This window comes from Protopterus annectens, chromosome 4.part0 (assembly GCF_019279795.1).
Source record: "Protopterus annectens isolate FY-2018-M chromosome 4.part0, PAN1.0, whole genome shotgun sequence".
Classification (NCBI taxonomy): domain Eukaryota; kingdom Metazoa; phylum Chordata; order Ceratodontiformes; family Protopteridae; genus Protopterus; species Protopterus annectens.
This window is the reverse complement of record NC_056733.1, coordinates 750,499,911-750,644,089: the sequence shown is the minus strand read 5'-3', so window position 1 is coordinate 750,644,089 and position 144,179 is coordinate 750,499,911.

The window sequence follows — 144,179 nt, the reverse complement described above, 5'->3', positions numbered from 1 at the left end:
GATTTGTTGTTGTCAGTCTCACCTTTATTCTCACTGGTGGGTCGGATCTGATGTGTTAGATCCGTCTCAGCCTTTCCGATAGCTCGAAGTCTTCAGCAAAGCTTGTGGGCCTCCTTCCCTACCCATAATGCAGTTTCCCAACTAGCTCAGATCTCGTATGCCGTGCTGCAAGAAGGTTCTTCAAGCAAGCTCGAGGCTAGGTTTATTACAATTTTTTTTTTTGTCTTTAACTGTGTTTTTCTTATATTTCTGTAGTTTACAGTTAGTGCTAATCTTTTGCTAGTGCTTTCCATTAGTAGTACCCTTTTTGTCTGCATTAGTGCAGTAGTGATGTTTCACTCCCTTTTTACCTGCAAGTCGTTCCCCTGTCCCTTCTGTTGGGATCTATTATAATTGTTTGGAGTTTTCCTTTATTGGGTTCCATTCATTTTAGTTAGAGAATGGTCAACCAGCCTTTGTTCAAAGTCCGTTTAAGTTACAGGACTTTTTATTAGCTTCAAGTCCATTTAAGTTAGAGGACTTTCCCTCCCCTTCCGAAGTCCATGTAAGTTAGAGGACCCCCCCACCTTTTTCTTGCTCTTGAAGTCTGTTTAAATTAGAGGATCCCCTTTTTCTAGTCTTGCTATTGTTGTTGTTTAGTTTGAATACTTTAAATAGTTTAAACAGTAAGTTTTTTGATATTGGATATTTGCTCTTTATAAAGTAGTGTTTTTTAATAGGCTGCCTTCTGTTATGTCGCAAAAGGCAGTTAAGCCTTTGGGCTTTAAAAAAATATAAGAAATGTAGCAAGAAGATGGCCGTCAGTGATTCACACACCAAAGTGTTTACTGTTCAGGGCCTCTATTTGCAAGAGTCGTGTGCTATTTGTCACCCCTTTAAGTCAAGGGCATTGTTAGAGCATAAAAATAAGTTGATACTGAAGATGAAACAATACAGTATAGAGTCTTACCACAACCTCAAACTCCGACAGTGCCTCAGCCATTAGTGAGTGAAACTGTAGTGACCAACCTTTGTGCCCCAGACCACTGACTTGCTTCTCCAGATTTCTCTGGTGTAGTCTTTCCATTCACCATGGATGAGATTTCATGTCCTCTTCAGCTGTTCCAGCCTCCTATTTAGACACAGAAGAACTGTCTTCTTGGCTCCCTATCACGTTGTCACAGACGCAGGTTGTCGAATGCGTCTTTGTCGAACTGAAAAGAGTGAAAAGGCAAAATAGCAAAGCGACTTTTCAGCGAATTCTTTCCCTGGGAAAGAATTTGTTTGGCCGCTTTCGCTACTTTGACTAAAACCCCCTTCTCTGAGGCTATCACGTCTGATCCGTCCTCTCCTAAATCTGATAAATCAGAGAGGTCAGGGAAACAGTCATCTCCCACTCCAAAAACCTCATCGGAGCTGAGAGCTAAACAACCAAAGTTGTCTGCTCCGACAATACCTATGGAGCAGACAACCACTACTGAGCCAGGGACTTCCTCGGATGACTTTAAACCTTCGAATCTGAAGTCCTTCACGTAGTCAGCTCTGAAGTCTCCAGTGACTTCTGAGTTTTATTTTCGGAGACAGTCTCCATCCTAGGAGCCAGTTTCATCTCAGCTTCCATTGTCCTTTCTTGCTAGATCCAGAGCCCCAGGACTATCCACAAGGTCTACCAGGAGCCTCTCAGATGAAGATGTGAATAGAGTGGTGCAGAGGCTCCTCAAGACACCTGCCTTGGCCAAGCTTCTTTTGGATCCAAACCCAAAGGAGTCAGATAAGACTCACATTAACCCAGTGGTGCCTACACCTCCTCTGAGCTGTCCCTCTCTGCCTCTGAGCTGGAAGACTCTGATATCCGTCTAGTGTCTGCATTGGATCCAAGACCACTTATTGGTTCTTCGGACCTGATGTCCGCCCCAAGTGTTTCTTCCCATCGGAGCAGGAAACCTCTGGGAGCCGATGTTCACCGTCCTGGTCCAAGGAGCAGATTCGGGCAACTTCGGTTCCAGTGCTGTCTCTTGGGGCCTTCGCTCGGGTGGGTTCAGCTCCTACCTCTTCCTTGGAGCTTCCATTGCCGGCTGTCAGAGCTCTCTCTGGTCAGACATCTTTGTTGTCAGGTCCAGGGAGTTCCTCGGAGCAGGGGCAGTCTCCTTTCGAGGTTATGAGGAGGGTAATGACTGCCCCTTACTCTCAGACACAGTCTTCATCGGAACTTCCTCCCCCTTCAGCACAGGTGTCTTTTCCTCTTCACCCTCCTCCACAGGACCCCAGGAATACAAGGTCTCAGGATGTTCTCCAGGGGACTCCCTCCACTTCTGAAACTTCTCCAGAATATCCCACTGAAGAAGTTCCTCGGAAGAGGACATGCAAGAGGGAGCATCTTGACTCACCGCAGGAGTCGGTCACTTTGGATACTGACCAAGATGAAGCAGTAGGGTCCCCACGATCGCCTCCTGAAGATGTCTCCTTTGGAGAAATTCTAGAAATCTTGAAACAGAGAGGCGATTGGCAGTCCTCATTCCTTTCTGCTGAGGAGTTGGTATACCTGAAGGCCTTTGGATCCCGCCCCTCAAAATCCTGAGTAATTCCACCGTTCAACAAGCTTGTACAGTTAATATCTCAAAAGGCTTGGGAGACCCTAGACTCCATAGAGCCCACTCCTAGGAGGCCAAATAAGTACATCACAGCCCCCAAGGATCAAGCTTTCCTCACAAAAGGTGTAGCAGTGGATGCCATGGTTGTGGTGGTGGCCACAAAGAAGGAACTTTTTCTAAACTAGTTCCACTATCCATCCTCCTAATAAGGATTCTAGGACTACGGATAGGTATGGGAAGCGCATCTTTTCTCCAGCAGCTTTCACACTGAGATCACTGAATTATCTTACTCACTTCACCAGATTACAGAGAGACCTGTTGAAAGAGTTATCGGACTCTCTTCAAGGAGCTGTAGCTGATGCAGCGGTGGATAATATCAACACGCAGCTGGCTACCCTCAATTCAGTTGTTAACTTGTCCATGAGACTCATTTCTTATACAGCATGGAGCAAGTAGGGCAGCAGGATCAGGCATCTCTATAAGGAGGCAGGCTTGGATGCACCTTCTTCCTTTGTTAATGCTCCCTTTGATGGCTCATCTCTTTTTGGGCCAAAAGTTAAAGAAACACTAGCTCAGTGTGAGCAAGAGAATAAGACTGTATCTGCCATTGGAGTATATTTTCCTACACCCACTAGAACATATCCAAGGGGTCAGAGGGGTAGTGAGAAAATGTGGTTCAGGAAATCTCAGCAGTCCTGCCAGGACACTCAGGGTGGTAGTTCCCCCAGAGGCAAAGGGGGAATAGATGACATCCTCATGGCGGGGGGGGGGGGGCTGCAGAATCAGGGCTCTAGGGAATCTTTCTGTAGTAGATCCTATCAGCGCTCCTGAAGGAGTGCACGACTGTTCACTTCTGGAGGCAGTCAGGGGTCAGTCATCTTTGCACCTTGAAACCTGGAAGATCATCACCAATGACAAATGGGTGTAAGACATAATATCAAGGGGTTATATAATTCCCTTTTCCTGCCCTGCTCCTGCAAACAAGTCAATTCCAGACGTATCACCCAGTCAATAGGAGCAAGCAACGTTAGAAGTTCAAAAGTTGCTAAAGAAAAGAGTCATCGAAGAAGTCCCTGCAGACCAGAGAGGATCCAGAACTTACTCATAATTCTTTTTAGTTCCAAAGAAAACAGAGGACTGGAGACCAATACTGCATCTCAGCAAACTGGACAAATTGGTGAAAAAAAGAAGTTCCAGATGGTACCACTGCAGTCTATAATTCCATTCCTGGGAAAAGACAACTGGATGTGCTGTACAGACCTTCAGAATGCGTAGTATCATATCAAGATGGAAAGGTGATCCAGAAGGCACCTGCACTTCCAGTTGGTAGTCGGTCATTTCTAATTTCGAGCTCTGCCCTTTGTTCTCACTACAGCCCTCCGAATGTTCACCCAATGCATGGCAGTAGTGGCAGCACACCTCAGATGCCAGGGATTCCAGGTGTTTCCATATTTGGACAACTGGCTCATAACCGCCCCAACCAGGCTTCTGCTGCTACAAGCCAGATATTATGTACTTCAGCTTTGCTCCATACTCAGAATTACCATAAATTATGGCAAATCCTCCTTAGAGCCATCTCAAAATTTAACCTTTATAGCTGCAGAAATAAGTACAATTAACATTGTACTGAGATTTCCACTAGAGAGAGTACTCTATTTGCCTGCATGTCAGGCAGCTTATCAGAAACAAGTGAGCCACAGCAAAGCAGTACTACAGACTTTCGGAAAGATGGCAGCATCTATTATACTCATCCCTCTAGCACGCCTACACATGAGGATTCTGCAATGGTTGCTTTCCATACAATGGTCGATTTTAGAACTTCCAATGTCTCTCAAAATTCTTATAACAAGGTATTGCAAGAAGGACCACAAAAAAATCACACAAGGTGATATAATATCCAAAATAAAAAATAAAAAAGTCACCACCACATCAAATTCCAAGCGAAATGTATGTTTATTAAAACACAATTCCCAACAAGACTTGGCGCTTTCGCCTGTTTCATACAAGCATCTTTGACTCTGATGATGCTTGTATTGAAACAGGTGAAAGTGCCAAGTCTTGTTGGGAATTGTGTTTTAATAAACATCCATTTAGTTTGGAATTTGACGTGGTGGTGACTCTTTTATTTCTTGCAAGAACGATTTGAGTGGTAGGTTCACTCTCCATCAGTGTCTCAGGGATGTCCCTTTCCGTCAACCCCAAGCTACGGTGACCATGGATGCTTCCCAGATGGGGGTGGGGCATTATCTGGGAAAGACCATCCAAGGAACCTGGCAAGAACACGAAGCTCACTTGCATATAAACATCTTAGAGATGAGAGCAGTGCTATTAGTTTTGCAGGCATTTCAAGACACTCTCCCTATAGGATCCATAGCAATTCAATCAGACAATATGTCGGTGGTCTGGTACATAAGGAGGGGGAACCAGATCTTATCCTCTTTGTCGAGAAGCTCTAAGGGTTTAGCAATGGGCAACATTCTCCACTCACTTTCTAATTGCAATGCATATCCCGGGGAGATTCAGCGTTTTTGCAGACAAGCTGAGCAGGGCCACATGAGTGAAGTAGTAGAGGAAGAAATTTTCCAGAAATGGGGACAGCATTGGTACGACCTTTTTGCATCATTCACTAACACCAAATGCAGCAACTACTTTGCCTTAATCCCTCTAGAGGGGGAGTCACTGAGGGATGCACTTGTTCACGATTGGCCTCCGGGACTCCTATATGCTTTCCCTTCAGTTCCTCTGATTCCCAAACTATTACAGAAAGCAAGTCTGTTGGAGACCACAATAATCCTCATTGCACCCTATTGGCCTCGTCAAATCTAGTTTCCCTTTCTACAGCCTCATCTTCAGGACAAACCATGGATTCTGAACCCAGTTCCAGATTTACTGATGCATCCATTGGGAATGACACATCTCAGCCTTCACAACCTCACGTTGACAGCTTGGCTCCTCCAGTTCCCTTGATTGCCAGGTTCCCCAGTCTGTCATCTCCGGTAAAGCATATTCTGCTGTCTTCCCATAAAACTTCTACATGTAAGATATACAAGAGTAAATGGAATAGATTTGTTATCTGGGCAACTGATAACCAGGTAGATCCCTTTTCTGCGACCATTCATTCTATATTGGAATTCCTAGCAAAACTATTTCATGAAGGTGAGGCTGCATCTACAATTAAAGTCCAATTAGCTGCAATTTCAGATTACCATGCAGGAGAAAATGGCTCTTCTCTTATGTCACAAAGACTCTGCAGAGCTTTTTTAAAGGGAACAGCAATGATCAGACCTCCATATAAGAATCCAACTACAACCTGGGATCTTAACTTCATTTTAACAAATATTCGCTCTCCATTTGAACCTTCAGCAACATGTGATTTAAAATTCTTATCTTGAAAAACACTTTTCTTGGTGGCTATCTCCTAAGCTAGAAGAGTATCAGAACTACAAGCTCTTTCGTCCAAACACCCATATTTAATTTTTCATAAGGATAGAGTGTTGTTACATACCAATCCTTCCTTTCTCCCCAAGGTCATGTTGGAAAGTAATCTAAACCAAACTATTGAGTTACTTGTTTTCTTTCCTAATGAGCAAAACCAAGGTGAATACTCTCTACATCTTTTGGACATCCATAGACAATTGCATTTCTACTTGCACAGGACTTCACAGTTTAGAAATCAGATCAACTTTTTGTATCTTACTCTGAGACCAGAAAAGGGTCATCAGTCTCAATAGTTACATTGTCTAGATGGCTCTCCCTTTCTATTCCTCAAAAAGCAAACCTCTTCCCTTTCCTGTCAAAGCACACTCCACTAGATCAGTTACAACTTCAGCAGCCTTTCAAGCAAGACTTTCATAGGACAGTATCTGTGCTGTAGCAACATGGGCTAAGCTGCATACCTGTATTACTCATTACAAAGTGGATTTGGCCTCCAGGAGTAGGGCTTCCTTGGGTTCTATGATTCTGAGGAATATTCTTCCATGAGCCACCCAGGAATTACATTGCGTGGGACGCGGTCCCACCAGTGAGAATAAAGGCGAGATTGACAACAACACATAAAGAAGTTATGTTCTTATTATAATTTTCCATGTGTGTTGTCCATCTCGACCTTTATTCTCACAACCCCCCCTCCAAACCACCTTCAAGAACTCCTGGAAGACTGAGTGGACATTGGTTTCTGTGATCTCCATATCCTCAGAGACACTGACTTTGTCCAGGAAATAGACCATAGTTGGTGTAAATATTATTTTACCTTCTTGGGGAACTGCATTATGGGTAAGGAAGGAGGCTCACAACCTTTGCTGAAGACTTCAAGCTATTGGAAAGGCCAAGACAAATCTGACCCATTGGATCCAGCCCACCAGTGAGAATAAAGGTCAAGATGGACAACACACATGGAACGTTAGGGTAAGAAAATAACTTCTTTTTTTTCTCGTTTTAAATCAAACCCAACTGCTATTTCTACCTTTTCATTATCTGGAAACAGACTGTTAGTCAATGTGTACCCATCACCTGTAGACAAAAGAAGCCAGGTATTTGACAAATTTGTTTAGAGAGTTTTCTCTTTTTTCCTTTTTAGCCTGCAGAATTTGTAACTACCAGGTTCATTTGTGGAAGTTTGTTCTGTATAGTGTGCAGTCATTTTGAGGGAATACAGTACTACACTTCCTTCAGAAGGTCGCTCCTTTCTGAATTCTATTCTTTCTCAAGTTACGTAAACATGCTTTGAAGAGGGTTTATGATTGTGCAGATAGTGTGTGTAGGGCCACTGGTATGGTTTTGAGGAGATATGCCTAGGTATGTAACCAAACTTTTGCTTATAAAGTAAAGTATAAAATCTTGAGTTCTTTAGATAAGGAGTTTTTGTTTGGCCTTTCTGCTAGTCAGGCCCTCAAGCAACTTGAAAGAGGGAAATTCATTTCAAGGAATGTCTAACATTTTTCAAGTTCCTCTTTACAAATCTCCCAAGCCCTCTACTCTTTTTAAGAAACAAAATAAGCATTATCTGCCGAACAGGGAGCAACAAATACATGACAGGAGTGGAACAACAAGAAACAGGGATTCTATCAAAAACAGGGAAAGTCTAATAATTCAGCATGACTATGACAGTATTCTGTCTCCTCTTCCCTCCCTGCTGTCCCTATCTCTCTAAATATGTTCCAGAAACTGGCTGTTTGAATTCCCCTTTGGCAACAGATTGTATCAGACACCTGTGTGGTTCAGGAAGGTTACATTTGGTACTGGATTCAGACACCACCTTTCAGGAGACTTCCTCAGCATCCACTGAACCAAACAGAGTTGTTTCCTTAGGTTCTTCAACACTTACTCACCCTATGAGTCACAGAACCAGTTCTTTTAGATCAAAGGGGCATACCTCTCAACCTCTTAGAGCAAGAAATGTGGACAAAGCCATTAATAAAAGTGTGACAAATGCCCAAAAATAGGGACACTTTTTAAATATCACTCTAACAGACTTAGAAAATTGATGGAATAACAGGTTTTACATTAGAATGAATTTTCTGAAGGATATGGAGTCTGAAACTCACATGTCTGTCATTATTTTTGAACTTCAGTCTTCAATGATTTGGTGATAATTTGCCAAAAAAAACTAAATTTTATGAAAAACAGACCAAAAATATGAGACAAACATCTGGACATTATGTGAAAATCTGTAGCCAAGAAACAAAGCTGCTTTTTTCGTCCTTGTCCCTCTATCCTGAAACATAAAATGAAAATGGAACCTCCCAGTTAACAAAAGTAAATACAAAAAATCCATAATTCTGTTAAAGCTCTATATTCTCAAAAAACAAATGTATGTATTCACTTTTGATAAAAGTATTTCCTTTCTGACAGCATGTAAAATTTAGATATTTTTCAGGATGCCAAGTAAACATCACTGACACTTTAGGTGTGCTTCCAGCATCCATGAGGTCTTGATCCTGACTGACTTCTAGAACTTGCAACTTCCCTGTCACTAGGCTTTAGCATATGCTTCATGCATGATTGATGGTGATCATCCAGATGGGACAGCAAGTGTAAGAAGAGAGTAGGATAAGGGAAAAAGAAATAAAAAATGAGATGGCGTATGAAAATGAATGGGCAGATTAATTGAGTCATAGTAGAAAGAGAATATATGTAGATTTGGAGTACTGAGGACAAATAAGAAGATCCCAAAACTACTGTAATAGAAAGTCATATTGACCCCATATGTTGGAAGGGACGATGGGCAAGGGAATAAGAAAGGTGGATGGGACTGAAGAAGAATGGTTACAAAAACTTCTGAAGGATGGACAAATTACAAAAGCAGGCTAATCACGTCATATTTTTGCAAGAAGGAGCCAGAAAATAAAAAAAAGAGAAGCCGGTCAAGTGTGCATTGCTGGCACCACTGCAGAAAAGGGATTCTGGGATATTAGCACATGAGGCCATAACAAATACTTTGGTGTGCATGGGTGCTGTTTGGTGGATAACAGTAAGCAGCTTTGTATTTGACTGTGCAAAGCAGTCACTGAGTTATTTGGACTGAAGGGAGCATTTTATTTTTTGTTCAGGAACAGAAGAGGTAGGATTTGACTGAAACATATTCAGTGTTATCAGAACTGAAGAGAATCTTATCTTGCTTATTATACAAGAGGATTTTTTTTGTTTGTTTTTTTGGAGTTAAAGGCAGGTTAGCTTACTGAAGTGAGGAATCAGACTTTTTCTAATAATGGATTAAGGGGGAGACAGTCCATAACCTTCAACATATCTTAAGTTTACATAACTAACCTTGAGATAACACCATAGAGAAGGTTAGTTAATGCTGATGGATGGGTGGAGGAAAATCACAGAAACACTTCTACCCTCCTCGCCTCTCTGGCAAAAAAAATTGCTGTACATAATTGTGGTGTACCGAATTTAGCCAAAAAGCCTATAGCATGATGATTAACTGAATGTCTCACAAAAGTAATGTCTGTAAAGGCAGTGGCTTGAACGCATTTTTAACCACATGCATATAGAAATAATAGAAGTGTGCAGCCATCGAAATGTGTCTGGTACTTCATTGAGCAGAGAGCAGCGTTATCAATATCATCTTGGGTAACAAAATATAAAAAATAAGCAAGTAAAAGCAGGGAGAACTGTAAATATAGAACATTTTCTAGAAAATAAATGAAAGTTATTGAAGAGGTTTTCTAGTTCAGTTTTCAGCTGGGGTGCCTTCTGTGCAGAGTCTGCATGTCCTGTCTGTGATCGCATGAGTTTCCTTTGGGTACTCTTGTTTCTTCTCTCATTTCAAAGACATAAGTAGGTGGATTGGGCACTTTAAATTGGCCATAGGTGACATGGCAGGACTAGCCACCTGGCGGAGTGAACCTTGGCTCTAGATGATTGTCACTGTTGAAGTGACTCCTCACCCCAAATACAAAAATGGGGAAAAAGGGTTGTGGATGGATGGATTGAGGGGACAAGCATGTTACAGAAGTTTTCTCTGGCAGGGCCACTTGACATGGAGGAGTATTGGAAGAGTCAGGTGGTTGATTTTCTGCTTCTTCATTCCAATGGAATGATATAGGACCAAGTTTGATTCCACCTAGGCTTGTGAGTAATATAGAGTGGCATTCGGTGGTTATATCTTCTGGGGCAGACTTTTGCATATTAAGGTACAGAAAGGTACTGTTAATGTATCTTTCTCACTGCGCATTCATTTTAGGCTATGAGAGATCAAGTAGTAAACATCATATTCTCATTACTGTAGGAGCAATGAATGATGCAGTCTGTCCTCATTACTTGCTGGTGTCATATAAAGGTATCATTTCTGTTGGGGTTAGGGCAAGGAGCTTATTGAAGGGATTCACAGTAATAGCTTTCTTCTGTAATGTTTGAATAGTTAAATGAGCACAGAATTATAGAAAATTAAGGTGATAAATATGAATTTTAAGAGACTTTTTTAAAGAAAAAGTCATTGGGGTTAGCCTGGTTCAGTGGCATAGAGGGATAAAGTCTTGACTGCAGACCAGCTGGCCTGAGTTTGAGTGACTAATTGTTTGGTTGCTTGATGGAGAAGGTTTGGGAAGATGGGTGTACCCAGGGTGAGAAGAGAGGGAGAGTTATTGGCATAATTCATCTTTCCCGCATCTTTGGGAAGTCCGGTATCATGAAGGAGAGTCTTGATGGAGGGGCTGGCCCAGGATGTGTTGTGAACATGCTTCCCAAGCTAATGATGGTTCCTTGCATGCAACGTTTGAGGACTGCTCATGCGTAGGTTGCAAGACATAGGAGGTCCATATGTCCATGTCAGCACTGAGGGGAGGGGAGGTGACAGGATGCTGGTGAGTGTGTGCACTGTGTTGTCTGCCCGGATGACATCCCAGCTGGATGTCTCATCTTAGAGGATCTGAAAGGATCCTCCATGTTTGTCCCCACCTCTGGAGAATGAATGGGCTTATGTACTCTAGGGGAGGAGTGATAGTTTGTATGACAGAAGGGAAAATAAGATGCATGAGAAATGTCACAGGAATTCAACCAGTTGTCTTTGAAATGCTAGCAAGTAAAACCCACAAATGCAGATGAGAGCCTAATTAATAACTAACTTACTATCCCTAAGCCTTCATCTATAAAAAATACTGCTGAATTTATCTTACTGTGAAAGCTCACTCACCCCACAAACTAATGCAGCTAACTTCACAGTATATGAACATTTAACTAGACCAAATTAAAAAATTCAAACCTTGAACCTGAACACAGTTGCTTGTGAAAGCCTGTCCTTCATAGCAGTATTGTTGCTGCTTATTCTTTATATGGAGGAGGAAGAAAAAAGAAACTGATATCCAGTAAAACAAAGCTTTTGTAGTTTAGTGCTTCTGCATTATATCCCACTTTTTTGAATACTTACTGGACATCACTAGCCAGTGTATGAAAATCAAAACAAATATGCTGATGATTGGCACAGTCTGTCATAGACTGCTGATAAAATAATTAGCATTTGTTCATAAGACCACATGTACCATTTTTCATTTGTTCAAGCTGAGAGCTGGTTATGGCCATGAGAAAAGATAGCCACAGTTTAGCTGCTTATCTGTCTCTGCAATGCAGACATTTTCCCCAACAGTATTAGCCATCAGTATTCTGGTAGACATTCACACAGCTGCAGTATCTGACCTTTCAGATCGTATGTTTAGTGTTTCACAGATCAGGCTTCACCCCACCCAAATGTTACTTAAATATGGTTGATATTTAGTTTGCAAGTTCTGCGGGGAAAATCCATTGATGTGTAGATGTTAACATTTTTCTTGGGGGGAGCTAGAATCAGGCTGTATTGTCATCACACTATATGTCAGCTGGTACTGAAATACTGACAGCAGTGGGATTATATTTGTCAAAAAGCTGACTAGAAAGAAGAGGGGGCCTTAAATTAGGCAAGTTAGTAGCAAAGGATAAAAGAAAATGTGAATTTGAACTGATTAATGTATTTAGTTTGTAAAAGTAGAAACAATTTTGTGACTGAGCCTGAAATATTCATTTATTGTGTTTTGTTAAGAGGATATGTTTGTAGTTTAGCAGGCTCTGTATCCATTAATTTTTTTAAATTTATTCTTTTATTGACCATGTAAGTCCAACTAGGCTAGTAGCCTCCCGACATGGTGTTTATACTACTAGAGGAAATTTGTCCAGGACATCGGGAACTTCCCCTGCCCTTTTCAGTAGGTGCAGTGGATCTTTTACATCCACCTAAGCTTCCACCAACTCTAGCAGATGAAGCCTCGCTTTAACATTTTATCCAAAGGAAGTATAAACATTTTTCAGTGATCTGGAGCGATATTTGTTTTCTGCAGCTTTCAGATCTTAAACCATTTGTAAAGTAACTTAATGTTGCTTACTATTGGATAAAGTAGCCAGCAAAGACTGCTAGAGGGATGTCTGTCACCAACTGATACACCAGAATGAAGCTAAGTGATCTGTATTATCTAAAGCTTAAAGGAGAGCTGTAAAAACAAGACAATTTCTGATGGTCAGCTTTGAACTAACACAAAAATATATAATTTTGTAGTTATCTAGAGGAATTCTATTCCTATTTTCTGTAAATTAATCTTGTCATATTTTTATTGCTAAATTACTGGTCAAAGATGCATCAGGGTCACACTATGCAAAATGTGTATTTTCTGTAAGAACAAGCAGTATTGCTGATGGAATTTTCTCCTTGTGAATCTTTCAACCCTCCAACTCTTCTTACTCACAAGCTAGAAAAAGATAATTCTGTGATGCCTTCTTATATTGTTGTAGAAAGATGAACTAACAGGTTCAGCTTTTTTTCCCCCAGAACCTGAGCTCCTATGAGAATAGACATTATAACAGCAAGATAGCAACTCTATACAGAGTGAGTTTAAACATATTATTTCATGTATTTTATATTTGGTTTTTAAAAGGAGGTAAACATACTAGTTGTTATGGTATCATTTTTAATTTGTAACCCTTACAACTGTGAGTGCTGCATTTTTCAGTTCTGTCTTGTCCTGTCCATGCAGTACAGTGATGCAGCACGTGGCTTTGCTGTCTCACAGCTCTTGCCTCTTGGGATGCCTTCTGTATAGAGCATGCATGCCCTTCCTGTGGCAAACTTGTGTTTTTTTTTTCCCCTGAATTCTCCTGCTTCCTTCCACCCCAAAGGCATGCTGAAAGGTGAGTTGTCAGTCTGCTAAACTGTGTGTGTTTGTCTGTGTCTTGTTTACACACCTACACATTATGCAATGGACTGACATTGTGTCCACCATTAGTTCTGTTTGCCTTACACTTTTTGAATGCCAGGATAGACTCTTCCTGTCCCTGATCTTAAATTGGATAAAGTATGTATCAAAGGATGAACAAGTGAACAATTTTTAAAAGGTGTATGAGCATGGGTTGGCAGAAAATTTGAACCCAACAATATTTTACCTCTTTTCAACCTGTTTTTTGGCAGTGGTTACCAGCTGTTTGTTATTGCTGCTCTTTATTCTGTTTATCTCTAACTTTTGGCTGTAGTTTGTAAACCTACTATTGTTTAATCGCATGCACACACACACACACACACACACACACACACACACACACACACACACACACACACACACACACACACACGTGTGTATGTGTGTGTGTGTATATATATATATATATATATATATATATATATATATATTCATATGGATTTATTAGATAAAACAACAGTACTGCACAGAATATTTCTAATGGTGTTGTATGTCTTAATAGCCATCATAGGTGGGAACTAAGACTGCTGTTTAGGCTGGGCCTGTCTGTTTGAACTTTTAAGTTATTTCTTGTAATATTAACCAATACTTTTGTTATATTGTTCATGCCCAGATAACTTCCAACTATTAAATTGTCTTGGGAGAAGGACAATTTGAATTTAGTTTCTAAACAGTTTTATCCATTTTGTATTTTGAATGACTGAAGTTTTAATGACCCACCACCCCAATATTTTAATAACCTCCAACTCCCCTGTCCCAACATTTTTAGTTATTCCCACCACAGCATGCTTGTTATATTTACTGTACTCTTGATTTCTGATGTTCTGTTGCCTGTTATTCTCTTTTTATGGCAGTTAATGATAAATTGTACAGAATGGCAGTTAATCATAATTGTATTAATATATGGGATATTTTATAAAGAATGACGACTAGTAAAATACTTAGTAAATTTTCATATTCAGCAAAGCTGTTCTTAATTTTATAATTACAACTCTCTAAAATGCGTAAGCATTTTTGGAGATGAGTGGGGTGAAAGGATGCACTAGTACAAACCAGTGATCTGATGTTGTTAATCTTCATTCATTCCTTACTGATGGGTATTGGTTCCATCCTTGGAACTGAGTCGGCCATTATAACAAGCTCGCGCAAGCCAAAAAACTCTCGAGCTAAGCTTACCCATAGTGCCCCCTCTCTATCACCTCAGATCTCGTTTGCCACATATAATATCAAGACATGTCAGGCCAGCCCTCAAGCTAAGTGCTTAAAATTTATACTTCTTTTGAAATAATTTTTCTCCACTTTTGTGAATTTCTATTTTATTAGTAGTCATTAAGAGTTTGCTACCCATTGCATCTTGTTTGAGTGCTTCTTTCTGATTCTTTACCAAGTTTTTGGTATTCTTCGTACCATTGTGGGTACAGGCCTTCCTTACCTCCATGGTAATTTTTAATACCATTGCATTCCAGCTCTCTCTTTTTCTCTTTTTACCCATTGGGTAGTTCTTATTTACCATTGTTGGTAACAAAAAAAATAAAAAATCAGTCCTTTTGTGTGCATGTGCGCGTTCTGTGTGTGTGTGTGGGGGGGTGATTGTTTTCGTATATTGTTATTTGATTAGGTTTTTCCTTATTATTGACAATGGCTGATAAAAAGAGGACAACAGGCTTTAAGAAATGTGATCAGTGTAACAGGAAATTGCTGAATTTTGACAGACATTTGTCTTGTTTTATTGTCTCTGGGTACCGTATCTAAAAGTTCAACCCCCATGTGACTTATGCAAGAGCTTTAGCAGCCGTACCGTGACAGAAAGGAAAAATAAACTGATAATCAAAGATCTCCTAAAAACTCCTTTCTTGGAGGCTATATCTGAGGCAGAGGGCTCAACCCCTCCTAAAAAGGAACATAAAAAGAGGAGTCAATCCGTACCTTCCTCTCCACATGCCAGTGACTCTAAATCTGCTAAATCTCCCACGGAACCGAAGGCAAAAGTTCCTAAATTGACTCCTACAATCTCAGCACCAGGGCCTCAAACCCCTTCTATGGTACCATCCTCTACACCAAGGCATCAAACATCTACTACGGTACCATCTTCGGCACCAGAGCCTTAAACCCCTACTATGATGCCGCTCGTGATTACGGAACCACCCAAAATTTCTACTCCTGCCACAGTACCGATGCCCCTCTCAGCACCAAAAATAGTCTCCCCAATTCAGATCACTACCCCCCCCCCCATAACTTGCTGGTTCTTTGACCACAGTGCCAAAGGGAGAAATATTTCCCCAGACCTGATAGTCCCCATCAGCAGATCCCTCTTTTGGACAACAGTGCAGTCCTTTCCTAGAACACCGTGAGTCTCTGTCGAGGATGTCACCCCGTTCCTCCAAGAGTCTTTCGGAATTCGATGTAGTGAGACTAGTGGATCAGCTCCTGGTGGCCAGAGGAATTCCAACTCCTTTTAAATTCTCCCTTCCACCCAGAGCCAATGAATTTTCTCCACAGACTCTGACATTCGGAGCCCTCAGTGCCGACGCCTATTCCTGTACCAGCTTCTTCAGTTCCAATGGTAGAACTTACCATGGCTCTGGAGTCAACCCTATGGTCCTCCACTCACTCAGAGCCAAACCATCCTCAGAATTGGACTGGTCTGTCGGCACCGTGATCTCTAGTAAGATGCCTATTTTTTCTATGGTGCTGTCTGCTATGTTTCTGGTTGTCTTGGCAGCACCAAGTCCTTTCGTGGCTCCTTCCCTGGGGGTGGGCTCATCAGTGCAGGGTATGACCCCAGTCCCGAGGTTGTCTTTCTCAGTTCTGGGCTTCCATCCCTCTTCGGCCGGGCCTGCTTTCCAGGTGATGGAGAAGGCACTTGCCTTTGCATGCTCACAGCTGGTTCCTTTGGAGTCGGAGTGTTATTTATGTGTATATATATATATATATATATATATATATATATATATATATATATATATACATTCTCTGAACTGCAGCTGACACAGTTCTACTTCGGGACATCGAGCATGGGAATCTCAAGATACACTTCCATAAGATACCCACTTTTCGGAGTCCTCTTTAGATGCCCCCGCTGAGGAGGTACCCTGTAAGAGATAGTGCAAGAGGAAGCATGTGGATTCCCCCGAAGAATCCCTTACCGAAGATACAGACTACGATGAAGGGGAAGGGTCCCCACAGTCGCCCCCTAAGGATGTCTCCTTCTTAGACATCTTGGAAATTTTAAAGCAGCGGGCAGACTGGAAGCCCACCAATCCTTCCTCTGAGGAGTCCATATTCTTGCAGGCTTTCCATGCTCGACCCTCTACTTCCTGGGTGACCCCCACCTGCAGATGACCTAGTTTAGCTCATCGTGCAGCATGCTTGGAGAAATTCTGACACCATTGAACCTATCCCCTGGGACCAGACAAAATTCTTTGTCTGCCAGAGAGCAGCCCACACTGGTTTAAAGGCTTACTAAGAGATGCTATGGTGGTGGTGGCACCACTAGGAAAGAGCTCGCTGAGGAGAGCCCTACTGTCCATCCTCCAAATAGGGAGTCTCGGGCAATGGACAGGTTAGGGAAGCGGGTGTAGTCTTCATCGATCTTTGCCATTCAGTCCTTGAATTACTTAGCACATTTTACCCATCTCCAGAGAGACCTAATCTCGGAACTCCCTAGCAGGAGCAGTTTCTGATGAGGTCCACAACAAAGTTGTCTCACAGCTTGCCACTTTGGAATCAATATTTAATTTGTCCATGTGGGTGATTTCTCATACTACTGGAGGGGCGGCTAGAGCAGTGGGTGCAGGAATTGTCATGAGACTTCACGCGTAGATGCACCTGTGTGATTTTGCAGACCCCTTTAAGTCTTCCTTTCTCAATGCTCCCATGGAAGCCTCTTCTGTTTTTGGTCCAAAGGTAAAAGACATGTTAGCCAGGTGTGAAAAGGACGGAAAGACCTGTCTGCTGTGGGCGTGCATTTTTCCACCCCCCCCTCCCAATGATCCTACTCTAAGAATCAGAGGAGTGGAAAGATGTGGTACAAGAAATCCCAGGCTCTCTTCTGCGACACACATGTCCAGTTTGCCTCCCAGGGAAGAGGGGGAGATTCATCTGGAAGATGCCCCTCCAGAGGCTGAGGGGGTAATCAGGGATCCAGAGATTCTTTCTCTGGACAGCCCTATCACCGCTCCTGAGGAGCGGCCCAACTGCTTACCTCTGGAAGCAGTTGGGAGACGGTTTTCTCTGCACCACTTGCCTGGCAATCCATAACCACAGATTCTTGGGTGCAGATGACAATTACCAAAGGTTATCACATTCCTCTCAATCTTTACCCAAGGCCGCTAAGGCATATTCCTGACATCCCACCCAGTCAACAGGAAGCAGCAGCTCAAGAAATTCAAAAGCTGCTTCTAAAAAGAGTCATCCAAACAGTCCCACCAGACCAGATAGAATCCAGATTTTACTCAAGGTTCTTTTAGTGCCAAAAAAGACAGGGGACTGGAGGCCAAACTTGGAACTCAGCATCCTAAACAGATTTGTCAGACAGACAAAATTCTGGATGGTTATGCTTCAGTCTAGCATCCCATTTCTGGAGTAAGACAATTGGATGTGCTAGATAGATCTTCAGGATGCGTATTACCACATAAAAATGGACAAACGCTCCAGGAGATTTCTCCGCTTCCGGCTGCGAGCCAACCAGTACCAATTCTGAGCGCTACCCTTTGGTCTCTGTACAGCCCCCAGAGTGTTCAGCAAATACATGGCAGTCGTAACAGCTCACTTGAGACTGCAAGGATTCTGGGTGTTTTCGTATTTAGACGATTGGCTCCTTACCCCCCTACCAAGCATCTACTGGTTACAGCCTTGCGTTACACCCTAAAGCTAGCGAAATCCTTAGGGATCTAAATGCAAGTGGACTGTTACTCAAAATCTGGAATTCATAGGGGCAACTTTCGACACTCAGTCTTGCCTAGTCTCCCTTCCACTTCACAGGTTAGAAAGACTAAGGTCTCATCTCCCGGTGATATTCTGTCAGAACAAGATTTCAGCTCGGGCAGTACTTCAGCTACTAGGATCAATGGCAGCATTGATTACTATAGTTCCCCTAGCAAGACTACACACGAGGCTCCTACAGTGGCTTTTACTTACACAGTGGTCTCCTTTGACTCATCCTATGTCCTTTCAGATCCGCATAACAAATCAATGCAAACAAGACTTATTGTGATGGATGAAGCCAGGAAAAGACCTATGGAGTTGTCCTTTCTCCCCCTCTCAGCCCAAGGCCATAGTGACCACAGATGCTTCCCTGATGGGGGGGGATGGCACTTCCAGGAAAAGACAGTCCAAGTCACTTGCCCCCCCCCCCCCCCCCCCCATGGAGGCCAACCTGCATATCAATGCTCTAGAATGGAGGGCAGTGCTTCTAGTGCTGCAAGCATTCCAATCTGTCCCCGTTAGGGACAGTTGCTATCCAGTCGGACATGTCCGTAGTCTGGTATATTAACAAACAAGGGGGAACCAAGTCTTACCCGTTTTGTCGGGAAGCCATGAGAATTTGGCAATGGGCGATATCTTCCAACTGCTTTATGATAGCAATACACATTCCCAGGGATTCCAATGTGATTGCAGACAAACTGAGCAGATGCATTCTCCTGCCTTACGAGTGGTCCCTTAACCCTGTCATAATGGCGAAGATCTTCAGTCTCTTTGTTTTAAAATTAGCAAATCAGATTTAAAGTATGTTAGTATTTTTTGCTTTTAATAAAGATATAAAATAAAGAAATATTTTATAAAGAAGGAAATGTTTTGTTTTTGCTGTGAAAAAAATCAGTGAAGTCAGTGGAAAAAGTGGAAAATACAGACTGAACTGAAGAATGCAAAAAAAAAAGCCACTCTTGCAGTTGTCATTCCAGGAGAATTGTAATACAAAGCCCACAACAAAGCCAGCATCTGTGATGGAGCCTTAAAAGGTAATTGTGTAGGTGTTTGTTTTAGTCCTAGTAGAAGGGTTCAGAAGGTGTGATTGCAGAAACTCCAAAAGGATTTCCTGGACCTTTACCTTTGAAGGAGGGAATGTTGGTGGTACAGAAATAGTGGCCACCATTTTACAACTTGCTTTCCATCTAATTTTCAATTTTATTAAGAATTCATTTGAGGAGTGTTTTAAAATTATTTTGGATTTGACTAGTGCACAGAAAATTGTTTTGGTATGTCTCAGGCATAGAAAATAGAGCAATCGCCATCAGGGAGTGTAAACCAAATAAAATGTCACCATCTTTAATATATTTAGACTGAGAAATTTTACTTGGACCAGATAAATGTGCCATTTGAGTTGAGCTCGGACCAATGTGACACTCTTTCTCAGTCCTCAGGTTCCTGTAATAAAACTGTTAGTTATGTGTGAGTGTGTGCGTCTCCTTCTTCAGATACACATAACCCGGGGTTGATGCAGATGAAGCATTCAGAATGGTCTGCCCACCCCCCCACCCCTTTATTCTCTTCATTTAATGATGTTATTCCTTCAGCTCCATAGAAGGCAGTTAGGCTGTAAAGGGCACCTGATGATAATCCTTACCTTAAAAATAATATGAAATTATAAGCAGTCACTGCAGCTGCACTGTGGTCAACAGTACAGAAAAAAAAGTGCTTTTATTCCATGTTATTTCAGTACAGCTTCCAGAATTCTGAACTAATTAGAAGAAAGTTTCTAACCAAGTTTGTCCATCAGAGCTTTTTATTACTTGTCTCGCATGCTAATATGCCTGAACAACATTTTAAATCAAGTACTGGAGATTATTAATAATTTCTGGGGGAGTGGATGGAGGATACATTTGGAAAAATTCCTATCTATTTCCGACTGTGCAGATGTGCCAATAATAAAATATGTATATGAAACTTTAGCCTGTATGACACCATCTTGTGTAGGAGCTCTAAGGAGCTATAACTGACTAGCAACCCAGCGGTGTGAACATTGGTTGTAGGTGATGATCACTATTGATGTGACACCTCGACCCCATTTATAAAATGGGAAAGAGGGATGGGTTAACGCTAATGCCTGACACAGAAGGTTGTTAAAGTACAGTGGTTAGATCCACCTGAAATATCTAATGTATTATTCAGTAAATCTGCAAATGATATAGACTTAAGAAAAGAACAACTGCAGTAAATTTCATATCCCCACCCCATGGTACTACAGAAACATTTTAGAAGTGAGAGACCATTTTACATTTAAAAATGCCATTACAAAAACATACAAGAGACAGCTAGTCACATCCCTACTTTTTTTTTTTTTTTATCTTGCAAAGCCAAATTCCAGTAGTGGACTCTCTAGTGACTTCAGATTCTGTCCATCCTCCATTTATTCCCTTATCCATATCCCATTTTTTAATGGCAACTGAAAAATATTTTTCATTCTAAATGGGTTTCTCAAACTATTTTATAAAGCTGTTCAGTTAAGTTTCAAGAGTGATCTAATTTTCCTCTTAAACATCAGAGAACCCACCTTACCAAGTGCAGATCTCAGTATGGTCAATGAAAAATTATTATAGGGAAAGGAAATGCATATGATCCCAGACCACTGAGAAATGCAGGTTTTTATTCTAGATACTTTTTGACCCCGGGGAAAGATGGATCTGGTGCAAATCTCCAGGAGTTATCAGATCTCAATGAATTAGTTGTCAAAAGTCAGAATGGTAATCTTAAACATTGTACTACTATTTGTGGAACAACATCCCTTTATTTAGGGAAAGCCTAGAGAAGAAGGAAGTATGCATGCTCATCTCATAAGCTGCTTCTCGCGGGAAACCTACTGGACTATGTACACATTGATTTACAAAGTCCATTGAAGATGTAGGAGAAACAGACAAATGTAGGTTTTGTAAAACAGAATTGGAACAGTCACACCTTTTGTTCCTGGTTGTGATATACTAATGGCAGAAGGACTGTATACTAAAAGCCATAATAATGTGGCAAGACTGTTGCATTGGGGATTGTGCAAGCATAATATTGAAGTAGCTGAAAAACACTGGCCACAAAGCATTATAGAAATTGTTTATATCACATCAAAAAGTAGATACAAGAAAACCAGATATAGTAGTCTGTGAAAAGAAGACAGAAGTAACATTGATCATCGAAACTGCTGCACCCAGTGACTACAGTGTCTTATGTACAGAGAGACACAGTTATAAAATACCAGGATTTGCAGGCAGAAACGAGAGCAATGTGGAAGAAGGGATACTCGGACACTTCCAGTAGTAGTAGGAGTAACTGGTTCTATAAAAAATAATTTACATACATGCAACTTTGTATGAATTGCAGAAGTAGTCATTACTGGGCACGTTGCAGGTGCTGCGAAGAGCACTTTTAGCTAACTTCAAAGATTGAAGCAGTACTAATTTCATGAACTTTAATCATACTTTGACTTAGGAATAGGGTTCATTCCCATCGTGGTATTAAAAACCCAAAAGATTTGGAGAAATTAAAAACAGAAACCTTTGAATTTCCAAATAGCACATTTTCATTGCCATTTTGCCACTTTTCTTTTCCAAAGCTGCATTTACCACTTTCCTGTTTTTCTGAAATTTCAGTGAACACTTAAGATATTTCACTCTGGTATTTACATGCCTAAGAAGCAACATATTATTAATTTCATGGAGATGTGGTCACAAGAACCTTTAGAACTGACACCACAGGGATTAGGTTTGGCACATTGAATGTTTCCTCAGCTTCTAAGCTTTCATTCTACCCATAATACACTATTTCCTCCTACCTCTCAATTTTTCTCGTACTATGAAAGCTTGTAAGCAGATCTGTTATTTGCATAGGCTGCCTGTTTCAAGATTAAGCTTCAAGGTAAACTTTATTTTTCTATTTGGGTGTTTCTTCCACTTTATTTCTTCCCTTTAGCTCTGAACTCCTTGATATGATAGAGTTATGCCACATGCATTAGGACTCCTGTGCAAACAGAACTTTCCCAAAATGCTTGTACCCCCCTCCTCCAATCTTATATCACTTGAGTCACACTGTCCAGCTACTTACCGCACTTCTAAGTCAGTCAACAGCCTCAGGCTACCTCATCATGTTTTTTGGAATCTTCAGTAGGGAAATTGGTGTTGTGTACAAGTGCAGTTTTGTTTCTTCTATTTCAGTTTGTTTTTTTTATGACAACTAAAACTCCCTGTGAAACTCCCTATAAATCCTCAGTTAGAAAGTATTTCTATTGACTTTCTCACCATGAGGCCTAAACTCATTCATCTTGAGATGCCTAAACCCCCTGTTCAAGCAGCATGCTTCAGTCCAATTATTACCTCATTGAAATGGCACACTTGATGCTTGGTTTATTTAGGAGCAGCCCATAATACTTAGTTTGTTGAAGTTAACCAGAAGTTTTGACTGAAGTATTGTCAAAGGCTTCTGATACATTTACTACCTTGTGTTTTTATCTGCTACCCACTTAGAAAAAAAATCTAGCAAACCATGAAGTTCTTCTTTCTCTTTACATTGTCAGAACAGCCTCCAATCTGTGTTTCTGAAAAGATTTGTAATTTCTGCCCTTCTTAAAATCAAGAGGTTTAAATTTACCCTTTATAAAAAGGTTATTTCTGCTGTTAGTGCTACGTTAGTATTACAACTGCTACTCTTTGTGCAATATCAGAGCCTATAGATACAAGTTCAGTTCCTTCTGGTCCTAAGACTGTGTTGAAGGAGATGACTTCAGACACTACAGAATCTACCAAAATTCCTGCTATACTGGTTATGGATTCTTTTAGTCCAGAGATCAGTGTATTAATTTCCAACCCGTAAACCCCAGACAGAACACACACTGGTTCATTTGTTCACCAGTGCTGCCTGGTATTGATTATTCTTTTTTTTTGGGGGGGGGGGTCATTTTTGCTTCCATGCGTAATGACTATCAGGTTTCCCCTGCTGTACATCAGCCTGTTTGCCCCCCTTGTGTTGAGAGTCATCTCCAGAACCATGAAGATGAGAGCTGTATGGAAGTATTCTCATGTAAGTAGTCATGGGAAATTTTCTTTTAAAGAAGGGAAAGGTAGTAGATTGGAAGGAGGTCAAGTGGAAGTTTGAACTGCAGGGTAGTGACTGCCTTCCCTTCCAGGGACTGATAATAGAGTACTGGCAAAGAGAAAGAGCTAAGGGAGTGCTAAGCAAAAGGCCAGCTCTGGTAGAGTTTTAAGGGTCTATATTAGAACACTGAACATTTAAAATTGAGTGCGGGTTAGGTTAGTTAGGGTTAGGGTGCGGGTTAGGTATGTGTGCGATTGTGTGGATATGAGGGTTAGGGCGGGTTAGGTGAGTGAGGGTTAGGACGCGGGTTAGGTATGTGTGTGATTGTGTGGACGTGAGGGTTAGGGCGGGGTAGGTAAGTTAGGGTTAGGGCACGGGTGAGGTGAGTGTGTGATAGTGACGGACCTCAGGGTTAGGGTTTGGGTTAAGGTAAGTGAATAGTTAGTGGTGTGTGTATAGTTTAGTTTAGGGTTAGAGGTAAGAGTTTAGGTGTATGTGTGTGGATTGCTGTTTGTTTGGTGTGCTTGTGTTGTGTGTATGTGTTTTGGAACAGCAAATCTTTTTCCTAGGAAAAAATTTGCTGTTCTGAATGTTCGATGTTTAGTATTTTCGACTGGTAGGGTTCGATATTAGAACACTCGACATTTTGAATGATCAGTGTTCTGATATAGACCCGAGTTTTAAGTCCAGAAATTTATTTTTCTTGGATGTGTTTTCATAGCTACTTAAAGAAAATCACTGTCACCTACTTGAGGTATAAAAAATACCCATGCAAACGCTTCCAAGGAAAAATCCTAAACATGATGGATTTTGTCGCATACTTGAGATCCCTACATCTGTTCTCCCATTGTTACTTTGTATAATGACTTTCCATTCTCTCTCTCTCTCCACTCATTTGTAACCACCTCTGATTAATTCTTATAGTTTTCATGCAATATTTTATATGCCCTAATAATTATCCCTTTTTCAACAGCAACTTCTGTTCTAAACTTGACTAAAAACTCTACTAGAGCTGGTCTTTCACGTAACACTTCCCTTTCCCTTTCCCTGTACTTTTATCATTCAGTGATGGTGAAGGCAGTCTGTAACTTGGAGTCCAAACTTATGCTAGGGCTTATCCTTTTCCTCTCTAGTTATTTGCTTGCAGTACCTAGGCTCCTTTGCTAATTTTCTACAGTAAATGGCAGCTTCTTGCTTTTTTTTTATATTCTTACTTCCAGTCATCCCTACTGGTAACATTTTCTTTCTACATTTGCATGTTGGCTTAATTCTTAGAATACATGCTGCTACTCTAAGTATAATAATTTGTTTTTCTCACTTCAATTTCTCCAAGTCTTTTGGGTTGCTTATACCATGACAGGAATGGACCTGTCAGGGTATGATTGTAGTTTATGAAGTTAATGGTTTTTTTTTGGCCTTTGATGTTCACTAAAAGTGCTATTCTCAGCCTTCACAATGTGCACAGAATTGCCTCCTTCAGTAGTTTATAAAGGAGTACATGTGTTGATAGTATATCAAAGTTGTTGTTTTTCTTTCGGCTTTTCCCGGGTAGGGGTCGCCACAGCGGAATTCCGGTCCGCTAATGATTGGCAGTAGATTCTTTTACAGGTGCCAAGGTTCCAGCTCATTGCCCAACCTTCAGTGAAGGCACACCCATTCTATGCATGTCTTTCGAATGCCACTCGACCGCGGGGAGAACATGCAGACTCCACACAGAAGGCGCTCCAGCCGAGAATCGAATGGGAGTATATCAAAGTATGACTGTAAATTTGTTTTTATTAGACGCTTTTCTTGTACTACAATTGGAACTGTTTGAGTGTCTTTCTTCCACATTACTCTCATTTCTATCTGCAAATCCTGTTGTCTTATGGTTTTTGTCTCTGTGCATAAAACACTGTGATCATTAGGTGTAGCAGTTTTGATGATCAGTTCTACTTTTGTCTTTTTTCATGGACTACAATATCTGGTTTTCTCACATCTGTTTTCTGAACTGTTGGTAATGCATGACCCCATATGATATACAATTCACCATTCTCTATAATGCTTTTTGGTTCATGTTTCCAGTGCTTCTCAGGTACTTCTGTATAGTAGTGCTTGTGCAATCCCCACTGCAACAGTCTTGCAGCATTATAGTGCCTTTCAATATATTGTCATTCTGCCATGAGTGTATCATACCCAGCAACAAGATTGCAACTGTTTCCAGTTCTTTTTTTACATAACCTGCATTTGCCCATTTCTCTCACTTTTTCAATGAATTTTGTAAAGCAAAGCATATGTAGTCCACTATCCTGAGCTGCCGTTATTAATGTTTCATCTTTTGGTTTCAGTTCATCTCTGCTTAACCATTCTTGTGTTAAATCTTGGTCAACATGAACTTTATGTTCCAAGAGATATCTGTACTTGCCACTATATTTATAGATTTTCCCAAATTTTTCCCTCTCTTTATATTCTTTTTGTTTTTTTTAGCGCATTAATTTGTCACCTGATTTGTCGTCTTCTAGTTTGATTTCCATTCCCACCTGACATTGAAATGCTTCTGATAAACTAAGCAAAGATGTCATCTTAGATCACTTCTCCTCATGTTTAAAACTTTCACTGTATTTGGATTGGATGAGGTCAGCAGAAATGTATGCAGTCCCACGACTGCAGATCTGTGAATACAATAATTATCGAGGAGCCCAATATCTCCTTCAGAGTGAGGAATATATAATATTGGTTTACACTGATTTTTCTATTATTTGATAAGCATGAAGCATTTTTCTTGTTTTCATGTCCAGTCTATCAAGTATTTTTGGGGCATGTTAATCACCCCAAACCTTTAAGTTGAAACAGGAAGAACAAATTGATTTATTGCTTGGACTTGATTCCTAGATGTCAAGGCAGTTTTCAGTATCAGTTTAAGTCTTCTGAAGTATTCCTTACTGAGTTTTATTTGCATTTGATATGTTTTATTGTTCATCCTTTTCTATTCCTAAATACTTCCTCCTGCTCAAGTTCCTTTGTATCACATTCCTGTCCAGTTTGATATTTTCTTGTTGTTGCACTTTCCCTGTTTTAAATGTTGCCTTTGTACATTTATCAAGACCAAATCTCATTCTTGTATCATCTGAGAAAGTTTTAAGTATTTGTAGTTGTGCTTTCAGCTCATCATCTGATTAACTATGCAGTTTTAAGTCATCCAGAAAGTTTTTGGAAGGAAATTGTAACCGTAGTCTAATCTGTTAAGTAAACAGCTTAATGGTTTTAGTGCAAGACTAAAAAAGCAGTGCTGACAAAGAGTCACTCTGGAATATTCCCCTTTGAATGTTTATCCCTGGGATAATTATTTACACTTTGTCATGACTCAACTGCAAAGTGGTTTACTGCTGTTTCATGATCACTGTAATTGATCTTGTACGTCTGTAAGCATTCCTTTATCCACGAATGTAGGATGCTGTCAAATGCTTTTTTTTTTGTAATCTATGTCATGCCTAAATTCATCTCCTTTTACAGTCCCCTACTATGGCTTTATTTAGCATCAAATGATCCTTTGTTCCATATGACTATCTTTTGTTACCCTTTTGTTCTATTGCTATAATTGAGTCTTTTTCTAAATGACTGAACTCTGCCTGCATCAATTCCAATATATATATATATATATATATATATATATATATATATATATATATATATATATATATATATAGTCTGTATATTGTTGGAAGGCAAGTTATTGATCGGTAGTTCTTAAGATGACTTGCAGGCTCTCACACTTAAGGACTAAAAGTATCATACTTCCTGTTGACCCTGTTGGTGTCTGTCTGAGATGTGCATATAAGTAATTTTTGCTCAAGGCTGAATCTTTGTGTAAGATATTAATGCTTTTAGCCAGAAAGTACTTTGTGTGGCCCTGGGGTTCTCCATTTAGTTTGTCTCATTTTCTCTGGCCATTATTTCATCCCATTTCATATCTTGTACATCACAGCTCCTTACTGTTTCTTTTATTTCTTCTATCCATTCAACCTCTTATGTTTAACAGGGTATTCATAAGCATTTATCCAAAATGTGCCAATTTCTTCTTTTTTGTGGTGTTTCTGTACCCTTTGTTTTGTTTCCCAATTCTGTATAAAATCTTTTCTGGTCCTCAATGAATCGCTTATTTAGTATTTTTCCTTTATATGTATCTGCATACCTTCTAAGTTTTTTGCATTTGCTAATATTTTTAGTTTATTATTGGCAATAGTATATGATAAATCTTGGTCTGTTGTAATACAGTAAGTTGCTTCTACAACATCTATCATTCTAAGTTATTTTTTTTATTATTTCTATTTGGTTTTAAAACAATAAATAAATCAATCATAAAATAAATAACTTTTTACATAGGTCCACAGCTGATCAACATATCAAAGTTTTAAATATTAACCCCAATTAATATTTTTCAGGCAAGTCTTTATGTTTAAGCCATGATTTATATGAATATTGAATATCAAAAGTTCTAATCTTTATAGTATGCAATTCACTACTGCAAATGATTGTTGCTATACTAATAAATTCTGCACTAGAGGGGGGTAACTTTACTTTTCTAATTTTTAGTAATTACTTTTCTGGCTATAGCAGGAATAGACCAAAGAAGATGCACTTGGATTTTTGGAATTATTTCAGGAATCGGAACATTAAATAAAACTAAAGATTTAGAAATATTACATCTCTCTGACTATAGAGCTTGAATGGAATTATTATTTCTTATCAAAATGGATAGAGGACTTCACAGTCACATACCATATACCATAAGTGTCCAATTAGCTATTATTTCAGAATTACATCTCCAGAATTTAATTCTCTTTGATGTGCACATAATTGTAATTTTGTTAGTGAGAAAAGCTCTGAGTAAGAATTTCGATGTGAACATTTTCCATTATAATGAAGATGTAGTTTTATCTCTAGATTTTAATATTATTTTCTTGTATTCTTTAGAGAAGTCTTTATTATTAATTTTTGAGGAGTAGTTCCAATAGGAATTGTCTAAATATGTGAAATCCAACTAAAAAAACTTTATAAATTTGTGACAAATATGATTTATTTTTTCATTACATTATTATTGATACTAAGAATTCCAATAATTTGGGGAATGATTTCTTATCCAGATTAAATATCTTAATAATCTGTTCACAAAGTCTCTAAATATTTGTAAAAATTAACCAATTCTCAGAATTGTATTTGGACCTTAAATTTTCAACATAGCATGTGTATGTATATATATATATATATATATATATATATATATATTATAGTATTTAAGACACAATGCCAATAAATTGTTACTTTGCTTCAATACTAGCATTTTGTGAAGCTGAGTTTCTAAGCAGTCATTTATATATGCAGTTGGAAACATAGAAAATATTAAGTCTTTAACACAATGGTTAGAATATGTGAACTTTTGGAAAGACGAAATGATGTTATTTAAATAGGGAATTTGAGAAGAGGGTGTAATTCCATTTAGACAAAAAATATTTTAATAACCGGATAAAACTATTAGGAACTATTTGCTTATGACTGACTGTGATATATTTATTGTGTACTAATATTTCTTGATGTTTTTATTTCCATTTTGAATCGTAAGATGAATTTATCCACCAATACTATAACTTTTGCAATTCTTGAAGTAGTATACAGTTGAATATCAGGAGTCCTATTCCACCATTATTCCATTACCAACCTTTTCTATGCCAATCAAAGGAAACTCTTGGTTTATTAAGATGTCAAAAACTTTAAGTGGAATATTTTTTATTTTTATTTTTTTTAGAATATTATTTATTTTCTTCATCAATTGTTTGGTGGAGATAGTGCTAAAGATTGTAAGACACACAATATTTTAGGGAGAATTACCATCTTAATAAACATAAATCATTCTTCCATGGTAAAGAAGAATTTGTTCCAATTTATGACTAAACTTAAAATGTTTGTTTGCATCATTTCTTTGCTATTAGACATAGTGGTTATACCAAGGTATTTCATTTGATTGCTGTTCCATTTGAAGTTAGAATATTTTTTATTTGAATTTTTTTTGTTTTTTTAATTAATAATGTACTTGTTTTATTATGATTAGGTTTGAGATTTCTTCAAACTGATTCATAGAACTAATTATATGTTGTAATAATTCTGTATGTTTTGTATTGTTAATAAAATATCATTAGCAAAGAGTTGAATCTTTTTTTCAAAATGTTCTTTTATTTTGATGCCATTAATGTTCTTATTGGATCTAATACTATTAGCAGAGGGTTCTGTAGCTATTACAAAAAGTAGAGGTGATAATGTACAACCTTGTTTATTGCCTTTTTGTAATTGAAAGGAATTGGAAAGAAAATAACCTATTTAACATAAGTACAAGAGTTATTGTATAACTTAAAAATTCTAAGAACAAAACTGCAGCTACGAACCAAAAATGAATCACAAAAACACCTTCAATGGCTGAAGAAATGTCAGACTGGCACAAAATAATAGTTCAAAGGCTTTAATTGCATGAATACCCACGAAAATACTGAATCAAGCGCTTTCACCTGGCTAATACCAGGCTTTATCAAGATATCAAAAAGTTAAAACAACCACCCTTGTATATCATTAGATACAGTCACATGATAGTTAATTATAAATAATTACTCTCATTAAAAACTTCTTAAAAAGACATTGCATAATAAATAAATAACTTAGTAAGTGTCATTAGTTACACATACCTTATAAAATGTTTAACTAAAAAAGTGAATGTAACCACAAGTTAACTTAAAATGTATTAAAATAAAAATAAAAAATGTCAACATTTTCATAGTTTTGCTCTTCTCATCCTAAGAATACTTTTAATACTAACATTGTCATTAAGACCAGGAGGTTTTGAGGCATTTAACTTTAATTGCCAAAGCAGTTCTCTATATTTGAGAAATGTTTCCCAATCACCTCCTCTTTGGTCTTGTACAACTTGTTCCAAGACCAAAAACTTTAACTGCATATTAGAGCACTGGATGGAATGCTTATAAAAGGCATTAGTGTCTTTCTTTTTAGTTACCTCATGTAGGTGTTCGTAGATTCTACGTCTTGGAGGTCTTTCAGTCTTCCCTACATAAAAACTATAACATTGTGTACAGACCCCTAAATATACTACTCCTCTAGTTCCACAGTTAAAATAACCACTTGGATAATACCTAAAATTTCTTGAAGGAATATGTAAACTGCTATCATTTAAAACAAAGGGACACTGACTGCAGGCTCCGCATTTAAATGTACCCAACCTTAAAGTGGATGCCTGATTTCTAACACAACTTTTACCTTCATATAAACCTTTTAAGTTTGTGTCCCTTCTTTTCACAAAACTAGGCTCTGGAGGTATCACATTGCGCATATCTTCCTCAAGGGTCAACACTGGCCAGTATTTTAACATAGTTGATTCTAAATATTCAGCATCCTTAGTGAATGTATAAATAAATGTACTGTTAAGGTCAGATTTGCCTTCCTGTACTGTTTTCTCAACTGTCTGCTGTCCAACACCCAGTAATGGGTAATATTTAAATTCCCTATTGGTAATTACTTCTAAAGCCAGTTTATTGATCAATTTTGTTGGATAACCTCTCTCTGTAAAAAAACTTTTTAATGTGTCAACCTCTGTGCTGGACATTCTAGATGCCCAAATGAATTGTCCTTTTATTATTCCTTTTTTCTGATGGAAAGGATGGCCACTTTCAAAATGCAAGTAGGAGTTTGAGAAAGTGGCCTTCCTATAGATTTCAGATTGAAAAAAATCATTAGCATAATCTTTGTGGAGCGTTACATCAAGGTAATTCAGCTTGTCATTGCTGACATTATATGTGAAAGAAAGAAAATGTGTAGACATGTTAATATACGTCATAAATTCTTCAAATTTATTTAAACTGCCATCCCACAAAATACAAATGTCATCCAAAAAACATTTATAATGGATAATGTATTTAGCCCAATTAGTTGTAAAAATAAATCTGTTCTCCCAATAATGTAAAACAATATTTGCATAAGCTGAGGTGCAAGGAGTACCCATCGCCACCCCCTTTTTTTGTTTGAATATTTCTCCATTAAAGTAGATAAAATTGTTCTAAAGAACAATTTCCATAAATTCCACTAATAACATCACTGTGTTAGCTCCCAAACCAGATTATGTGGCCAATATCTCATTAAACCATTCTAAACCAGTGTGATGTGGGATGCTCGGAAATAACTCCACAATATCAATGGTTACCATCAGACAAGTGGGTTTGTAGAGACCCCTTTCAATGCCTTTAAGAAATTCCCAGGAGTCTCTACAAACATGCTCTAAGGAAGTTACAGTGGAAGCCGATCTGCAGGAGCAGCCTGGTAAAGCACACACTAACCAAAGCAATGGATTTACAAGGCAAACGAAGAATTTCAACTTCAACTCGTGGACTGAGAAGCAGTTTGTTTTTAAGCAAGGTACTTTTTTAACTTCCTTAGCTCAAAATGACAATGTGGAACGAGACTTTAAAGAGCTAAGTGATAAACTGTACACGTTTAAGACTATGCAGCTAGAAATTGAATACTTAAAAGAATGCACACGTGTACAACGTGTCCCAAAAGGCTTGAGCTGTTTTAAATTTCCAAACAGCGCATTGCCAGGAACTGCTTTATACTCGAGTTTGGTGAAACTTTTTGATAAAACTGGCTTGGAGGTCCTTGACCTCATGATTAAAGATTACGAAGCTAAAGCTGGTGATTTACTTATTAAAGTTAATGGTTTAAATGATTCTATGGTTAAAAAGAAAAACTTTTTGAGTGTAAAAAAAGAATATGATAGGATTTTTAATGAGGTTGACTAGCATTGTATAAAGGTTATTAATCGCAAAATAAGAAAGTTAGAGCGTGATATGGCTGAATACAGGGATGGTCTGGCCTATCCGATACCTGGTAAGGGTAGGATGAACACAGGTTATATTGCAGATATGTCTGATAAACCTGTATTTATTGATAATGAAGTTAACCCTGTTATGGATCCACCTAGAAGAAGTGAACGTTTAGCTCAAAAAGAGAACAGAAACATACACCAGGGTTTTCATGTTCCCCAGGGCAGACCGAGGGGGAGGAGTACAACACACTACCAACAAGGTTGGAGCAGGCCACGCAGATAAATGACACTGGTTCTGAAAACAATATTGAACTCTTTAATTCCACAGGGCAGTTTGAGGGGGACGAGTACAATGCACTGCTCACAATGTTGGAACAGACCACACTTTTAAATGATACTGTTTCTGAAGCTGGTGTGGCATCTTATGATTCATTGTTAGACACAACAGAATGTAACTACAAAACAATAACTAAAAATAATTTTACTATTTACAATTTTACTGACATTGATGTGAATACTGATTTTTTTGAGTTATTTACTAAAGGTTTCCAGTTTGTTTCTTTGCGTTCATTAAATTTATCGAACACAATAATAGATTTGAAGCTTTTTGTGAGGCGTTTAAACCTCACACTACAATTTAAAGGGCAAGAATTGGCAAATGAACAATTATAAACCCCCCCATTCACCCCACTTTAAAAATTTTTGAGGAAATGGTGGAGGCAGATATAAGAAAACAATTTTCATTTAATACATTTCTTCCACCTGCGAATTTGGATTTTAAAATGCATCAGGTAATAGATTTTTTAAAGAATAAAGGGGTTAGAGTCATGAAACCGGACAAGGGTGGGGGGGGGTAGTGTTAATGTACAATTGGGTTTATGAAACTTACATTTACAACATGTTACAGGACTCCCAGCAATATGAGGTATTTTCTAGAAACAAACTAAATATATCTTACTCTAAAATTAAGTTTTTACTATTTGATCATTTAATGCAAGGTGCAATTAACGAAAAGTTATACAACTACTTATATGTGGACAAACCCAACATCCCAGTAATATTTGGAATACCTAAAGTTCACAAAGGATTAGACCCTTTGAAGTTTAGGCCAATAGTTTCTGGTTCTGGTAGTATTACAGAACCGTTGGGAAAATTTATTGACCAAACTGTAAAAAAGTTTGTAACTTCCTTAGAGCATGTTTGTAGAGACTCCTGGGAATTTCTTAAAGGCATTGAAAGAGTCTCTACAAACCCACTTGTCTGATGGTAACCATTGATATTGTGGAGTTATTTCCGAGCATCCCACATCACACTGGTTTAGAATGGTTTAATGAGATATTGGCCACACAATCTGGTTTGGGAGCTAACACAGTGATGTTATTAGTGGAATTTATGGAAATTGTTCTTCAGAACAATTTTATCTACTTTAATGGAGAAATATTCAAACAAAAAAAGGGGGTGGCGATGGGTACTCCTTACGCCTCAGCTTATGCAAATATTGTTTTACATTATTGGGAGAACAGATTTATTTTTACAACTAATTGGGCTAAATACATTATCCATTATAAACGTTTTTTGGACGACATTTGTATTTTGTGGGATGGCAGTTTAAATAAATTTGAAGAATTTATGACGTATATTAACATGTCTACACATTTTCTTTCTTTCACATATAATGTCAGCAATGACAAGTTGAATTACCTTGATGTAACGCTCCACAAAGATTATGTTAATGATTTTTTTCAATCTGAAATCTATAGGAAGGCCACTTTCTCAAACTCCTACTTGCATTTTGAAAGTGGCCATCCTTTCCATCAGAAAGAAGGAATAATAAAAGGACAATTCATTCAGGCATCTAGAATGTCCAGCACAGATGAATTGTTCCTTAAAGAGGTTGACACATTAAAAAGTTTTTTTACAGAGAGAGGTTATCCAACAAAATTGATCAATAAATTGGCTTTAGAAGTAATTACCAATAGGGAATTTAAATATTACCCATTACTGGGTGTTGGACAGCAGACAGTTGAGAAAACAGTACAGGAAGGCAAATTTGACCTTAACAGTACATTTATTTATACATTCACTAAGGATGCTGAATATTTAGAATCAACTGTGTTAAAATACTGGCCAGTGTTGACCCTTGAGGAAGATATGCGGAATGTGATACCTCCAGAGCCTAGTTTTGTGAAAAGAAGGGACACAAACTTAAAAGGTTTATATGAAGGTAAAAGTCATGTTAGAAATCAGGCATCCATTTTAAGGTTGGGTACATTTAAATGCGGAGCCTGCAGTCAGTGTCCCTTTGTTTTAAATGATAGTAGTTTACATATTCCTTCAAGAAATTTTAGGTATTATCCAAGTGGTTATTTTAACTGTGGAACTAGAGGAGTAGTATATTTAGGGGTCTGTACACAATGTTATAGTTTTTATGTAGGGAAGACTGAAAGACCTCTAAGACGTAGAATCTACGAACACCTATATGAGGTAACTAAAAAGAAAGACACTAATGCCTTTTACAAGCATTCCATCTAGTGCTCTAATATGCAGTTAAAGTTTTTGGTCTTGGAACAAGTTGTACAAGACCAAAGAGGAGGTGATTGGGAAACATTTCTCGAATATAGAGAACTGCTTTGGCAATTAAAGTTAAATGCCTCAAAACCTCCTGGTCTTAATGACACTGTTAGTATTAAAAGTATTCTTAGGATGAGAAGAGCAAAACTATGAAAATGTTGACATTTTTTATTTTTATTTTAATACATTTTAAGTTAACTTGTGGTTACATTCACTTTTTAGTTAAACATTTTATAAGGTATGTGTAACTAATGACACTTACTAAGTTATTTATTTATTATGCAATGTCTTTTTAAGAAGTTTTTAATGAGAGTAATTATTTATAATTAACTATCATGTGACTGTATCTAATGATATATAAGGGTGGTTGTTTTAACTTTTTGATATCTTGATAAAGCCTGGTATTAGCCAGGTGAAAGCGCTTGATTCAGTATTTTCGTGGGTATTCATGCAATTACAGCCTTTGAACTATTATTTTGTACCAGTCTGACGTTTCTTCAGCCATTGAAGGTGTTTTTATAACTTAGAAATTAACGCATTTACCTCAGGTGAGAAATTACACACTGTTTTAAACACATGTGACCAATTAACTGAGTCAAAAGCCTTATCTAAATCAAGACTGACAATAGAACTTATTTGCATAGTCTGTTAATGTATGCATTCTTATTATATTATCCTGTACTTATCTATTTAAAATAAACCCAATTTAGTCATTGTTAATTAGTTTAGGTATAAGTAGATTAATTCTGTTAAAATGGACATGAACATCTAATAGCCCACATTTAAAAGTGAAATGGGTCTGTATGATGAGCACTTTGTAGGATTCTTATCTTGTTTTAAAATGGATGATATAAGGGAATATTTCCATGATGGGGGAATTCAGTTGTTTTTATTTCTCTGTAGACCTTATCTAGTATTCTAACTGCACCATCCAGTAGTATTTTATATAGTTCTGGTATAAGACCATCTAAGCCTGGTGCCTTATTATTTTTTAACTTTTCTATTTGATCTTTTATTTCTGTTTCATTTGTTCACTTATTTTATTATTTGTATTTATTTACATTTTCCCTTAGAAAAGTTTCAACTACATCATCATTGCCTAGGTTATTTGTATTATTATTTATATTTTTCATAAAATATTTTAAAGCCCTCAGGAATAGCATTAATATCTCTTCTTCTTTCTTTTTTATTATTTATATGCATTATAATTTCTTTGTTATGAATCAGTTTATTCATTTTATTTGATCTAAGAGCAAGTTTATACAAGCTTAAATATGCCTGAAGTTTAAGTTTTTCGAAGTTTATTGAAACATTATGATTTAGAATTTCAGCCCATTTTACATTTCATTTTAAGTTCAGACAGATAACGTCATTTGAGTTTAGATTTAACTTTAGTGTATAATGTGAAGTTGTTAAATCTCGTTGTTCATTCTTTACTGATGGGTTTGGAGCCGATCCCTCGGCTCAGATACAGCCAATTGCAAAACTCAAGGTCTTCAAATAGCTTGAGGCCAAATCCCTATCCCATGATGCACCTGTAATTACCTCAGATCTAGTTTGCCGCTGCAACAGATCAGAGGTTCTGATTTAGCTTGGGCCAATTAAGCTGTTTTTTCATTACTTTATTAACAAATTTTGCTAGTTAGAATAGTTAGATAGTTTAGGATTGTTGATAAAGCTCTTACAGCTTTTCAGTGTGTTTTCCCTTCCCATTAATGTGCTTTAATAAATTTTTAGTTGGCCTCTTTTAGGCCTAGTTTAATAGTTGTTTCTCTACTTGGTGTGGTCTGTCTAGCCTTCTGCATTTTTATAGATAAGGCTTAGTACTTTATTACTGTGAAGTTTACAGTAAACCTTACATAATTTACATAAGGTTGTTGTTTCTTAGCAGCTGTCTCCTTCTTTTTGCGTAGCCTGCTTGGAATTTATACGTGTATTACTGTGTGTATGTGTGATTTAGCCGGCTTTTGTTTAAGGCTTGTGTGGAAATTTACTATTGTGCATTTAGCCTGCCTTTATTTCAGGCTTCTCTGAATAATTATTGTTGTAGTTTTTTGTGGCAACAGTAATTTTCCTAACATTACTATGGCTGACCAAGATAAGCAACCTAAGTCTGGCTTCAAAAAGTGCCCAAAGTGTGGACAAAAGATGTCTGTTACAGACAGTCATGGTAATTGTGTTTACTGTCTAGGGGCTCTGCATGTGCAAGACAGTTGTTCCATTTGTCATTCCTTCTCCTCAAGGGTCCTGCAGGAAAGGAAGAGGAAACTAATCTATAGAGGCTTGTTGAAGCCTTCGTTTCAGGAAGCTTTGAAAGACCAAAATGGATCCAGCAAGTCCTCAAAGTCTTCCAAGACATCGGACTCGAAGAAATCAAAAAAGTCTTCGACTTCGGCTCCACTGCCATCAGAGCCAACAGTCTTTACCTTTTGGAGCTGGTCCCCAGTCTTGGAACCGGTGTCTGAAGCACTGAAGAGTCCACTTCTCCAGTCGGTACCACCTTTGGTATGCTCCTCTTTATCATCTATCAGCCTGTCGGATCTGGATGTGGATCGTGTGGTACAGAAGCTGTTATTGGCACTGGTATTAGCAAAAATGTTATCGGCTTTGACCCAAATGGCTTCGGAGCTGAAGACCCTTGCACCGACTCTAACTATTCCTCCTCCAAGCCATGCTGGTCCTTTGGAGCCAGAGGAGGCAGACCTGATGTTAGTGGAACCGTCGGAGCCTATCCCTGCTCCAGTGCCTTTGGCTCTGTGTACTCTGACGTCCTCGGTGCCGATCGAGAACTCTAGGAGCCAACACTCTTTTGTCGGGTCCGGGGAGGACAGTCAGACCGACTTGGCCTCTCAGGGCCTCAGCTTGTATGAACTTGGCTCCTACCTCGGGCTCGGAGCCCACTGTCCCAGTGCCGGGGGTGTCGACGGTTTCTTCAGATCTGTTGGCTCCCTTGCATCATAGCAGAGGTGCCGTCGATTCCATGAGGAAGAGTCATGTCTCCTAGGATATCCTCGACCTCGGGTCTGCCTTCCTCCTCCCTCAGAGTGCCTGTGTCTACTTCTGCCTCACACGTCCTGACCAAGTGTATAGACCAGGGGTGGCTCGTGCTATAAGACTGCAGCCCCCCACCTGTAGAAAGAAAAAACAGAAAAGAATAAAAATTAAAAAGAGTCTATAGAAGGAAAAAAGAAAAATAATCATGAGTCCCAGAACTCTACGCATGCGTGCTTGGAGTTCCTGGTACTCAAAACTCCAGACTGCTGTGTTAGGCTATCCGGATAGGGATCTCCACCCTGCCAGCCCACAAGTCTGTGCGGTGATGACTGCACAGACCAGAAGGACACTGGACTACATCGCCCACAGGCTCCAGCCTACTCTTGTGACATCTTGTGGGGAAACAGCTTGCAGGAATGGATTTTGATCTGTTGCTAGCTATGGAGGACAAATGGAGTTGCTTTTGATCTATGGAGGATGTACAGAAAGGTAGGATGCTACAGACAAAGAGGGGTGTGTGTGATCTATGGAGGACGTACAGAGAGGTAGGGTGCTACAGATGAAGAGGTGTGTGTGTGTCTGTGAAATACCCCAGTTGCTACATTCTGGTGGCTTGAGAGAACACATGGTGGTGGGTAGAGAATACTCAGGCTTGAACCCTGTACCTTGGGTGCAGGTAGTAAGGGCCTGAATTCCCTACCCACCACCATTTGTAAAAAAATGTGCAGATTTGTGCATCATATTTGTTCTGTTCCTCATAAAATCTGTGGTTTCTGTATGTTTGTTGCTCCTGGCAAAGTCAGTAGTGCAGTGGTGCACTGGTAGCATTGTTGCCTGCCAGCTACAGGTTCTCTGGTTTGATTATTGGCTGGGGTGCTTTTTGTGTGGAGTCTGCATGTCTTCCCATCTTACAAAGACATGTGTCTGGAGTGTTTCTCCCTGCTCTGCTGAAAATTGGGTTTTGTTCCAAGTCAGACTTTCCTGGTTAACAAATGTTAAATAAAAATAACAGGCATTTGAATTTCAGACTTCATATTCTTCAAAAAGTACATGACCTTTTATTCTAGCAATTTTCTAAGTTTATAACATGGATATTTGACATTTGTCCTTAATTTTGGGACTGCATTCCCCCATTATTGGCTTCTTCCAGGTTTTTTATGCTAGGGTTGAGAGCTATGATGAGAACTGAATTCACTGTATATGCTTGGGGGCTGTATTCCCCCATTACTGGCTTTGTCCATGTGTTTTTTGCTAAGAGGTTGAGAGATATAGTGAGCACTGAATTCACTGAATATGTGTGGGGGCTGTATTCCCCCATTATTGGCTTTGTTCAGGTGTTTTGTGCTAAGAGGTTGACAGCTATGGTGAGAACTGTATTCACTAAATGGTAGTCATTTAAGTTTCAGTCTTCCTCTATTTCACAAAACAGCTGATTTGGCATAGTGGTATGTTGGTCTGACTGTTTTGCATAGGGTTCCCATGGGTTCAAGACTTGGCAGTGAAATGCATGGTGGCAACACAGCATTTTATTGTAGCAACTTTCCAACATTATACAAGCAATGTTTAAAATGTGTCCCTGGTTTTTGGGCCCCCCCCCCCCAAAATAAATTTTGGCTTTTTCCAGATTTCTTGTGCTGCAAAGTTCAGAGATACAGCAGAGTTTCGAGTAGATTTTATAAGGAGCTGAGAGCTGCAGGGGAACAAATGTTTAGTACTGCTTATGGTGAGTCTACTTGCATTGTTAATAGCACAACAGGTAATGTACTTGCTTTTGATGCAGAAGGCTGTGGGTTTTACTCCCACAGTAGGTAGATGCATTACTGATACTGTACTGTGTTGTAAATGGTGTGGATGCTGCAGTCCTTTTTGACAAATATACCTAGTAACTATGAACCTATTATCAGTTTGCCATCTATTCCCTACTGCAATATTACTAGCTTATCATTTTTTTAATGCAACATGGGCAATTTATTCCTCAAGGGCAACAGCCACTTTATTTGTAGATGAAGCAATGACATATAAAGTTGTTTGCTAGCAGCAACCTCTTCATTAGTTACAGATTTCTTTAATGTGGAATTTAGATGACTTTTACTTCTTCAGAGATTGTGCATATTTACTGATACTTGTGGACTGTAGAAGTTTGAGTAGACTTTTATGATGGAAATGTAAGCTTGAGTAGACTTTTATGATGGAAATGTTCTGAATTGGGCAGTTTTGTCATTATTGGTGCATGTATTTTGTTTCATTGTTTACTGGAAAAATGTTCAAAACAATAAATTTAAAATGCCCTCTAACAACTGTACTGTATTGTACAAGGAATATAATTTAATACAATCAGGAAGGTGTATCAAAGAGCATGTGTATTATGTTATGTAGTCCAATCTCGCCTACATTCTTACTCGTGGGTAAGGTGCCGACTCAGCCAATTTTTTTACTAGCTTGAAGTCTCTCATTGGCTGGGCCAAGCAGGTATCCCATGCTGCACTGCTGCATAACCCCAGATCTCGTTTGCCACTCGTGAAGCTAGGAAGTGGTCTCGCTTGGCTGTGGCTAAGTATCTCTACTTTTTCAATTTCTCTCAAGAAATTTGCTGATTTCAACCCAAAAGCTATTTTAATATCTATTTTGCATTTTGTGGATTATATTTTTTGTGTGTTTCTTGTCTGTAATTGGTATCCCTATTTTCCGGTGGGCTAGGCCCATTTGAGTTAGAGGACCTAGTTCTCCTTTTCTGTGTGTTGTAGTTACTTAAGTTGTTTGTTGCTAAACTAGCCAGCTCTTCGTCAGTTCTTGTTGTGGTTTGTGTGTGTGTGTTTTGAGAACTGTTTCACTTAGAGTTTCTTGGTTGTGGTAGTGATTACTGTTTTCCCACCTGCTGTGTTTTGTTCCATTCGGATCGTTCAAGATGTCTAAAGAGTAGAAGGAACATAAACCTTCCGGTTTCAAAAAATGTGCCAAGTGTGGTTACAAGATGTCCATCACAGATGGACATTCTGTATGTGTTTATTGCTTAGGTGCAATTCATCTACAAGAGTCTTGCAGCTTCTGTCACGCCTTCAGTCCGAGGGTGCTTCAGGAGAGAAAAAATAAATTGATATTGAAGGGTCTCTTGAAATCTTAATTTGAGGAGTCTTTGGACTCGGCCTCTGGTTCCCAGGCCAAGCCTAAGGCTTCGAAAGTGAAGAAAAGATCTCCGGCTCCGTCTGTTTCTTCGGAGCCTCCGTAGAAACTTTCAAAACTTGACTCTGCCTCCTCGGTTCATGTGTCCTTGGGGCCGCAGGAGGTATCTGTGGTGCTGAAATCGGCTTCGGCTCCTAATTTACTGGAACCAATTTGGAGCCAATCTCTCAGTGTTAGGCATGGTTCTCCTGACAGGAGATCCCATTCTCCATCCCTGTCCTCCAGATCCTCCAGAATTTCTGATTTGGATGTTGATAGGGTGGTGCAGAGGCTCCTGCAGTCGCCAGTGTTGGCTAAATTATTTTCGGCTCTGACCCATTTGGCACCGGATCCTGTTCCGTTGGTTGTGTCGATGGTTCTTCCTCCGAGTGCTTCCTTGTCTTCGGAGCTGGAGTGCTCCGTTCTGAGTGATGTTCTTGCGCCGGTGCTGATACCCCTTAAGAGTTTATCTGTGCCGACGTCGGCTCCGACCCTGTTGGCTCCTTCCACAGGTTTCAGCACTCGGGTTTCCTCAGTCAGGCCCGAGAGGGATGTTTCGGGACACCCATCGGTTCCGAGCCTTCCTCTCAGCGCATCGGTTTGGGGGGCCCCGACTCCGATCATGGCCTTGGAGGCCTGTCGGTCCTCAGATTCGGGGGGACTGGCCTTCGAGGCCATGTGGAGCGCATTGGCCAAGTCGTCAGTTACATCACCCGGATCGGTCATTCCGTCCCCTTCTACCCTGGCTAGAGCCTCTGACGCCCCCCTGTCCGTAGATGGCAGAGCCCAAAGTTCTGGGGATACCCCCATGAGTGGTCCCCAACTTTCTGAGGGGTCCTCAGAGGCTGAGGCCCCCAGAAAAAAGATGTGCAAGAGGAAGCACATAGACTCCCAGGACGAGTCTTTCACTTCTGATACCGACATCGAGGAGTCGTTGGGGTGCCCCAAGTCATCCTCTAATGACTGGCCCTCCAAAACCCCCTCCGAGGAGAAGTCTGTATTCCTCAAGGCCTTTGGAGCTCAACCCTCTGCCTCCTGGGTGTCTCCACCCTTCGAACTGTTGGATTTAATCTGTCAAAGGGTGTGGGAGAATCCTGATACGGTGGAACCTATACCCAGAAGGCCCAATAAGTTCCTTTCTGCTCCCCCCGGGAAAGATTTTCTGTCCAAAGGGGTTTCTGTAGATGCCATGGTGGTGGCGGCTGCCACACAGAAGGAAGTAGCCGAGACTTCTTCCTCTGTCCATCCTCCTAACAAGGAGTCTAGGACTATGGACAGGTACGGGAAGCATACCCATTCGTCAGCGACCTTCACCTTACGGTCACTGAACTACCTTTGCCATTTCACTCTGCTCCAGAGAGATCTCCTCAAGGAGTTAGGAGATACTGTAGTGGGTAACGTTCCTGAGGCGTTGGTGCCCATGGTTAACGCCCAGGTGTCTACCCTAAATTCTATTGTCAACTCGTCCATGAGGCTCATATCGTATGCAGCTGAAGGGGCGAGTAGGGCAGCCAGTTCAGGAGTATCCCTCAGGAGGCAAGCCTGGTTGCGCCTGTGTCATTTCGCGGAGGCCTTTAAGTCTTCCTTCACAGACGATCCTTTTGATGGGTCCTTACTCTTTGGGACCAAAGTGAAAGACACCCTCACCAGATGCGAGAAAGAGGGAAAGACCCTGTCTGCCATAGGGGTCCGTTTTTTCCCTCCCCTCTAGGCCTTACCCCAAGGCTCAGAGAGGTGGGAAGATGTGGTTCAAGAAATCACAGAAGTTTTTCCCTGCCGCACAAGGTGATTCCCCCTCCAGAGGCAGAGGTGGTGGAGGTTATTCAGGAAGACGCCACCCTAGAGGCAGAGGAGGCCCCCGCAACTCGGGAGACCGTGATTCCTTTCGTGGTTCTTCCTACCATTGTTCCTGATGTGTTGCCCAACTGTGCTTCTCCGGAGCCAGTCGGGGGACGCATATCGTTACACCCGGAAGCCTGGGAAAGCATCACCCAGGATCGATGGGTGTTACGAATAGTTTCCGGAGGTTATGCCATACCCCTTTATCAGACCCTCCTCCATTCAGAAGAATCACGGACGTTCCACCCAGTCAAAGGGATCATGCAGCCTTAGAGGTTTCAAAGCTGCTAAAGAAAGGAGTTATCCAACCTGTCCCCTCAGACCAAATCAGATTAGGGACTTACTCAAGACTCTTTTTGGTGCCGAAAAAAACAGGGGACCTGAGACCCATTTTAGATCTCAGCCGATTAAACCACTATGTTCAAAAGTCCAAGTTCCGAATGGTCACCCTTCAGTCCATTTTTCCATTGCTGGAAAAAGAAGTATGGATATGCTCCATCGACCTCAAGGATGCTTACTATCATATCAAAATGGACAGGGCATCCAGGAGTCACCTACGCTTCCGGCTGGGAGCCAGCCATTTTCAATTTCGTGCCCTGCCCTTTGGTCTCACCACAGCCCCCAGGGTGTTCGCCAAGTGTTTGGCGGTGGTGACAGCTCACCTGAGATGTCAAGGAGTCCAAGTGTTTCCTTATCTGGACAACTGGCTCCTCACCGCTCCCACCAGGCATCTACTTATCCAAGCCAGGGACGCCACCATTACCTTCTGTCAGCGACTTGGAATAATGCTGAACTGGGAAAAGTCTGCCTTGCTGCCCTCACAGTGTGTCACGTTTATAGGCGCAGAGCTAGACACTGTCCAAATGCGGGTTTTCTTGCCGCACCAAAGGATCACAATATTACAAAATCAAGTTTGCGAACTATTACCCCTCAGGAAAGTACAAGCGAGATGGGTTCTTCAGCTTTTGGGCACCATGGCAGCGACCATTATGCTAGTGCCTCTAGCCAGATTACATATGAGGCTTCTTCAATGGCTTCTGTTTGCCCAGTGGTCCTTTCAGACACTCCCCCTTTCTCATCTGATCCTGCTCACAGTCCGACGCAAACAGGATCTCCGTTGGTGGCTATGCTCCACCAATCTGGACATGGGGAAACAGTTTGTTCCTCCGTCACCTGTCACCACCGTGACCACGGACCCCTCCCAGATGGGGTGGGGGGGCATTATCTTGGCAGGATGGTCCAAGGCACGTGGCAAGATCATGAGGTACATCTGCACATCAGTGTCCTAGAGATGAGAGCTGTGCTTCTGGCGTTGCGGGCACTTCAAAGCTTTCTCCCTCTTGGGACGATCACGATACATTCGGACAACATGTCCATGGCATGGTACCTGAGCAAGCAGGGAGAAACCAGGTGTTACCTCCTGTGCAGAGAGGCCATGCGAGTGTGGCAGTGGGCAGTATCTTCTCAACGGTTTCTAGTGGCAATGCACATTCCGGGGAAGGTCAATGTGATAGCAGACAGGCTGAGCAGAGCTATTCTCATGCCTTATGAGTGGTCCCCTGAACCCTCTGGTTGCGGAACAGATATTCTACAGGTGGGGTCAGCCTTGCTGCGACCTTTTCGCCAATCCCCTTAATGCCAAATGCAGCAATTACTTCACTCTGATCCCCCCACAGGGGGAATCAACCAGGGATGCTCTAGTCCACGATTGGCCCTCCGGTCTGCTCTATGCTTTCCCTCCGTTTCCTCTGTTGCCAAGAGTGATTCAGAAATCCCTATCCTTGGGAAGCAAGATGATTCTAATTGCCCCACACTGGCCTCGCCAAGTCTGGTTCTCCTTCCTCCATCGGTTCTCCTTCCTCCATCCATTCGTGGTGGGTACTCCTTGGATTCTGGACCCAGTACCAGACCTACTGACACACATGTCGGGACAGTTCTACCCTTCCCTGTGGACCCTCAGGTTGACAGCCTGGCTACTCCACTTCCGTCGCTAGTCAGACTTCATCATTTTTCAGCTGAGGTAGTACGCATTTTATCGTCCTCTCATAAGTCTTCGACTAGGAAGATTTATTCCAGCAAATGGAAGAGATTCTCTATTTGGGCTCATGTTCAAGGAATTGACCCCTACACAGCCCCAATTCCTGCGGTTTTGGAGTTCTTGTCCATGTTCTTTCAGCAGGGTTCTGCGCCTGCCACTATTGAAGTCCAGTTGGTGGCTATTTCTAGCATTCATACCTCCTATGAGCCTTCCCTTATGGCTCACAAACTCAGTAAAGCCTTTTTAAAGGGCACCTTATTACTCCGGCCTCCTATTTCTGAACCTATTGTGCCTTGGGATTTAAACCTGGTTTTGCAAGCCCTTATCTCCCCTCCTTTCAAACCGGCTGCTACCTGCGAGTTAAAGTTTTTGTCTTGGAAAATGGCTTTCCTAATAGCCATTACATCAGCCAGACGAGTGTCGGAGATTCAAGCCCTCTTCATTAAACCCCCGTATTTAATTTTTCATAAGGATAGAGTCTCTCCGACCTAACCCGTCCTTTCTCCCTAAAATCACATCTACTTTTAATCTCAGCCAGTGTATTGAGCTCCCAGTGTTCTTCCCTCAATTTTCGAATAAGGCAGAGTTTAGATTTCATCAACTGGATGTGCACAGACAATTGCGATTCTACCTACACAGGACCAAACATCTACAAAAGTCGGACCAATTGTTTGTTTCCTTTTCAGACAATAGAGCAGGATCCTCTATTTCCAAGGTTACCATTTCCAGATGGATTGCTAATCGTATTTCTTTTATTTAGTCTTCAGCAAGAAAAACTCTACCGTTTCCCATCAAGGCTCACTCTACTAGGGCTGTTTCTGCATCTATAGCATACCATGCCAGACTATCTTTGGACGATATTTGTGCTGCGGCCACATGGGCTTCCCCCCATACCTTTGCTACTCATTACAAACTGGATGTGGTCTCTAGGGGTTGGGCTTCCTTTGGTTCCACAGTCCTCAGGAGTATCTTCCTTTGAGCCTCCCAGGATAGAGGTGCTGGGGACGCTGTCCCGTGAGTTAGAATGTAGGCGAGATTGGACTACATAACATCAAGAAGTTATGTACTCACCATAATGTTCGATGTGTGTAGTCCATCTCAGCTCACATTCTTACGTACCTCTCACCTGCCCCCTTCCTGGAGGATCTGGAGGTTAGGTTTGGTACTGGAGTACCCTTCAATAGTAGTTTGTTTTCTCTTTCCTCCTTGGTAGTTCTACATTGTAGTGTTTGTTGTTGTGCATGGGGTATGTTTGTGGTTTCGCAGCAAACTAGATCTGGGGTTATGGAGCAGCGCAGCATGGGATACCTGCATGGCCCAGCCAATGAGGGACTTCGAGCTAGTAAAAAAATTGGCTGAGTCGGAGCCGATATTCGGCTCTGAACCTGTGAGTAAGAATGTGAGGCAAGATGGACTGCATACATCGAATGTTATGGTGAGTACATAACTTCTTGTTTCGTGTTCAGTGGGCCTATAGTTAATCTTTATCTGCCATTGGCAAAATGTATTTTCTTTGACTGTGGGTTTCAATGCTGTTTCAATGACTGTGAGTTTCAAGGGCAGAGAAGTTTTAATGCTAAGTCTATTTTCATTGTGAGACTGCATTGCTTTATTTAGCAGATATCTATTAAGGTTTGTGCTGTAAAATGCAAAATAAAACTTACAAAGGAAATCCAAATCATTGCAGAAGTAAAGCAGTATGCACATTACAATGTTTATGGTAAATGGGGCAAAATAACCAAGGAATGGGACATTGGAATGGCTGTAGGGGGGAGGCTCCATTTCACCATGATTTTGTGAGGGGGGGAGGGCAGCAAACTCAGACAACCCCGGCTGAACTATACCTGTCAACTGTCCAGATTTTTGCAGAATGAATAGATTTTTGCTTCTTATTTTCGGTTTGTTCCTCATAAAATTTGTGGTTTTCTGGCAAATCATTTAAAAATGAAGTCACTAAATAATGACAGACACTGAGTTTCAGATGTTATAACCTTCCGGAAAATGCATGCTAAAACAAGACCTGTTATTCTATCACCTGTCTTAAGAGCAATTTTTAGTACTGTTTGTATGGTTCCCCCAATATGTTTATTTGGCCTTGCCCAGATTTCCTGCATTAAGAGGTTGAGAGGTACGTGCAAATAAATCGCTTTATAGAATTAGGAATATCCAAACCTCTCAACTGTCCCCAATTTTGGCTCAAAATGTTGCTCTCCCCCTAATAACCCCTCTGCAAAATGGCAATTTTGGAAGAAAACGTGGAGGGTTTACAATTATACATAACTGTAATGATCAGAGTTATAGATTACTTTTATTTCAGAAATGTATGTAGATGCTCTTATTTTGTCAGCTGCTCAAATTAACAGTACTAATATTAAAAAGGTGTCCCTTCTTTGACAGGTTCCTGTCTGTATTGTGTGGCAATTTTATATTTTTGCATCACATTTTTGGTCTGTTTTTCATAAAATTGTGGTTTTCTGACAATTTAGTGGCAAATCATTAAAAATTGAAGTTAGAAAATAATGGCAGACAATTGAGTTTCAGATTTCATACCCTTCAGAAATTTCACACTAATGCAAGACCTACTACTATTCTATTATCGTTCTAAGTTTATAATAGCAATATTTAAAAATTGTCCTTATTTTTGGGCCTGTGTCCCACTTCTGTGTATGGCTTTGTCCAGATTTCTTGCTCTGAGGTTGAGAGGTATGAGTGTCAGAGCCATCACCATCAGCCAGAGACATTTCAAATTGTGACATACTTGTTGCACCCCACTCCCCCATGTAGTGACTCTGGATGTGTCCAAGCAAGGCAAGGAGCAGTTATGCAGTGTAAGTGTGCAGAGTATTCCCCCATCCAAGGTAGACACAAGTACGACAGTGGCTTTTCATCTGTCCTTGATTTTGCAGAATGTTCTGGTTTTCTGTCATATTTTTATACTGTTGATTTATGCTTCTTATTATTCAGAAAATGCATGCACTGTGGTGGTGGTGGTGCTGCGGTAGCGTTGTCGCCTCACAGTAAGACGTGGCCCTGTTCGATTCTCAGCTAGAACGTCTTCTGTGTGGAGACATGCGTGAATGGGCTTACCTTCGTTGAAGGTTGTGCGTCAGGGCCGGCAACTCAGCATGTAAAAATCTACTGCCAGTCATTAGCGGACCGGAGTTCTGCTGTTGCGACCCCTAACCGGGAAAAGTCGAAAGACACAACAACAACATTATTCAGAAAATGCATGCTGTCGCAGTGCCCTGTTGCTTTGTATTTAAGTAGCAATGCTTTAATGAACATCTGGTAAGCTTGTCTGAGATTGTAAGATGCAAGTAACCTTTAATAAGCATACTGTTAAATAATTACCAACACTGAAAGCCTTTTTGTTGTTGCCATGCAGAGAATATTTACATAACTAGATAATGTACAAGTCTTAGGTATTGAAATGCATATGACAGTATTTGTAATAAAGGACAGGTTTACAGTATTTTCAGAAGCTCATTACATTTGTTGGAGATTTGCAGTAATCTTTGCAGGCTTTACCCATAAACTAAACAAAATGCCAATCTATCATGTGTGGTCCATAACCTGTGCAGTAATCCTTTAAGTAATTTATCTTGAGCTTGTTTCTTGTTTGCTATTCATGTTTTACTTTGATCATGTTTTCCCCATGAAACAAGTAGAGAGTTGTTGTCAGTCAGCAGGTATTTTTTGGATAAGAAAAATGTTTACAAGTGGGGTTATCACAGAGATTTCTACTTTCAGCATGTTACTTGGTACTTGTATAAAGCTGAATATAAGTTATAATTAAAGAGAAGCTTGTTTTTTTTTATACTTGATTTTTCACTAGTATTCCAGTAATCTATTTCAAAAGTAATTTATTTTTTCATGCCTCACAACCTTTTTGTTTCCATCTAGATATTAAGTAAGCTGTCATGTAGCCAATGCATTGAAATATTTTTTTCTTCTACACTTCATTTTGTCTTGATTGGACTCTCGTAATGACGGTTTGGCACCCAGGGCAGCTTATTTAATTAAAGTTCCAGTTGTGTTTTTGAGCATAGCTCCACCCCTTTCTAGTTGGCCACACCTCTTCCCATTGGCCCCACCTATTCAGCTGTCTCCTGCAGCCCCCCCTTTAATTTGAAGTCACCAACCGCCACTGGTATAGACCCAGAGCCTCAGAAAGCCCCATTGGGTGGCCCCAGCTCTTCTGAGACCAGATCAAGAAGCTCCCACTGATGAGGTTCCCAGGAAATGATTGTGTAAGAGGAAGCACCTAGACTCCCCGCAGGAGTTTCTAACATCGGATACTGACTTAGATGAGTTAGAAGGGTCCCCACTGTCCCTCTCTGAGGATATCTCCTTCGTTGAGATACTTGAGGCAGAAGGGGGACTGGCAGTCCAAAAGCCCTACTGAGGCTGAGTCAGTTCTCCTGAAGGCTTTCAGGTCTCAGCCCTTCATCTCTTCGGTGTCTCCGCCCTTCGATGAGCTGATGCTGCTGGTCTCACGAAGGGCGTGGGAGTCTCCGGATACTATGGAGCCTATCCCTAGAAGGCTTAATAAATTCATTTTTGCACCCCTTGACAAAACATTTTTAACAAAAGGCGTTCTGGTTGGTGCCATGGTGGTGGTGGCAGCCACCAAAAAGGAAATGTCTGAGACTTCCTTGTCTATCCATCCTCCTAACAGAGACTCCAGAATTATGGATAGATATGGGAAGCGCATGTTTAGTTCAGCAACCTTTACTCTCCATTCGCTGAACTATTTAACCCATTTTACTAGGTTACAAAGAGATCTCCTTAAGGAGTTAGGAGATACTCCTCAGGGTACAGTAGCTGCAGGAGCGTCCGACAAAGTTGCTGTGCAGCTTGCTACCCTAAATTCTGTTGTCAACTCATCCATGCGTCTCATCTCTTATGCAGCTGATGGAACGAGTAGGGCAGTGGGTTGTTCTTAGGAGACATTCCTGGATGCGCTTGTGTTCCTTTGCGGAACCCTTGAAGTCATCCTTCATGAACACCCCCTTTGATGGCTCGGCCCTTTTCGGGCCTAAAGTGAAGGAAACCTTAACCATGTGTGAACTGGGCAGAAGGACTCTGCCGTCGGGGTCTGTTTTTCCACCCCTACCTGACCTTACCCTAAAAGTCAAAGGGAAGGAAAAATTTGGTTCCAAAAAGCCAAAGGAGCCTTTCAGGACACACATGATGAACTGCCCCCTCCATGGGCAGAGGAGGTGGCAATAATGGAAGATGCTTTCCACGCGGCAGAGGGGGTTTGCAACACCAGGGTGACAGAGATCACTTTTCTCGGAAGCCCTTCCAGCGCTCCTGAGAGGAGGCCTGACTGTCCTCTGGAGGCAGTCGGGGGTCGCTTATTTTTGTACCCAGATGCCTGGCTCAAAATAACAAAAGACAGCTGGGTTGTTGTTGTGTCTTTTGGCTTATCCCAGTTAGGGTCACCACAGCAGAACACCAGTTCGCTAATGTTTGGTAGTGGATTTTTATATGCCGAGTTACCAGCCGTGATGCACAACCTTCAACGAAGGCACGCCCATTCATGTATGCCTCCACACAGAAGATGCTCTAGCTGAGAATCGAACGGGACAGCATCTTGCTGTGAGGCGACAACGCTACCGCAGCACCACTACCGCGGATAACAAAAGACAGCTGGGTACAAAGTATAATTTCCAGAGGGTACTTCATTCCATTCGCCACAACCCCCCGAATCATAAGAAAAATCATGGACGTCCCACCCAGTTACAGGGATCAGTCAACAATAGAGGTCCAAACGTTGATAAGGAAAACAAGTCATCCAGCCAGTCCCAGCAGACCAGACAGGATCCGGAACTTACTCAAGATTCTTTTTGATTCCAAAGAAGACTGGGGACTGGAGACCCATATTGGACCTCAGCAAACTGAACCAATACGCAAAGAAAGAGAAGTTTTGGATGGTCACACACCAGTCTATACTTCCCTTCTTAGGGAAAGACAATTGGATGTGCTCAATAGATCTCAAGGATGTGTACTACCACATAAAAATGGCCAGACCATCCAGGGATCACCTGCACTTCCGGCTGGGAGCCAAACATTACCAGTTTCGAGCCCTGCCCTTTGGTCTCACTACAGCCCCTAGAGTGTTCACCAAATGCATGGCAGTGGTCACTGCTCACCTGAGGCATCTAGGAATCCAGATGTTTCCGTACCTATACGATTGGCTCTTTACTGCCACCACCAGGCATCAACTCATTCAGGCCACGGAGTCCACTCTGTCACTCTACAATCATCTGGGCATTACAATCAACTCAAAAAAATCTGCCTTGTCGCCATCACAGTATATCGTTTTTATCGGGGCAGAGTTGGATACCACCACCCCCACCACCACACTAAGGCTTCCAATAGAAAGAGTCTCTCTTCTTTGTGAACACGTCAGCATCCTGATTTCAAAAGACAGATCACCAGCATCTGAAGTTCTGAAATTATTAGGCATGATGGCAGCAGCAATTCTAGCCATACCACTAGCTCATATGCACATGTCGATAGTACAATGGCTGTTGTTCACTCAATGGTCTTACAAAGAGCTCTCCATGACCCACACTATAATGATCACAAATTCTTGCAAAAAAGACCTTCAGTGGTGGTTGACCTCACTTCATGTCATGATAGGATGCCCATTTGTGCAACCCCCTCCAGCGTCCACAGTGACCACGGACGCTTCCCTGATAGGGTGGGGGGGGGCATTTTCAGGGAAGGACTGCCCAAGGCACATGGATCGATCAAAAGACACATCTGCATATCAATGTCCTGGAGATGAGATCAGTACTTTTGGCATTGCAGGACTTTCAGGACTCTCTTCCTCTGGGTACGATTGTGATTCAGACAGACAACATGTCGGTGGTCTGGTATTTGAACAAACAAGCAGGAACCAGGTCTTACCCTCTTTGCCGTGAGGCTGTCAGAGTTTGGCAGTGGACTGTTTCCACCCAGCGCTTTCTGTTGGCAATGCACATCCCGGGGAGATCCAACATGATAGCAGACAAACTGAGCAGGGCAATCTTGTTGCCCCACGAGTGGTCCCTCAAGAAAGAAATAAACAGGATATTTCACAGATTGGGCCAACCTTGCTGCAACCTTTTTGCCAGTCATATGAACACGAAATACAGAAGCTACTTTGCCCTGATTCCCCCTCTGTGAGAAGCCCCAAAGGACGCACTCGTTCGCAATTGGCCTCCAGGTCTCCTCTGTGCATTTTCACCAATCCCGTTGATACCCAAGGTTCTACAGAAAGCAAACACCCTGGGAAGGACCATCATTCTAATAGCCCCTCATTGGCCTTGTCAGATTTGGTTCCCCTTCCTTCGACTTCATCTTTTGGAGGACCCTTGTATTCTGGACCCAGTTCCAGACCTTCTGACTCACCGTCGGGAGATCTTCACCCCTCTCTGCAGTCCCTGAAGCTAACAGCTTGGCTGCTCCAGTACCCATCATAGCCAGGTTCCATAACCTTTCCAATGAGACAAAACAGATCCTTTTGTCTTCTCATAAATCTTCTACTAGGAAGCTATATCTTAGCAAATGGAAAAAAAAATTCTATATGGGCCAATAAAAATAATATTGATCCTTACCTAGCCCCTATGGCCTGCATCTTAGAGTTCTTGACTACGATTTTTAACAAAGGAGCTGCAGCACCAACAGTTCAGGTTCATTTGGCTGCTATTTCTAATTTTCATCTTGGATTTGAAGGATTGAATATTATGTCTCACAAGTTATCCATAGCCTTTCTCAAAGGGACTTTTCATATTAGACCACCTGTGAAATCTCCCTGTTCTCCATGGAATCTAAATTTTATGCTTTCCCACATAATTCTTCCGCCATTTGACCCAGCTTCATCTTGTGATCTTAAATTTTTGTCTTGGAAGACCATTTTTCTGGTAGCTATTTCTTCTGCCGGCAGAGTGTCAGAGCTTCAGGCTTTATCCATCAAGCCTCCCTATTTGATTTTCCATGCTGACAGAGTATCACTTAGAACAAATCCCTCATTCTTGCCCAAAGTTTGCACTGAAACCAATCTCAACCAAGCTATTGATTTGCCAGTCTTCTTCCCCAACCATTCTAACAAATTAGAGTATATGCTGCACAAATTTGATGTTCATAGACAGCTCAGATTTTATTTGGATAGAACAAAAGATTTCAAAAAATCAGACCAGCTTTTTGTTTCATTTTCAGACTCCAGGAAGGGGAGACCAGTGGCTAAAACAACTCTTTCTAAATGGTTATCGGAGTGTATCACCTTTGCCTATTCAGCTGACAATATGTATTTGCAACATAACATTAAAGCTCACTCAACCAGAGCAGTTTCTACATAATCTGCCTTTTCTGCCAGACTTCCCATTGATAACACTTGTGCAGCAGCCACTTGGACAAAACCTTATACCTTTATCACTCATTGCAAAGTTGACAAGGCCTCCAGGGGCAGGGCCTCCTTTGAATCCACGGTCCTGAGAAATATACTCCCATGAGCCACCTGAGATTGATGGTGCTTGGGACTCTACCCATCAGTAAAGAATGAACGGTGAGATTGAACAAATTCACTTAAAGAAGTTATGTACTTACCATAACATTCCATGTGAGTTGTTCATCTCGCCTTCCTTCTTAGGTCCCTCTCTCCTACCCCCTCCTGGGCTGATAGATGACCAAGATGCTGGATCCATCCTGATTCCTCAATACTTCTATTCCTTTCTCTTGGGAGTGAAAGAATGACATATGGTATTGTTATACACAGCAAACATGATCTGAGGTACTTCCAGGTGCATCACGGGATAGGAAATTGGCCTCGACCTATTTGAAGACATCGAACTTTGCAATTGGCCATATTGGAGCAGAGAGATCAGTTCCGAACCCATCAGTAAAGAATGAAGGCGAGATGAACAACTCACATGGAACGTTATGGTAAGTACATAACTTCTTTTTTGGTCTGTAGTGTGTTCAATTCTTTGTCCCATCCTCTTGTTTTACTAATATACCAGCTTGTAATGCTTCTATTTAAGTAAACATTTAGTGAATTCCACAAGACAATGTCAGATACTTCAACATTCATGTTTATTTGTAGGAAATTTTTGATCTCTTTAACATACCACTCCTTGAATCCTTTTATTTTAATAATGTGTGCTGGTAATCTCCTGTGATGTATTAAATTATCAGTTTGTAAAATAATATTAAAGATTATAGCATTATGGCCCGATAATGGACATGAAACTATTGAAATTTCTCTGATGTAACAGATTGTTTGAGACAAAAAATTTATTAATAGTTGTTTGTGTTCCAGTTGGTATGGTAGTCAAGAAAAGATGGCTCTCTTAGCAGAAATTATTTTACAAAAAACAGAAAGAGAGATTACAGTGTTGTGGAACATTTTGAGACCGTTTCAAAATTTTTCAGGATACAAAATTAATGAAGCTAAAACAAAGGCAATAGCAATAAATTATGTACCCACACACAAATTGGTTCAGCATTTAGGAGTATGGATTAAAAATGATTCTGGTGTGACAGCTAAGGACATGTGGGAAGAGACTAAAAATATATTACAAAAACTGAGAAAATGGAAGCTTGGATATATGGATAGTGAGATACAGGCAGTTAAAATGGTTTTAGTCCCATTAGTCTTATACACAGGTCAGGTATATTTTTATCTACTAGAGGAGAAGTTGTGGATAGCAATTAATAAAGAGCTGAAGGACTTTATTTGGGAGGGGAAGACAGCAAGAGTCAAGTGGGATAAGCTAATTCTTCCAGTAGAACAGGTGGCTTGGGATTACCCAATTTGAATGGGGTATTTCAGAGCTACACAGTTAAGGCTCCTATATGCAGCATAAGCAGAAAACTATAATTCAAAGTGGAAACAGATGATGAAACATGGGGGTAGCTCAAAAAGCAAGGAGAGACTGATATTTTGGATACAGGCCTTTAAGGAGGGAGAGTATTATATTCATAAAGTAGCAGAAAGTGTTCTAAGAACTAAGCCAACACGGGAATGGAGAAAGGAGATTCTGCCGACATGGATGACTGCAATTAGGGATATTGACGAGAGGCAAGAGGGGGCTGGAAATTTATTGGAGAAAATTGGCAAAGGACCCAAGGTATTGGGAGCAAATAACTAGAGAGGGAAAGATGATAGAAAGGAAGATGACAAGAATTTATTTGGACTGCAGGTTAGAGATTGCCTTCCCTATCAAAGATTGATAAGAATATAGGCAAAGAGAAAGTAATAGGGTGGTCCTAAACGAAAGATCAGCACTGGTAGAATCTAGAACAGAAGCTTCCATTAAAACAGAACTAATTAGTAGAGCATATTAATATTGCACAAGTATAAGAATCAGAGGGGGTTAGAAAAGATTGGGAAGAGAGATTGGACAAGCAGTTTATTTATTGGCATTTGTTTACCAGGATAGTCCACTGGGCTGCTGAGAGCCCATTTTCAGTGGAGGCCCAGGGAGAAAAGCTCCAAAGATAACACATTTAACAGTGAAAAAAATATATACAATTCACAGAAAAATATTCATGAGTAGATGTTAGCAATTAGTGAAAGCAGAGAATGAAATTTTGTAGAGGACAGTAAATGCAATCTTAAAATAATAGCAAAGACAGTCTAAGACAGGTATATTATGTAAAAGATTCTAAGTGCAGGTAAATTATGACTGACAAAGTATTGATAGTGCCATAAGAAATGAGAATATTTGTAAGAAAAAAAATGGCCGTCATGTTATGGAAGGAGGAGGCTTGGTTCAAGTACAGACCCAGTTAGTAAAGAGGTATTCTCGCAAAGACGCTTTGAATGAACCATGACTTTGAATTATTCTGATTGATAATGGTACAGCATTCACAAAGAAACAATGGGACGTCTCTCATTTATGTAACAAAATCTAGAAGCTTTAGGGGTTTTGTGTGGAAATGTTTACTTAGATAATTTTATTCCCCAAGTAGACTCCGGAGAGTTCTTCTCCAGGTGGATGGCAGATGTTGGAAGTGTGATGGGAAAGAAAGGGGTAATTGGGAATGTGTTTTCTGGGAGTACGGTGAGTTTGGGGGGCTTTAAGTATGCTCTGTGGGATGCACTGTCGAAGATGCTGGGTGGACAGATTGGTGTGACAAGGGAGATGATTTTTCTTAGCTATGATACAGAATCGGAATTGCCTAGACATGGTAATGCCTTGCTTTCTCTAATTGTGGTGGCTACCAAAAAGACAATTACTAGAAAATGGAAATCAGAATCTCAACCGATTATATTCGAAGTAGCGAATATAGTAACAGAGATAAAACAACTGAAACTGAGATCTTTAGAAAAAGGTAGGAGCAAACTACATAGGAAAAATGGGAATTGTGGGAACAATGCATATAGGGGAGGAATGAGATTTAAAAGAAGGCAGGACTTGAGCTATGTAATGTTTAACTGAAATGATTGGGTAGATTATAAGTGATGTATAATGTTTGTCTGTCATGGTTTGTGATATAAAATGCTTGCAACTAGGATTGAGTTGGTGTGGTTTGTTTTAATTTATATAGATGCATGATTGTTTATATCGTAAGTGATGGTTTAATAAAGATGTTTCTTTAAAAAGGGGGCAAGAATTGAATCATTTATGTAATGTTGCTTAGGTTATATGATATATAGCAATATATATGAAGCATAATATTTGTTAATTTTAACATGTTAATATAATTTGATTATTTGTATATAAATGTAAATGTGTGCATGTCACAAGTGATGATTCAGTAAAGGTTTAAAAAAAATTGTTCCATATCTATATGAATAATGGGTAAATTGAGGTGAGTTTGTTTTCCTTACCTCATATATATCCTTTAAATTAATTTTATTTACAAAATTTGTGAAGTGTTTGGCTGAAGATATGATTTTTCAGCTTTCTGTCTGCAGTGTAATATTTGATAAAATACAGTTAAAATCAACAGCCATTATGACTTCATCTTTCATGTAACAGGCTATATTGTCTAGAGTCCAATAAGAGTTCATCAATTTGTATAGTTTTCTGTTCCACTCGGTTATAACAATACTTAACATACCATTTTTATCAGCAATAAGTATCTTAATTTAGGCATTACTGGTGAGTTCTTCCATAAATTGAAGGTGCTTCTCCTTTTAGCTCAAAAGCCAGAACCTGCTAGAACCAAATAATTATTTAATGAAAATGTATTTACATCTTTATTAAGTAAATGTATTACCTGTAGAAATACTATTTTGAGCTTTATGTAATTACAAGTATTTGAACAGACTCCCCCTCTTCACCGGATTATTCAGTTCATTAATATTAATAGGCATGCATTTAAAACTGGATATTTATATAAAAGAAAAAACAAGTATAATGAAATTACATTTATGTACAGAACTTATTATGTACTTTATATATACCAATATGAAATCTTCAGATAATGGACAAAAAGTTTGAAACAAAAAAATTACCTAATGACATAACCTAAAACATTCTATCATGGAATAACATATTACGAGTTTGTTGAAAAAGACGAATAAGTTACTTCTCAAACTCTCCATTATACTAACACTGCTTAGCTCATATTAATGTGTCTCATATTTTTACTTTGGATCATTTTAAGCCTATCAGTGAGTTATTATGAATAAGAAAAGTTAAACAAGTGTTCAAAATCTTTATTATAAGTTGACAAAACTGAATATCTCGATAAACATATTTACTTGTACCTCACATTATCTTCCTGGTCTACTACAGTGAGGAAGTCAGTTGTTGTTTTCATATTTATTAATATATAGGTCAGATGATTTATACTTTTCTATTGCATTTACTATGTGAAAAGTTGTTCATAGGATCATAAGTTCATAAATTAGTACTAGGCTAACTGCCCTTGTGGACCATTCCAAGGCCTGCCGATTACCCCATGTGAGAATCAAATCCTGCACCTAGTGCCTATAAGGTAAACACCTTACCCACTATGCCAACCTCCCACCCTTGTAGACATGTTTATATTTATTTTATTTTTTATTTTATTTTACATTTGCTTACCGGGATAGTCCGACTTGATACATGTCCATTTTCAGCGGAGGCCCAGGGAGAAAAGCTCCACAAAGACAAACTTACATAGATTACACAGAATTTAGCAAACAGTTATAAAAACAAAGTGATTATATACAATGGCTTTGTAGTGTTCCCTAGTAGGGACTTACAATTCTCATGGACAGACACAATTAAAAGCAAGAGCCATCAGATTGGTACAAGAGCTTGGCGATGTAGTTACAAGTTATGATAATTGCAGAACATGCTTTCAGTTTATAACTTAATTAGGGTTGATACATGGGCATAGCCAATTCACTTTGAGATACTGTTTGAGTTTTTTTTTGAAGAGACTTTTGGAGGATTGTAGGGTTATATAGTTTGGCAACGAATTCCAGGTTTTGCCAATGAAGTTGGCAAACCGGGATTCACCAGCAGAGTTATTAGCTTTGAGGGTTTGGACCAGTAGTTTATCGGCTGACTGTAGGGATCTCAGGTTACTATATGGCTTAATAATATTTTTAAGTGAGGGGGAATCCTCAGGATGGTACAAAATTTTGTGCGCTATTAAGAGTTGATTGAATTGAATTAAGCTGGGCAGTTCTAGCCACTCTAGTTGTTTAAGGTTCTGGTAGTGGTGGGTTCTATAGGTGGAGCAAGTGACGAATCTGGCAGTATGATTGTAGCTATGGGACAGCTTACCTAGTTCGGATTTGTTGAGGTTTGAGAATATAGGCGAGGCATATAAAAGAGTAGAGAGTAGGTGTGATCGGGCGATTGCAGTCCTAGCCAGTGGGGTTAAAAATGTCTTGTTTCTATACAGTGATCCAAGCTTCTTATTGATGGTCTGTATGGTTTTGTTGACCTCTAGGTCAAATTTGAGGTTATTGTCTATGATAACCCCTAGTGGTTTGGTGTGATGATCTGGGGAAATAGTGGTACCATTGTTAGATGTGACAGAGAATGAAAGTGTGATAGATCTATTACTTGGGGAGAAGAGTAGAAGTTTAGTTTTATTGTGGTTCAGAAGTAGGCGGATGGTGAGCCAGTTCTCGATAGTGTTAAATGTATTTTGGGTTAAGGTTTGCAGTTCGGATGGGGAGGTGGCTGAGCAGATCAGAGTGGAATCATCTGCATATTGACTGCAGGTAGCTTTAGGGATAGCGGTGTGAAGGTTGTTGATAAAAATAGAGAAGAGCAGTGGACCTAGTATGGACCCTTGAGGGATACCGAGTGTGAGAGGTAGCTGGCTGGTGAGTTTGCCCTGCCATAGTACCGCCTGTTGTCTGCCAGTCAGGTAGGACTGGAACCACTGGATAGCAGGCTTGTTGAGGGAAATAGATTTTAGTGAAAGAATGAGAAGTTCATGGTTGACCATATCAAAGGCTTTTGATAGGTCAAGAAAGAGGGCGGAGGTTAGCCTATTGTCATTCCTGTTTTGGTTTATGGCAGTAGTAAAGGAAAGGAGGGCTGAGGTGGTGCTGTGGTATGGCCTGAAACCCTGCTGGGAGTTGGATAGTAAGTTATTATGTGTAAGGAATTGCATTAGTTGCTTGTGTACACATTTCTCCATTATTTTGTCTAGTGGGGAAAGAATGGTAATGGGTCTATAGTTTGATATGTCTGAGGAGCTACCACCTTTATGGAGTGCGATGACGTGAGATATTTTCCAGAGGGAGGGTATAGCATTTTCTGATAAGGTTCTGTTGATGAGGATAGATATGGGATATGCAATGGCATCTGCAGCTATTTGTAGGTAGTCTGCAGGGAGGAGGTCAGCAGCGAGGGTGGTAAGTTTTAGTTTTTTGAGAAGTGTTTTGACTCCGAGAGTTACCTTGGGCTTTTGATTTGTATGATTGTCTGTAAGCAATGTTTTTGGATGTACTTTAATTTGTTTTTATTTTTACACCAATTTTCAGGCTAATTTTAATAGGATCCTAGGGGTAAACTAGCACATTTAGTCAATATGGAGGGAGACAAATTACTGTGGGGACAGCCTAGAAGCAAAACGTTAGCAAATTAAAAAGTAAATGCTATATTATTTAACTATACACATATTTGCTTATTCTGGTCCTTTCTAATTCTGTTTGTATACTATCTTCTTCTTCTTTCAGCTTTTTCCCAGTCAGGGGTCGCCACAGCGGATCACCTGTCCGCTCATGATTGGTAGTGAAGTTTTACAGTGTCTAGTTGCCAGCCCGGTGCCTAGCCTTCCATGGAAGGCGCACACACTCATGCCTAGGGCCAATTTAGAGTATCCAATCCACCTACTTTGGGATGTGGGAGGAAACCGGAGCACTCGGAGGAAACCCACATGACCACGAGGAGGACATGCAGACTCCGCACAGAAGGCACCCCAGTCAAGGATCGAACCGGAGAACCTCTTGCTGTGAGGCAGCAACACTAACCACTGCTACTATCTTCTACTGTTACTGTATTCCTAGTTTTTGTATTTTAGCTGTAATCCTAGTGTTGACTATCATATAACAGAACCTTTATATTTACCCTTATTTGAAATGCTTTAATCTAGTACTAATGTTAGAATCAGTCTGAATTTTTTCCTTAAATGTTAAACTTTTAGACATGAAAAAGTAACTTGGATTGGACAGTTCTTAGAACTTTAGAACTCCTGCAGCGTTACAAAAGTGCTCATGACTGTAATTAAGCTACTTCAAGCTGGTCCTCATAACAAGGGCTTGCAAATAAACAGTTTATTAGCTACAATTCACACAAAAAGATTCACAAGTGCATCTAATCCCTGAGACCCATCCAAACCACTAAAAAAATAGCAGTATTTTAACCCCTATAAAGCTATCATATTTAAAGAAACAACATTTAATGATTCGGTAAGTACTATTTGTATAAGATGTTTAGTATAAAGTAGATTTAAAGGAGACATAGCATATACATTTGTATTGAGTGACAGTTATGTGTGATCCTTGTTTAACTTGTAAAAGTGTGAATGTTATTCTAATTATTTAATAATGTTCCAATAATACATTTTATATATGTAAGAAATTATATTTTTTATGCTTTGTATATAACATAGCATAACTTTCCTTTGTGTTATTGCATGTCAAGTATACTTTCAGTAGCAAGCATTCAGAACAATGTAATAACTAACAGTGGTTTAGAATGCAATTCACTTTGACGTCTTGGCATATGAGTCAGAATATTATGGTTATTTACTTTTAGACAGGAAAAGTAACCTGGGCAGTTCTTAGAATTTTCAGAACTCCCACAGCATCACAAAAGGCTCATGATTTTCTAAGTTATTTCAAGCTGATTTTCATGATGAGGGCTTGAAAATGAGTAGTCCATCAGTTACAGTTCACATAAAAATGTTCACAAGTGAATCCAAGCCACCTCTATATTATACAGCAATCCCTCAAAACCCCTCCTTACCACTAAAAAAATATATATTTTAAAATATTTTAATCACTAAAAATTTATTATATTTAAAGAAATAACATTTAATGATTCATTAAGCACTGTTTGTATGAGATGTTTAATATAAAGCAGACTGTCATTTTTTAAAGGAGACATAGCATATAAACGTGCATTAAAAGAATGACAGTTATGTGTGATCCAGGTTTAATTTGTAAAAATGTGAATGTTACTCTAATTATTTGATATTATTCCAATGATAACTTTTATATATATAAAAAGCTATGCTTTTTATACATGTGTATAACATAGCATGTCTTTCTTGGGTGCTAGCATATGTTAATTATACTATCTGTAGCACACTACTGGACCATTTTATGAACCCAGAATGCAACTTCTTTAGTATCATTTGTTGCATCTTGCATTATATTTAATAGTACATTACTATGCCAAAGTATCATAAAGTCTGCTACCTAAGTTTCATCATAATAATAATTAACTAAGTGAATAGTTTAACCTTTTAAACTCTAAATGAAAATAAGTGATTTTTATTTCATATATAGCTAAAAGAGTCAAACTCTAATATTTTGAAAAGGGAACTAATAACCTTTTGAAGTAGGGGAAAGAAAGAAATGTACCTTGTAGAAAGTAATATTCAGCACATGTTCATAAGTATTCAAGCATTTCTTTAAATTAATAAGAATTCATAGGAATTCATAAGAAATACATTGATTTTCATTTGCCTTCTGTTTTTTACTGTTTTTGTCTTTTATTAACCATCTCTTGTTGCATTTCTCTTCATAGAAGTTGCTAGAGTCCAGTTCATTTCTTCTGTTTTTCCTACTATTTTATTTTTTTGTATAAAGTCCATTGCATCTTCTGGGGTGTTAAAAATCATTTTTTTCTTCTGGAAGATGAATCTTTATTTTTGCAGGAAACAAGATTTGCGCTTTTAGTATTGTTTTTCTTTAAGCTTTTAACAAGTTGTACACATGCTTTTATCTTTAACATCACTAATGTTGAATAGTCATTAGCAAATCTTATAGTATCTTTCTTTATTTTTAACTGGATAATCCATGCAGGTTTTAACTCATTATATCTGAATGACGCCTCAAGGTACACCTGTAGTTCTTTTGTCTAGTATAGAAATAAACTCTTTATAATCATGGTTTGACATTGAAATTGGTGTATTTGAAGCTGGGTCTGAAAGGTCATACAGCCACTACATGTTTTTTCCAAGAGGCTGTTACCTGTTATCCCCCCCCCCCCCCATTTTTTTAAATATCGCTGACCAACACCTTCCAGATATTTCACTTTCTTCCTTCCCATCTGTTCCTGGAGACTTCCCAGTTGATTATACATCATTGTTTTTATCTCATGTCTTCCTTTCTTTGCTATTAACCATTGAGCTTCATTCTCCTCTAACCTTGGCATAATTAAGTATTCCATAAATGTTTCCATGTGTGCCTTGTCATGGTTTCCAGATTCCTGTGCTTTATACAGCCATCATCTTCATCAATGCCTTTTTTCCAATTTTTTTCTACATGGGCTCAGGGTCTTGGGTCAGCTGTTGCCATCTGTCTAGATTCAGTGCCACTCTCCTACCTTCTGCGACAGTCATGCCTGACTGTCACAGCTCTTCTCTCACACAGTCCATCCATCTATTTGCTGCATGCCCTCATTTCCTCTTCTTTTCTTCCTGGGTGTCCTAAACCATTTTCACCAGATTGTCTTCTGCTTTTTCGCATAAGCACCCAAACCACAGTAATCTGTTCTCTTTGATTTTCTCTGCTATTGGTGCAATTTTGACCTCTGCTCTGATGTCCTCATTTCCTCATCTGTACCACAGTGTGCATCCTACCACCTATCTCCGTGAACTTCATACCCATCACCTCTGGCCTTCTCAACCACTCTGCCTTTACTACCAGTTTTCTGTACCATACAGTAGTACTGGTCGCACCACTGTTTGGACATCTTAGTTTTCAGCTTCTTTGGCATTCTTCTGTCATACAGTACCTTTGACCCTCTGTGCCAGTTTGCTGCAGGCTCTCTGATTTTAACTTTGACCTTCTCATTCAGACTTCCCATCTCTGCCACCACCCTTCCCAAATACTTGAAGCTCTTAACCTGTTTCACTATTTTCCTTCTGTCTCAGTTCTCAGCTTCTTCTGATTTCCCCCATTTGCTACCTTTAGAAATGTCTTGTCTGTACTAAGTTTCATCCCATGTGCCTTTAGTTCTCCATTCCATTCCCCTATCCTGTTTGTTAATGTAGTTTATCACTCGTATGAACAGCATTGGCCTCAGAGATTAACCCTGATGTATGCCCACTCCCACTGGGAACTCCTGTGTGACAGTGAACACTGTTCAGACTTGAGTCATTGGGTTCTTGTACATAGCCTGCACTAATTCAATCAATGTTTCTTGGACTTCAAACTAGAGCAGGACTGCCCAAATTAGCTTTCTTTTGACCTTGTGATATGCTTTGTCCAAGTTTTGGAATGCCCAGCTGTATTCTTTCCACATCTCTAACCTCTTCTCAATAATCTGTTTCATTGCAAATAGTGGGTCAGTTGTGCTGCATCCTTATCCGAATACAAAGTGCTCGGCTCCCATCTTACTTTCTACTTCTCTGTGTATTCGTTTATCAATTACACTGTAATGCAGTAGAATAGGAGTTTGATACCTCTTTACTGCCCACAATGGCAGGGAGATTAGGGTTATCTGATTTGAAGGGGTATTTCAATGCTATACAGTTAAGGTTCCTATACACAGCACAAGCAGAAAACAATAATTCAAAGTGGAAAGGGTTGATGATGAACCAGAGGGGAAGCTCAAGAAACAAGAAGAGACTAGGATTTTGGATGCAAGCCTTTAAGGAGAATAACACTAATCGTACAGAATGTTGTATCTATAAAGTAGCAGAAAACACAGGAACGGAGAAAGGAAATTCTGACGACAGGGATGACTGCAACTAGGGGTACAGACAATAGGCAAGAAGGGATGGAATTTATTGAAGAAAACTGGCAAAGGAACCAAGGTACCGGGAGCAAATAACTAGAGAGGGAAAGGTAATAGAATTGGAAGAGGCCAAGAATCTTTTTGGACTCCAGATTAGAGATTCCCTTCCCTATCGAGGATTGATGTTAAAGTATTGGCAAAGAGAAAGAAATAGGGGGGGTCCTAAACAAAAGACCAGCACTGGTAGAGTTTTCAGTAGAATCTAGAACAGAAGCTGCCATTAAAAAAGGAATAGTTAGTAGAGCATGGATGTCCCCTTTGTTCTTGTACACTGGAACTAGTATGCTTATTCTCCAGTTAACAGGGATACATCTCTCTCTTTCTCTCTATACTGCTCTGATGGGCCTATATTGAATCAGCGAAAGCTTAAAAAAGCGAACGCTGATTCATTGACCCTAGTTAACCAAAAGCTGACAATCCCGAACACTCAGAACAGGGATTTTTTTTCCCAGGGAAAAAAAATCACTGTTCCACAAAAAAACAAACAAAAAAAAAACAGTATTTAAAGCCCCCCACACCCCCTACTTAAATATACCAACTCCGAGATTGCACCACAATGGAGGAAACTGCAAATTCCCTAAACCGGACCAGCAATTTTTTTCCCTGGGAAAAAAATCGCTGTTCCGGGTGTTCGGGATTGTCAGCTTCGGTTAAATAGGGTTGATGAATCAGCATTTGCTTTTTTAAGCATTCGCTGATTCAATATAGACCCGCTCTGATTACGCTCCGGAGCCATTTCTCTTCTATCTCCCTTAACATCTTGATCATATCTGCTGTGACCTCATCTGAACCTACTGCCTTCCCTGACTTTATTTTCCTTAGTGCTGTTATTACTTCTTCTAGGATAGACTCCTCTTCCTTCATCATAAGCTGTGTCTGGGGCAGTACAGCTTCTGTGGTGTTTTCTTCATTCAAAAGCTGTTGAAAGTACTCATTCAGTCTGCCTTTAATTTCCTGTGGACTGGTGAACAGGTCATTGCTGGCATCTCTTATGAAGAGTTTCTATCTGTATCTTTCTGTCTTTGCCTTGCAACCTGATAGTTTCTTTGTGCCAGCTACCAAGTCATTTTCCCATAAGCTGGTAGAATGCCTCTGATGCCTTGTTCGTTGCTATGCAACTCCTCTCTCAGCCTCTTTGCTAACCAACCAGCAGTACTCCTTCATAGCCTAGCCCATCTTTTTTTCTATCTCCCACTTTTTCCTAAACTCCTTTCTTTTGATGACTTCCTGGACTTCTGCAGTCCACCACCAGCTTTCCTTATTTAGTTTACCTTCATAAATGGCTCAGCCACATACCTGTTCTGTATTCCTCACACATACAGTTTTTGAGGTTTTGCTATTCTTCTTCTATTCCACCTATTTCCTCTTCTTCCTGAGGTGCTAGATCCCTGAGTAATTCCATGAACTCTTGTGCTTTTTCTGCAGTCAACTTCCTGGTGTTCAGCCTAGGCTGTCTATCTTAGAGCCTCTCTGACTACTGCTAGAAGCTGATTGAGGCAATCAGTGGTTTATGCTGTGGGCCGACAGTTTCAATGAGGATGACTTTGCAATCGCTAATCGCTTTATACAGATTATCATAACATTTCTGAAACATGTCTAATATCTCTTTAGGATCTCTGTTTATTTTTCTTGTTAAAACTTTTTCAAGTTTGGCGACAGCCCTTTCTACTTTCTGTTGGCTGTGTCATTGTGCTAAAAGACTTTGTGCTCTGGAGTTTTTATCATAAAGTAGTTGCTTAGCAGCATCCTTTCAGAACTCATGTGTAGTATTCAAATGTTAACTTATTTTCCCTGTAGCATTCTGTAGTTGCTGCCCTTTGTGAAATTTCCCTCATTCTGCAGTGCTTTAGATATCCCTTCTACATAATTTCTTTTTTTAACCACCTTTATTGAATTATCACTTGTGACATGGGCAAATTTACATTTATATAAAAGTAATCAAACTGTATTAATAAGATCACATTTACAAATATTATACGTGACATATATTGAAGCCGCAGTGGTGCAGCAGTTAGCGTTGTCGCCTCACAGCAGTACGTTCTCCTGTTCGATTCTTGGCTGGAGTGCCTTCTGTGCGGAGTTTGAATGTTCTCCCTGCTGTCGAGTGAATTTAAAGACATGCAGGTAGGTGCGTGCGTGTGTGGGTTGCCTTCCTTGAAGTTGGGCACCAGGCTGGCAACTCAACACCGTAAAAACTCACTGCCAATCATTAGCGGACCAGAGTTCCGCTGTGGTGACCCCTAACTGGGAACATCCGAAAAACAGTTTTATATGTGACATATATTGCTATACATCATATAACCTAAGCAACATTACATAAATTATTCAATTCCTGCCTGCTTTTTTTTAAACAAGAAACATCTTTATTAAACCATCACTTACAATTTAGGCAGTCATACATTTATATAAATGAAAACAAACCACACTGAAACAATCATAGCTGCAAGCATTTTACATCACAAACCATACTGACACACTCCTAGTTGCAAACATTATACATCACTTCTAATCTACTCAATCATTTCCAGTTATAAATTACATAGCTCATTTAAGTCCTGCCTTCTTTTAAACCTTATTCCTACCTTAAATGTATTATTCCCTGAATTCCCATTTTTCCTACCCTTTTCTAAAGATATCAATTCCAGTTATTTTACCTTTGTTACTATATTCACTACTTCTAGTATAGTTGGTTTAGATTTTGATTTCCATTTTCTAGTAATTGATTTTCTGCCAGCCACCACAGTTAGGCACAACACGGCCTTAACATGTTTAGGCAGTTCCGATTCTGTATCATAACTCAGAAAAATCATGTCCATTGTCACACCAATCTGTCCACCCAGCATCTCCAACAGTGCATTCTGCAAGGAATCGTTAAAGTCTGCCAACTCACAGCACTCCCAGAAAATATGTTTCCAGTTACCTCTTTCTTCCCCATCATACCTCCAACATTTGCTGTCTACATGAGGAAAAATCCTGTGGAGTGTACTTGGGTATAAAAATATCTATGTAAACATTTCCGAGCAAACATCCTAAATTTTCTAGATTGTGTTGCATATTTGGGAGACATACATATATCCTTCCATTGATTCTTTGTGAATTGCTTATCCAGTCTCCCTTCCCAATCCTTTCTAACCTCCTCTGATTGATTCTTGCAGTCATCATGCAATATTTTATATGCTCTACTAACTATTCCTTTTTTAACAGCAGCTTCTGTTCTAGATTCTACTGAAAACTCTACCAGTGCTGGTCTTTTGTTTAGGACCCCCCTATTTCTTTCTCTTTGCCAAAACTTTAACATCAATCCTCGATAGGGAAGGGAATCTCTAATCTGGAGTCCAAAAAGATTCTCGGCCTCTTCCAATTCTATTACCTTTCCCTCTCTAGTTATTTGCTCCCAGTACCTTGGTTCCTTTGCCAGTTTTCTTCAATAAATTCCATCCCCTCTTGCCTATTGTCTATACCCCTAGTTGCAGTCATCCCTGTTGTCAGAATTTCCTTTCTCCATTCCTGTGTTTTCTACTACTTTATAGCTACAACATTCTGTATGATTATTGTTATTCTCCTTAAAGGCTTGCATCCAAAATCCCAGTCTCTTCTTGTTTCTTGACCTTTCCCTCTGGTTCATTATCAACCCTTTCCACTTTGAATTATAGTTTTCTGCTTGTGCTGTGTATAGGAACCTTAACTGTATAGCTCTGAAATACCCCTTCAAATTGGGTAACCCTAATCTCCCCACCATTCTACTGGAATAATCAGCTTACTCACTTGACTCTTGCCATCTTCCCCTCTCAGATAAAGTCCTTCAGCTCTTTATTAATTGCTATCCACAACTTCTCCTCTGGTTGATAAAAGTATGCCTGACCTGTGTATAAGATTAATGGGACTAAAATATTTTAACTGCTTGTATCTTCAATATCCATATCCATATAACAAAGCTTCCATTATCTCAGTTTTTCTATTAATCTTTTTTTAGTTTCTTCCCACATATCCTTAACTGCCACACCAGAATCATTTTTAATCCATACTCCTAATATTAAATTTTATTGTGCAGCCCTTCTAAATAACTTCTGTTACTTCTCCCCTTATTTCTACTATGTTTTTAGACTCCATTTTCATTTTAGCCCACGTATTAGCTATCCCTTCTGATAAAAAAAAATTTCAAATCATTTCCACTATCCATTCCTTAAATTCCTCTCTTTTCAACATGCCAGTGACTCATCATCCTTCATTACTCTGTATCTTTGTTTTTATTGGTGCATGATCTGAAATAGTTATTGCATATATGAAAAAGCTTTCTGTTAAATACACATGCTGCTGTGAAATATAATTTCTATTCAGTTTAGCCCAATTACTGTACTTGGTGTAATTTTGGTCGTATCCAGACCAGTTGTGCTTTTTTTCAGTAATCATCTTAAATTTTCAGGTATGTCATAGGCAATTTTACATTTATATAAATGAAAAACAGACAATATTGACACCACTTTAGTTGCAAACATTATACATCATAGACACCACTGAAACAACTATACTTGCAAACATTATACGTCACTTATAATCTAATCCAGTCATTGTCAGTTAAGCATTATATGGCTCATTCAAATCCTGCTTCTTAATCTCATTCCTTCTCTGCATATATTATTCCCACAATTCCCATTTTTTTCTGTGTGGTTTGCTCCGTCGTTTTTCAAAAGATACTATTTTCAATTGTTTTATCTCTGTTACTCTCTTCACTACTTCGAGTAAAGTTGGTCTAAACTTTGTTTTCCATTTTCTAGTAATTGCTTTTTTGGCATCCACCATAATTAGACTTGGCAAGGCTTTCCTATATCTAGGAAATTCCAATTCTGTGTCATAGCTCAAAAACAAATCATTCATCCATCCATTCATCCTCAACCCCTTTTCCCATTTTGCACATGGGATCGGGGTGTCACTTTCACAGTGACAATCCTCTTGAGCCAAGGTTTACACCACCTGGTGGCTACCCTTGCCACGGTAGTTCATTTGCACCACTCACTCGCACACACACCCTCACCTACGGCCAGTTTAGTGTCCAGTCCACCTACTGCATGTCTTTGGAATGTGGAAGGAAACCAGAGTACCTGGAGGAACTCCACATGACCACAGAGATGACATGCAGTCTCTGCACAGAAGGCACCCCAGCCGAGAATCGAACCAGTGAACCTCATGCTGTGAGGCAACAACACTAACCACTTCACCAACCACGGTGGCCACCCAAAAAAAAATCATCTTCCCAGTCAGTCCAGTCCACTCATCCAGCATCTCTGACAGAGCAGTTCACAGGGAATCCCTAAAACCTGCCCCATTACACTTCCAAAAAATATTTTCCCAGCCACCTCTTTCTTGCCTGTCACACCTCCAACATTTGCCATCCACCTGAGGAAAAATTATTTGGAGTCTATTTGGGGTATAAAAATAGGTATGTAAACACTTCAGGCAAAGATCCTAAATATTCTAGACTTTGTTGCATATTTGGTAGGTATACATATATCCCCTCATTGTCTCTTTGTGAATTGCTTATCCATTCTTTCTTCCCAATCATTTATAAGCTCCTCTGATTGATTTTTATAATTATCATGCAATATTTTATATGTTCTACTAAATATTCCTTTTTTAATGGCAGCTTCTGTTCTAGATTCTATTAAAAACTGTACCAGTGTTGTTCTTTCATTTAGGCCAACCCTATTTCTTTCTCTTTGCTTTTACTCTGATATCAATCCTTGATAGGGAAGGCAATATCTAACCTGCAGTCCAAATAAATTCTGGCCTCTTCCCATTCTGTTACTTTTCCCTTTCTAGTTATTTGCTCCCAATACCTTGGTTCCTTTGCCAGTTTTCTCCAATAAATTCCAGTCTCCTCTTGCCTGTTATCTGTATCCCTAACCAGAGTCATCCCTATCGGCCAAATCTCTATTCTCCAGTCTTGTGCTGGTTTAGTTCTTAGAATAATCCTTGCTTTTATGAATATAATACTCTGTAGGAATTTTGTTGTTCTCCTTAAGAGTCTGATCCAAAATCCCAATCTCTTTTTATTTCTTGAGCTTCACTCCTGTATCATCATCTTTCCTTTCCACTTTGAATTATAGTTTTCTGTTTGTGCTGTGTACAAGAGCATTAACTGTGTTGCTCTAAAATACCCCCTCAAATTGGGCAATCCTAGTCCACCTTGTTCTTTTTGAAGAATCAGCTTATCCCACCTTATTCCTTGCTGTCTTGCTTTCCCAGATACAGTCATTCAACTCTTTTTTAATTGCTATCCACAGCTTCTCCTCTGGTTGATAAAAATATGCCTGACCTGTGTATAAGACTAAAGGGACTAAAACATTTTAATTGCTTCTATCTTAGTATCCATATCCGTATAACAGAGCTTCCAGTTTCTCAACTTTTGTATTATCTTCTGTTTAGTCTCTTCTCTCATATCCGTAGCTGCCACAACAGAGTCATTTCTAATCCATACTCCTAAATACTTCATTTTATCATATCCCCATAAATATAGATATTGTTGGACCAATTCATGTGTGGGTACATAATTTACTGCTATTGGCTTTGTTTTAGCTTCATTAATTTTGTATCCCGAGAAGATTTGAAACTGTCTTAAAATGTTCCACAACACTGTAATGTCCCTTTCTGTTTTTTTTCATATATATATATATATATATATATATATATATATATATAAAATATCATCTGTAAATAGAGCCAGCTTTTCCTGACTACCATACCAATTATATCCTTGAATTTCAGAGTCCTTATTTTCTTTGCCAGTGGTTCTAAATATAATGCAAACAACAAAGGGGACAGTGGACAACCCTGCCTGGTTCCTGTAGTCAAGCAGAAGTTATCAGAGAGGACACCACCCTTTAATTTTCACCTCCAATCCATATATATATATATATATATATATATATATATATATTGCTAATCAACCTTATAAATTGTATCAGGAAAAGCAAATGCTTCCATTATCCTTCCCTCTGGATCATCAGTGTTCTGTTAACATTGTCAAATGTTTGCTTCGCCTCCACAAAACCACACTGATCCATATATATCAATTTTGGTATCACTTTTGCCATTCTTTTAGCCATTATAGACATAAACACTTTTAATCGTGGTTTAGTATTGAAATGGGCATGTATGAAGCTTGATCCAATGGATCTTTACCCTCTTTAGGTATTACAGTTACCACTGCCTTTTTCCAGGATGCTGGTACTTCTCCTCTTAAAATACTGTTAAACAAAACATTCCAGATCTTTATCAGTTTTTTCCCTCCTAGCTTCCAAACTTCCACAGGAATACCATCTATTCCTGGGGACTTTCCTGTAGATTGGTTGTACATAGCCATTTTTATCTCATCTCTTCCTATCCTAAGTGTTACTAATTGAGCCTCATCTACCTCTAACCTTGGCATATTTAATTCTTCCATAAACATTTCCATTTGTACTTTTTCTTGATTTCCATATTTCTCTGGTTTATACAAACTTTTATAACATTTTCTAAATGTTTCTAATACTTCTACAGAATCTCTCGTTATCTTCCTTGTTGTAGGCTTCCTAAGTTTGGTGACAGCCCTTTTCACTTTCTGTTGCCTGAGTCGTTGTGCTAACAGTTTTTGTGCTTTAGAATTATTATCAAAAAACAGTTGCTTAACAGCAGTCTTTTTAAACTTGTGCATATTATGAGGTAATCCCTTATTTTCTGTTTGGCATTCTGCAGTTGCTCCTTTTCTTATTCTGAGAGATTCCCCATTTTGCAATACTTTAACATTTGTCAGTCCCTCTAAATAATTCTTGTTACTTCATAGCCATATCTCTCTTTCCTTTATTTTCACCCTAGTTTTAAACTCCACTTTAATTTCATCATCAGAATAAATTTTTATCTTCTCTAGTAGCTCTTGAATTAATTCCAAAACCCATTCTGTAAATTCCTCTCTTTTCAGCCAATAGGTGGGAAAGTGCCAGTGTCTCATTTTTATTTAATTACCTTGCATTTTTATTTTAGTTGTTATTGGCAAATGATCTGAAATAGTTACTGGGTGCATTTCAAGACCTTCAATTAAATGCACATGTTCATGTGAGATATAAATTCTATCTACCCTAGCCCACTTTTTGTATCTTAGAGAATAATATGTAAATTCACTCCAAACTCCAAGTACTAAATTCACATCTTCCATGTCAAACATTTCATTAAAATTCTTCAAAGATCTGCCATTATTATCTTTTTTTCCTGTTCTATCACTGTTGGAGCTCTCTTGCAATTAATAAAAGTACTCCTCTTTTTCTTTGCCCCAGATATTCCACTAAATAACCATCCTGAAAACCTTTCTTTATCAAACTCACATGTTCAGTTCTTTCCAGGTGTATCTCCTGTGACATGGCTATTTGCACTTTGCATTTTTTAATGTAGTTCACTACTGTTCTTTTTTATATTTATCTGTAAGACCATTCAGATTAAAAGACATTACAGAAAGTATCATCTTCTTATATAGTTATTTTTACCACCTTTTATGTATAACTGCTTTTTTGTTAAATGTCTAGTTCCAACTTTTATGTTACATGCATATACTGTTCGGCAGGTTGTTCTTTTATACAATTCTTTCTTGTCATATCCATTTGAGCCTATGCCACATCTTGTATAACTTTTTATTTTTGAAAGCCCTCAAATAGGACAAACAACCCCCAAAAACCTATTAACTTAATAATAATATACAAAACTATGTACATCTTCAAATGTTGAAGTTTTTGCTTCGTACTAAGAACAAACGTTCCAAGCTGAAGCCACACAGGCTAGAGTCAACCAAAAAAAAGTTAGTCATGCTAAGACACAGGGTACAGCCTGCACTATTAGTAAGTGGCATTTGATTTTGTCTATCTTTATAGCTCTCCCAGCTGAGAAAACACTTGAATGCTTTCAGTAAACACTTTCTCCAAGCCATTTCTCTTTATCAAATTGTCTTCTAGTGACAGGCAAACCGGACACAAAACTGCTAAGGGTACTTTGTTTACCAGAAAAAAGCCTTAAAATATTCAATATTCTCTTTCATTTATATGCTTTGTTATAAACTTGTTGCTGGATAACGTGTAGGGTCTTAACCCAGTCATCTATACAAGCATGGGAAAATGCACACTGATTTTTCTTTTGTCATACTCTCTTAACCAGACCTTTCCTCTGTCCCTCACTTCTCCTCTCTCCCCCTTTTTTACGTTGCAGTGCCTACATTTCTGAAAACTGAACAAAGAAAAAGAAAGAAGGGAGAAAAAAAACAAAACAAAACAAAAACACCTCTTTATTATTAGTATCCCATTTGCATTAAAAAATAGAACTTTACTTCATGTCTAATTGGTTTTGTTGTATCTTTAAAGCCCTCCCAGCTGGGAAAACCCCCTGACTGCTTTCAGAGAACATTATGTCCTAGCCAGTTTCTCTCTTTTTTCCCTCAGCCAATCCCCTTCCACCAGACTGTCTCCAGTTCGTCTTTATCATATTGTCTCCATGAAGATATGAGATCCAGGCAGCCAGTTTCTCATTCTCAGATTGTTTCCACCGAAATAGGATGACCAGCTACAGAATTGCTACTAAGTATACATGCATTTGCTAGGAAAAAAACTCATAACATTCAGTATTCGTTTTCATTTACTTGCTACCTCTTAAAACTAATCAATCTAAGATCCTAAATACTGTCACTTCCCCATGCAAGAATGAAAAAAACACATTAATTTTAACTTTGTCATACCTTTTTAACCATTTTTTGACACTGCATTTCCTATATTTCTCAAAACTGTACAAGAAGAAAGAGGGGAGAAAAAGAAACACAACAGCACCTATTTACAGTCCCCATTACACTAACAATAGCCTGGAAAGAAAAACATACACCAAAAATACAGTACTATCAAGAAAAGAACATGTTGTCTTTACTTACAGTTAGCTTTCTTCCCCTCCTCAAAGCATTTTTCCAAACATTAATGACATGAAGTAGGGCATATACTTTAGAGTCCAGGGTTGGGAGGGTGGCCTAATGGTTAAGGTGTTGTTACACAAACACAACAAGGTGCAGGAGTCTGAGTGGATAAGGATAACTGGTTAAGCTTAAAAATGGCTCACAAGGGCAGTTAGCTTAGTACTAAACTATGAAGCTAACTAAACAACTCCAACAAAGTCTAAGAAAGTCTAGTATTTCCAGATATTTTTTGTTCTGTCATAGTTTACAAATATAATTATTGCATTGTAATCCCACATTGAGTTACTGGTTTTATTACTGGTCTTCTCCATCTCCCAAAGCTTGTCTCTGCTTCATTTCTAACATACTTTTGATTCTTCTACTCAGCTCTTGTGCTCCCTTCCTTCCCTCCAACATTCTCAGTTGAAATACTGGAAAAGGTTCACCGGTACAGTGTCGCTGTGGTCTTTCTTACCCGAAGAAACAAGAAGCAGAATCTCCTTCTGTTTCACAGCTAACTTTTTGTTGGGCAAACTTTCGTATTTCCTCCTTAACATGCACTTCATCAAAAAATGATTTTGTCCCTCCAGGGAAGAATACTTTAAAGACAGCTGGATACAGCAGTTTGAATCTCACACCTATGTCTCGACACTCCCTGAATAGTGGAATGAATGGAGTGCAGTCATCATTCTCCACAAACACTCTGCTGTCTCCCACTTTAAGTATTTTGTCTTTCTGCCACAGTTTTGTCATAATCAACTCCTACTGGTAGGATTGCATTTTTACTATTAAAGGTCTAGGTTTCTTTCTTATAGCTAGGTTTGGAGCATACACATGATGTGCCCTTTCAACTAACAGATCCTGCTGTGGATTACCAGTCCAGTTGCTTATTTGTGCTTTCATAAAATTAATGCAGTCTGTTCCTTCCAGCTTCTCTAGTATAGCTGAAAGTCTCATGTTTTCCCTACGGCCTCTGTCCTCTAATTCTATTATGTTTTTAAACATCTCTTCTTGAGCAGTCTCATATTCAGCCATCCTTTTCTTCATTTCTACCTCTGAGTTTTGCAGCTCTGTTGTCTCATCTGAATATCTGTTTAAAGTTTATTCTATTTTCCAGCCTGTTGTTGTTTGTGTTGATATACTCCATGAGTGTTTTGTTTAGTTTAACCAGGTCTGTATGCAGTTGTCTTTTATCTTCCTGTAGGTTACTGGAAGTCCATGTCTGAAGGTTGCATTGCTTTTTGCTGAACAGCTGCAGAACGTTACCCAGTCAGTGTTTCTTCCTCACTATTTGTAGCTGATTTTTTCCAAGTGTTCTGTATTTTTTTATTCCTGGCATCCAGGCAGTGTACATACTAGCCAGTTACTGAACTTTACCTATAAACACAAGTCTACTGGGCCTTCTCTGCTGAGTTTCTGTTTTCACACTGTGAGAGCTAGAAACAAGCTGTTGCTCAGTGTGCAACCATCTTGGAAGTCACCAGATGTGGTGATGTCAATCCCGCCTTTATTCTCACTGATGGGGTCGGATCCGATCCATTGGATCTGTCTTGGCCTTTTACAAAAGCTTGAGGCCTTCAGCAAAGCTTGTGGGCATTCTGCCTTACTTATAAAGCAATTCCCAAACTCCCTTAGATCTCATTTGCCACTCAGCGAAGGACATGGTTCTCCAGCAAGCTGTGGGCTAAGTTTCTTTTTTTTCATTTTCTATAATATTTTTACAAAATTGAAATCCTCTTTATAAGCTTATTGTTAGTTTTTTGGATAGTCTTTCCTTTATTATTTAGTAAATTCCTTACCCGTTTTTCTGCCTTTTTAAGAGTGAGTGTTATCCAATTCTTCCTTTCTCTACTAATGTCCATTTGTTAGAGGACGTTTGTTTCCTCCTTAGGTGTTGTCCGATTCTATCCTACTCATTGTCCATTTAAGTTAGAAGGTGATTTCTTATTAAAGAAATAAAAATGGACTTATTTCTTACTTTCCAAACATTGATTAGTGTCCGTTTAAGTTAGAAGATGTTCCCGTGTATTTATTTTTGTGTGTGTGTGTGTGTGTGTGTGTGTGTGTGTGTGTGTGTGTGTGTGTGTGTGTGTGTGTGTGTGGGTGTGTGCACGAGCGCGCGCTATTTTTTGATATAACTTACCTTTCTGTTTTTCCTCTATATCCATTATGTCTCAAAAGCATGAAGGGAAACCTCTTGGTTTCAAAAAATGTGAATAGTGTGGAAAGTAGATGCCCCTTAGTGATTCACACACTTTATTTGTATATTGCTTTGGGCCTCTATATCTTTAAGACTCATGCTCTATTTGCCACAGATTCAATCAGAGGGCTCTTATGGAGCATAAGAATAAACTCGCATTAAAGGGACTGCTTAAGACTCCTTTTTTGAGGCGATTTCACCAGAGTCCGCAACCTCTTCAAAGTCTGACAAGTTGCAAAAACATACTTCTTCGGCTCTGAAGTCTTCTTCAGAGACGAAACAACAAGCTCCTGGACTCTCTGCTCCAACAAAACTTTCGGCGCAGACTGTCATTCCTCGATCCAAGAGTTTGTTGGAGCAGGTTGAACCCTTGGCTCCGACCTCTTCAGCTCCCACAGAATTTAAATATTGGATCCATTCTCTGTCTTTGGAACCAATACCTTCTCGGCTCCCATCTCCATTCTTGTCTAAATCAGTGTCTCCAACCCTATCTACTTGGTCTACCAGAAGTTTGTCTGATGATGATGTGGATAGGGTAGTGGAGAAGCTTCTAAATACACCGGCCTTGGCCAAGTTATTACTGAATAATGCGGCCAAAGGAACCTGAACCGGCAAAGTCCTCCTCAACGGCGCCTGCTCCTTCTCTGATCTATCCCCTGATTTTGGAGCCAGAAGATTCAGATGTCTATCTGATGTCTGTCTTGGATCCTAGACCTGTCGGTTCCTCGGACCCAATGTCTGCCCTGAGTGTTTCTGCTCAGTCAGAGCAGGAGACCTGTAGGAGTCGACACACCCCAGTCGGAGCCACAGAGCTGGTTCTGATCTCTCCGGATCCAACCCTGCCTTTGGGGGCTTTGGTGCGGGTGAGTTCATATCCTTCCTCTGCCTCGGAGCTTCTGTCTCCTACACCGGAGAGTCCTTCATCACTGACAATCCTTTTATCGGCTCTGGGGTGTTCTTCGGAGCAGGAACAGCATATCTTTGAGGTTATGAGGAGGTTAATGACTGCATCCCGGTCTTGGACACAGTCTATCCTGGATCTTCCTTCCAGTTCTGGGCTGGTGACTTTTCCTTCTCATGTACCCTCGCCACAGGACTACAGAGACCCCAGGCCTCAGGACGTTCAGCAAGGGACACCCTCTTCTGAAACTTTCCCAGACTACCCCACTGAGGAAGTCCCTTGGAAGAGGACTTGCAAGAGGAAGCGTATTGACTCCCCAGAGGAGTCAGTCACATCAGATACTGACCTCGATGATGCAGAAGGGTCCCCGTAGACACCTCCTGAAGATGCCTCCTTTGGAGACATCTTGGAAATATTAAAGCAGAGAGGTGAATGACAGTCAACATCCCCTTCAGCTGAGGAGTTCTTATACCTGAAGGCTGGTGGGTCTCACCCTTCCACCTCTTGGATCACCCCTCCTTCTGATGAGCTTATTGATTTAATCTCTCAGAAGGCTTGGGAGACCCCAGATTCCATAGACCCGACTCCTGAGAGGCCAGATAAATACATTACTGCCCCTAAGGACAAACTTTTCCTAAATAAAGGTGTAGGAGTTGATGCCATGGTCGTGGCGGCGGCCACTAAAAGGGAACTATCAGAGACCAATTCCTCTGTCCATCGTCTGAGTAAAGATTCCAGGACCATGGATAGGTATGGGAGGTGCGATTCTTTCATCAGCAACCTTTGCCTTATGGTCGCTGAACTACTTGACCCATTTTACTAGGTTACAGAGGAACCTGTTGAAAGAACTGTCAGACTCCCTCCAAAGAGCTCAGCTCGCCACTGTCAATTCAGTTATGAACTCATCCATGAGACTCCTATCGCATGCAGCAGATGGAACGAGTAGGGCAGCAGGTTCAAGTATCTCTGTTAGGAGACAGGTCTGGATGTGCCTTTATGATTTTGCAGAGCCCTTCAAGTTCTCCTTTATCAATGCCCCTTTTGATGGCTCCTTTCGTTTTGGGCCCAAAGTAAAAGAAACGCTGACCAGGTGTAAACAGGAAGGCAAGACCTTGTCTGCCATTGGAGTACGTTTGTCCACACCTACTAGACCAGTTCCCAAAGGTAAGAGAGGTAGTGGAAAGATGTGGTTAAGAAAATTGCAAAGGTCTTTCTAAGACACACAGTGTCAGTTTCCCCAGAGGGGGGAGGGGGGAACAGTAATGGAAGATGCCGCCCTTGTGGCAGGGGAGGCCCACAGAACCAGAGAATCTTTCTTTGGTAGACCCTTTCAGCGCTCCTGAAGGGGTGCCAGATTGCTCCCCTGTGGAGGCAGTCAGGGGACAATTTTCTCTGCACCTTTATACTTGGCAAAAGATAGCCAGCAATAGATGGGTGCAGGGTATAATATCCAGGGGTTATATTATTCCCTTCTTCTTCCCCACTCCTGTAAACAAATCAGTTCCAGACATTCTACCCAGTCAAAAAGAACAAGCAACCTTAGAAATTCAAAAGTTGCTAAGAAAAAGAGGCATCCAAGAAGTCCCCGCAGACCAGAGAGGATTCAAAACTTACTCAAGGTTCTTTTTAGCTGCAAAGAAACCAGAGGACTGGAAACCCATTTTGGACCTCAGCATTCTGATCAAATCTGGGAAAAAGACCAAGATGGTGACACTGCAGATGATATTTCCATTCTTGGAAAAAAAACAATTGCATGTGCTGTATAGACCTTCAGGATGCGTTCTACCATATACAAATGGGAAGGCAATCCAGAAGGCACTTGCATGTTTGGCTAGGAGACCGTCACATCCAGTTTCAAGCTCTGCCCTTTGGTCTCACTGCAGCCCCCAGAGTGTTCACCAAATGTATGGCAGTAGTGGTGGCTCAGCTAAGACAACAAGGATACCGGGTGTTTCCATATCTGGACGACTGGCTCATAACTGCTCCAACCAGGCATCTTCTGCTACAAGCCAGGGACTATGCTCTACAACTCTGTTCCTCCCTAGGAATTACAATAAATTATGAATAATCTGCTCTAGACTCATATCAGAGATTGCTCCTCATAGGAGCAGAAATAAACACTACAATAATGATAGCAAAATTTCCTCGGGACAGAGTAGATGACCTTCGGCATTATGTAAGATGGTTGATCAGAAAGAAACGAGCTTCTGCCAAAGTAGTTCTCCAGGTACTGGGAAAATTACTGCTTCAGTTGTTCTCATTCCCCCTAGCTCTTCTCCACATGATAATTCTTCAATGGTTGCTTTCAATGCAATGGTCAATTTTAGAACTTCCAATGACACACAAGGTCATGATAACCAATTCATGCAAAAAGGATCTCCATTAGTGGATTCACTGTCCTCAGCTATCTCAACACCGTCACTTTATTTCCCCTTAACCCCAAGCCACGGTGACCAGGGATGCTTCCCAGGTAGGGTGGGGGGACATTATATGGGGAAGACAGTTCAAGACATCTGGCATCAACATGAGGCTCATTTGCATATGAACGTCCTGGAGATGAGGGCATTGCTTTTGGTGTTGCAAGCATTTCAAGACTCTCTCCCTCTGGGAACAATAGCAATCCAATCAAACAACATGTATGTGGTCTGATACATAAACAAATTGGGGAGCCAGATCTTACCCCCTTTGTCAAGAAGCTCTGAGGGTCTGGCGATGGGCAACAGCTTCCAACCACTTTCTGATAGCAATGCATATTCCAGGGAAATCCAGCGTAATTGCAGACAAATTGAGCAGAGCCATATTATGACCTCATGAGTGGTCTCTCAATCAGAAAGTTGCGGAAGAGATCTTCCTGAAACAGGGCCAGCCTTGCTGTGACCTCTTTGCTTCACACACCAAAATCAAATGCAGCAAATACTTTGCCCTGAACTCCCCTCCGGGGGAGTCACCAAGGGATGCATTCATTCACGATTGGTCCCCGGGACTTCTTTATGCCTTTTTGCAAATTACTCTAATCCCCAAATTTCTGCAGAAAGCACGTTTGTTGAAGACGACAATAATCCTAATTGCCCCTTATTGGCCTCTACAGATTTGGTTCTTCTTCCTCCAGCCTCATGTTCAGAACAAACTATGGATTCCGGATTCTGTTCCAGACCTTGTAACTCACCCGTCAGGGATGGTTCATCCCAATCTGAACAATCTCAAACTAACAGCTTGGCTGCTCCAGTTCCCCTGATTGCCAGGTTTCCTTTTCTTTCATCTCCAGTCAAACACATTTTGTTATCTTCCCATAAGTCATCTACATGTAAACTGTACAAAGGTAAATGGAACAGATTTGGTTCACTGGCCAACAATAATCAAATAGATCATTTTAATGCACCCTTACATTCCATTGTATAATTTTTGGACAAGCTTTTCAATGAATGTGTGCTGCAGCTGCTATTAGAATTTAGTTGGCAGCAATTTCAAACTTTCATATAGGAGAAAATGGTTGTGGTATCATGTCAAACAGACTTTGTAACACATTCTTGAAGGGAACTACAATGCTAGACCCCCATATAAAAACCCTTCCCCACCTTGGGATCTGCATTTTGTATCGTCAGACATCATCTGTCATCCCTTTGATTCGTCTGCTACCTGTCACTTGAAGTATCTTTCTTGGAAAACGCTCCTCTTAGTGGCCATTACCTCAGCAAGGAGAGTTTCAGAATTACAAGCCACCTTAAGTGGTATTTCATAAGGACAGAGTTTCTTTATGCACCAACCCCTCATTTCTGCCCAAAGTTGTGTCTGAAAGTATCCTCAGTCAGTCTACTGTTAACTGGTATTCTTCCCAAATTTCCAACATAAAGGGGAATATTCATTACATCTACTGGACGTTCATAGACAATTACGTTTCTACCTACACAGAACTGCAGAAATCAGACAATCAGATCAGCTATTTGTCTCTTACTCTGACGTTAGGAAAGGCCTACCAGTTTCAAACATTACCTTACCCAAATGGCTTTCAAAATTTATTTCCTTCATTTATAGTTCTAAGAACAAAACTCTTGCTACCCCTGTTAAAGCTGATTCCACTAGAGCGGTAGCTACTTCTGCAGCCTTTCAGGCTAGGCTGTCTTTTGATGATATCTGTGCTGCAGCAACATGGGAAAAACCTCATATCTTTATTACTCATTACAAAGTAAATTTGGCCTCCAGGAGTAGAGTATCTTTTGATTCTATGATTCTGAGGAATAGTCTCCCATGGGTCACACAAGAATCAGGTAGTTTGGGATGTGGTCCCATCAGTGAGAATAAAGGTGAGATTGACAGCATCACATAAAGAAGTTATGTACTTACCATAACTTTCCATGTGTGTTGTCCATCTCGACCTTTATTCTCACATCCCACCCTCCATACCCCCTACCTATGCTCCTTTGAGACCGAGTAGCACTAATTGGATATTGGAGGACTCTATAGCCACAGAAACAATCCTTTTCTGTTAATCTATGAAAAGCTTTACCTCTAATATGAGTTATCAAGGGCAAACAAGATGTGAGGGAGTTAAGGAATTGCATTATGGGTAAGGTAGAATGCCCACGAGCTTTGCTGAAGGCCTTGAGCTTTTTGTAAAAGGCCGAGACGGAGCCAATGGATTGGATCCAACCCCATCAGTGAGAATAAAGGTAGAGATGAACAACCATATGGAATGTTATGGTAAGTACATAACTTCTTTTTATTGTACCATGAAGAATAATATGTAAATGATTTCTCAGTTCCTACTACTGAATTCACAGCTTTCATACCAAATATTCTCACGTAATTCTTCAGAAATCTACTCTGTATTGATATATTTCCCCATCTTTGCCCCTGTGACACATCTTCTGTATTAAAAACAAGGTTCCAGTCCCTACCACTAAATAATAATCTTTTCTGAAAGCTATTATTTCTCACAAAATTCTCTTAAGCTCCATAATAGTAGCTTAGTTTTAGGTAAAATGCAAGTATATTCCAGCATATGTCTCATCCCTTGCCAATAACGTCATACTACCTCATATCTACCCTTACTGTCTTTTTGTCTATTCTACCACTATTGGAGTCCCTCTAGCATTCATTGTTACTCTCTTCTTCCTTTGTCCCTGAAATTCTGCTAAATGCCCACACTGAAATCCTTTTTTGTCAAATTTACATGCTTATTTCTATCCCAATATGTCTCCTGCAACATCACTGTTTGTACCTTACATTTCTTATTATAATCCAGTAATCTTTGCTTTTATGTCTATACCCATAAGGCCATTTATATTCCATGAAGTTATGGACAGAGTAGCCATTATGACAGAAAGCTATTACGCTCACCTATTGTATATGTCAGTTCTGCATATGTATTTCCAGCTTTTAGCTTACATGCACACACTAAAGTCTGGAAATCTGATCTGTTATTTGTTTGATTCTTCTCCTCTCCATTTGAACCTGTCACATTTTTCAAGAGTTTTTGCTTTGTTTTCTATTTAAATATTTTCATTGAGGTAGATTTTCAAACCTCCATCACCTTTTAACTTAAAACAAACACATAAAACTATGCATATTTTCAAAACAATTTTCATTGTACTTTTCGGACGGCACAGTGGTGCAGCAGTAGAGTTGTTGCCTCACGGAAAGAGTTTCTCCGGTTCGATTCTCGGCTGGGGTGCCTTCTGTGTGGAGTCTGCATGTCCTCCCTGCGTTCGTTTGGGTTTCCTCCAGGTGCTCCAGTTTCCTCCCACTCTTCAAAGACATGCGTCTGGAGCGTTTCTCCCCGGGCCTCCGCTAAAAATTTGCTTTGTTCCAAGTAAATAAATAAAAACTGAACTGTACCTCTTCAGATTGAAGCAACTTGCCAACTGTACCAATTGGCATTAACTGTTCTAAACTTAAGGTCACTGTCAACTAAAGCGTGTGTTCCTAGTCACACTAATTGCTCTCTTTTCTTTTTTTTTCTTATCTCTCTCTAGCCATCTCCCAGAAATGAAAAACAGCTTGCATGCTTTGAGTAAACATCACCTTTTAGCTATAAGAAAATGTACACAGTCTTTCTTTAAATAAACTAAATTGTGCACTGTGATATTACATGCATTAATGAATTAAGGCTGCTGAGTAGGCGGCTAGTTGTACAGCATATGCACTTCCAGGTTTCAAACTTCCTTTATTTTTTCATTGAACTACTTGCCAATGTACCTTTTAAATGTTAATTGCATTGTATCTTGTACAGTTCACTCAATAGTGTCCAGACCTGTCATGATTAATTGCTTTCTGCAGACTGCTAGTCTCCAAGTAAAAGCAGTTAGCAGTGAAAAAAAATCAAACAACTTTGCAGATTCATGAAAGAATCTTTTAAATTTCACTCAGATCACCCTGTTCAGAGCTATCATGATTATTTATTTATTTATTTATTGACATATGATTACTGGGGAAAGTCTGATTGGGTAGGAGCTCATTTTCAGCAGAAGCCTGGGGAGAAAAGCTCCAAAGCATTACAAAATATATATAGAACAGTAATGTTACAGTCTGTAAAAATAATACAAAAAATTGCATTTTAGATAATTATATCAAATTAAACATATGAAAATGTTGGTTAAGAATAGATACAAGTTATATGATGATTTAATAGAGAAATTAAAGGTAAGTCAGTATAATACTAACAGAAACTGCAATACGAAGTGAGAGAAAAGCAGGCTTATGGTATATTTGGGGAGAACGCCAGAGAGGAGAAAATGATAAAAGTAAGGAAGTGAATGAAGGGAGAGTAAGGAGATATAAGATATGAATATGTATTTGTTCACATTTAGGGATATAGCAGATTACGGTTAAGTACTTACAACTGTATACTTCTTAGCTTCCACTGAAAGCCTTTGCCAGTTTGAGAAATAGCTGATGGTGGTGGGAGGATGACATAATGGTTAAGGTGTTTACCTTAAAGACACAAGGTGCAGGGTTTGATTCTCACATGGGGTAACTGGCTAGGCTTCAAAAGGCCCAAAAGGGCAGTTAGCCTAGTACTAATCTATGAACCTATGAACCTATGATGACTTTGCAAATGGAAAAAAAAAACTTGTTTTCCATGCCTGTCATCATTTTAGTATACTTTTTCATGTCTTATTTTCTTAAAAAAAATGGCATTTGTTTGTAGGTTAAACCAAAGATTGTAATGTAGATAGCCACCTCTGTTAAAACAGGGGAACTTATCTTAATTTTTGATTTAATATGATCAGTAAATTTTTACATCCCCTACATCAGCAGTCTAAAATCACAACACTGTACTAACTTTTAACTTGCTTCTATCCAGACTTTCTTACGTTGTTATAGCTTAAAGCCTAGATATCTTACAACTAAGAAAAAGTACTTTCTTGCTTGATAAGACCCCCAACTTTACATGTAAAAGCACATCTGACTACACACTGTACAAAACTGCTTTATAGTATAACACAATTTGCTTTACCATTAAAATCTGGAAAGTCAAAATAATTTTCAAAGTGTCGAAAGTAAATGTTGAATTCAAAATTTCAAAGTGTTACAGTTGTCAAGCGCTTATTTTCCAGTAGGTTTTAGATCATAAATATTGATATACGAGTAGTTCGAAGTGTTGACATGGTCTTTGTAGTCAGTACAAGTATTTACAGTATGGCAGGGGGCAAGCCCCCCTGCTCCCCCCCCCATATGGAGGGCTGCACTCCCAACCCCCTGCAAATTATATATCCCAACTCCGAGATCTCACTATGGTGAGGAAAAAGGTACATTTCCTGAACCCCACTGTAGTGCGATCTGTTATCAGAACATCAGTTGCACATTAGCGAATGTACACTACCATTCACTACTGTGCATTTGAACATTTGCAGAACGACATTACAGAAACTTGAAAAGACGCATTTGTCCATTCCAGTTTCACGTAAGTGTTGTTCCACATTTTAGTAGTAAACCTGTCATTTTCATTGGGAAATGTTAAAAACAAATAAAAAGATCAAAAATATTTTTACTTAGTTACTTCTTTAGTGTCTTTATAAACAGTAATGAGACAAAGTGGAGGATATGCTTCATGGTTCACCTAGTAGTTTAATGTAGCCAAAACAATTACTGTCTTTCTCCGCCATTAATTCTTGCAAAGCCACATTTCACATCTGTTCTTGTATCTAATGAGATTGGTGCTTTGTAGTCTTTAATTTATTTTCTAAGTTCATGATCATCTCCATCTCGTAACATCAGTGTATGTTTCAAGTCCAAGGTATTCCTGACTCTTCATAGATTCATAGATATATACTAGACTAGCAACCTCTAGTACCCTTATTAGCCTAGCCGTGTGACCCAAATGTGACTAACTTTGATTTATGGTGAGAACAACTGGAAAACCACCACCATGAACCAGGAATCAATCATAAAGGAACTTTATTGGAAATAAGCGTTTTCGCATATCACATACGCTTCTTCAGATTTGATAAATTACAGGTTCAAAACCCTTCTTTATATAGCATTTCATTAAAATTAATTGAATACGTAATTGAATGATTGATCAATTAAAATCTATCTAAAAACAAAACGAGAATCACCAGTCGCTCAGTAATCCAGCCTTTCTTTTAAGCATTCATTATATGTTGTGTACATCTAAATAAACATTATAATACAACATTTAATCTATGATGTATGGAATGCTTCTCATAAAAATCATGTATAAAATGATAGTAATAATATGTTAAAATGTAAAATGGCTAAGCTGAATATATTTTTACAAAATCCTGGAAATGCTAGAATATTTAGGTATTGATTAATTCTATATTAATTCTATATTAATTCACATATAAGAAATATATATAAATCTTGCTAAAAACAACAAAATTCGACAGAATACCTATGGTCTTTTTCTGAAATGTACATTATCAGGAACAAGAAACAAGAAAAGTATAATATAGCTAACAATTCCTCTGTATGATACAAAAACATGTTGCTTTAACAATCTAGAGGCAAGAGTGTGTGGTAAAAATAAAATAAAATATAAAATATGTATATAAAAACTTTGATTTATGCAAGGGGTGATTCACTGAATGCCTCTTGTCCATCAGAGACATAGGCCTCAGACCAGGGGTGAATTTCTGATTACATATCAGTTGCTGCAAGCTGAGTTTAAACAGAGATTGGGAGGAACTCTACTTCACATGGTTGGGGAGCCTGTTCCAGAGAATGGGAATTCTAAGAGAATCTTATCTGTCTCTCCAGCATATCCTATTTCTGTCACAAGCAAAATTTAGTTTTTTTTTTTTTAATTTTGTAGTTCTGATGCTGTTTGTTTTGTGGATGTACAAATGTTTCATCAAATCAATGATGCCTTGTATGCTAGGCAAAGATCACCTCTCAGAAGTCTGTATGACACTGAGTAAAGAGACAGGGCTTTGAGGCAGTCAGCTTAGGAAATGATGTTTACTTCCTGTAGTCTTTTTGTAAGGAACCTTTGTGGATGTTCCAGTTTCTGTTCATGTCTTGTCAGGAACATACTGAAGGGGGCATTACAGGTTCATAGGTTGGTAGTAGGCTATCGGCCCAAGGGCCTACACAAGTCTAGCCATAACAATTCCCTGGATATTTCTTCCCGCAGTATTTACTTCCCTGGACCCCTGTCTAGCAGGGCAACTGACGTGATCCCCGGGGTGGATTTCCTATCTCCCATCCAATCGTCAAGGTTCCTTTTGAAGAGCGCCAAGGAGGTGCTCTGCTTGACATGTATGGGCAGTCTGTTCCAGAGTATGGGGAGTCTCTGGGTTAGGAACCTATCCCTCCAGCAAGTTTTGTTCATTGTGATGACAAGGTTTAGACCCCTGGAGCGTGTGGCTCTGAGGGATTGGGATTTCTTTAAGTGGAGCATGTTCAACAGTTCAGGGTTTGACATCGCCTTGTATGTTAAGCAGAGATCGCCTCTGAGTAGACGATATGCCACATAGTATAGGTGGAGTTTTTTTAGACAGTCAGTATAGGGCATCTGCTTTAGGCTTGTGATTCTTTTAGTGAGGTATTTCTGCGGCCTTTCCAGCTGTTGCAGATGTCTTGTGAGGTACATACCAAATGGGGCGTTGTACACAATAATGGGTCTAATGAGGGATGAGTACAGTGGGACAATGACTTCCTTTTTTCTGTATGAAAAGCCCTTAGTGATGAGGTGTGCCACATAGAAAGATTTCATGACTGTTGTGGCGATGTGGTTATTGAAGGTGAGACCACTGTCCACCTGTGTCCCTAAGTCTCTCATCACACTTTCAGTGTTTACTGTATTGCCACCTATGTGGTAATTCATGGGTACATGGTTTTTCCCGAAGGGGATAACTATACATTTCTTGGCATTAAGCTTGAACTCATGGCTCTGGCACCAAGCATCCGTTTCTGTAAGGCCCTTTTGTAGAATAGTCTTTACAATCCAGCAGCTTGCAGGTACGGCAGGTGCAACGGCAAAATGTAGATACAAACAATAAAAAGAGCCAGCACCAGACCAAACACATTAGCAAATCCTTTATTTGAGAGAGAGAGAGTTCTCAGACCAGTTTCGGCACTAAGCCTTCATCAGTGACAATGCAAATAACAGTAAACACTGTTTAAATACTAGTATGTGCTCATTTCCTGTGAAATCATATTCAAAAATTTTTTTAAAGCTGTATTACAATTTATCATTAAGACCTGGTGTAAAAAGTGCACCTAGCTTAACAATCCATCTGGTTTCTTTGTAATTTAGTAGATAGTGCCAACCACTCTTACATTTCCTATCACACTGTACCTTATCTGTTATAGTAAATCTGAATCTGGCAGTGGAGTGTATCTGGCAGTGCCTATACAAGGCACTTGTAATATGTTTATTACGGATATCACTCGTGTTCGGATATTCTCAAACGTAAGGGTCTGGAAGTTTGTCCCACATAAAATGATGGACAAGTACAACTAGCCAAATAAGTGACCCAATCCGATCCACAATTGGCATAGAAGTTGATGTCATATACTTGACCCGTGTTTTGACTTGAAAACTGTTTAGTTTCACAGATATATTGACATGACGAGCAATGCCACAAGGGAAAGATCCCACTAGTTTCTCCTCTGTGATGGTTAATTGACCCATATGTCTCTTATTCATTCCGTGACGTTTATAGCATGAAAAGTAAGAACCCATTGTCTTACCCCTACGGAAAGAGAACTGACAATGTTCCGACAATATCTGACCCAATTCCTCATTAGCTAACAATATGTTCCAATGTTTACTGACCACATTCCTTAACAAATTAACATTACGGCCATAAGTGGTCGGTAATCTCAATGTATTGGATTACTTACACTTATCCTTCTCCTTGTATGTTAATAATTCAGACCTGGCCTAGAAGCCCACTCCCTGGCTGTCACAACGTCCCCCATCTTGTAACCTCTGTTCAGAAATCTGCAAGTGAGATCATCCCTGGAGCTGTTGAAATCTTCCGCCTTTGAACAAATCCTTTTAATTCTTAAGAATTGGGATTTAGGGATATTTCTGTGTGTGTGGGGTGCAGACTGGAAGCATACAACAAATTATTTTATTGGGGGCACTGTCTATATATTTTTTTTCAGAGGCCAGGGGACAAGCCATCTTACACCCTCACACACGCCCTGCTATTTATATATTCCAATTCCGAGACTGCACAAGAGCATTGAAATGTAAAATTCACAGTTCCCGCTGTTCCATTACCTCCCCCAAAGTAATTCCAAAACAAGCAATCATATGATTATTCATTCACTTCTGCCAGCATTAAAGATGTTGATATTATTAACGTTTGACTATATGTAGTGATATCATATAATATATTCATACAGCCACAACCCCTTTTTCCCATTTTTGCATATGGGGTCGGGGTGTCACTTCAACAGTGACAATCATCTAGAGCCAAGGTTTTTACACCACGGGTGGTGAGCCCTGCCGCAAAAGTTTTTCTACACTAACATCTATGGCCAATTTAGAGTATCCAGTCCACCTACTGCATGTCTTTGGAATGTGAGAGAAATCAGAGTACCAAGACAAAACCCATTTGAACACAGGGAGGACATGAAGACCACATACAGAAGGCAGCCCATATGAGAATCAAACCAGGGAAACACTTGCTGTGAGGCAACTGCACTATCCTCTGTGCCACTGTGCCATATGTATATATTGCTATATGTATATATGTATATCTGTGTGTGTAATGTGTATATAATGTGGGTATATAGTTTTATATATCTGTGTCTACATCTATATATAGGATGCCTTTTATCTGGTTGACAGTCACATGGTCAATTTTCAGTTGATTCTACATTACATCAAAGTTATTTGGTTGATGTGTGCAGAATCAAGTGTAAATGGATTATCTGTATGTGTGTTTATGCATGTGTGTACATGTGTGCTTGTGTATGAATGTCTGTGAATGCATGTGTGTGTATGTGTGTGTGCGTAAATGTATGCACTTGAGTGTGCGTGTCTGGTATTGGTGGGGATTTGGGTGTTGATTGAGTTGCTGGGTGTTAGTCATAGTTTATACACACACACACACACACACACACACACACACACACACACACACACACACACACACACGTGTACATCTTGTATGTATCTATGGTGGCAGAACACACACACACACACACACACACACATATATGGGTTCACTACATAATCTCGAAATTTTGAAATATCAAATATCAAAATCTCGAGACTATCTAGTCAAAACCCCTAAATGCCGAAAGACCAGAAGTGCGAAATTCAAAATCCCGAACATACAACACACATACATCACACACATACACATACACACAACTTCCCCTCACAATCAAACGTATCAGGTTCCCTCACAACCTTAAAATCTAAATAGTTGATTTCCTTATGACTATAAGAAAGTGAGAATTCAATACCCCATTTGTTGTTGTTCAAATAATGCTCAAACTCCCTTAGATTCTCAATATCCGCACGCCACACCATCTAACAGTTATACAGGAATCTCCTCCATATATCAATCTCTGGCAAGTAAATGTTATGGGCTTCATTATAGATCAGTTCTTCCTCTATAAACCCCATAAAAAGATCTGCATAAATGGGTGCAAATGAAGCCCCCATGGCTGTTCCCTGGATTTGCCAATAACAGTTTCCTTGGAAATAGATTGCATTCTTGGTTAGGATGTGCTCAGCCATACAAATGAAAAGTGTGTTGAACCCTGGTGTATATAAACCAACTCTATTTAACCAATAATCCAATGCTTGCAATCCTGCTCAGTGTGGTATACTGGTATACAAAGATTTCACATTAAGAGTGCACATAAGCCAATTGGATTCAAGTTGAGAATCCAATACAATTGGTAGGAACTGTGTAGTGTCCTTAATTCTGTCCCGAATGGACGGTAATAAGGGCTGTAAATATTAGGTCAGATATGCCGACAAAGGTTCTATCAAAGATCCAATACCACAGACTATGGGTCTACCTGGGGGTTGGTCTAAACTCTTGTGGATTTTCGGCAAGAAGTATAGATATTGTTTGCCTGGGTCCTTCACAGTAAGATGTGAACAAATAGTCTTATTGTTAATGCCTTCCTCCATTGCTTTCTGTAAAAACGTATCAATTTCTGTCTTGAAACTGGGAGTGGGGTCATGGACATGCGCCTGTAGTACTGAGAGTTAGACAACTGTCTATTTCTCTCCGCCCAATAGTAATTGGAATCCATAAGCACCACTGCCCCTCCCTTATCCACAGGAAGAATGACAATATCAGAATGGGCACACAGCTGTCTAAGGGCCATTTGTTCACCTGATGAAAGATTATGTCTAAACATTTGTGCTGAACATAGTATGTTAAGTTGTCTATCTCGACCTTCGTTCTTGCTGGTTGGGCTCCGACTCGGCCATCTTCTATAGCTCAAAAGCTGTTTAGTGGCTCGAGGCTACCCCTTATCCCATGATGCCAAGTGATAGCTACCCAGATCTTGTTTGCTGCTTCAGCTGCGAGGTGTCGTTTTTCTGGCTCAGGCTCGTATAAAGTTTTTTGAATAACTTTATTACTCTAGATTTCTATATTTTCAGTGTTTTATTGTTAACGATTAGTCTTGTTTTTTGTGATAGCTAGTGTGTAGTTGTAGTATCCCTTCTTTTCTATGAGAACTCGTTTAATTTAGAGAGTTCTCCCCCACCCCTCCCCTATCCTCTTCTTGTCAGGTTAGCCATTTAGGTTAGTGGCTTTCGTTCTACCTTTCTTTCATAGGCTAGCCATTTAGGTTAGAGGCGTTCCTATTTAAAAAAAAAAAAAAAAACTTTAGCTGTAGTCCTATAGTACAGTGTGTTTTTTTGTGTAGACTGTATTTTGCTTTTGGTAGCTGTTGCTGTATTTGTTGTTTCCTTCTTTCAGGATGTCAAAGGAATCCAAAGTGTCTGGATTCAAGAAGTGTGACTCATGCTGTCAGAAAATGTCTCTGACAGATGGGCACCCTTCTTGCGTCTATTGTTTAGGCGCTGTGCACCTGCAGGACTCTTGTTCTATCTGCCATGCCTTTAGTCCAAGAGTCCTGCAGGAGCGTAAGAATAAGCTTATTCTTAGGGGTCTTTTAAAACCCCAGGATTCACTGGCTAAGAGCTCTCAGCCTGTGAAATCCTCTAAATCTACCAAGCCGTCGGCTCCAAGGTCAGAGCCGTCCTCGGTTCAGACTCAACCTTCTACTTCGGTTCCGGCTGGCACTGATAAGACTATCTCCCCTGTCGGCTCCATCAGAAACTTCAGAGCCTTCACGGAGCCACAAGAGGCTGAGGTCCCCTTCACTGGAATCGGTATATTTGGCTCCTCGGTCTCCGTTGCTTCAGAGCGAGCGCAGTCACTGATCCTCTCACTCCTCTCGATCCTCTAGGCTGTCAGATCACAATGTGGAGAGAGTGGCCAGTAGGTTGCTAAAGTCACAGGCACTTGCCAAGATGATGTCAAGCCCTCCTCAACAGGTGTCGGCTCCATCCATTTCTTTCGATGTTCCTCCTCCGACTCCAATGAGTTCGGAGCTGGAGTTCGTTGGGGTTCGAGCAATGGAACCGTCGGCTCCGATAACTCTATCTCCTTCGGTTCCAACGTCGGCTCCGATCCCCTCGGTGGTGCCTCCGTCGAGGGATCTGAGCACCCGGGGTTCCCTCGTTGGCTCCGAGGGGGCAAGTGGCATCGGACCCTTGTCCGACCCCGTTCTCCCTCTCGGAGCTTCGGTGCAGGTGAGCTTGGCTCCTACATTGGCCTCGGAGCCGTCTCCCTCAGTGCGGTGAAAGATTCCGATTTCCTCAGAACCGGAGCTTTCTCTGCATCATGGCAGGGATGCCTTCGATGTCATGAGGAGTGTGCTGGCCACTGAGTCAGCTCCACTATCGGCCCCACTGGCTCTGTCCTCTGTAATGCCTCTGCCAACCTCTGCTCCTCCTCCAGACCCCAAGCGTAGGGAACTGGCGCTCCAGGGCACCCCATTGGGTGTTTCCTCTTCTTCTGAGGCCTCCCCCTGATCATTCAGAGGAGTTCCCTCGTAAGAAGAAGTGCAAGAGGAAGCACATTGGCTCCCCTGAGTCTGTCACTTCTGATACAGACTTAGATGATTTGGAAGGGTTCCCGAGATCCCCCTCTGAAGATGTTTCCTTCTCGGACATCCTAGAAATGCTTAAGCAGAGGGGGAACTGGAATCCTTTAGCCCCTACCGAGGATGAGTCTGTATTTCTGGATGCGTTCAGTTCCTGACCTTCCACCTCCTGGGTTTCTCCGCCTTTTGATCCACTTATGTCAGTGGTGGCTCGAAAGGCTTGGTCAGCTCCGGATACAGTGGAACCAACTCTGAGGAGACCTGGCAAATTCATCACAGCACCCCAGGATAAGCAGTTCCTTACCAAAGGTGTTCCTGTTGATGCCATGGTGGTAGCAGCAGCCACCAAAAAAGAGTTAGCGGAGACCTCTTCATCTGTCCATCCTCCTAACAAGGAGTCTAGGACGATGGACAGATACGGGAAGCGAATGTTAGCTTCAGCGACCTTTTCTATGAGGTCACTGAACTACTTATGTCATTTTACCTGGTTTTAGAGGGATCTCCTTGAAGAGCTCAGAGATACCCTTCAAGATCCATCAGCTGAGGGGGCTAAAGCTAAAGTAGCTTCCCAGCTGGCGGCGCTTAGTTCTGTAGTTAACTCCTCCATGAGGCTCATTTCCTACGCAGCCAATGGTGCGAGTAGAGCCGCAGGTACGGGTGTGGCCCTTAGGAGGCATGCATGGATGCGGCTGTGCAATTTTGTGGAACCCTTGCGATCGTCATTTACCAACACCCCCTTTGGTTCCTTTCTCTTTGGACCACAGGTGGAAGACACTTTGACTAGATGTAAGCAAGAAGGCAAAACTCTCTCTGCCGTGGGAGTCTGTTTTTCCACTCCTTCTAGACCGTACCCTAAAGGTCAGAAGAGTGGCAAAATGTGGTTCTGAAAATCCCAGGGAGCCTTGCCTGACACATGTAGAGATTTTTCCTCCAGGGACAGATGGGGAAACAATAACAACAGATGCCGCCCTCGTGGCAGAGGGGGTCCGCAGAACCAGGGCAACAGAGAATCTTTCTCTGATAAGTCTTTCAGCATCCCTGAAGGGTTGCCCGGCTGCTCACCTCTGAAGGCAGTCGGGCGAAGACTTTCACTGTACCCAAAAGCCTGGCAAAATTTAACACAAGACAGATGGGTACGGTCCATTATATCTGGAGGTTACAAAATTCCTTTCTGTCAACCCCCCCTTACCGTCAAGGAAATCCCCTCCAGATGTTCCACCCAATCTGAAGGATCAAGCAGTAATAGAAGATCTGAAGTAGGATTGTTCATTTGTCAGCAACCTGTGGGTTACGGATCCGATATCGGATCCGAGCCAGCAACTTGTTTCAAGCTAATGGATCCGAGCTCCTAGCTCCTCCCTTCACCCATAATCCCCTGCTAACCCTCCATGACCTCAGATCTAGTTTGCCGCGCTTGTGATGGCTGGATCCTTTTCTTGAGCTCTGCAGATAAGTGGGAAAAAGTTAACTTTTTTCTAGCATTTTTCGTCAGGAATTTCTTTTTTAGTTTAAATTAATACTTGTAAAGTGTGTCTTAGTTAGGTTCCCTATTTTTTAATTAATACCCTCCCTTCGCTGGTCGCTAGTGTGTGAGTGTTTGTTGAGTGTCTTTTGGGGCCTGTGTGTGTGTGTGTGTAGTTGTTTTTTCTTTTCCTTTTTAGTTAAAAAAAAAAAAAAAAAAAAGGAATGGCTGAGGCTCCAAAAGCCATATTTTCTAAATGTACCGAGTGTGGCCATTAGCTCTCCCCGGCTGATGGCCACACTCGGTGCGTTCGGTGCCTTGGGGTTGAACAACTCACCTCGGGCTGTACTATCTGTGCAGCGTTCAACCCCAGGGCACTGAAAGAACAGAGGTCGAAGCTGGTCCTGGCGGGACTTCTACCCCCGGATTCAGCTTCGGCCTACGCTACCTCTGCTACTTCCGTGGCTCCATCACAGCCTGTGGTGGTTGCCACTCCTGCCCCCCTGCCTCCGAATGGGACTCAAACTCCCGCTAAAGTGTCGGAGGACAGGGAGGCCAGGAGGGAGAAACGGAGGGAGAAGCACCACAGGCGGCGGGCCGAGACCTCCGTTTCGGCCCCGCCAGCTAAGCAGGCTTCTCCCTCCATTGCTTCTAGGTCTCCTCCTCCTCGGCTCCGATCCCCTTCTTTCTCCCCGGGGCCCGAGGAGGAGGAGACCCGATCTCCGTCGAGGTCATCGATGCGGCATTCCAGGCCTGCCTCGGTGATCTCTTCGAGATCCACTTTCAGCTTATCAGATGCAGACTTGGACCGGATGATGCAAAGGTTCATCCAGGCCCAGCTGCAGATGGGAGTGCTCTTGCCCCCCCCCCTCAGGGGGGGAGATCGACACCTCTTTTCCACCCAATTGCTCCTTCTCTGACCCGCTACCCGGGTTTGGAGCGCTCGGAGCCGAGCAGCCTTGGAGCCGGGGGTGGGTTGGCGCCGACAGTACTTGGTACTTCGGATCTGACCCTACCCTCGAGTCTGTCGGATCCGACCTCTCGGAGCCGTGGTCCGAGCTTTGGATCCGGGGGATTCAGTGTGCCTTCGGCTCCATCCAGGTCGGAGCACACTAGTCCCTCGGATCCGACGGTCTCGGCGCCGGCTCCGATCCCTTCATCGGATCCGAGTGGGAGCCAACTTTCAGATCCATTGGAGAGTGGCTCTCCCTCGGCATTTGATGTTGTGGAGAGGGCTCTGTTGAGAGCATCTGGACCCCCGGTCCTTGCATCGACTCCTCCCTGCACTCCCTCTCTGCTGGGCCAGGCTTCCATCACCCAGCCAAAGGGACAGCCTGCTTCGATATCACAGATAGTTCCATTGGAACAAGATGTTGCTGGCAAGGCCTCCTCGGACAGTCCCCCCGAGGAAGCTCCCCGCAAGCATAAGTGCAAAAGGAGGCATGTGGACTCCCCTGAGTCCTTAACCGAGGACACGGACTTGGAGGAAGGGGAAGGCTCCCCAAGATCACCCCCTGAGGATGTCTCCTTTGGAGACATCATGGAGATGCTGAGAATCAGAGGTGGGTGGTCTGCCCCCAAGTCTTCCTCTGATGAATCCGTGTTTCTGGAGGCATTCGAGGCAGGCCCGTGTACCTCCTGGCTGTCCCCTCCAGCCGATCCCCTGGTGGACCTTATTACCACCAGGGCATGGAAGGATCCAGACACCGTGGAGCTAATACCGAAGCAACCGGATAGGATTCTTAGCCCCCCTCAGACTGGTCACATTGGAGTAAGGGCCCCGCTGTAGATGCCATCTTGACGGCGGTAGCCACAAAGAGGGAATTGGCTCAGGAGAGTCCCTCAGTCCATCCACCGAGCAAAGAGTCCTGTTTGATGGATCGCTTAGGGAAGCGAGTCTTTAGTTCAGCGACCTTCTCAGTAAGGTCTCTGAACTATATGGCACATGTCATCAGGATGCAGCGGGATCTTATCAAAGAATATGCTGCATCCCCCCTGAGTCCATGTCGGAGGAGGATAAACAATTGTACTCCACCCGAATGGCTACTCTGAGATCTATTTCAAACACCTCTATGTGGCTGTTGTCCCACGCCACAGAGGGAGCCGCTAGGGCCAGCGGAGCAGGCCTAGTCATGAGACGTCAGGCTTGGCTCCGTCATTGCGACTTTACAGAGCCCTTTAAAGCATCCTTCGCGAACGCCCCCTTTGATGGTTCTGCCCTTTTTGGCAAAACAGTTTGCGAGATGCTTGTCCAGAGTGAGAAGGACGGGAAGATGTTGTCTGCCGTCGGAGTCCACTTCTCTGCTCCCCAGCGGTCCTTTTCAGGGAACCAAATGGTCAGAAGAAGATGTGGTTCCGGAAATCACAACATTCCCAACCAGCTCCGGACAACCAGTCCTACCGTGGCAGAGGTGGACAGGGAGGACGTCGCCCCAGGGGAAGAGGGGCTCTGAGAAATTTCGGGTCCAGAGAACCTTTCTCTGAGCGGCCCGCGCAGCAGCCCTGAGGGGTTGCCCGGCTGCTCCACTCTGGAGGCAGTCGGGGGGCGTTTTTCGAAACATCTAGCGGCATGGGAGTCCATCACAACAGACCGCTGGGTGCTTCACATCATATCCAGAGGGTACAAAATACCAATTCTCCATGTCCCCCAATCCAAGAACCTCCCCGATGTACCACCCGATCACAGGGAGGCCGCAGCCGCAGAAATACAGCAGCTGCTAAGAAGAAGAGCAATCCAGCCCGTCCCCCAAGACCAGCTTGGATTAGGGTTCTACTCCAGGTTCTTTTTGGTGCCAGAAAAGACGGGGGATCTGATACCCATCCTAGACCTTTCCCGCTTGAACCTGTCAGTAACCAAGGAAAAATTCAGAATGGTCACTCTTCAATCTATCCTCCCCCTTTTGAGGGAGAACGATTGGATGTGCTCTATAGACCTCAAGGATGCGTATTACCACATTTTAATGGACAAACGATCCAGGAGGTTCCTTCGCTTCCGGCTGGGAGCCAGTCACTACCAGTTCAGGGTCCTTCCCTTTGGCCTCACCACAGCCCCCAGGGTGTTCACCAAAGTGTTAGCAATGATTGCGGCCCACCTGAGACTCCAGGGAATTCAGGTCTTCCCGTACCTGGACGACTGTCTCCTGACCGCACCAACAAGGCATCTACTTTGCTCGGCCAGAGACTTCTTTCTCCATCTAGCCCCACAACTAGGCATTACTATCAATGTCTGCAAATCTCTACTGGCTCCAACACAGATCATAGAATTCATAAGTGCCAGAATAAACACCAGAGATTTGCGAGCCTTCCTAACTGCCGAGAGAATCAGAAATCTACATCTTCATGGGCGGGCTATCCTTCATTCAGAGGCTTCACTAGCGGAATTGATCCTGAGGGCACTAGGCTCCATGGCAGCAGCGATTACACTCCTTCCATGCGCCTGTTTGAACATGTGAGTCTTGCAATGGACTCTGTTAGTGCAATGGTCCTTCCTATCCCCTCCTCTCCACCATCCCATTGCTATCAGCAAGGCTTGCAGAAGGGCGCTACTATGGTGGCTCCAAGCATCGAACTTCCATATGGGCCGTCCCTTCTGCACCTCTCCCCCTATCATCACTGTGACCACGGACGCTTCCCGCCTCGGGTGGGGGGGCATTACTCAGGCAGGACAGTCCAAGGCACGTGGAACGATACAGAGACCTCCCTGCATATCAACGTTCTGGAGATGAGAGCGGTGCTGTTGGCGTTGCAAGCACTTCAGAGCTTCCTCCCCGCAGGAACGATTGCAATTCACCCTGACAACATGTCAGTGGTCTGGTATATCAAGAAACAGGGGGGAACCAGATCTTATCCTCTTTGCCGCAAAGCCATGAGAGTGTGGGAATGGGCGATCTCCACCAACCGCTTTCTGATTGCAACGCACATTCCGGGGAGGACCAACATCCTAGCGGACAAGCTCAGCCGCACCCTTCTTACCCCTTACGAGTGGTCTCTCAATACTCTAGTAGCGAAGCAGATATTCGCAACATGGGGGCAACCCTGCTGCGATCTTTTTGCATCTCCATCAAACGCCAAATTCGACAATTTCTTTGCTCTAATCCCACCACCAGGGGAATCTCCAAGAGACGCTCTGGTGCATGCTTGGCCACCTGGTCTACTCTATGCCTGTCCTCCTCTTCCAATGATGATACAGCTCTTACAGAAAGCCTCGCGGTTGGGGAGCAAGATGATTCTCATTGCCCCATTCTGGCCTCAACAAATTTGGTTCCCTTACCTGTGGTCTCACCTTGTGAATCACCCTTGGATTCTAGATCCCATTCTGGATCTCATCTCCCATCCATTGGACTTGCCAACTCCAAACCTGGACAATCTGAAATGACAGCTTGGTTGCTCCAGTTCCACTGCTAGTTAGGACTCCCGGTATCTCTTCACCAGTCAAAGCCATCCTCGTGGCAGCACATAAGCCCTCCACCAGGAAAGTGTATCACAGCAAATGGAAATGTTTTTCCATCTGGGCGGAGCGCCACGATCTAGATCCCTTTACGGCTCCTCTTCCATCCATTTTAGACTTCCTAACTGAACTCTTTCAAGAAGGCGCTAGTTGTTCAACTGTCAAAGTGCAATTGGCAGCCATTTCTCATTATCATGTGGGACATGATACAGGACCCTTGATGTCAGCCAAATTGTGTAAAACCTTTCTCAAGGGTACCTTTTTACTTAGAACTCCTGTAAAAGAAACCGTAGCCCCATGGGATCTTACTTTAGTTCTTCAAGCCTTGACTGCTCCACCCTTTGAACCCGCTGCTTCAGTGGATCTCAAATTCTTGTCATGGAAAACAGCATTCCTTGTAGCCATTACTTCAGCGAAAAGAGTTTCGTAACTTCAGGCTCTTTCTGTAAAGCCTCCATACCTGATTTTTCACCCTGATAGAGTGTACCTCAGGATCAATCCCTCCTTTCTTCCCAAGATAGCATCAGAAACCAATCCATAAATTTACCGGTTTTCTTCCCTAAATATCAAAATAAGGGTGAATACAAGCTGCACTCATTGGATGTTCATAGGCAGCTTCGTTTTTATACTCATAGGATGGCTGGCCATAGACAATCCGACCAGCTGTTCATTTCCTTTGCCAAATTTAACTTGGGGAAAGCTATCTCTAAAGTATCTTTATCTCACTGGATTTCCCAATGTATCCTACTAGCTCATCAAGCCTCGGGTAGACCCGCACCAGAAGGAGTTCATGCTCATTCCACTCGCTCCATTTCTACTTCTGCGGCTTTCAAGTCTAGAGTTCCTTTGGATGATATTTGTTCTGCAGCCACTTGGGCTTCATCTCATACCTTTATCAACCACTACAAGCTAGACCTGCTTTCTAGAGGGAGAGCATCCTTTGGCTCTGCGGTGCTTCGTAATATCCTTCCATGATGGCCACCCAGGGTGCAGGTAGCTGGGGACTCTGTCCCACAGGTTGCTGACAAATGAACAATCCTACTTCAGATTTAGAAGTTATGTACTCACCATAATGTTCCATCTGCGTAGGTAGTTCATTTGTCTGCAACCATCCCCCCTCCTTCCCCCCTGACCTTCTTTGGATCTATTAGTTTTTAGATATCCTTTGTTGGATATCTATGGAGAGGCAAACTCGATCTGAGGTCATGGAGGGTTAGCAGGGGATTATGCGTGAAGAGAGGAGCTAGGAGCTCGGATCCATTAGCTTGAAACAAGTTGCCGGCTCGGATCCGATATCGGATCCGTAACCCACAGGTTGCAGACAAATGAACTACCTACTCAGATGGAACGTTATGGTGAGTACATAACTTCTAATTTCAAAACTCCTAGAAAAAAAGAGTCATCCAGGAAGTCCCGGCAGACCAGCATGGATCCGGAACTTACTCAAGGTTCTTTTTGGTACCAAAACAGACAGGGGACTAGAGACCAATTCTGGATCTCAGCAGACTAAACAGGTCTGTACAATGGACAAAGTTTTGTATGGTCATGCTACAGTCCATTCTACCCTTTCTGGGTCAGGACAATTGGATGTGCTCGATAGATCTTCAGGACGCATACTACCACAGGAGATTTCTTCGCTTCCGGCTGGGTGCCAATTATTACCAGTTCAGAGCTCTGCCCTTTGGTCTCACCACAGCCCCCAGGGTGTACACCAAATGTATGGCAGTGGTCACGGCTCACCTGAGATGTCGAGGATTCCAGGTGTTTCCATATCTAGACGACTGGCTCCTCACTGCTGCTACCAGGCATCAACTTCTACAAGCCAGGGACTACACAATCACAATCTGCTCCCAGCTAGGCATTAAAATAAACTTCGAAAAATCTGCCTTGTTGCCCTGTCAATCTATCACCTACATAGGAGCAGACTTAGACACAAGAAACATGTCCGCAAGGCTACTACTAGAAAGGGTGTCTACAGTTCATCAACAAGTACAAATTCTAATGCAGAGCAAAAGAATCCAGGTCAGGTTCGTCCTTCAAACTCTGGGTTCCATGGCAGCAGCCATTCTTCTAATCCCACTGGCCCGCTTTCACATGAGGATCCTCCAGTGGCTTCTGTTCACACAGTGGTCTTTCCAACAGCTGCCCATGTCTCACATGATCATGATTACAGAAGCATGCAAAAAGCACCTTTCCTGGTGAATGGTCTCCCCACTAGTGACTCAGGGCAGACCCTTCACTCAGCCCCCTCTGGTAGCCACAGTGACCACAGACACCTCCCTGATCGGGTGGGGGGGCGGCATTATCAGGGCAGGACAGTCCAAAGGACTTGGCAGCCCCACGAGTACCATCTGCATATAAACGTCCTAGAAATGAGAGACGTGCTCCTAGCGTTGCAAGCCCTCCAGGACTCTCTTCCTTCTGGGACCATTGCAATTCAAACAGACAACATGTCAGTGTTGTGGTACATCAACAAGCAGGGCGGAACCAGGTCCTACCCCCTGTGTCGAGAAGCACTCAGACTGTGGCAGTGAGCGATTTCCTCACAACGTTTTCTGATTGCGACACACATCCCTGGGAGGTCCAACGTCATAGCGGACAGGCTCAGCAGAGCTATCCTCATGCCTCATGAGTGGTCTCTGAATCAGGAAGTTGCAGATCTTATCTTCCGCAAATGGGGACAGCCTTGCTGCGATCTTTTTGCCACCCCCTTCAACAGCAAATGCAACAATTACTTCTCCCTTCTTCCGCTTCCAGGTCACACACCCAGAGACGCTCTAGTCCACAATTGGCCTCAGGGACTTCTTTATGCCTTTCCTCCTTTTCCCCTGATACCAAAACTCATACAGAAAGCAATATCGTTGGGTTGCAAAATGATCCTCATTGCCCCCTACTGGCCTCGACAGATATGATTCCTGTTCCTGCACCACTACCTTCTCGATCAGCCCTGGACTCTGGACCCGTTTCCAGATCTACTGATTCATCAATCAGGTGGGTTGCATCAATCCCTCCAAACTTTCCAGCTCACAGCTTGGTTGCTCCACTTCCAGCCTTAGCCAGGCTTCCCAGCATTTCTGTGGCTGTACGTGAGATTATTGTCTCCTCTCACAAGTCCACAACCAGAAAAACTTATGCTAGCAAATGGAAACGTTTTTCTTGTTGGGCAGAGGCTAGGAACGTAGATCCCTATTCAGCCCCAGTCCATGAAATTCTGGAATTCCTAGCACAACTTTTTCATTCCGGATCTGCTTCGGCTACAATCAGGGTTCAATTAGCGGCCATTTCTAACTTTCATGTTGGTTTGTCAAATTCAAACATTATGTCTCATAAGGTCTGTAAAGCTTTCTTGAGAGGGACCAGTGAGAGATCCCCCTCCTCTTTGGGACCTTAATTTGGTACTAACTTCCTTAACTCTGCCCCCTTTTTAACCAGCAGCGTCCTGCTCCATTAAGTTTCTATTTTGGAAGACACTCTTTCTGGTAGCTATTACTTCAGCCAGACGCATCTCTGAACTTCAGGCACTATGTGTTCGTCCTCCATACTTGGTTTTTCATAAGGACAGGGTTGCTCTGAGGACTAATCCTTTGTTTCTTCTGAAAGTCTGCTCAGAAATTAATTTAAACCAATCTATAGACCTTCCTGTGTTTTTCCCTAACCACAACAAGGCAGAGTACAAATTACACCAATTGGACGTTCATAGACAATTGCATTTTTACCTGCATAGGACTAAGGAAATAAGAAAGTCGGACCAACTGTTCCTTTCCTATGCTCTAGGCAAACAAGGTTTCCAAGGTGACCTTATCCAGGTGGTTGTCTCACACTATTATTTTCATCTATCAATTAAGGAACAAAGAGTTACCTATCAAACCAAAAGGTCATTCTACTAGGGCCTTGGCCACCACTGTAGCCTTCTAATCTAGGTTGCCCATGGATTCTATTTGTGCAGCTGCTACATGGGCAAATCCTCATACCTTTATTTCTCATTACAAGCTAGATATGGTCTCCAGGAGCAGAGTTGACTTTGGTTCCACCATTCTGAAGAGTCTGTTCCAATGAGCCACCCAGGATTGTTGGTGCTAGGGGCACTGTCCCAACCAGCAAGAATGAAGGCGAGATAGGCAACTTAACATAAAGAAGTTATGTACCTACCATAAAGTTCCATGTTAGTTGTTTTCATCTCGCCTTCTTTCTTGCGTCCCACCCTCTGTCCCCCTGTCCTATTGGACCGAGAGGAGTTCTGGTTTCACTGGTTGAGTGTTCTCTGGTTTGTTTCCTCTACTGACTTAGAGAGTATAACAGGTATACACAACCTATTTGTTTGGACAGGTTTATTCTCTGGCTATGTCTGGAGTTAGCTATTTCAAACGAGATCTGGTAGCTATCGCTAGGCATCATGGGATAAGGGGTAGCCTGGAGCCAGTAAACTGCTCTCGAGCTATAGAAGATGGCCGAGCCTCGGCTCCGATCCCAACCAGCAAGAAAGAAGGCTAGATGAAGACAACTAACATGGAACGTTATGGTAGGTACATAACTTCTTTTTATAATGTAAATCTTTGAGAACAGCCTGCTGAAAGATCCCTACATTTTTGTTCATAGGTGGTGTAAAACTTGACTTGTGAAATCTGAATTCTGTAGATCTTGAAGAATCTAACCCAGAACCAAAAAACAGCTTAAAATTAACATTTCTACAAAAGGCCAATACATCCATAACAAACACATTTTCATCCACACAGAAACCTGGTACATAACTAAGTCCTTTATTAAGGAGCTGTTTTTGCTCCACTGTCAAAACATGAGTAGAGATGTTATGAACAATATTCATTATTTACTTGACTAGTGAATGTAGTAGATTTTCTAATGTGTCTGTTCTGATGCTTCCGCCCACCCCTGTGTTTCCTACTTCTAAAGGGAGTTCCTGCCCCCGCTGTTTCTTTGCCTCTGGTGACTCGCTCACTTGAATGCTCTCATTGTCTGTAGTGGAGGACTCATCCCCAGATGTATTATTACTGGAAAAAGATTTTTTTCAAAATGGATCGAGGTATTTATTTACGTTTATAAGTATTTGGTGCATTAGTCTCTGAAAATTTGACATTTTTTCTAAATTCGAATGGTTTCCCTCTCTCATAATCCTCCAAATCCCTTGCAAATTTTCTTAATTTTTTTCTCCTTAACTTGATTTTCAAAAGACAAAAGGTCCTTAGAAAGTCTCCCCAGACAACTGATGTATTGCGACTGCCCCTCATATTTTTTAACTTCCTCACTCACTCGCTTAACATCTTCAATGTTTTCCTCTATGATACATTCATAATATGAGGTTAATACATTAACAGAAGCCAAGGAGGCATTCTGTTGGGCCTTGCACCAATCCTGAATTAACAGATCATCTATCTTACCCACCAGACATTGAATTTTCACTCTTAATCTTCTAGGAATGATATTCTGACTTTGGTAGGCCCGAAAAAGTTTAAGATGCCATATATTTGTACGTACATTCTTCATAGATTTTCCCAGCTTAAAGAACAGTGTGTTACAGCCGTCAACTAGATCAGTATTACCTTCAGCCATAGTTCCATCATGGCACCCTTTAAGGCCAAAGACCTGAATGTCATTTTTATCTGCACATAAACTGTGTAAAATGGTATTTAGATCCATGACCATAAGCTGCTATGGTTATTCAAACCAAGTCTTGTTCAACCTGGTCAAAAAAACTTCTTAAGCCTACACAATTATTGCTGTGCAAGGCCCACAAAATAAAAATACAGGTAGACAGCCACAAACACCAGCCAGCTGAGAGATTCCACCAGACCCAATGGCCTTGAAAAAAATATTTTTTTCAATAAATGACCCCAATATAAATCGGGAATAGGATACTATAATGAAGTATATATATGGGAAACACATATGCAAACCTATCTAATGTTTGATGCCCAAACACCTCTGAACTCTGTCATTCAGAAAAGGACCCCAATTCCACACAGACAATGCTGAATGTGAATGGGTATTCCAAAATGATTTATGTTTACAAACTAAACTAAAATGAATCCTGAAGACAATGGTTCCAGTCACAACCTCCACTCAGTAATATCATGTTACATGTTATTCCCCAAAAAATAATTATTATAGACCCAAATTCCTGTTGAATACAAGCAAAATGGATCTTAATGCCTATCAATAGACATATATTCAAAAAAATACTTTTTTTTTCTTGCTGTGTTACATGAAACCAATGCTTCCTATGATCCTATCAATCCAATTTTTATATGTGATTACATTCCCTCATTCAGTATGTCAATGAGTGTATCAAAAAAGTGAAATCTACACTAATAAACTACCAGTAGGACATTCAATATGAGCTGCCATGCCAAATGGTATCAAAACATTTGCTCTGTCTCCCACAAACAATTCCAACTTGAACTATTAGTCCCAACCATTACATCCAATTGTTAAACCTAATTATCTGTATCATAATGATGCATGTTTTGTGCCCTATACTTGATAAAAAATAAGAAAATTATCAGCATATATTCAATACTTGCACATACCAGATGTCCAAATACATCTCATAATCTGTGAAAATATTTTAAATCACAAAAATCATGTGCTGACTGTTAATATAGAGCTGGCAATTATAGTACAAAAAACAAATCAAACCCAAGTATTGCTCGTAAAAAAAATATAGTCTTAGGTTGACAAATGCAATGTCCATAATCAGCCAAGCTTCACCATCTCGTCTGATGAATAAAGCCCAATGTTTCCTTATATGTAGATGTTAATGTCACCAAAAAGCACAAAAATGCATACCGAAACCTTTAGATTTAAAAAACGAAAATAAATGGTTTGTTACATAAATTCCGTTCCACCATAACCCAGTGTAATTACACTCGGTCCATGTACCAGGCCTCAATCCTGTTAGAAGTTCAGCAAACAATGTTCCATGAGCTACGGTAATGCTGTATATTTAACCCAAACAGAAGACCCCAATCATTAATGCACTTCCACTTGAAAAACTTGACTCAAATGTCAAAATAAGCCCCAATCATGTACAAAAATGATTCCATAAACCCTATTGTTACTGTGTCCTAAATCCGAACACAGTGTCCCTATGGCCAATGTACTTCCACTGAAAAAAACATAAGCCATGTACAGAGTAAAATGTTAATGTTCAACAATTATTAAATGTCAAAAAGAAGAAATGCTTTCCGTCTCAATGTTGATAATCTCTCAATGTTGGTGTAATGCTGTCTTCATGTAGATATTACAGTTATTAAATTTTCGAAAAAGAAAAAAAAAAGTTTTTCGTCTCTTGACTTTCAGTAAAAGCCACCTTTGTGTAGATGTCACCCCCTTGCAGCAAAATACAGTCTTACCATTTGTTCTTTTGAATATAATGTAAGAAATTCCCAATACATGTCCAGGGCCCGACCAAATGCTCGGTTCAATAATTTCCACCTTCTTATAGATGTTACCCCCTCGCAACTAAATGCAGGCTTGCCGTTCGTTCTTATGACGAAAATACAAAAAAGTCTCAGTACATGTGTCCAGGGCCCAACCAAATACTCAATTCAATAAACACCACCTTCTTATAGATGTTACCCCCTCATAACATAAACGTAGGCTTACTGTTCGTTCTTTTGATTAGAATACAAAAAAAGTCCCAGTACATGTCCAGGGCCCAACCGAGTGATCCCTCTTTAATTGATAGTTAAAGCCCAAATGAACGTGAATGTCACAGTTTGAAACACAAAAGTATAAAAGGTATGAGACCTTTTTTAAAAAACCACTGAAAAACAATGAAACTCTATTTCTTGCACTATTTTCTTTTCTTACAATATATGGACCATAAATGATCCGTATGTGGAATACATTCCTCTAAATCCAGAAATGGCTACAAAAAAGTGTCTGAGCCAACAGCAAGCCAAAACATCTAACAGTCTTTACAATCCAGCAGCTTGCAGGTACGGCAAAATGTAGATACAAACAACAAAAGGAGCCAGCACCAGACCAGACACATTAGCAAATCCTTTATTTGAGAGAGAGAGAGTTCTCAGACCAGTTTCGGCACTAAGCCTTCATCAGTGACAATGCAAATAACAGTAAACACTGTCTAAACAGTAGTATGTGCTCATTTCCTGTGACATCACATTCAAAAAAATTTTTAAAGCTGTATTACAATTTATCATTAAGATCTGATGTAAAAACTGCACCTAGCTTAACAATCCATCTGGTTTCTTTGTAATTTAGTAGAAAGTGCCAACCACTCTTACATTTCCTATCACCCTGTACCTTATCTATTATAGTAAATCTGAGGTATTTCTGCGGCCTTTCCAGCTGTTGCAGATGTCTTGTGAGGTACATACCAAATGGGGCATTGTACTCTACAATGGGTCTAATGGGGGATGAGTACAGTGGGACAATGACCTCCTTTTTTCTGGATGAAAAGCCCTTAGTGATGAGGTGTGCCATATAGAAGGATTTCCTGACTGTTGTGGCGATGTGGTTATCGAAGGTGAGACCACTGTCCACCTGTGTCCCTAAGTCAGTCATCACACTTTCGGTGTTTAATGTATTACCACCTATGTGGTAATTCATGGGTACATGGTTTTTCCCAAAGGGGATAACTATACATTTCTTGGCATTAAGCTTGAGCCCATGGCTCTGACAACAAGCATCTGTTTCTGTAAGGCCCTTTTGTAGAATATCCACATCATTTGGGGATTCAATAATGGCTCCCAGTTTGCAGTCATCTGCGAACTTTGTTAGCCGGAGACCCTTAGTATTGGCCTGTACTTCAGAGAAGTAGATGCCAAACAAGAACAGTCCCAGGACTGAACCCTGAGGTACTCCACTTGTCACTTGTCTGGAGCTAGATTTGGAGTCGGCTACTTTTACAGTATGGGTTCTGTCAGTAAGCCAGTTGGCAACCCATCGAGTGACATAGGGATTTATACCCAGCTTAGTAAGTTTATCTATGATTCCAGAGTGGGGGGTGGTGTCGAAGGCCTTGGCAAGGTCCAGATAGGCTGTATGGACCGCCTTACTCTCGTCCACAGCTCTGGAGACTGATTCAAAGAAGTCAGTCAGGTTCAGGAGACAAGATCGGTCCTTCATGAAACCAGACTGGGTGGGATCCAGTGTTTGAAGGTTGCCAATGTCTTTGTTTATAAGTTCCATGATAATGCGTTCCATGCCTTTGCAGATCAAGCTCATCAGACTGATGGGATGGTAGTTCCCGGAATCCAAGGTGGATTCCCCCTTGTGGAGTGGGATAACTGTAGCTGTGCGCCACTCAGTGGGCACGAGGCCTGAGGTGAGGCTATGATTAAACATGACACTTAGGTGAGGTGCCAGTTCATTTTGTAATTCATGTAGTACACAGCCCGGGATGTCATCTGGTCCCATGAATTCTGTATTCTTAGCTTTGGAGAGTGCGGTTTCTACCTGTGTGGCCATGATTACCGGAATTTGGCAATCTTTTGGTATTGAGATGGCCCATTTAGGGGTGAGAGGGGGGTGAAGTTTGCATTAAATCAGTCTGCCAGGATATTGGCAATATCCTTGGGATCAGTATATTTAATGCCATTCTGTTGTAGCTTAGAGCATATCCGAGCATTGCCATTTAGATTCTTGACATAACTATAGAATGCCTTGTGGTTGTCTTTGGAATTTTTGGCAATTTTATTTTCGTAACTAGCTTTGGAGGATTTTATGAGGGATCTCAGCTTTTTACTGAGGCTGGTAAGGGAGTTTTTTGCATCCTGGGATTTTCCTCTTTTCTGAAACAGTTTCTTTCTTCTGTTGTATAGTTTGTTTATGGCAGGGGGACCACCAGATTGGCTTTCTTTTTTTTGGAGGAGAACGTCTTGGTTCTATTTGGGATGGCACGATTCATGCATGAGTGGATGTGCTCGTACAGTGCCTTAGTGTAAGATTCAGCAGTTGAACTTTCATATCCCGTCTGCAAGGGTGTCATGAAGTTTGTCACTTTTGACTTGAGTAGCATGAAGTTGATTTTGGAGAAGTTTTTTATGGAGGTTTCCTTACTGGGGGGTGGGGGTGGGATGTGGATGTCAAGGGTGATTTGGTTATGGTCAGACCTAACCAATGAGGGTGTGACCACTGGTGTGGAGCACCTATCTCTCATGTTGGTAATAACCAGGTCTAGGATATTGGAGCCCCGGGTGGGACAATGGATTAGTTGATCCAGGGCACTGGAATTTATGAATTCCAAGAACCGTTGGGAAAAGGTGTTGGTACCCGAGTAGTTATCCCAGTTAATGGCAGGGTAGTTGAAATCACCCAATATTAGGGTGCTTGGTTGTATCTTAATATTGTCCAGTATGTTTAGAAAGGTGTAGTGAGAATCTTGGGGCATGGTGGGGGATCTGTAGCAAATTACAATTTGGATTGCAGTCTTACCTAGTGTTAGTAGCACTGGAGAATTTCAGATGCATTGTGCTGGGCAACTAGCCTGGAGGTGTGAATATCCTTGGTGAATATGGACACTCCTCCACCGTTAGTGTTTCAGTCTTGGTTTGCTGGCCGAAAAGGGTGGTAAGAGTTGTAGCCTGGTATTGCAGGGGTGCTCTCTGGAGCCTTGAACCAGGTCTCAATTACTGCACAGATATCGATATTCTCCAATTTTAGGAATGCCTCGAGAGAGTGCATTTTGAGGTTTAGACTTCTAGCATTGAGTAGCATTACCTTCAGATTTTGCATGCTTGTATCTGTTTGTTTGGTGGTTTTGTCCTTTGAACCTTGCCTAGAAAAGGCTCTATGATGGGTCTGATGAAGGCCGACTACAGTGGTATGATGACCTCTCTAGACATAGATGCCATGCCTTTGCGTATAAGTTGAGCCTCATAGAAGTTGCTCCTGTGGCTTTTTCCATCACCCAAGCGTGTTCCTTTGGAGCAAATGAAGATGTTTAACTAGCAAAGTCTCTCTGTGGTATTTGTTGTTGCCACAGTAATGAGAAAGCAAAGTTCTCTTGCTTACTGGCTTATTATTTGTTGGCTAAACCTTTTTATTTCCTCTTTAGCCTGTTCTGCATCCAAAAACTGTTTTTGATCCCACAAGAAAATAATATTATGAAGGTCATCTGTATACAATAGGTTGAATCTCACATCTGCTTGTTTATATTCCTTGATTGTTGAGATGAACTTGCATTTCTTCTGTCTGATCTGTACTGAATAATCATTTTCCATGAACATTCTGCTGTTACCAGTTTTTAATATTTTTTTCTTTCTGTCACAGTTTTGTTAGGAACACCTTTGTGATTGCATCTTTACTAATATAGGTCTTGCCTTCTTTCTCATGGCCTTATATGGAACTTACACTTGATGTGTCCTCTCAGATAACATGGTCTGCCGTGGAACACCAGTGCAGTGAAATTTTCTGCTATACCAGAGAAACTGGAAGGTTTTTCTCAATGTGTACTGCCTTTTAAAACTATATATTTTATGTCAATTTCTTCATCTCGTCCTCACAGATGTATTACAGATCCGATCCTTGGATCTGACTTGGCCGTTACTAAGCTTGTGGCAACCTAAGAAGCTCTTGGACACTCCCCTTACCCACAACGTATCTCTCCCTGTACTCTCAGATCTCTTTTGCCACTTCATGAAAGACGTGGTTCTTCCTTAGAGCTCTTGGATCATCAGGTTGTATTTATTTAATTATTGTCTTTTTCTCTGCTATTTCTCAACCTTTAGTGCCTTATTGTTGAGCTCGTTCTCCCCGTGTTAGAAAATTTCCTTTTTTCATTTGGTAACCGCTTTTTATTAGGCTGCTTATCTTTCTCTCTCACCCCTCCCCCTATAACCATCATTTTTTCTTGTCAGTACATTTTTTTTTCCTCTCCTTTACCATTTTTGGTAGTCTTAACTACTGTTGTTAGTAGTTTCTCCCTTACCTTTTTAGGTAATCTTAGCTACTCTTGCTAGTAGTTTTCTCCTTCCTCTAGCTTTTTCTTTCAAAAAAATAAAACAAAAAGCACTTTCTTCTAACTTGATCCTTCTTTATCTTCTTGTCACATCGGAAAAACATAAGCCTGCTGGCTTCAAAAAATGCTCCAGATGTAGGCATAAAATCCCACTCAGTGATTCACGTGACCTATGGGTGTATTATTTAGGTCCTCTTCATCTGCAGGAGAACTGCTCTATTTGTCATTCTTTCAACCACCGTGCATTGGTTGAAAGAAGAAACAAACTAATTTTGAAGGGAATGATTCCCTCTTCTTTTGAAGAGGCCATTTCTGCTTCTCCAGTTAAGCTGGCTTCTAAGTCAAGGTCGGCTCATTCCAGCCCTGCTTCTTCCCTGTCAGTCAGATCTGATGATAAGGGAAGGAAAAGGCCTCCTCCTGGTCAGTCGGAGTCATCGGAGCTGAAGACAAAGATTCCTAGACATGCCGATAAAGACTGGTTGAGGCCATTGGCACCGACTACTGATAGATCGGATCTGGCATCTTCAGCTCTGGAGTCATCTGATAAAGATGGACTGGATCCATTGGTATCTGATCCAAAAAAGAGTGCTTTTAAGCCTGTGATGTCTCTTCCTGGGACCAGGTATTCTCCAAGCTATAACACTGTACCTTTCAGAGTACCACCCACCTTTTTATCCAGACCAAGATCCCACTCTGGCTCTTCTTCTCATTTTACTAGGAGCCTTACTGAGGATGATGTGGAGTGCTTGGTGCAGAAGGTTTTCTGGGTGCAGGGTATAACTAAATCCCCTCATTCCTGACCCAGTTGGCTCCTGGACTTTTTAAGTATGCTACTCCCCCTCTCCATCCTCCTCTGACTTTGGAGCAAGGATCCGAGCCCTCAGATCTGATGTGCCCTATGCCCTTTAGGCCGGATCCAAGAACATCTTCTTTGGATCCAGCCTTGGCTCTGAGTTCTTTCATTTTCTCAGAACTGGAAAGCTCCTGGAGCTGTAGTGACCCTCGCAGTCCTTGAGAGCATTCAACTCCCAGGTTGTCTCAGCAGTTGGTGCTTCTTGGGGCCCTTGCTCAGGTGATCTCAGCTCCTGCTTCTGCCCGGGGTGAGCTGTCTTCAGCACTAGAAAAGGCTACGTCTCGCAAGCATGTCTTGTGTCCAGAGTCTTCTTTCACCCAGGAGCAGTCAGCCTTTGGGGTCTTGGAGAGGGCGATAGCTGCCACCACAACTAAAAGGGTACCACCCCCTTTGGATTCTCAATCCTGTCTGGATACCCTGCATACCTCTTCCGACGACACTCCACTGGGACAGCAGGACCTCAAGCCCCAGGATACCCAGTGGGGTCCCCCTGTCTCTGACACCTCCCCACAGTTTCCCACTGAGGAATTTACTCACAAGAGACTTTGTAAGAGGCAACACATGGATTTCACTGAGGAATCTGCCACTGAAGATACCAACCTCGATGAAGCAGAAGGGTCCCCACAGTCACCTCCTGAGGACGTTTCCTTTGGAGAGATTCTAGAAATGCTGAAACAGAAAGGTGCCTGGTAGTTCAATAATTCTTCTGCTGAGGAGTCGCTGTACCTGGCGGCTTTTGGTTCTCACCCATTTTCCTCCTGGGTTACTCCACCCACCAATGAGCTCATAGATTTGATCTCTTGGCAGGTGTGGGAGACCCCAGATTCCATAGAGCCTATTCCCCGGAAATCAAACAAAATAATTACAGGTCCATCAGATAAAGCCTTCTGGACTAAAGGTGTTGCAGTAGATGACATGGTCATGGCAGCAGTGACCAAAAATGAACTCATAGGATCATAGGAAGTTACTAGACTATTGGGCCTGAGGCCCTTACAAGCCTAGCCAAGAATTTAGCCCATGTTCCAACAAGTCAGCACCCTATGCCACTGTCCAGAAGGGACATAAGTGGAATCCCAGGGGTGTATTTTCTGTTCCCCATGCAGTTATCCAGGTTGCACTTAAAAAGGTTTAATGAGGTACTCTGCTTTATTTGGACAGGGAGTCTATTCCACAAAACGAGGAGTCTGAGGGACACAAATCTGTCCCGCCAACAAGTCCTGTTGATATCACAGACCAGGTTGAGGTCTTGCGTGCAGGTCGAGTGGAGCTTGACTTGTGGATATGCATCAATCCCATCAGGGTGGGGTCTGCCATTGCTTTGTTTGCCAGACAGAGGTCATCTCTGAGTAGTCTGTAGGAGACTGAATAGAGGGATAGAGCTTTTAGCCTATCTGTGTAGGGTAGATGTGTGAGGCCCTGGATTCTTCGGGTGAGGAATCTCTGTGGTCTCTCCAGCTGCTGCATGTGCTTTGCGAGGTACATGCCGAAAGGGGCATCGTATGCAATAATCTGTCTTATAAGGGAAGAATACAGGGATGTTATGACCACCTTGTCCCTGGATGAGATACCCTAGGTGGGCCATGTAGAAAGCTTTCCATACAATGGAGGCAATGGGTCTATATTATATCATCGAATGCTTAAAAAAGTGAACACTGATTGATCAACCTAATTTAAGTGAAAGCTTACAATCTCGAACTGTCAGATCACCATTTTTTTTCCCAGGGAAAAAAATCGCTGATCCAAAACACATACACACAACGCAAGCACACCAAACAAACAGAAATCTACACACATACACCTAAAATCTGATACCTAACCCTACAATAAACTATGCACACACCACTAACTACCCACTTACCTTAACCCAAACCCTAACCCTAAGGTCCGTCACTGTCACACACTCACTTCACCTGCTCCCTAACCATCATCATCATCCCCCTTTTTCCCATTTACATGGGGTCGGGGTATCGTATTAACTGTCGCCAACTCTCTCGATTCAGTGCCACTCTCCTGCCTTCTTCAACACTCAAGCCTGACTGTTGCAGATCTTCTTTCACACAATCCATCCACCTCTTTGCTGGACACCCTTGCTTCCTCTTACCTTCTTCCTGTCTGTCCCATATCTCCTTCACCAGATTGTCTTCTGCTTTTCTGTACATGTGCCCATACCATCGTAATCTGTTCTCTTTGATCTTTTCTGCAATTGTAGCTACTTTGGCTTATGCTGTTATGTAACCAAACAGCAAAAGTAAACGAACCACAGTAAAAAGACGTAATCTGGCACAATGAAGGTTGTCCAAATATCTCCAAGGAACATGCGAAATCCAGCCAAAGTAATAAATCTATGTATATTTGCTCAGTAACAAAAACAAGAGTAAAACACAAATTCAATTGTCCATTTAGCGCTTTCGTCTCCTGCCACCGGAGACTTCATTAGAATAACAATTCCCACCATCAATGTTTCTTATATAACATTTCCATTGTAATTCATTCGTTTGAATTGACAAATGAAAGCACTTCTTGACTTAATTAACTGTTTGCTTTTAAAGCTACAGGTTAAATAATCTATTTATAAAACCTACTGGCGTACAGCAATACTAACAAAACTACCTAATACAGAAAAATACTAATATAAGAAAAAACGAACTTCCATATACAAAAAGTGCAAGTGCATCTTCACACCAAGGAAACCAGGTACTAGAATCATCCAATATTGTGATAATAAAATAAATTCATAATATAAAAAAGCAAATTCATCACATGAAATACAAATGTATATAAATTTGTGTTGTTTATTTATTACATTGATATATATTGTTGTGTAATATAACAATGCATAATACTATATAAAAAATGTATATTAATAAATATAAATATATTAAAAATATAAATACAAATACTTTAATATATATATCGTATATGTATTAAAAATGTGCTAGAAAATGTATAGGCTTTGAAAAAATATATATGTATATATACAAAAGCCTAAATTTCCATACTTTGTTCTAAAAAGTGTACGCTATAATTACGTGTAAAAGTTGCATATTAAAATGTATATAAAATATATTTATGTATTAACAAACAACATGCTAAATGTTAACTAAAAGTTCATAAAGATATATATAAATAAATAAATAACTTTAACAAATGACTTTAAAAAATGACTTTGAAAAAATGACTTGGATACAACAACTTAAAAAATTGTATGTATTAATTAATAATATGTATTTATTAATAAAATGCATGAACTGTTGACCAAAATATTACCCCTTAATTGTTTTTGGGTCCATTGCTAAAATCTTGAGAGCTGGCGTAATAGATATATGGTTGTTGAGACCTTTACCACAACTTGAATCTAATCTCAGCTGCCATATCATCTCTCTATATTCAATTTTAGTTTCCCAATCATCACCCCTCTCTGGGTATTCTACCTCTTCCAGCATCCAAAACCTAAAATCAGCCTTGGAACAATTGAGTGCATGTCTGTAAAGGGCATTGTTTTCATTATGTCTGTTTATGTCTCTAACATGTTCGTAAATTCTATTTTTTAGACGCCTCTCCGTCTTACCCACATAGTAACTATCACATGCCTTACATATCACCAAATAGACAATACCCTTGGAATAACAGCTACTATATTTTTTTGTTGAAATTATTAATTTTATGCTGGGTAATTTTATTTCCTTACTCTCCAAAATATAGGGACACTGCCCACACCTACCACATTTGTATGTTCCATGTTTCTTTTTAGTTCCATTTTCCAATGCTTTCTTTCTTTCCATAATATTTTTTATATTTGGATTCCTTCTAAAACTAAATCTTAAGTCATTTTTAAAAACCTCCGTTTTAGATGCTATACCTCTAAACATATCCCATACTTCATATATACTTCTTTTCAGCCATCTGATCCCATAAAAATGTGTGGTTGTGAGGTATGGTGTTACTTCAAGTTCACCCCTTGTCCCTGTATTCGTATTCTCATCATGTTGTTTAGTACTAGAAACTTGTTCATCATCATTTTTTGTGTCTTGTTTCAGGAGCGGTATGTAACTAGTCCCCCTTCCCAATACCACATACTTTTTAACTGATGTGATTAATTCAATAGGATATCCCCTTTCTTTAAATAAACTACCCACATGATCAATTTCCTTCAAAAATTCATTATTGTCCGAAATCATCCTTGCCATTCTTATCATCTGCCCTTTACAATATTCCTCTTAAGATGATAAGAATGGTCACTTTCATAATGTAGATAGGTATTAGAAAAATTCTCTTTCCTGAATATATTAGATTTATATGATTTGTTCTTTCGGTCTTTTGAAAGCTCCACATCTAAAAAATGTGCCACATCAGTCTCTATTGAGTGAGTAAATTTCAGGAACGCTGTTGTATTATTAATATACTGTATAAATTCTTCAATATTTTCATTTGTTCCATTCCACAGGATAAATATGTCGTCCAAAAACCTGAAATATTGTACTATATGTTGGTAAAATTCAGATTTGAACACAAATTCCCTTTCCCAATATAACATAATCACATTAGCGTAGCTTGGGGCACAAGCGGACCCCATAGCCACTCCTTCCTTCTGATGATAATAATCCCCCTCAAAGTAAATGAAATTATATTTTAATACCAGTTCCATATTCTCTAGTACATTTCTAAAATCTGCTGGTGTCAACCAGTCCATTTCAGCCAAAATCTTTTCAAAACACTCTAACCCTGTATTTTGTGGTATTACCGTAAAAAGCTCCTTAACGTCTATAGTAATAAATAGCATGTTGTCTGTGTATTCACTTTCCCCTATTTTCTTTAAAAAGTCCCAAGAATCCTTTAAAATATGATTCCATCTATAATAAAACTTTTTAATCATTGCATCCACATAAATTGCCATTGGTTGTGTTTTGGAACCCTGTGAGGCTACTATAGGCCTCAAAGGAGGGTCGGACACAGATTTGTGCACCTTGGGAATCCCAAAGATACCTGGGATAACTGGTTTCGGTACTTTTAAATATTTGTAAAGTGCTAGGTCTATAGCACCAGATAATAAATTATCTTCCAAAATAAGATCAATTTTCCTATAAAATATGTTAATCTCATTTTTGGTAACCAAAGTGTAATTGTCATCCTTATCCAAAATCTCCTTCATTTTTCTTATATAATCCCATGTGTCCATTAAAACCACTCCCCCTCCTTTGTCCGGTTTCATTACTTGTAACCTCCTGTTACTACTCAAATCAAATAGTAATTTCTCTTCTGTGTATGTTAAATTATTTATCTTATTGTTGTTCATTTTGTATTCATTCCTAATTTTGTTAATAACACAACGCTCAAAATTTAAAATCTCGTACTGCAATGGTGGATTGAAAATACTGTGCCTAACAAACAAGTTATTAATGTTGTTGTTACTGTTTTCCATCTTGGCATCATTCTAAATATGCCTAAAATTCAACGTCCGTGTAAACAATTTAATGTCAAGCACAAGTTCTTCCACCCTAGGTTTTCTTGCTGGGACAAAAGAAAATCCTTTAACAAATAAATCAAAATAACTTACATCAACAACAATATCTGTGCAATTAAATATATTAAAATTATTGTGAGTGTACATAACCTGCTTGTCATGTGCCTCATTGTCATTAATAATGTTACTGTTATCCAGTTGCACAATGTCATAGTCCACATTTAATGAAAATCCTGTCCAATACTCTCTCTGCCCATGTTCACTTGATCCCCCTTAGCCACTCGTGCATAAGAGGCCTGTTGGTTTTTGTTATGCTATTTTTATTTTGCTCTTATGTCCTCATTTCTTCGCCTCTCCCGCAGTGTGCGTTCCTACCACCTTTCTCAGCTGTTCTGCTTTTACTGCCCAGGTTTCTGTACCATACAGTAGTACTGGTTGCACCACTGTCTTGTACACCTTACTTTTCAGCTTCTTTGGCATTCTTCTGTCATAGACTACACCTGATACTCTATGCCAGTTGGCTGCAGCCCCTCTGATTCTAGCTTTGACCTCTTCATTCAGACTACCCTTCTCCTCAACCACCCCTCCCAGATACTTGAAGCTGTTTACCTGTTCCACTATCTTCCCATCTATCTCTATTCTCAGCTTCTTCTGATTTCCCCAATCTGCTGCCATTACCACTGTCTTATCTGTGCTTAGTTTCATCCCATGTGCCTTCAGATTTGCATTCCATTCTCCTATCCTTTGCTGAAGTTCTAGCTCAGAGTCTGCCTGTACTGCCACATCGTCTGCATACAGCAGCTTTGTTGCTCTGACCCCACCAACCTGTTTGCTGATGTAGTCCATTACCAGCATGAACAGCAGTGGGCTCAGAACTGAACCCTGGTGTACACCCACTCCCACTGGGAACCCCTCAGTGAGGCCAAACACTGTTTGTACTTGAGTCACTGGGTCCTTGTGCATAGCCTGTACTAATTCTACCAATGTTTCTGGGACTTCAAACCACCGCAGTACTGCCCAGATCAGCTTTCTTGGGATCTTGTCATATGCTTTCTCCAAGTCTCGGAAAGCCCAGTTTGACTCTCTCCTCTTCTCTAGTTTCTTCTCAAGTATCTGTCTCAATGCAAACATCGGGTCAGTTGTGCTGCATCCTGATCTGAATCTGAACTGTTCATCTCCCATCTTACATTCTACTATTCTGCATATCTGTTTATCAATCACCCTCTCCAGAACTTTCATGCAATGTGGTAGGAGTTTGATGCCTCTGTACTGTCCACAGTTGTGGATGTCCCCTTTGTTCTTGTACACTGGCACGAGTATGCTTATTCTCCAGTCATCTGGGATACACCTTTCTCTCCACACTGCAATTAGTACCCTCAGGAGCCATTTCTCCCCTAGCTCACCCAGCATCTTTATCATATCTGCTGTGACCTCACCTGAGCCTGCTGCTTTCCCTGACTTCATTTTCCTTAGTGCTGCTCTTACTTCTTCTAAGCTGGGCTCCTCTTCTACTCTCATTGTAGGCTGTACGCTCCCTAACCCTAACTCACTTAAATCTGCCCTAACCCTCATGTCCACTCAATCGCACACACACCTAACCCGAGCCCTAACCCTAACTCACCTAAATCACCCTAACACTCACATCCACACATTCGCACACTTACCTGAATCCGACCGGTAACTTTCCACCATAACACTGAAAATACCGAAGCAACAGAAACGGACAACCGAATTCTTTCCCTAGGAAAAAATTTGAGTTTCTGCTGCTTCGATATTTTGCAGTTTCGCGAAAATAAGTTCGATCAACCAGCTTTCGCTTTTTTAAGCATTCGAGGATATAATATAGACCTGGGGCAATATGGTGGTCAAAAGTCAGTTTACTATTAACCTGGTTTCCCAAGTCTCTCACGACTGACTTTGTGCTTAGTGCCTTATTATCAATGTGATAATTTGTGGGGGCATCATTCTCCCCAAAAGAGATGATGATGCATTTTTTGGCATTCAGTTTGAGGCCATGTTTCTGGCACGTATCATTTGTTTGGGTGAGACCTTCTTGGAGGATATCCACATCACTAGGGGAATTGATGACAGCACCCAGCTTGCAGTCATCTGCAAACTTGGTCAGCCATAGCCCACTAGATTTGGCCTGCACCTCTGAGAAGTATATCCCAAACAGCAGAGGTCCCAAGACTGATCCCTGGGATATACCGCTTCTTACGGGTCTACTACTTGAGGTGGCTTTCCCTATTTTGACTAGGTGGGTTCTGTCAGTAAGCCAGTTTGCTACCCATCTGGTAACATATGGATTGATGCCTAGTTGAGAGAGTTTATCTATTATACCTGAGTGTAGAATAGTATCAAAGGCCTTGGCCAGGTCAAGGTAGGTGGTGTGCACCATCTTCCCCTCGTCTATGGCCTTCATGACTGTCTCAAAGAAGTCGACCAGATTTAACAGACATGACCTCCCCTTGACAAAAAACAAACTGTGTCGGATCAAATGTCTGAAGGTTGCCAATGAAGTCTATGATAATCCGTTCCATGGCCTTGCAGATCTGGCTAGTTAGGCTGATGGGTCTATAATTTACTGTATTGGTGGACTTTGTGCAAAGGGATGACAGTAGCTGTCCTCCCTTTGGCTGGGACGAGTGGAGAACTGTCTGTGGGGAGTTCTACTATCCATCCTCCTGATATAGATTCCAGGACGATGGATACGTGTGGGAAGTGTGTAGTTTCCTTCAGCGGCATTTGCCTTGCAATCGCTGAACTATCTTTCCCATTTTACAGTGTTACAAAGGGATTTGATTAAGGAGCTCACAGATACCCTGGAAGGAGCAGTAGCTGAGGGGGTTCAACAAAAGGGGTCTTCACAGCTAGCGCCCTATATTTTATAGCTAAATCTTCCATGAGGCTTATTGCTCACACTGCCAAAGGAACAAGTAGGCATGCCTGTATGCACGTATGTGACTTTGCGGAGACCTTTAAATCTTCCTTTGTCAAAGCCCCATTTGATGGTTCTTCTCTTTTGGACGAAAGTTAGATGTTATGTGATCCTATCTCGCCTACATTCTGTACTGATGGGCTCGGAGCCGATCCCTCAGCTCCGACTCGGCACGCTATGCTATAGAGCGAGGCCTCTTATTGGCTGAGCTATTTCTTATCCCAGGATGCACCACCACTAATCCCCCAGATCTCGTTTGCCGCTTACAAGCTTAGACGTGGTCTCAACTTGGCTGGGCTAAGTACTAATTTATTTAGGCTTTTCCTGTCAGGAATTTGCTTGCTTTGAACCCAAAAGATGTTTTAACAGCTATTGTTGTGATTTGAGTGTGTATTGAACAGTTTTGTTTAGGAATTTGTGTTTTCGTCAGGGAAGGTTTCCCGTTTTAGCTAGAGGGGCCTTCCCCTGTTGCCTTTGCTATCGTAGCGTTTTATTTGTGGGTCAAGTACCCGTTTAAGTTAGAGGGGCTTGACTCTCTCTATTTCTGTGTGGAATTTTTTCTTGTACATCTGTATTGTATAAAAAAAAAAAAAAAAAAAAACTTTATATTTTCTGTTCTGAACTTTAAGATGTTATGTGATCCTATCTCGCCTACATTCTGACTGATGGGTTCGGAGCCGATCCCTCGGCTCCGACTCGGCACGCTTATGCCAAAGAGCGAAGTCTCTAATTGGCTGAGCTTACTATATCCCAGGATGCACCACTACCAGTCCCCCAGATCTCGTTTGCCGCTAACCTGCGAAGACGTGGTCTCGAGCTGGCTGGGCTGAGTAGTTATTTAACTAACTTTTCTGTCAGTTTTTTTGCTGTTTTTGCCTCAAAAGCTGTTTTAACGGCTATTCTTCTCATTGTTGTGTGATTGGTTGAATTGTTGAAGACCTTTGTTGTGTGATTGGGTTGAGTTTGGTAGGCCCCTTCATCTAGGGCCTTCCGGTCGATCAACCCTCCTATAACTACCTATAGAGCAAAAGGCTTTAAATATCTTTGTAGCTCTGTTTGTTCTTTCAAGGTTTTGAAAATTACCTGTCATTGGCGCTTTTTAGCCATAACTGTTAGCCATATACTTAAAGGGTTTAGTCAGTAAGTCAGTAAATTGTGTTTTCCTGTCAGATTACTGAAATTCTCTTCATAATGTCTCAGAACCCTAGGCCTTCGGGCTTTAAAAAATGTACGAAATGTAGTTTCAAAATGTCCATCACGGACGATCACTCGCTCTGTGTGTATTGCTTAGGTGCAAAACATTTACAGGAATCATGTAGCGTATGTCACGCTTTTTCCTCAAGGGTCCTCCAGGAGAGGAAAAATAAATTAATTCTTAAGGGGTTAATTAAACCTTCTTTTGAAGAAGCCTTGGCATCCTCTCCTTCTCCGGCCAAGAAGAGGCGCCGGTTCCGACCAGTCCGTCGGATCCGGCCGCTAAGAGACATAGGCAGGCCTCTCCTTCGGCTCCAAGGACTTCGGAGCCGAGGTCGGAACGGTCTGCCTCGATGCCACCAGTATCGACTCCTCTGGCTTCGGCCGATGGCTGGGGCATCGAGGCGGGTCACCTTCGGCTCCACTGGTCTCAGAGCCGACAAGGGAATCGCTCAGACACTTCCTCCTCGGCGAAGTCCACCTCGGCACCGATGGAATCTGGTGTGTGTATTCCCTCGGCGCCGATACTCATCGAGTCACCTTGGAGCCGGTCCTAGCCCTTTGGGGCCCGTTGGAGAGGCCGTCTCGAACCCGTTCTGTTTCCTCGGTCTTGAGGATGTCAGATTCTGATATAGACAGGGTGCTCCAAAGACTGTTCCAGTCCCCAGTCTTCCAAAAATTTGTTTGGTTCCGACCCAGTTGGCTTCGGAGCTGATGACCTTGGCCCACCCCATTGCCATTCCTCCTCCGACTGCTTTGGCTCCGTCGGAGCAGGTGCTGTTGGAGCCGGTGGAGATCTTAGGGTCGGCTCCGACCCTTACTCCAACCCGGCCTCGGGTCGAGTTTGGTACGCGGACTTCTTCAGCTGGACCTGGGGTGATGTTTGGGACCTATGCTTGGGTTCGAGTCTCCCCCTCGGTGCTTGACTGCGGGACTTCCGTCGGCTATCACGGCTCCGGGGACCGGACACTCCCAGGATTCTGGGGGTCCGGCTTTCAGAGCCATGAGGAGTGCCTTGGCCAAGTCCTCTTCGGCCATCTCTCCGGCTTTACGGCACCTTCCCTGGGCGTGGAGACTGGGTCTTTGGCAGTTCCCTGTCCGTAGTCAGCGGAGCCCCGGGCCTGAGGTTACCCCAGTGGGGTTCCCCTCCTCCTGAGGGTTCTTCGGAGTTGTCTTCGGAGGAACCCCAAGGAAGAGATCGTGCAAGAGGAAGCACGTGGACTCCCCCGAGTCTATTACATCAGACACTGATCTTGATGATGCAGAGGGGTCCCCGAAGTCGTCCTCGGATGATGTCTCATTTGCAGACATCTTAGAGATCCTTAAACAACGAGGTGGCTGGATATCCAAACCCCCCTCTGCTGATGAGTCAGTGCTCCTCAAGGCCTTTGGGGCTCAGCCCTCCGCCTCCTGGGTGTCTCCGCCCGACGAGCTTCTGGATTTAGTTTGTCGGGCGTGGGAACATCCAGATACCGTGGAACCAGTCCCTTCTCGTCCAAATAAATTTTTGTCTGCTCCCCGAGAAGGAGTTCCTCACTAAAGGCGTGGCTGTAGATGCCATGGTGGTGGCATCTGCTACACAACAGGACGGGGCAGCGGCTTCAACGGGCCCATCCATCCTCATAATAAGGAGTCTAGGAGTATGGACAGGTAGGGGAAGCGGACCCTGACTTGAGGGGCCTTTACTTTAAGGTCTCTGGAATTATTTGGCACATTTACCAGGCTTCAGAGGATCTGGTCAAGGAGTTGTCAGATTCCCTCTCGGGTAACCTACCTGGAGCAGCTAGCCCAGTCGGTTAGCTCTCAGTTGGCTATCCTTATGTCAATTTCTAACTTCGTCCATGAGGCTCATTTCCTATGCGGCCGAAGGCGGGTAGAGCGGCAGGCACAGGCGTGGCTCTCGGAGACAAGCCTGGCTCTGCTTGTGTCAGGTTGCGGAGGCCTTCAAGTCTTCCTTCGCCGACGCTCCCTTTGATGGGTCCTCCTTGTTTGGACCCAAGGTTAAAGACACCCTTACCCGCTGTGAGCAAGAGGGAAAAACTTTATCTGCCGTTGGAGCCGTTATTCCACCCCTTTCGGCCTTACCCCAAGGCTAAAGGAGGGGGAAAATGTGGTTCCAAATCTCGTAAGTTTTCTCCCAACAGCAGGAAGATTCCCTTCCAGAGGCAGAGGGACGGGAAATTTTTCAGGAGATGCCGTCCCAGAGGCGGCAGAGGGCCCGCAATTCTGGAGACCCGAGTCCTTTCGTGGCTCTTCAGCCTCCCACACGTCATGAGGGATTGCCCGGCTGTGCTGCCCGGAGCCAGTCGGGTGTCGCTTTGCCAAGCACCTAAAAGCCTGGGAGTCAATCACTCAGGACAGATGGGTGCCGGATCATTGCCGGAGGTTACACCATCCCATCTCACATACTGCGCCCCCACCGTCCAAAAGAATCCCGGACCCACCACCCAGTCAAAGGGAAATGGCAGCCGTGAGAAGCTTTAAAGCTGCTAGAAAAAGGAGTCATCCAACCGGTCCCCACAGACCAGATCGGATCAGAAAATTACTCCAGGTTCTTTTTAGTGCCAAAAAAGACAGGGGACCTGAGACCAATATTGGATCTCAGCAGACTGAACCAATCCGTCCACGAAATCCAAGTTCCGAATGGTCACGTTACAATCCATTCTCCCATTGTTGGAGAAGGATGTTTGGATGTGCTCCATAGAACTCAAGGACGCCTATTATCACATACCGATACATCAGGCGTCCAGGAGGTATCTGCGCTTCAGCCTGGGAGTCAGTCATTACCAATTTTGCCTGCCCTTTGGTCTCACCACAGCCCCAGGGTGTTCACCAAGTGTTTGGCAGTAGTGACGCTCACCTGAGAAGTCTTGGATTCCAAGTGTTTCCCTATCTGGATGACTGGCTCCTGACTGCCACCACCAGGCATCTACTAATGGACAACCTCAAAGCCACCATCTCCCTGGGTATTACCCTGGGGATTACATTCAATTGGTCAAAGTCTGTCTTGCTGCCCTCTCAACACATAAAGTTCATAGGAGCAGAGATAGACTCAAGATTGATGCGCGTCTTTCTTCCTGCCGAAAGGATCCAAACTTTACAGGGCCAAGTTCAAGCTCTGATCTCGAGATCCAAAGCCCCAGCCAGGATGGTTCTACAAGTTTTAGGCTCAATGTCTGCCACGGTTCTTTTAGTTCCTCTGGCGAGATTGCACATGAGAATTCTTCAGTGGCTATTGTCAACTCAGTGGTCCTTTCAGGATCTTCCTCTCAATCATCACATCATGATCACGGAAATATGCAAAACGGACCTTCGCTGGTGGCTTCAGACATCCAATTTGGATCAAGAAAAACCTTTTGTTCTCCCCCCTCCAGTGGTTACCCTGACGACAGATGCCTCCCAGATAGGGTGGGGGGCATTGTCTGGGCAGGCTAGTTCAGGCCCCTGTTCCACTATCTTCCCATCTATCTCTATTCTCAGCTTCTTCTGATTTCCCCAATCTGCTGCCATTACCACTGTCTTATCTGTGCTTAGTTTCATCCCATGTGCCTTCAGATTTGCATTCCATTCTCCTATCCTTTGCTGAAGTTCTAGCTCAGAGTCTGCCTGTACTGCCACATCGTCTGCATACAGCAGCTTTGTTGCTCTGACCCCACCAACCTGTTTGCTGATGTAGTCCATTACCAGCATGAACAGCAGTGGGCTCAGAACTGAACCCTGGTGTACACCCACTCCCACTGGGAACCCTCAGTGAGGCCAAACACTGTTTGTACTTGAGTCACTGGGTCCTTGTGCATAGCCTGTACTAATTCTACCAATGTTTCTGGGACTTCAAACCACCGCAGTACTGCCCATATCATCTTTCTGGGGATCTTGTCATATGCTTTCTCCAAGTCTCGAAAGCCCAGTTTGACTCTATCCTCTTCTCTAGTTTCTTCTCAAGTATCTGTCTCAATGCAAACATCGGGTCAGTTGTGCTGCATCCTGATCTAAATCTGAACTGTTCATCTCCCATCTTACATTCTACTATTCTGCGTATCTGTTTATCAATCACCCTCTCCAGAACTTTCATGCAATGTGGTAGGAGTTTGATGCCTCTGTACTGACCACAGTTGTGGATGTCCCCTTTGTTCTTGTACAATGGCAGTATGCTTATTCTCCAGTCATCTGGGATACACCTTTCTCTCCACACTGCAATTAGTACCCTCAGGAGCCATTTCTCCCTAGCTCACCCAGCATCTTTATCATATCTGCTGTGACCTCACCTGAGCCTGCTGCTTTCCTGACTTCATTTTCCTTAGTGCTGCTCTTACTTCTTCTAAGCTGGGCTCCTCTTCTACTCTCATTGTAGGCTGTACGCTCCTAACCCTAACTCACTTAAATCTGCCTAACCCTCATGTCCACTCAATCGCACACACACCTAACCCGAGCCTAACCCTAACTCACCTAAATCACCCCTAACACTCACATCCACACATTCGCACACTTACCTGAATCCGACCGTAACTTTCCACCATAACACTGAAAATACCAAGCAACAGAACGGACAACCGAATTCTTTCCCTAGGAAAAATTTGAGTTTCTGCTGCTCGATATTTTGCAGTTTCAATGAAAATAAGTTGATCAACCAGCTTTCGCTTTTTAAGCATTCGAGGATATAATATAGACCTGGGCAATATGGTGGTCAAAGTCAGTTTACTATTAACCTGGTTTCCCAAGTCTCTCACGACTGACTTTGTGCTTAGTGCCTTATTATCAATGTGATAATTTGTGGGGCATCATTCTCCCCAAAAGAGATGATGATGCATTTTTTGGCATTCAGTTTGAGGCCATGTTTCTGGCACGTATCATTTGTTTGGGTGAGACCTTCTTGGAGGATATCCACATCACTAGGGAATTGATGACAGCACCAGCTTGCAGTCATCTGCAAACTTGGTCAGCCATAGCCCACTAGATTTGGCCTGCACCTCTGAGAAGTATATCCCAAACAGCAGAGGTCCCAAGACTGATCCCTGGGATATACCGCTTCTTACGGGTCTACTACTTGAGGTGGCTTTCCCTATTTTGACTAGGTGGGTTCTGTCAGTAAGCCAGTTTGCTACCCATCTGGTAACATATGGATTGATGCCTAGTCGAGAGAGTTTATCTATTATACCTGAGTGTAGAATAGTATCAAAGGCCTTGGCCAGGTCAAGGTAGGTGGTGTGCACCATCTTCCCCTCGTCTATGGCCTTCATGACTGTCTCAAAGAAGTCGACCAGATTTAACAGACATGACCTCCCCTTGACAAAAAACAAACTGTGTCGGATCAAATGTCTGAAGGTTGACAATGAAGTCTATGATAATCCGTTCCATGGCCTTGCATATCTGGCTAGTTAGGCTGATGGGTCTATAATTTACTGTATTGGTGGACTTTGTGCAAAGGGATGACAGTAGCTGTCCTCCCTTTGGCTGGGACGAGTGGAGAACTGTCTGTGGGGAGTTCTACTATCCATCCTCCTGATATAGATTCCAGGACGATGGATACGTGTGGGAAGTGTTTTTTTTCCTTCAGCGACATTTGCCTTGCAATCGCTGAACTATCTTTCCCATTTTACAGTGTTACAAAGGGATTTGATTAAGGAGCTCACAGATACCCTGGAAGGAGCAGTAGCTGAGGGGGTTCAACAAAAGGGGTCTTCACAGCTAGCGGCCCTATATTTTATAGCTAAATCTTCCATGAGGCTTATTGCTCACACTGCCAAAGGAACAAGTAGGCATGCCTGTATGCACGTATGTGACTTTGCGGAGACCTTTAAATCTTCCTTTGTCAAAGCCCCATTTGATGGTTCTTCTCTTTTTGGACCGAAAGTTAGATGTTATGTGATCCTATCTCGCCTACATTCTGTACTGATGGGCTCGGAGCCGATCCCTCAGCTCCGACTCGGCACGCTATGCTATAGAGCGAGGCCTCTTATTGGCTGAGCTATTTCTTATCCCAGGATGCACCACCACTAATCCCCCAGATCTCGTTTGCCGCTTACAAGCTTAGACGTGGTCTCAACTTGGCTGGGCTAAGTACTAATTTATTTAGGCTTTTCCTGTCAGGAATTTGCTTGCTTTGAACCCAAAAGATGTTTTAACAGCTATTGTTGTGATTTGAGTGTGTATTGAACAGTTTTGTTTAGGAATTTGTGTTTTCGTCAGGGAAGGTTTCCCGTTTTAGCTAGAGGGGCCTTCCCCTGTTGCCTTTGCTATCGTAGCATTTTATTTGTGGGTCAAGTACCCGTTTAAGTTAGAGGGGCTTGACTCTCTCTATTTCTGTGTGGAATTTTTTCTTGTACATCTGTATTGTATAAAAAAAAAAAAAAAAAAAAAACTTTATATTTTCTGTTCTGAACTTTAAGTTTTGGTGTTTCTCTTTAGACAGGTGTGCTTTTTTCTAATTTAGTCATGTCCAAAGAGCATAAACCCTCCGGGTTTAAAAAATGCACGAGGTGTGGTTTTAAGATGTCCATAACGGACGACCACTCCTCGTGCGTTTACTGTTTAGGCGCCAAGCACCTACAAGAATCATGTAGCGTGTGTCACGCCTTCTCATCAAGGGTCCTCCAGGAGAGGAAAAACAAATTAATCCTTAAGGGATTAATCAAGCCATCCTTCGAGGAGGCTTTATCTTCGTCTCCCTCTCCTTCAAAAAAGAAGAAAGCGTCGGCTCCGACCAGTCTGTCGGAACCGACTGCCAAAAAACCTAGGCAGACTTCTCCATCGGCTCCACGGACTTCGGAGCCGAGGGCGGAACGGTCTGCCTCGATGTCTCCAGCCTCGACCCCTCTGGTTTCGGAGCCGAGGACTGGGGCATCAAGAGGCGGGTCACCTTCATCGGCTCCACTGATATTGGAGCCGATGAGGGTTACCGGCTCAGACTCTTCCCCTTCGGAGCCGAAGTCCTTATCGGCACCGAGGGAAATTGCCTTGAGATCTCTCTAGGAGCCGATAGTGGTAGAATCCATTCGGAGCCGGTCCCCTAGCCCTTTGGAGCCGATGGAGAAATCGGTTCAGGCCCGATCGGTATCCTCCAGATCATCCAAGATGTCTGATTCGGACATCGACAGGGTGCTCCTAAGACTTTTCCAGTCTCCGGTGTTCCAAAAGCTAGTTTCGGCTCCAGCCCATTCGGCTTCGGAGCCGATGGTCCATCTTCCTTCTATGGTTCCTCCTCCAACAGCCTCGGCACCGTTGGAGCCGGTGCTGGTGGAACCGGTGGAGGTTTTAGGGTCGGGCCCGACCCTTACTCCAACTCCGGCTCTTGGGTCGGAGTTCAGTACACGGACTTCTTCCGTCGGCCCCGGGGGGGGATGCTTCGGGATTGATGTTTTCGGTCCCCAAGTCTCCCTCTTGGTGCGTCGGCGGTGGGAGTGCCGTCTACTGTCGTGGCCACGGAGGTGGGACCCTCCCAGGATTCTGGTGGTCCCGCCTTCAGGGCTATGAGGAGTGCGTTAGCCAAATCTTCTTTGGCTACCTCCACGGTCTCCCCAGCTCCTTCCCTGCATACCGAGACTGGGTCTTTGGCAGTCCCCCTGTCCTTAGACAGCGGAGCCCCGGGGCCTGGGGTTACCCCCACTGGGGTTTCCCTTCCTCCTGGAGGTCCTTCTGAATCCTCTTCGGAAGAACCCCACAGGAAAAGATCGTGCAAGAGGAAGCACGTTGACTCCCCTGATGAGTCTCTTACATCAGACACTGATCTCGATGATGCAGAGGGGTCCCTAAGTCGTCCTCAGATGATGTCTCCTTTGCAGACATCCTGGAAGCCCTTAAACAACGAGGCGGCTGGCAGTCCAAACCCCCTTCTGCTGATGAGTCGGTGTTCCTTAAGGCCTTCGTGGCTCAGCCCTCCGCCTCCTGGGTGTCTCCGCCCTTCGACGAGCTCTTGGATTTGATCTGTCGAAGGGCGTGGGAACACCCAGACTCTGTGGAACCGGTGCCTGCTCGTCCTAACAAATTTCTCTCTGTGCCCCCGGATAGAGAGTTCCTAACTAAAGGTGTGGCTGTAGATGCTTTGGTGGTGGCATCTGCTACCCAGCAAGATGTAGCAGAGGCTTCTACGTCCGTCCATCCTCCTAATAAGGAGTCTAGGAGCATGGATCGGTACGGAAAGTGCACCCTCAGTTCAGCGGCCTTTACACTGAGGTCCTTGAACTACCTTACGCACTTTACCAGATTTCAGAGGGATCTGATTAAGGAGCTATCCGATACCCTCTTGGGTAACCTGCCTGAGGAGCTGGCCCAGACGGTTGGCTCTCAGCTGGCTACAATGTCGTCCATTTCGAACTCGTCCATGAGGCTCATCTCTTATGCAGCCGAAGGGGCGAGTAGAGCGGCGGGTACAGGCATTGCTCTACGGAGACAAGCCTGGCTCCGCCTGTGTCATTTTGCGGAGGCCTTTAAGTCTTCATTTGCCGACGCCCCCTTTGATGGGTCCTCCCTGTTTGGACCCAAGGTAAAGGACACACTAACCCGCTGTGAACAGGAGGGTAAGACTCTGACTGCCGTAGGGGCATGATTTTCCACTCCCTTTCGGCCTTATCCCAAGGCTAAAAGAGGAGGGAAAATGTGGTTCCGTAGATCTCAGAAGCCTTACCCCTCTCAGCAGGAGGATTCCCTTTCCAGAGGCAGAGGAGGGGGAAATTCTTCAGGAAGACGCCGTCCCAGAGGCGGCAGAGGCCCTCACAACACTGGAGACCGCGAGTCCTTTCGTGGCTCTTCAGCCTTTCATAGTCCCTGAGGGATTGCCCAGCTGTGCTGCTCCAGAGCCAGTCGGGGGTCGTTTCTCGAAGCACCTAAAGGCCTGGGAAGGTATCACCCAGGACCGATGGGTGCTTCGGATTATCGCCAGAGGTTACTCCATCCCATTCTCTCACCACCCCCCTCAGTCCAAAAAAATCCCGGACCCGCCACCCAGTCAATGGGATACCGCAGCCTCAGAAGTTTCAAAGCTGCTGCAAAAAGGAGTCATCCAACCGGTCCCCGCAGACCAGATCGGATTAGGGACTTACTCAAAATTCTTTTGGTGCCAAAAGACCGGGGACTTGAGGCCCATTTTGGACCTCAGCATCCTAAACCGTTCAGTCAGAAAGTCCAAGTTCCGAATGGTCACCCTACAAACCATTCTCCCATTGCTGGAGAAAGGTGTTTGGATGTGCTCCATAGATCTCAAGGACGCGTATTATCATATCATGGTACATCAAGCATCCAGGAGACATCTGCGCTTCAGCCTAGGAGGCAGTCATTTTCAGTTCCGCGTGCTGCCCTTTGGTCTCACCACAGCCCCCAGGGTGTTCACCAAGTGTTTGGCAGTCGTGACTGCTCACCTGAGAAGTCTAGGATTCCAGGTGTTTCCGTATCTAGACGACTGGCTCCTAACTGCCACCTCCAAGCATCTACTTCTGCGGAGCCTACAAGCCACTATATCTCTGGGCAATTCCCTTGGAATCACCTTCAATTGGCCAAAGTCTGTGTTGCTGCCATCTCAACGAATAAGATTCATAGGGGTAGAGATAGACTCAAACCAAATGCGGGTCTATCTACCTACAGACAGAATAGAAACCATACAGACTCAAGTTCGAGCCTTACTTCCCAGGTCCAAAGCACCAGCCAGAATGGTCCTGCAGCTATTAGGATCCATGTCCGCCACGGTTCTTCTAGTCCCCTTGGCAAGGTTGCACATGAGAATTCTCCAGTGGCTTCTTTCAGCTCAGTGGTCCTTTCAGGAACTCCCCCTCAGTCACCTTGTATGGATCATGGAATCTTGCAGACGGGAACTTCGCTGGTGGCTAGTGCCCTCCAACTTGGATCAGGGACGACCCTTTGTTCTACCTCCTCCGGTGGCCACTTTGTCCACGGACGCCTCCCAGATGGGGTGGGGGGGGCATTCCCTGGGCAGGTCAGTCCAAGGCAAATGGCATCCGGGAGAGACTTTGCTTCATATCAACATCTTAGAAATGAGGGCAGTACTTCTGTCCCTTCAAGCCCTTCATGATTATCTCCCTCAGGGCGTAATTGCTGTTCACTCAGACAACATGTCAGTTGTTTGGTATCTGAACAAACAGGGAGGGACCAGATCCTATCCTCTTTGCAGAGAAGCCATGAGAGTTTGGGAATGGGCAGTCTCGACCAAACGCTTCCTAGTGGCTACTCACATACCGGGCAAGTCCAATGTGATAGCCGACAGATTGAGCAGAACCATCCTCTCTCCTCACGAATGGTCTCTGAATATAACAGTTGCAAGTCAGATTTTCAGCGAATGGGGAGTTCCGTGTTGCGACCTCTTCGCGACTCCTCTGAATCAAGTGCAAAGAATTCTTCTCCTAACCCGGCTCCGGGGAAGAGCCCCATGGACGCATTAGTCCATCCTTGGCCCACCGGCTTGCTTTATGCCTTCCCGCCAGTTCCTCTCCTTCCCAGAGTGATTCAAAAGGCATCTCTCTTGGGGAGCAATATGATCTTAATTGCTCCTTACTGGCCTCGTCAAGTGTGGTTTCCCTATCTTCGGAAACATGCCCTGGGAGGTCCATGGTTCCTGGATCAGATCCCAGACCTACTGGTTCATCAGTCGGGACTATTCCACCAGTCCCTTCACACCTTAAAATTGACGGCCTGGCTCCTCCTCTTCCGACGATAGTCAGGAGTCATACATTGGATCCAGATGTTGTTCACATATTATCTTCGGCCCATAAGTCTGCTACGAAGAAACTGTATTCTAGCAAATGGAAAAGATTTGCTATTTGGGCTCAACTCAGGGGCCTGGACCCCATTTCTATTCCCGTGGCAGAAGTACTAAAATTTCTGACTTCTCTTTTCAATCAAGGCTCTTCAGTTTCTACCATCAAGGTACAATTGGCAGCGATTTCTAATTTTCACGAATCCATGGACCCACCTTTAATGAGCAACAGATTGTGTAAGACCTTCTTGAAAGGAGTTGCTCTATTAAGACCTCCGATTTCTCATCCTGCACCTCCATGGGATCTCGATATAGTGTTATGTGCCTTGACTTCTTTCCCCTTTGAACCGGCAGCTACATGTGATCTAAAGTTTCTATCATGGAAGACAGCCTTTCTGGTGGCGATTACTTCTGCCAGAAGAGTTTCAGAGCTTCAGGCTTTGTCAGTAAAACCCCCGTACTTGGTTTTTCACAAAGACAGAGTATCCCTCAGGCCAAATCCTTCCTTTGTCCCTAAAGTCTGTTCTAGTTTCTGCTTACAACAATCGTTAGAGCTTCCATTTTTTTTCCCAAAATACTCTAACAAAGCGGAGTTCATATTCCACACATTAGATGTCCACAGACAGTTACGTTTTTATTAGACAGGACCAAACAAACAAGGAAAACAGATCAGTTGTTTGTATCCTTTGCAGACAATAAATTGGGCAAAGCTGTCACAAAGGTCACTATTGCCAAATGGATCAGGGACTGTATTACTCAAGCTTATTTTTATTCTAACAAAGAGCTTACCGCCTCTGTCAAAGCTCATTCTACAAGGGCTATGGCTACTTCGATAGCATTTCATTCTAAGCTTGCTATTAGTGACATTTGTGCTGCGGCTACATGGTCTTCCCTGCACACCTTTATTTCACACTACAAATTAGATGTGGCATCTAGAGGACGAGCTTCATTTGGTTCCACAGTGCTCAGGAGTGTTTTCCAATGAGCCACCCGGGATTTAGGTGCTAGGGACGCTGTCCCATCAGTACAGAATGTAGGCGAGATAGGAACACATAACATCTTTTAGTTATGTACTCACCATAACTTTAGATGTTTGGGATCCATCTCCCCTACATTCCTAATAACCCACCCTCCTTCCCCCTTCCTTGGAGATCAGAGGATATCAGAAGGTCCGAATCCTGTTGTTTCATCTTGAAACATCTAACAATGTTATATAATCAAGTTGTGCATGTGTGCATGAATGCGGACAAACAAGATCTGGGGGATTAGTGGTGGTGCTTCCTGGGATAAAGATAGCTCAGCCAATAAGAGGCCTCGCTCTATAGCATAAGCGTGCCGAGTCGGAGCCGAGGGATCGGCTCCGAACCCATCAGTACAGAATGTAGGCGAGATGGATCCCAAACATCTAAAGTTATGGTGAGTACATAACTAAAAGTTCCAGTTTCTGCCTACAACAATCGTTAGAACTTCCAGTCTTTTTTCCAAAATATTCTAACAAAGCGGAATTCATATTCCACACATTAGATGTCCACAGGCAGTTGCGTTTTTATTTAGACAGGACCAAACAAACAAGGAAAACAGATCAGTTGTTTGTATCCTTTGCAGACAATAAATTGGGAAAAGCTGTCACAAAGGTCACTATTGCCAAATGGATCAGGGACTGTATTACTCAAGCTTATTCTTATTCTAACAAAGAGCTTACCACCTCTGTCAAAGCTCATTCTACAAGGGCTATGGCTACTTGATAGCATTTCATTCTAAGCTTGCCATTAGTGACATTTGTGCTGGCTTCATGGTCTTCCCGCACACTTTCATTTCCCAATACAAATTGGATGTGGCATTTAGAGGATGAGCTTCATTTGGTTCCACAGTGCTCAGGAGTGTTTTCCAATGAGCCACCCAGGATTTAGGTGCTAGGGACGCTGTCCCATCAGTACAGAATGTAGGTGAGATAGGATCACATAACATCTTTTAGTTATGTACTTACCATAACTTTAGATGTTTGGGATCCATCTCCCTACATTCTAATAACCACCCTCCTTCCCCTTCCTTGGAGATCAGAGGATATCAGAAGGTCGAATCCTGTTGTTTCATCTTGAAACATCTAACAATGTTATATAAACAAGTTGTGCATGTGTGCATGAATGCGGACAAACAAGATCTGGGGGATTAGTGGTGGTGCATCCTGGGATAAGAAATAGCTCAGCCAATAAGAGGCCTCGCTCTATAGCATAGCGTGCCAAGTCGGAGCCGAGGGATCGGCTCCGAGCCCATCAGTACAGAATGTAGGCGAGATGGATCCCAAACATCTAAAGTTATGGTAAGTACATAACTAAAAGTTACCCTTTCCAGGTGTGAAAAGGAAGGTAAAACTCTGTCTGCCATGGGCATATGTTTTCCGCCCTACAAAGACCTTACTCTAAAGGTCAGAGAGGAAGTGGGAATATGTGGTTCAAAAAATCTCAGAGTTCATACCAGGGCACGCATGGAGATTTTTCCACCAGGGGCAGAGAGGGAAATGATAATAATGGAAGATGCTGCCCTTGCAGCAGAGGAGGCTCGCAGAAGCAGGGCTCCCGGGAGCCCTTTTTTGGGAGGCTGTCCCAGAGCTCCTGAAAGGAGGCCCGATTGCCCACCTCTAGAGGCAGTTGTGGGTCGACTATCCCTGCACTGGAGAGCCTGGCAAAGCCATAACTTCCAATGTGTGTGTGGCAGAGAATTATATCCAGAGGCTACCACATTCCCTTCAGTCATCCCCCTTCCCTTATCAACAAAATCCAATACGTCCTACCCAGTCAAAAGGAGCAAGCAGTTATTCAGGTTCAAAAACTGCTAGAAAAGAGTCATCCAAGAGGTCCCCCCAGACCAGAGGGGATTTGGAACTTACTCAGTGTTCTTTTTGGTTCCAAAGAAGACAAGGGATTGGAGACCGATTCTGGATCTCAACGAGCTAAACAAGTCAGTTCGCAACAAGTTCTGAATGGTCACAGTTCAGTCCATTCTTCTATTTTTGGAAAAGGATTACTGGATGTGCTCGATGAATCTTCAGGACGTGAACTAACATATAAAGATGGACAGGCATGCCAGAAGTTATCTACACTTCCGGTTGGGAGCCAGTAATTTCCAATCCAGAGCCCTACCCATTGGTCTCACCACAGCCCCCAGGGTTTTCACCAAATATATGGTAGCGGTTGCGACTCACTTGAGATGACAAGGATTCCGGGTGTTTCCCTGTTTGGATGACTGGTTCATCTCTGCCCCAACCAGGCATCTACTGTTAAACACATGGGACTCTGTTCTTCAGCTTTGTGCACAACTGAGTATCACAATAAACTACCAAAAATCTCATCTAGAACCAATACAGACCTTGGAGTTTATTGGAGTGGTATTGGACACTACTCAGATGATTGCCAAACTTCCAGCGTCAGGAGTATTGATGATCAGATGACAAACAAACAGGTTGCTTCAGAATCTAAAGGTGGCCGCAAGTCATGTTCTTCAAGTGTTAGGGTCAATGGCTGTGGCTATAATACTAGTCTCATTAGCCAAATTCCACATGAGAGTTCTTCAGTGGCTTCTGGCTGTCCAATGGTCGATTATTCATCAGTCCATGTCCCACCAGATTCTGATAACCAATGCATGCAAGAGACTCCTCTTATGGTGGATGCACACCAATTGTTACAAGGCCAACTGTTTGTTCCCCCGCAACGTAGGCCACAGTGGCCATGGATGCCTTCCAGATAGGATGGGAAGAGCATTATCTGGGGAGGATGTTCCAAAGAACCTGGTCTGCATACGAGGTAAACTTGCACATCAGTGTCCTGGTCCTGGAGATGAGAGCTATGCTCCTTGAGTTGCAAGTATTTCAGGTTTCTCTTCCTTTGGGAACAGTTGCAGTTCAATCGGACAACATGCCAGTAGTCTGGTACATAAAAAAGCAAGGGGGAACCAGGTCTTATCCTCTGTGTCGAGAGGCTGTCAGAGTATGGCAGTGGGCGAACTCCTCCAACCATTTTCTCATAGCAGCGCACATTCCAGGGAAATCCAGTATGATAGCAGACAAATTGAGCAGGTGCACTCTCATGGCTTATGCGTAGTCCCTCAATCCATAGGTAGCAGAGGACATTTTCTGCAGATGGGGTCAGCCTTTCTGCGACCTTTTTGCTTCTCCCCTAAACAACAAATGCAGCAACTACTTTGCTCTGATTTCCCCCACAGGGGAGTCCCCGAGTGATTGGCCCCCCTGTCTACTTTATGCCTTTCCCCCATTTCCTCTAATCTCCATGTTCATTCAGAAAGCAAGCAGGTTGAAGAGAACAGTAATCCTTATTGCCCCATTTTGGCCTCGTCAAATTTGGTTTCCCTTTCTCTGGCTTCATCTTCAGAAGAAGCCCCAGATTCTGGAAAGCTTTCCAGAGCTGCTGTCACACCCAACAGGAATGATTCATCCCAACCTCCACAATCTCAAGCTGACTGCTTGGTTTCTCTAGTTTCATTAATTGCCAGACAACCTGTGCTCTCCTTGCCAGTCAGACATATTCTATTGTCTTTTCATAAATTATCTACCCAAAAGAGGTACAAAAATAAATGGAAGAGATTTGTAATTTGGGCTCAGCAGTGTAATGTAGATCATATTACAGCCCCTGTTCACTTTATGTTGGATTTTCTGGCTCACCTTTTTAATGGCGGAGCATCTGCCTCCACAGTCAAAGTTCATTTAGTGGCTATTTCAGTTTTCCATGTTGGAGAGGATAATTTGCCCTTTAATTTCCCCACTAACTTTACAAAGCCTTCTTAAAAAGGACTTTGTTGTTAAAACCACCTCACAGGGATCCTTCTCCCCCATGGAACCTCAATTTAGTTTTATTGTGCAATCAACTTTTGAACCCGCAGCCACCTGTGATATTAAGTTTCTTTCCTGGAAAACTGCCTTTCTAGTAGCAATCACATCGGCAAGGAAAATTTCAGACATCCAAACCTTATGCTCACATTCTCCTTATCTAGTTTTTCACAAAGACATGGTCTCACTGCAGACCAACCCCTCTTTTCTCCCCAAAGTTGTTTCTCAAACTAATGTCAACCAAACTATTCACTTGCCTGTCTTCTTTCCTAACATTAGCAACAAGGGTGATTATGTTCTACACCTGTTAGATGTACAAAGACAGCTGTGATTCTACCTATGCAGAACCAAAGAGTTTTACAAGACAAACCAGTTATTTATTACTTTTGCTGGCCCTAAGAAGGGCTCATTAGTCTCCAAGGTTACCTTATTGAGATGGCTTTCCGATTATATTTCATTCCTTTATACCGCAAAAGGCATTAATCTTCCCAGGCCCATTCAAGCTGACTGCACTAGGGCTATGGCCTCACCGGCTGTTTTTCAAACTAACGCTTCCATGGATGACATTTGTGCAGCAGCTACATGGTCTAACCATCATACCTTTATCTGCCACTATAAGTTGGACTTGGTCTCCCAGGGAAGGGCCTCCTTTGGTTTGATTGTTCTGAGGAACATTCTCCTTTGAGCCGCCCAGGATATAAGAAGCTGGAGACTCTGTCCCATCTGTGAGGATGAGATGAAAAAATTGTCAATATCAGATTGTTCCATCTGTATTGTCAATTTTTTTCATCTCTCCTCACATTCCCTCCCTTCAACGCCTGGCCCTAGTTGAATAAGAAGTTTTTACAATCAGGACAGGTATTTTGATCATTGTTTCGGCAGAAATGGCCTCTTCAATCATTTGTCATTCTTTACTGTTTATTCCTGGGTTTATTGCCAGTGTGTGTGTGTTATGACAAACAAGATCTGAGAGTACAGGGAGAAATGCATTGTGAGTAGGGGAGCGTCTAAGAGCTTCTTTGGTTGCCACGAGCTTAGTAATGGCTGAGTCAGATCTGAGGATCAGATCCGTAACCCATCTGTGAGGAGAGATGAAAAAATTGACAGTACAGATGGACCATTTATGGTAAGTACATAACTTTTTTTTTTTTTTTGAAATGGCTCTTCTATGCTAAGTCACCCTCTTCTTTATTTTACCCACTGGTTTTACAGTTCATATGAGTAGCTAATCAAAGCTTATTTTTCCAGCCTTTTGTTATTTGACTTATTTGGACCCCAGAGTGTTTTAAAATTACAATACTGTCTCTGTCACATTTCCTGCCAGCACCAACAAGCATTAGGCATTCTCTGGTTCATTATTCCATGCTTTTTAAGCCTCTCAGTGATTTTTCTTCCGAAGGGTTACTCACCTCACAGACCCAACCATTGTTGGATACCTGCAGACTTCTCCACAAAGATTTCTCTTTTAGTCAGTCAGGTTTTGTACTCCACCTACTCAGAGCCTTTACCCTAAAGCCTGTGAAACATTCTTCAAAACCTGAAAAGTATAGAATATCCTTTTGATTCCCCAATAAAGAGTGGTAGTTTCTTTGGGATGGGGAGGGGCTGTATGACCTAAACTACTTGATTTTGGTTAACAACTTGGTTTATTAATGGCACTTGCAGGTTGGATGGGCCTGCCCATCCTATGCGAAGGGTGTGTTGGAGCAGGGATGCAAACTGACACAATCTCTTAGAGAAGGGACAGCTTTGTACAGAACATCCCCGGAGTGGGCTTTCAGCTCACCAAGCCACTGCTTTCAATTAGCCTTCATTAATAAATATACAAAATTATTCACTTGCAAGGAGGAAGACACATAGTGGGTCCCTGTGATGATTCAGGTATGTTGCCCCCTCCCCCATCCAGATGGTGGGTTTAGGACTTTACAAAAATGCCTTCAGTTGTCAGGATAGTGGTGAGGGCAACTTTCATGACCACTTGTATGATAGCTTCACTTGATGGCTCCCAACCCATATGGTACTGGGCTATAGTCCCTTTTATGTAAGAATTTTAAGAGCTGAATCTGATTGAAGATGGCTTGATGGTAAGCAGGCATAGAGCAAAAATTACTTAGGGGAAAAAAAGATTCCCTAGTCAAAGTCCTCGATGCAGAAGAAGAGGTCATTTCTCTTCTTCAACCTTCTGAAGATCCCATGGCTATTTGTACAGAGGAATAAAGCCCTGAGTACATCCCAGTCTACCCAAGATAGAATAGCGGCTCAGGAAACTGGAAGTGCTGGCTGGGGTTGATGAGAGATGTGCAGTCTACATCAGCACGCTTGTCTCGGAGGAAAGACTGTGGTGTTTCCTCCCCCTCTTAATTTTCTGGTGCTCCAGGGAAGTGGCACAAGGCAGTTTCCTTGAGAATAGGCTGCAGAGTTAGGAGAGACATGAGTTTTCGCATCAAAGGCAGTAACAGTAGCCCTTTCAGAGTTGTGTCAAGGAGTGGACATGATTCTGCATTGGGGGTATGGGTGGTCCGTACATAAGTGAAAACCCATGTCACCACCAGGAGGTAGGGGTTAGGGCTGCATAACTAAATAGTCACTAACGGCTGTCAGAATGATGGCTCTGTGATCAGCTGTCAACACACTGGAAATGAGTAGACCATGAACGACTTTTGACCAGTGAATAACAGTTGGGCCAGAGAATCGCAGAGAGGTAATTTTTTGAAATCTGACAGGCATAGGGATGCCAAAAAAGGGAACTTGGCCATCAAATTCCCATTCATTCTATGCAGAGGAGGTGATAGAAGACTTTTATAGATTCAGCCTGCAGTCCACCAGGTGGATAGCTAGAAGGATGCTGTCAAAGTTGCATGGAAAAACACAGGCGTGGCTGTCCCTATTCCAAATAAATCAGACCATGCCTTCCCCCTGATGTGTTCAGATTAGGCAGAGACTCCAAAACCAGATACCCTTGTCCCTGCAGCAGGCTCTTGAAAGGTTCCAGCCCCTCAGAGTTTAGTCATCCGTCCACCAGACAAGGTCCATAGCTGCAGACATGTTTGATAATTGCTTATTTTTGCCATCCCATTTCTCATTTTGGATAATGAACTACCATATTTGCATGGCATGTTTTCAAGGGACCTGGGTAATAAAATGAACCATGTGTTGGAGTGGTTTTTGAACGGGCCTTTAAAGGAAAATTTTAGGATCCAGACCAGTACTTTATGGTTCATGTTGTATAACTCAGTAGGATTTGCTGGTAGTGTAGTGTGATTAAATATTCTACCAGCACTCATAGTTGTGAATTACAAACTTTGCTGAGTATACCAGTGAAGCATTTCTGGAATTTCCTTCTTGTTATGGGGAATCATATAAAGAAATGCTTTTGAGCAACCAACCAAATTGTAATGAATCAAAAGTAAATGATTTTAGCTTCATTTTGATAAGCTTAAATAAGCAGGTTGATATTGTACTTATTACACAGTATGTAAGGCAACTTGTTTCTCAGAGTGTGAGAACTAACATTTGTCCTGTCTGCAGGTCTAATTTTCAAGGTGCAGTAAAGTTACTGATAAGCATTTGACCTTGCTAGACTGTTCATGCAGCTACGAATATTGTAGGCAGTGAATAATGCAGTCTGGATTTTCAAGCCCTCAGCTATACTTTCCTTATAATTGCTTCAGAGAATCTAAAGTAGCCGTACAAGGCAGCCAAGATTCCAGCCTGAACAAGTGAATATCATGACAGGTCCATGCCAACCACCTTTTTTCAACTAAGTGATTAACTGAAAATTGCAGTCCTGCCAGCAAAAAAATATGTACTAATTTGTATTGTAAGTAAAGGCTCCATAAGGAGCTGTTATTTAAAGAGGGATCTGAAGTAGGAGAATTCATTTGTCAGCAACCTGTGGGTATGGATCCGATATCGGATCCGAACCGGCATGGTTTATCCAGCTATGGATCCGAGCTCCTAGCTCCTCCCCTCACCCATAATGCCCTGCTCTCCCTACATGACCTCAGATCTAGTTTGCCGCGCATGGTGAAGGCTGGGTCGTCAGAGCTCCGAAAGCTAAGTTGTAGTATTTTTGATAAAAGGGTTTTAAAATTGTTAAAACTTTAATTTTGTGTGAAAGTTATAGGTTTCCCTTCTGTTTATATTTTTTTGGGTTAATTTAGTATAGTTTTTACCCTTCCCTCGCTGGTTCGTAGTTGGAGTGTGTGTGTGTTTTTTTTTTGGGGCCTTGTGTGAGTGTTTTTAGTTTATTTTATTGTCACTATTATTTTATTAAAAAAAAAAAAAATAGTGATGTCTGAGGCCCCAAAGGCTGTTTTTTCAAAATGCTCCGAGTGTGGCCATATGCTTTCCCCTGCTGATGGCCACACTCTGTGCGTTCGATGCCTTGGGGTTGAACACCTCACTTCAGGGTGTTCAATCTGTGCAGGGTTCAACCCCAGGGCATTGAAGGAGCGGAGGTCGAAGCTGGTCTTGGCGGGACTCTTGCCCCCAGACTCGGCTTCGGCCCCCGCCCCCTTGGTGGTCACTGTTTCGGCAGTCCCTGCCTTGCCTGCTCCCCCTCCTCCACCCGGGATTCAAACTCCCGCCAAAGGGTCGGAGGAGAGGGAAGCCAGGAAAAAGGACCGGAGAGAGAAGCACCACAAGCGGCGGGCCGAGACCTCCATTTCGGCCCCGCCGGCTAAGCGGGCTTCTCCTCTGGCCCCTCTGGCTGCTGGCTCTCCCCCTCCTCGGCTCCAGTCCCCATGCTTTTCACTGGAGCCTGAGGATGAGGAGACCCGACCTCCTTTGAGGCTATCGAGGCGGCACTCAAGGCCTACCTCGGTAGCCTCGTCGAGGTCTACTTACAGCCTCTCCGATGCTGATCTGGACCGGATGATGCGAAGGTTCATCCAGGCCCAGATGCAGATGGGCGTGTTCCTGCCTCCCCCCCCCCTCTGGGGGGGAGCTCGACCCCCTTTTTTAAGCCCATTGCTCCTTCTCCGACCCGCTACCCGGGTTCGGAGCGTCCGGACCCGGGCAGCCTCGGAGCCGCTGGTGGGTCGACGCTGACAGTACTGGGTACTTCGGATCTGACCCTGCCCTCGAGTCTGTCGGATCCGACCTCTTGGAGCCTTGGCCCGAGCTTCGGATCCGAGGGACTCAGTATGCCTTTGGCGCCGTCCTTGTCAGAGCACACTGGCCCCTCGGATCCGAGGGGCTCGGCGCCGGCTCCGATCCGCTCATCGGATCCGAGGGGGAGCCGACTTTCGGATCCTGTTGTCGAGGCTGGCTCCCCCTCGGCTTTTGATGTAGTGGAGAGGGCTCTGTTGAGGGCATCCAGACCCCGGCCCTTGCCCGGCTCCATCCGCACTCCATCTGCTCTGGGCCAGGCTTCCATCACCCGGCCACTGGGACAGCCCGCTTCACTGCCCCAAGCAGTTCCTGTGGTTCTGGACATTGCTGGTGAGGGCTCCTCGGACAGCCCCCCCGAGGAAGCACCTCGCAAGCATTCGTGTAAGAGGAGGCACATAGACTCCCCCGAGTCTTTGACCGAAGACACTGACTTGGAGGAAGGGGAAGGCTTCCCAAGCTCACCCCCTGAGGATGTCTCCTTTGGAGACATCATGGAAATGTTACGGATTAGAGGTGGGTGGTCTGCCCCAAAGTCTTCCTTGGACGAGTCAGTGTTCTTGGAGGCATTTGAAGCGGGCCCGTCTACCTCTTGGGTGTCCCCTACTGCCGACCCCCTGGTGGACCTTATTACCACCACGGCGTGGAAGGAACCGGACACCGTGGAGCCAATCCCTAAGAGGCCCGACAGGATCCTTAGCCCCCCCTGCTGACCGTGCCCACTGGAGCAAGGGACCCCTGGTAGATGCCATGTTGTCGGCAGCAGCCACTAAGAGGGAACTCGCCCAGGAGAGTCCCTCAGTCCATCCCCCGAGCAAGGAGTCTCGGATAATGGACCATTTGGGGAAGCAAATCTTTAGTTCAGCGACCTTCTCAGTGAGGGCGCTCAACTATTTGGCACACGTCATTAGGATGCAGAGCGATCTTATCAAGGAATACGTTGCATCCCCCCCAGAGCCCATATCGGAGGAGGACAAACTTGTGCACTCCACCCGTATGGCCACTCTCCATTCTGTGACTAACACCTCTATGCAGTTACTTTCCCACGCTACCGAGGGAGCCACTAGAGCTGCGGGAGTGGGCCTAGTCACAAGACGGCAGGCCTGGCTCCGCCACTGCGATTTTATGGAGCCCTTCAAAGCGTCATTCGCGAACGCCCCCTTTGACAGTTCTGCCCTTTTTGGCAAGACGGTTCGCGATACCTTGGTTCAGAGCGAGAAGGACGGGAAGATGCTGTCTGCCGTCGGAGTCCGCTTCTCTGTGCCCCAGAGGTCCTACTCTAGGAACCAAAAGGGCCAGAAGAAGATGTGGTTCCGGAAGTTGCAGCATTCCCAACCCGCTCCGGACAACCAGTCCTTCCGCGGCAGAGGAGGACAGGGAGGACGCCGCCCTAGGGGCAGAGGGGCTCCCAGGAACTTTGGGTCCAAGGAACCTTTCTCTGAATGGCCCACACAGCAACCCTGAGGGGTTGCCCGACTGCTCCACTCTGGAGGCAGTCGGGGGACGTTTCTCGGAGCACCTAGCGGCATGGGAGTCCATTACATTGGACCGCTGGGTGCTCCGGATCATATCCAGAGGTTACAAGATCCCCTTTCTTCATGTCCCAAAGTTAAAAATCCTCCCCGATGGTTCCAACCGATCAGAGGGAGGCCGCTTCAGCAGAAATTGGCCATCTGCTGAGAAAAAGAGCCATCCAGCCTGTCCCCCCAGACCAGATCGGATCAGGGTTCTACTCCAGGTTCTTTTTAGTGCCAAAAAAGACGGGGGACCTAAGACCCATTCTAGACCTGTCCCTGTTGAACCTGTCAGTTCCCAAAGAGAAGTTCTGGATGGTCACTTTGCAGTCCATCCTCTCCCTTCTAGGGGAGAATCACTGGATGTGCTCTATAGACCTCAAGGACGCGTACTACCACATTCGGATGGACAGACGATCCAGGAGGTTTCTTCGCTTCCGGCTGGGAGCCAGTCACTACCAGTTCAGGGTCCTTCCCTTTGGTCTCATCACAGCCCCCAGGGTGTTCACCAAAGTGTTAGCAGTGGTTGCGGCCCACCTGAGGCTTCAGGGGGTGCAGGTCTTTCCGTACCTAGACGACTGGCTTCTCACCGCCCCAACGAGGCATCTACTCTCTTTGGCAAGAGACTCCTTCCTTCGTCTAGCTCCCAAGCTAGGCATCACAGTAAACATAGAGAAGTCCAACCTGGTCCCTACTCAAACAATAGAACTTATAGGAGCCAGGTTAGACACGAGAAATTTAAGAGCCTTTCTCACAACCGACAGGGTTCGGAATCTGCGACTCCAGGTGTGGGCCATCCTTCACTCCAGCTCATCACCTGCGGAATTGATCCTGAGGGCGCTAGGGTCTATGGCGGCAGCGATTACTCTTCTTTCGCACGCCCGCTTGAACATGCAGGTGCTTCAGTGGAC